The sequence below is a fragment of the Medicago sativa genome, chromosome 5, assembly GCF_051527215.1.
Source record: "Medicago sativa cultivar Bolivia chromosome 5, Bolivia_mono, whole genome shotgun sequence".
NCBI classification, from domain to species: domain Eukaryota; kingdom Viridiplantae; phylum Streptophyta; class Magnoliopsida; order Fabales; family Fabaceae; genus Medicago; species Medicago sativa.
In genome coordinates this window covers 48,355,459-48,499,637 of record NC_140753.1, presented here as the reverse complement: position 1 = coordinate 48,499,637, position 144,179 = coordinate 48,355,459, and the positions used below count along the sequence as shown (strand labels likewise).

Here is a 144,179-nt window from a genome sequence, read left to right as displayed (position 1 = left end):
TACTAGTGGGTGTGTTCTAGCAAATCCCTATATATATATATATATATATATATATCATCTCTGTCTTCATCTTTAAACCCAAAAAACAACATCTTCATCTTTATCTTGATACATTTATCTCAATCTTCATATCCCTTCATCAATTCATCTCAATCTTTTTACCTCAATGCCAAAAAAAGCCCAAAACATCATTAAAAAAACCAGATTTGCATGCTTGTTTAAATTAAATGAGATCATAATGCTGCGAAATTAAAACTAATTAATCCTATCATCATCATAATCCTGTAGGGAAAAAAATACCCAGAAATTATTCTTCAATCTTTCTTAGAGGTACACCAAATTAGTTTATTGGTGTGGGGAGAGAAATTAAAGACGGAAAGAAACAAGGATAAAGAACAAAATGAAGAGTATAAAGAAGTATTGAGGCAAGTAGTTTGAAAGTCTGAAATAAATTTGATACATAAATTGATTTTTTTTTTTTTGTTTTAAAGCTGAAGATAGAGATGACGATGATAAATATTCATTTTTAAAAAAAAAAATTGGTTTTTTTTTATCATTAATCAAAATATAATTAATTTTGTTTACTTTCAAATCAAAATATAATAAATTTTGTTTACTTTCAATTTGGTCCATCATTCATCTTATCAGCCTAAATCAATAGACACCTCATCAATTAACGAAACTCTTTAACGTCAAAGGGAATATCTAATAGTTTTTTTTTTTTTTTTTGAAGAAGAAAGAATATCTAATAGTTATTTCATTAGTAATATTTTTAAGGAAAATGTTAATGATACTAAAAAAGAAAAATATCTAGTAGTTATTTCATTAAAAAATGTGTAATTAATCTATAAAAAGTCAAAAAAAATTCATTTTTTTAGCAATAATTTCATTTTTTGGTATCCTCAACGAGAAGTCTGAAGCATGACCCATTTTTTAAATATCAGATTTTGAGAAGCAAAAGTAACCGTTCATATTTACTTGTAATTTTAAAAATTTAATAAACATTAATGGGTTGTTACGACAAATTACTACTCCCTCCGTTTTAAAATAAGTGTCACTTTAGCCAAATAAATTTGTTTCAAAATGAATGTCACTTTATATTTCCAATACAACTTTATTTTTTTTTTCCAACTTTACACTCTCCAACTTTTTTCTCACACAATTTTCAATGCAACTTTAAATTTTTTTTATATAAAGTAAAGACAGTTTAATAAAAATGTTATGTCTAATGATTATTTCATTCCATTCTTTAATCTGTGTACAATTGATTAAAGCGACACTCATTATGAAATGTATGGAGTACATTAATTTTTTAATTAATTATTCTTCTAAAGCGACATATATAATAAAGGAAAATGTTAACAAGTGCCCAAAAGACACTTGATAAGAAAATTAAAATGGAAACTTTATCTTGAAATTTGTGTATTTAATACATTGAAACATTAAAGAGTAACTTTTTCTACATAAAAGTTATCAATTATTTATATTTTTTGAATCCTTAACAAGTGTCCAAAACCATGTAATAAAACGGATGGAGGAATTTCTTTCAACAATGAATACTACTACCTCCGTTCATTTTTAATTGTCACATTTTGACATTTTATACAAATCAAGACAATCAATAAATGTTGTTACTTTTGATACAATAATTTCTATTTTTACTATAATAACCTTATTTATTTAATATTGTAGACCATTAATTTCGGGTGTCAAGCCATTGATTGGACTTGAACCTTCAATATGTGGACTTGCTCGGTTTTATTCTTGGGAAGGGAAAAAGAGATTGAAAAACCCTTTTTGGATCCGGGGGTCGGTTATGACTCGGGAAGGTGTTAGGCACCCGCATCATCCACGGTACTCCGTGGGAACCTCTTTCTAACTTTATCTTATCCTAGGTCATTTTTATTTGAAAATTTGTTGCTTAAAATCTAAGTGAAAGAATGGAGGGAGAAGAAATATGAGTTTTTGGTTATTTTTATTTGATCGATTTGAAAGGATTAAAGCCTCTGCCTACGTACCCTTAAAGGGATCAAAACCGTCGTAGTTCGCTCTTATAAAAGACATTTTTGTTGGTTAGGTTGATTTTAATTTGATTTTGAAAATGATTTTGAGAAGGGTTGCGAGACCTCAAGGTATAGAAGAATAAAAATAGAAGTGAGGTTGTTTCATTTTATTTGTGAAATCTAGTCTAAGTTTAATTAAAGCTTCATTGAAAATTTGATTAAGAAAATAAAGAGGAAAAGAACATCTTGGATTTGGATCCAAGGTTTATTAAGAAAATGATTTGACTTTTGCTTATTTGATTTTTGAGATAAAAAAGATTTTTCTAAACTAACGGAAAGCTAGCATAACGATGCGAAAAATAAAGCGAGATAAAAGCGATGAGTAAAGTGACAGTGTCGGTGCAAGTGTCGGTGTGTGCAATTACTAAGCTATTACATACCATCCTAGGGCATTCTAAAGCAAGAAAATAAAGCATGAATGACATTACATAAGCCTATTATACACACTACATTGATATTAAAAATAAATTGCAAGAGTAGAAAAAGCAATCATAATAAGATGATAAGAAACTTAAAAGCATTGCATGGATTATTAAAAGAAAGCATGATGTCAAAATATTAAAGTAAAGCGTGAAGTAAAAATTGAAATATTAAAGCAAAATTAACAAAGGATATTATGGAGTAAAACATTTAAAAAGCATGAAGACAAATATTACGAATTAAACAAGCCATATAACAAAGCGAATGCATGGGAAAAATATTTGAGTTAAAATGCATGAAAAAACAAGCTACTAAGAATTAGATAACCACATAATAAGGCTACTACACATGATGTGCAAAAAATTTATTTTGAATTGCAAAATGCATGTGATGACAAATTATATAATAAAGCGATGCATGACATAAAAGATGTTTGAATTAAAATGCATGACAATTAAGCCAAACCATATAGTAAGATAAAGCATAATATGACAAGGTATTAGTTATGAATACATGAGATATTAAAACAATATACAAGACAAAAAGGAATTAGAAAACGCAAGAGATTTAAAAAAAGAAGATGAGATGCAGTGGGGGTGTAAAAAGCCTTATGAGAGGTATAGCAGTAGATCAGTAGAGTTCAGAAAAATAACATGAGCTAAGAGTAAAACAGAATGGGCTAGGGACCTAGGGTTTTATTAAAACGGGTCAAGAAATGAGAGAGAGAGAGGTATAAAAGGATTGTTTGCTGGAAACAAAAACATTTTAGCGTACAAACATGTCACCAAAGCTTCAAAACTCTCTCTATCACTAGAAAAACACAGTGCCGGCCTCAGCCTTCTTCTCCGGCGAGAAATGACTTTCCGGTGCGGTGGCCGGTGGTGGCACCACCGGCCGGAGTTCCACAACTCCGCCAAACTTAAAAATTTTCACGGTTTTAAAATCCTCTTCTCATTTCCAATTCATTTCTCAAATTATCTTTCAAAGAAAATCAACGATGCAGCACAGATCTACAGTTTAAACTCGAAATTTTTGATGCAAAAATGAAGACAAACAACATGCCTTGTTACCTCTTCTGTTCTGATTCGGTTTTGATGGTGCTCTCCCTTGAACGGGAACTTCGATTGATGCTTGAACTGGTTCGGTTTGCCTTGCTTCTTCATGGCTTGAGCTTGCACTCGACCTTCTTCCTTCCAATCCGAGTCAACTCGGTTTCAGCCTCAATGTTGTTGTTGTGACTTAGAACAGTGACGGAAGTTGTCGTTTGCTGAAGGTTTGAACGGATTTGTGATTGTGTAGTGTTAGGGTTGAATTGAAGTTGATGATGTTGTATTTGGACTTTTATGAATCTGGAAAATAGATGAAGTTCATGATATGTTCATATCATTTTTGTTGATTTTTGGCTTTTGATCCTAAAATTTGAGGTGAGAGAGAGAATTGGGTGTTTATAATTGTAACTGCTGAATAATTGGTGTTGTTACTGGATGCAAGAAGAAAATCGAAAAAAGAAATTTAGTGTCGTGTTTTTGGATTGTTTTGATGTTGAATGTTATTAATGGATTTTGAGAATTTTGAAAGGAGAAGAGTCTTTGATCTACTACATTTTTTGGCAGCCGAAAATGGAATTGAGCTTGTGTGGGTTTCTGTGTATTGGGTGCTGCCTCCCCTTTGCCAATGATTGGCACCACTACTTATAACAAAAAAACTAGGTTAAGACTAGTGACTGAATTGGACAAAAATACCCTCTCAAAGGGACCTATGCTACTTGGCCAGCAAGACACTTGTGACTTGAACAAAAAGTTTTGAAAAGAGGACCAATAACAATGTAACAAGTGGACCTAAAGACTATAACTATGGCTTAAAATAACAATGGGAATAAAAAGAAAATTAGGAAGAAAAACATGGTCACTCACGTGACCTTTTTATAAAAAGAAAAGATTAAAATAAAAAAAGAATAAGATGAAAAGCAACATTAAAATAAAATAGTGATAACAATAACTTCCAAAATTAAAGTTAAATAACATTGTCCCCTTTAGTAACCAAATGAGCTCTTTTAAAATAACTATCTGCCGAAAATTCTGCCTGAGACAACGAAATTACACGGCGTTAAAAGTACGAATAAAAAGGATAAAAACAGAGAAAAGTGGTCAAAATTTGGGGTATGACAGATGCCCCTATTTAAGTTTCTTCGTCACGAAGATTTGAAAGAAGACTTTTAAATCGATGGGTCGAAGAGACTTAAATACTAAGTACACCGGATTTTGACCAGTTGAAAAGCTGAGAATGCGATGAATACGATGATATGAATGCATGCGATGCGAGTATGAATGCAAAGACGGCGGAAATAAACTGACTGGGGAACAAACTGATAGGTATCACTGGGGAGATAAAGCCTGTCTATTACCAACTGCCGTGATAAAGACGAACATACGGAAGATAAAGCTTGAATTTTATCAACTGCCGTGGTAAAGACGAAAATACAGAAGATAAAGCTTGGAACGGGCAATAAAGCTTAAGACGAAAAATAAAGCTTGAGACGGGAAGTAAAGCTTGTCTATTACCAACAGCCCGTGGTAAAGACAGAGATACAGAAGATAAAGCTTGTCTATTACCAACTGACGCGGTAAAGACGAAAATACAGATGATAAAGCTTGTCTATTACCAACTGACGCGGTAAAGACGAAAATACAGATGATAAAGCTTGTCGGAATATAAAGCTTGAACAGACGGTAAAGCTTGGAAGATAAAGCTCAGACAGCAAATAAAGCTTAAGACGGGAAGTAAAGCTTGAGACGGAAAATAAAGCTTAAGAAGGAAAATAAAGCTTATGACGGAGAGTAAAGCTTGAGATGGAAAGTAAAGCTTATCAATTACCAACAGCCCGTGGTAAACGATGACAATGCGGAAGATAAAGCTTGGACTGAAGATAAAACTCAGACGGGAGATAAAGCTTGAAACTGAACATAAAGCTTGAGACAAAAGTAAAGCTTGAGGTGGAAAGTAAAGCTTATCAATTACCAACAGCCCGTGGTAAATGATGAAAATGCGGAAGATAAAGCTTGTCTACTACCAACTGCCGTGGTAAAGACGAACAAACAGAAGATAAAGCTTGTCTATTACCAACTGCTCGTGGTAACGACGAAAATACAGAAGATAAAGCTTGTCTATTACCAACTGCTCGTGGTAAAGACGATCAAACAGAAGATAAAGCTTGTCTATTACCAACTGCTCGTGGTAACGACGAAAATGGAAGATAAAGCTTGTTTATTACCAACTGCCCGTGGTAACGACGAAAATGGAAGATAAAGCTTGTCTATTACCAACTGCCCGTGGTAACGACGAAAATACAGAAGATAAAGCTTGCCTATTACCAACTGCTCGTGGTAAAGACGATTAAACAGAAGATAAAGCTTGTCTATTACCAACTGCCCGTGGTAACGACAAAAATGCGAAAGATAAAGCTTGTCTATTACCAACTGCCCGTGGTAACGACGAAAATGCAGAAGATAGAGCTTGTCTATTACCAACTGCCCGTGGTAAAGACGAAAGAACGGAAGATAAAGTTTGTCTATTACCAACTGCCGTGGTAAAGACGAAAATATAGTGATTAGTATCGGTAAAGTGATTACTTGATGGGACCTGCCCCTTGAACAAAACTAATTGGTGACATTTATGGATGAAACATTTTGAGATTGACATCTTATGTATTGGAGTAAGACACAGGAAAATAATGCAACTATGCATGAATGATATTTGTATGCGTGCTATGTATGCATGGATGAATGAATGCATATGAGACTTATTTGACAGTATAATGGTGAGACTGTTGAGACCAGATTGGGCAGGTCCGAAGAAAGTGGCCCGACATCATGTTGCAAGCATCTGACACCCTTCATTGGGGATAACATCCCTGGGGATGAACCAAACACTGACGGGGTAAAGCCCTTTGAACCACTGACGGGGTAAAGCCCTTCAAACCACTGACGGGGTAAAGCCCTTCGAACCACTGATGGGGTAAAGCCCGCATTCTTAACCATTGATGGGGTGAAAACCCAAATTCAAACCAAAATGATGAGGTAAAGCCCGCATTCGAACCAACTGATGGGGTAAAAACCCATAATCAACTACTGAAAGAGGGAAGAGCCCAATAACCAATTACTGAAAGGAGAATGCCCCATAATCAAACTACTTGAAAGGATAACAACTCATTGATCATACCGCTAAGGGGAGAATGCCCCATGATCAAATCACTTGAAGAGAGAATGACACATTGATCGTACCGCTGCACGGGTAACAACCCATTAATCATACTGCTGAGGGGAGAATGCCCCATAATCAAATCACTTGAAGAGATAATGACACATTGATCATACCGCTGCACGGGTAACAACCCATTAATCAGACTGCTGAGGGGAGAATGCCCCATAATCAAATCACTTGAAGAGAGAATGACACATTGATCATACCGCTGCACGGGTAACAACCCATTAATCAGGCCAGTGAAGAGGTACCAAATACCCACCCATTAATTGAAACACTGAAGAGGTAACGAACTCTTTAAACAGGCCACTGAAGATATAACATACCGTCAATCCGACCATTGGAGGGGTAACAACCCATTAATCATACCGCGAAGGGGTAATGACACATTAATTATACCGCTGATGGGATACAACCCAACAAACAAAACTGCTGATGGGAATATGACCCAATATGACGTCTCAGTTGATGGTGAAGTAATCATTCCTTGGGGTAAAGCCCGCCAATCAGAAACCTGACAGAAGTCGCCATTTCTTAAGATAAAAACCCATCAATCAAACCACAGGCAAAAGATGTCATTGATCGAACCACAGGCAGCAGTCACTATCAATCAAAGCACTGGTAGATGACGCCCTTTCTCAAACCACAGACAGAAGTTGTCATTTCTCGGGATAAAAACTCATCAATCAAAGTCTGGCAGAAGTCGCCATTTGTAAGCTAACACAAAGTGCATTCTTCCATTTAACCCCCTTGAAATTGTGATGCCTCTGTCTTTGTGTTTTTTTTTTTTTTTGTTCATTTTTTGTATTGTTTTTTTTTTTTGAATCCCTAATTTTTGCCTGGACCGCCCTTTCGGGTTTTCAATCCACCGGGAATATACTTCTTTTTTGTTTGCCCCTAATTTTTGCCTGGACTGCCCTTTCGGGTTTTCAATCCACCGGGACACTCATTTTTGCCTAAGCCGCCCTTTCGGGTTTTCAACTTAGCGAGCTTTTTTTTTTGTATTCTTCTTTTTTTCACTTTTTTTTTTGACAGAGGTCATCTCACAGCTTTTGGTCATGTTTACCTTGCAGAGTTTAACTGTCCTTGAGACGAATGTTGATGTATGTTTCTACTACTCATAAGTTCAAAGAAGATGTATCTGTTGTTTATGCTTTTCAAAAGACATTAAAAAAGATTTTTTTTATTTTTTGCTTTAAGTATTCACATCAAAAATAGAAGAAAATTATGCAAACAGAATAAATGAGAATTTCAAATAAATGGGCACAGGCTCAAATTAATGTAAATAGAGTGGTGACCTGCCAAAGGCGTGGTTCCACGGATTTAAAAAGTTTGGAAAATGGTAATTATATTGGAAAAGGTACATTGAACACAATAACCGTTATGCTCTCTAACAACTTTGAATTCCACTGTTCCGAGTCTTTGATTTGTAGATGCTTCATATCGGAGATCCTTTGACAGTTGAAAATGCCCCAGATGAATCATATTTGATTAGATGCAGTTACCTTGCCATAAATCGGACGTCTTTTGACGCAGAATTGCCCCAAGTGAGTCATGTCCGACCAGATGCAGTTACTTTGTCACAATCCTTAACTTTTGCATAGGTCGCCCTTGCGGGTGTCAACCTATCAGGATAAACACATTTTTTTTATCACTTTTTTTTTACATGTCTCTAACTTTTGCATGGACCGCCCTTTCGGGTTTTCAGTCCATCGAGACGCTCTTTTTTGCCTAAGCCGCTTTTTTAATGTTTGCGACTTATCGAGCTGATTTTTTATTTCTTTTTTTTTTCATGTCTCTAATTTTTGCATGGACCGCCCTTTCAGGTTTTCAATCCATCGAGACGCTCTTTTTGCCTAAGTCGCTTTTTCAAGTTTGCGACTTATCAAACTTTTCATTTTAACAAAGTATTTCTTGACTGCATTGGCATTCACAGGACATACAAGTTTGTCACCATGCTTTTGTAATTAGGCATTCCTTTGCCCCTGGAATCCGGTGACGTATTTTTGAGCACAAAGCCACTTTCTTGACATTCACGGGGACGAGCCGTCTTTATCGAATACTTGATATAACTGTCGGTGGCACACAACAATAACACTTTTGAATTCAACCAAGCTTAGCTTTCATTGGAACCTCTATTGACAGGACTTTGACCTCCATGTGGGACACTGCCTTTAAATTGCATACTGAGGGATGGTGGGGGGGTTGCCCCTGCTAAAGTGTGCACTTGAAGTACAATATCCCTGGAAGGCAGATGGAAGCATCTTGTGCCAGTCTTTGTGTATGAAAGTCCTCTTCAGGACGATCTTTCTTTGATATTTGCAGCTTTGATGGCCAAGATGCCCCAGTTGGCGAGAAATCTCATTGGAAACTTCTTCATCATCCCTTTTTCAGCCTCGGACACAGGGACCTCAAAGTCGAGAGAGAGTACAGGGTTCAAGTGTTCAATGGGTTTATTAATGCATGATTTGATTATTGATATAAACATTATGATTATGCAGATATGTGAAAATGATTTAAAGAAAAATAATTTTTTGATTTTTTGTATTACCATTTTTCCAGAAAAAGCACCAAATAAAAACAAAGTCGGGATCGAGAAGACCTTTAAATTAATGATGAAAATACATAAAGCAAAAAGCCCTAAACAAGTTCACTTCCGTCTCGGGTGGGACGAAAGGATTTTTTTTTGAAAAACATAAAGCAACAAACAAGCATATTAATTGAACAAATGAGTAGTAGAAAGAAACATCAGCAAAGACCCAATTGCAGCTAAACATCAAATTCCAAGATCCGATAGCGGATTAACTTGCAGATTCCAAATCAAATTCTTCAAAAGGTATGAGGTCTTTTCGGATCAATTTCTGAACTATCTTCTGCAATGCAAAACAGTGCTCAATATCATGACCTGGTGCCCCTTGATGGAAAGCACAAAAGTGGTCGGGCCTGTACCGGGATGTCAATTTTGCTGGCACTGGAAGAGGTGCCTTGGTATAGACCAAATTCCTTTCAAGCAACTTTGGAAGCAACTCTGCATACTTCATGGGAGTGGGATCGATCTGTTTCCTTGAAGTCTGTTGTTGATATTGCTGAAACTGAGGATGATAAACCGGATTTTGAACAGTATTGGTGATGGGCTTAATAGCAGCAACAGAGTGAGAAATCGAATACTGTTGTTGACTTTGTTGAAATTGGGGCTGATAACCCGGATTTTGAACAGTATTGGTGGGCCTAACAGCGACAACAGAGTGAGGAGCCAGATGTTGTTGCTGAAGTAGCACCTTTATATCCGGGTCTTCGAAGAACTCGGTGTTATTTTCAATCAACTTCTGAACTTCTTCCTTTAAAGAGTAACACTGCTCAGTGTCATGACCTGGTGCCCCTTGATGGAAAGCACAAAAGAGGTCAGGGCAATACCAAGATGGCAGAGGATTCGGCACCCAATGAAGTGGCCTGGTTTGAAAAAGTTCCTTCTTAAGCAAGATGGGAAGCAAAGTTGCATATTTGATAGGAATTGGGTCAAACTGTGATGCTTTCCGAGCCTGATTTTGAAGAATAAGTTGCTGAGGAGCCTGGTTCTGGGAAGTAAACGACTGAGGAGCCTAATTCTGAGTAGTAAGCGGCTGAGGCTGTTGAGGAACTTGTTGTCGAGGTCGTTTCATGCATATCGACTGACATAATGGCTGAGACCTTTGCTGAACAAGCGGTGGATCCTTTGCAGCCATCAATGAAGATACTAGGCTAGTTAACCTCTCTACCTTAGCCCGAAGTGTTGTTACCTCTCCTCGAAGCTCGTGAACCTCTTGCTCAAGTTGATCCATCTTTTGCGTTTGTACGAGTGTCTGCATATGCGAGCCGAACTTGGATGAAGACATCGGACCACTTTACTGATGGATTGAGCTCTTTAGACACAAACAAGGTATGAGACACAAACTAGAAACTATGAATGCAACATGATGCATGATATGTTTATGCAAAAAATGTACAAAATTTTTTTGTTATCGAAGGATTTATCAAGGTAAATTGTAAACATTGCAGGTGAACATGGTTTCATTTTGAAGATTTATAAAGATATTGCAATAGGTTTCCTTTTCAAAAGGTAAGAACGAACTCAAGGAAGAAGTTCTTAACAAAAGCAAAAGCTTCGGTAAGATTTTTGAAGTAGTACTGCTTGGTATTCATTCTTACAAAGGTCCATTCCTTCGATGTTTACAAAAAACTTGGCTAAACCCTTTGATAGTTTTATGAATGGGAAAAAATGTCTATGGATGAATGCATGAATGCGTGATGATGCTGAGAAAACATGAGATTTAAGGTATACAATGTTGGAGCCTAAGAACAACAACGCCATTTGGTAAGAACTATGGTTTCCAATTGCACAAGTAACAAGGGTTCTACCAAGGTTCCCGAATTACAACCACCACAGAACTTTATCGGATACCGAGACAACACCCGGTCCAACAACGTTCGTAGGAAAGTCTAGTTCGAGTGTAGCATTGCAAGTAGACTAAGACCGAGACATCACCCGGCTTAGCCACCGCACTACATCCTAAAAAAGGCCAAGATGGGTTAAGGGTTACTAAAGGTCCTTAGCGTACAAACGGAAACTTAAAAGCAATAGAGTCTAAGCGTGACAACACCCGCCGACATATATCACTTTTAAGCTCCTCCGCTAAGTGTGGTTATCTCACATGTAACAAGACACGAGAATACTCTCGGTATGCCACTATGAGTATACCACTCCTATCTTATGTTTCGCTCAAGCCCGGGTATAGAGCTTATTTTCTCACCCCTCACGTAACAAAGTAAAAATATATACAAAATAATAAAGCATAAAAGATAAAGGAAGAAAGGTGGGTTTAACCCGCATAGGATCCCCAGTGAAGTCGCCATTTTTGTAGACCATTAATTTCGGGTGTCAAGCCATTGATTGGACTTGAACCTTCAATATGTGGACTTGCTCGGTTTTATTCTTGGGAAGGGAAAAAGAGATTGAAAAACCCTTTTTGGATCCGGGGGTCGGTTATGACTCGGGAAGGTGTTAGGCACCCGCATCATCCACGGTACTCCGTGGGAACCTCTTTCTAACTTTATCTTATCCTAGGTCATTTTTATTTGAAAATTTGTTGCTTAAAATCTAAGTGAAAGAATGGAGGGAGAAGAAATATGAGTTTTTGGTTATTTTTATTTGATCGATTTGAAAGGATTAAAGCCTCTGCCTACGTACCCTTAAAGGGATCAAAACCGTCGTAGTTCGCTCTTATAAAAGACATTTTTGTTGGTTAGGTTGATTTTAATTTGATTTTGAAAATGATTTTGAGAAGGGTTGCGAGACCTCAAGGTATAGAAGAATAAAAATAGAAGTGAGGTTGTTTCATTTTATTTGCGAAATCTAGTCTAAGTTTAATTAAAGCTTCATTGAAAATTTGATTAAGAAAATAAAGAGGAAAAGAACATCTTGGATTTGGATCCAAGGTTTATTAAGAAAATGATTTGACTTTTGCTTATTTGATTTTTGAGATAAAAAAGATTTTTCTAAACTAACGGAAAGCTAGCATAACGATGCGAAAAATAAAGCGAGATAAAAGCGATGAGTAAAGTGACAGTGTCGGTGCAAGTGTCGGTGTGTGCAATTACTAAGCTATTACATACCATCCTAGGGCATTCTAAAGCAAGAAAATAAAGCATGAATGACATTACATAAGCCTATTATACACACTACATTGATATTAAAAATAAATTGCAAGAGTAGAAAAAGCAATCATAATAAGATGATAAGAAACTTAAAAGCATTGCATGGATTATTAAAAGAAAGCATGATGTCAAAATATTAAAGTAAAGCGTGAAGTAAAAATTGAAATATTAAAGCAAAATTAACAAAGGATATTATGGAGTAAAACATTTAAAAAGCATGAAGACAAATATTACGAATTAAACAAGCCATATAACAAAGCGAATGCATGGGAAAAATATTTGAGTTAAAATGCATGAAAAAACAAGCTACTAAGAATTAGATAACCACATAATAAGGCTACTACACATGATGTGCAAAAAATTTATTTTGAATTGCAAAATGCATGTGATGACAAATTATATAATAAAGCGATGCATGACATAAAAGATGTTTGAATTAAAATGCATGACAATTAAGCCAAACCATATAGTAAGATAAAGCATAATATGACAAGGTATTAGTTATGAATACATGAGATATTAAAACAATATACAAGACAAAAAGGAATTAGAAAACGCAAGAGATTTAAAAAAAGAAGATGAGATGCAGTGGGGGTGTAAAAAGCCTTATGAGAGGTATAGCAGTAGATCAGTAGAGTTCAGAAAAATAACATGAGCTAAGAGTAAAACAGAATGGGCTAGGGACCTAGGGTTTTATTAAAACGGGTCAAGAAATGAGAGAGAGAGAGGTATAAAAGGATTGTTTGCTGGAAACAAAAACATTTTAGCGTACAAACATGTCACCAAAGCTTCAAAACTCTCTCTATCACTAGAAAAACACAGTGCCGGCCTCAGCCTTCTTCTCCGGCGAGAAATGACTTTCCGGTGCGGTGGCCGGTGGTGGCACCACCGGCCGGAGTTCCACAACTCCGCCAAACTTAAAAATTTTCACGGTTTTAAAATCCTCTTCTCATTTCCAATTCATTTCTCAAATTATCTTTCAAAGAAAATCAACGATGCAGCACAGATCTACAGTTTAAACTCGAAATTTTTGATGCAAAAATGAAGACAAACAACATGCCTTGTTACCTCTTCTGTTCTGATTCGGTTTTGATGGTGCTCTCCCTTGAACGGGAACTTCGATTGATGCTTGAACTGGTTCGGTTTGCCTTGCTTCTTCATGGCTTGAGCTTGCACTCGACCTTCTTCCTTCCAATCCGAGTCAACTCGGTTTCAGCCTCAATGTTGTTGTTGTGACTTAGAACAGTGACGGAAGTTGTCGTTTGCTGAAGGTTTGAACGGATTTGTGATTGTGTAGTGTTAGGGTTGAATTGAAGTTGATGATGTTGTATTTGGACTTTTATGAATCTGGAAAATAGATGAAGTTCATGATATGTTCATATCATTTTTGTTGATTTTTGGCTTTTGATCCTAAAATTTGAGGTGAGAGAGAGAATTGGGTGTTTATAATTGTAACTGCTGAATAATTGGTGTTGTTACTGGATGCAAGAAGAAAATCGAAAAAAGAAATTTAGTGTCGTGTTTTTGGATTGTTTTGATGTTGAATGTTATTAATGGATTTTGAGAATTTTGAAAGGAGAAGAGTCTTTGATCTACTACATTTTTTGGCAGCCGAAAATGGAATTGAGCTTGTGTGGGTTTCTGTGTATTGGGTGCTGCCTCCCCTTTGCCAATGATTGGCACCACTACTTATAACAAAAAAACTAGGTTAAGACTAGTGACTGAATTGGACAAAAATACCCTCTCAAAGGGACCTATGCTACTTGGCCAGCAAGACACTTGTGACTTGAACAAAAAGTTTTGAAAAGAGGACCAATAACAATGTAACAAGTGGACCTAAAGACTATAACTATGGCTTAAAATAACAATGGGAATAAAAAGAAAATTAGGAAGAAAAACATGGTCACTCACGTGACCTTTTTATAAAAAGAAAAGATTAAAATAAAAAAAGAATAAGATGAAAAGCAACATTAAAATAAAATAGTGATAACAATAACTTCCAAAATTAAAGTTAAATAACATTGTCCCCTTTAGTAACCAAATGAGCTCTTTTAAAATAACTATCTGCCGAAAATTCTGCCTGAGACAACGAAATTACACGGCGTTAAAAGTACGAATAAAAAGGATAAAAACAGAGAAAAGTGGTCAAAATTTGGGGTATGACAAATATCTTATTACATATATTTCTCTCTCCACAATAATAAATAAGGGTAATATTAGTAAAATACTCCCTCCGGTCACTATTATAAGCAAAAATCAACTTTTTAGGTTCATTCATTAAATGATGTATTTGGTCTATATTATTGACCAAATACATCATTTAATGAATGAACCTAAAAAGTTAATTTTTGTTTATAATAGTGACCGGAGGAATTAATATTTAATGTTGCATTAAACTATGTAAAATGACACTTAAATAGAAACAAAAAAATTCTCCAAAATGATACTCCCTCCGGTCACATTTATAAGCAAAAAAACCACTTTTTAGGTTCACTGAATACTTAATGTATTTGGTATATATTATAGACCAAATACATTGAGTGTTGAATGAACCTAAAAAGTGATTTTTTACTTATTAATGTGACTGGAGGGAGTACTTAAGAAGAAGCGGAGGGAGTAATTGAAAAGCTACCAAAAATGAATATTGAAAAGTCAAAAGTACTACTCTGTTTTGCGTTTCTTTTGGTGGGCCGGGTGGCTCCACACGTGCAATACAATGGTAAACGGTTGAATAAAGCCAATAACCTGACCACATTCATTTTTGTCAATAAATAATTTTTGTCAATAAATAAAAAACTAAGAAAAATAATTAAACTTGAGCACAATCATTATGTCTTCCGCACCAGTTTTCTATTGCCATGTTCCGGCCAGAATTTGGACAACAGGGATGAAGACATCAGGTGGAGAAAGCTAAGGTGCGGTGGTAGACTTAAATACTTTCTCAGTTTTAAAAAGAGTGTCGTTTTAGGTGTTTACACACATATTAAATGCAATGATTAAAAGAAAGAAAATGGTTATTTTACCGAATTATCCTTATTAACTATTGGTTAGTTTTAAAAGTAATACTTTGGAAGTAGTGTGCAGAGTATTAATTGAAGGATACAATTGAAAAGAAAAAGTTAGGCTAAAATGCACTTTTGGACCCCCCGAGTTTCCAAAGGTTGCGATTTTTGCCCCCTATTTTGAAAATAGCACTTTATGCCCCCAAGTTTCAGCCCCTTTGCAAAACCTTGACCCCTTTGATTTTGACTCGGTCAAAGCTGACATGTCACGTTTTTTTTTTGTTGACCATGCTGGATATTATTAAAATTAAAATTTTGCCAACACTTATTATTACAATTAAAATTAAAATAAAAATCATAAAAAGTGAGATTTCTCACGTGACCCTTCATTCCAGATTAGAAACCGTAGAAACCAAAATCCAATTGGGAATTAGGGTTAAGTCCAAACTCCAAATCCCACTCTCATTTCAAAGCACATATGTTGCTTAAGACTCCTTATTTTGTGTTAATCTGGTTGCAAAATACTTATGCTGCAAGCACTTCTTTTATTTTGTCTTAATCTGGTTGTTAAATGGTTGCAAACATTTATTTTGTGCTATCTAAATGTGGTTGTAAAAAACTTATGCCGCAATCACTTATTTTGCAAGCATTTCTGTGCAAACAACTTTATTACTATATTTTGTGTCGTCTTAATAGTTGTAAGTACTTATAGATTAAATCACTTATTTGTGTTGTCTTTCAAAAATTTAGATTGCAAAATATATATGATTCCAAAAGGAAAAGATAGAGGATTTTTTTTTTTTTTTTGCAAAAATCCACTTGAGGGTTTTAATTTTTTTTTTGTTTGCAAAAATCCAAAAATAAAAGATAGATTTATACCAAAAAAAAAGGGAAAGATAGACTAAATCACAGTCGCGTGAGGGTGAGGGTTTTAATTATTTTTTTCAAAAATCCACATAGGATGTCTATATGGCAAAAAATAACTTGACATGTCAGCTTTGACCGAGTCAAAATCAAGGGGGTCATGGTTTTGCAAAGGGGCTGAAACTTGGAGGGGCATAAAGTGCTATTTTCAAAATAGGGGGGCAAAAATCGCAACTTTTGGAAACTTGGGGGGCCAAAAGTGCATTTTGGCCAAAAAGTTATTATTGCATTGGAAACTGAAAGTGACATTCATTTTGAAACAATTTATTTTGGCTAAAGCGACACTCATTTTGAAACAGAGGAAGTACAATGTTGATGTCTCAGTTTTTAACTCTCGGTAGTAAGTTGAGCATGGGTATGTGTATTCAAGATTTAAAAAGGAAACCATGTTCTCACAAAAACCATGTTTCCTCATGTCCTTTTTACAAGAAATAATTGACTTTTTAGATACATTGAATATGAATAAATTACTTCATCCGTTTCAAAATGAGTGTCGTTTTAGCTAAAAAAAATGTTTAAAAATGAATGTTACTTTCAGTTTTCAATGCAATAATAACTTTTTCTTTTCAATTGTACCCTTCAATCAAATACTATATACACTACTTCCAAAATATTATTTTCTCTTTAATGAAAAATAAACCAATAATTGATTAAGATAATTTAGTAAAATAACATCTCTTTTTCTTTTAATTATTGCATTTCTTAATATGTGTGTAAAAACCTTAAACGACACTTATTTTGAAACGGAGGGAGTATGTACTTGGTTTAAATTCTAGACCACATACATAAATTATTAAATGTATCTAAAGAATCAATTGTTTCTTGTAAATAGGACCGCATGAAGTATTGATTGAGGTATGTTCGAAAAGAGTAGTTGATTACTTTAACAAAGGTAGATGAGATATCAATGAATTCAGCTCTATTATGGATAATAGCATCCAATTCTGTAATTCATATTTAACAAACGCTCATGTTTAGTTCATTAGGAGGCAAGTAAATGAGGTTGTCCATGAGTTAGCTAAGGCAGTCACATCCCTTCCTAGCTTCCGTATCTTTATTGAGATTCTAACGTGTATTTCTGATTTAATATTTAATGAAATGATATAAGTTATTTTTCCTCAAAAAAATATCGGTTGGTACTACGATGACAATAATATATATTCATTGTAGTTATTATTACAAGAAAAAGTTTATTTTTAGATTTATTGAATAATTTATGTATTTTGTATATATTATTATCTCTGTCTCATATTACATGTTTTCTTTCTTATTTTTTGCTTGTCTCAGATTATTTGTCCATTTTATGATATCAATACAACATTTGATATTTTTTTCCTACTAAAATACCTTTATTTATTTCATTTCCATCATCTATAATTACTCCACTAACCATAATGAATAAGTGTATTTTAGTGAATGATACATACATATTTTACCTTTAAAATCAACATTTGCCAATACCTTATACAAACTCCCCACCAAGGATATAGGCCGAAATCTTTCAATCTTTGCGGGCTTTCAATTTTGGGAATAAGAGCAATAAACATACAATTAATTCCTTTTATGAGCTTACTATTCTGATGAAACTCTGAGACAAACCTCGTAATATCTTGTTGTAATTTCGACCAAAACTCTTTTATAAAACCAAATGAAATACCATCCGGTCCTTGAGCCTTGAAGCTATCACAATCCCAAACTGTTGCTCCGACCTCTTCTAAGCAAAAAGACTTTATCAACTCCACACCATCACCGTGAGACAAAGTGCGGAAGCCAAGATTCTCCACACCATGAAGATTCTCATGAATAGCCTTAAAATAAGAAGCAAAATGAGAAAAACAGATCCACGAACAAGAGGAACGCCCTCCATAGGCACCCCGTCGACTAGGATAAAGGATATATCATTTCCCCTCCGCCGACTAGACATAATACCGTGAAAAAATTTAAAATTTGCATCCCGTTTTCGGAGCAAATTTAGACGAGACTGCTGTCAACAATGCTATAGTTGACCCAAGAAAGAGAATGTAACTCATCAGAAAGGACAAACAAATCCTCAACCTCTTCGTCTCATAACACCAATTTCTCCTCTTTACAATCTAACAAAGAGATGTGATCCTTCAAAAAATAGATTCTACCTGATAAATTCTTATTGTGGTTATCATGCCACGATTTTACAACCATTTTTAAAAACTTAAATTTCTCTTTTAGAACAAAACCGTCCCACCCCTCTATCTGAAAAGAGAGCCACTGATCGGTAACAAATTGCTTATAACTAGGAACATCAACCCAACATTTCAGCATCCGAAACGGCTTGGGGCCCCAATTCTCCTCATAGACTGATAACACAATAAGACAATGATCAGATAAGCCCCTCAACCGAGCCACCTGAATGCAATTAGGCCATGTTAAACACCACTTGTCAGAAAGAAAAAATCTATCCAACTGACTCATAGATCTACTATCTCCTTTATACCATATAAAATTGCGTCCAACCAAACGAAGATCAAATAAAAAATTGTTGACAACGAACCAATTGAAAGCATCATTACCCACCACCCGAGAGGTAACACCCGATCTGCACCTCTTCTCCGCCGGTCACACCACATTGAAATCCCACAAACATAAAAATTACAGCCAATAAGAGAACTAAGCCGAGATGATAATCTAACCCACAATGAATTTTGAGATGTTGCATTACAAGGCGCATAAATATTGAGCAAAGAAAACTCCTCCCCCGAATGAATATATATACCATTTATCAACAACATATGCTCATCAGATAAGGAAGACCACACCTTAACTTCATCACAATTCCACATAGTAAGCAGACCACCCGACGCCACCACGGATGCCCGAAAAGAAAAAGCATGAGGCGTGTTGTCCCACAACGAAGCACAACCAAAAACATCAATATTTGGAAGCTTAGTCTCTTGTAAACACACAATCAATGGTTTCTTTTCAGCAACCAACTTTCAAACCTCAACCCTTTTCTCAAAACCACCCAACCCCGTCACATTCCAAGATAATATCTTCATTGAACACTCCTACTCCATCTCCAAACCTCACAACCACCATCACCACACAACTTACGCCTTCCCTCCTTGCAAGCACCCCCTCCCTCATTATTTTTTCTCCCTGCCCGAGATAACAAATTAAACATATTCGACTTATCATCATTAAATTTCACACCTATCGCCTTCCCCACTCCCAAAATATCCGCCACCTTCACTTCCTAATTAACATGTAACACCACCCAATTCTCCTAGTCATCATTAACAGACGACTGAGAAGAATCACCAGACTGAATGTTCTTGCTATTTACCAATTTAATTGAATTACCTTCTGAAACACCTCCACGCTTACAGACTTTCCTCTTCAGCACCTTTAGAACCTCATTTCTACCCTTCACAAGAAGCCTGATCACTTTTTTCAAGCTATACACTAAATGGTGCAACATTCCGCCTGACTTCTTTCTATTTACCTGTTTACCTTCTAACATTATACTTTTTTTTACCCAACCTTCGAGAATAAGAGACAACCCCCACATCACCATGATTATGATTAGTTAGCCATTCCAAACTCCAAGGGCCAGAAACCATCAAACGAGTCCGACTGGGAGGGCAAGCAGAAGCTCGCTTTCCTTTAATCTTAGGCATAGAATTTTCTCTACCGTTCACACAATATGCCGACAAAATAATGTTCTTCTCAACAACTCTGTCCTCATTAGTACTAGAAATACCATCAGATGGATCCACGACATGTTCCTGTGCGTCAATTCCCTTTGGTCGCGGCACATGGGCGCCCCCATTGTGTCGTCATTATCACATGCATAATCATATTACCAGAACTCGGAGCTAAGACAACCTGGCCAACTTGATTAATTGAGTGTTCATTAAAATTCGAATCCCCCGAATGAGCTTCATATTGCTGCCTAGTCTTCTCTTGCCTCTTCGAATCCTCCACAATTTTGTCCACTAACATATCAATATTATTATCACCGTCTAAACCGCAATGCTACTCATCCTAAATCAAATGATTAGAAACCGAATCTTTCTCATCCTCAAACAAACAAACATCTTCGCCTAAGGAAAAACTCCATTCTTCCACAACTTTGAAAGTCATAACAACATCTTCAACCATCACTATAGTCACCATATTAATAACCTCCAGTGATGACGTAGCCAATAAGATACATGCATAGTCAAAATGTTCCTTATCCAATGCTCTCCCATCAACCCGGAGCAGCCTTCCAACATCATGGACACAATACTTGAAGAACAATTCACTCTAAACATGTATCGGAACCCCATAAATACAGACCCATGTGCCCGTTTGAAATTGCACCACATCCTTTTTTCAAACAGTTGGTAGAGTAAAAAAATGAAGAAAAAAAATTCCATTGCACCTTCAATAATTGCACTAACATCTGAACCCCCTGATAGAGCGTAAAAAAACTTTATCCGCTCCCATAGGTATAACATCCAAATCGTCGAAACAGACATCTAGAATACATTGTTGAATAACCGGAATAACATCACCATTTATCACCTTTGCAACTAGACCATTTCTTGCCCAGGATAAATCGTTCACGTTGGACCTATACTTAATAACGTGCTTTTGCAAAGGTACCCGAGACGATACCATTGTTGGTTGCCTCTCCCTAACCCCCTTCTCAACCAAACCTTCGTTTGACACCACCAAAGCTTCACCACTCACCCCACCCTCCTCCAACACCTTCCTCGACACTCCCTCACAATCCCCCTCCTTCACTCCCTCTTCGAGCCCCACCTTCAAAGTCCCACCAAGCACCGGTATGTCACCCACCCATACCTCACTTCCCCCTCCCCCAACATTCTTCCCCTTCATCTTGCTTTTTTCTTCCTCCTTCACCACCTCCCCACAATCCATGAGATGCACATTTCCAAACAAATATTTTGTAATATCTCTCTCACACACACCTTTAGGTGTTTTAGTTGTTGCGTATTTACATTTATTTTAAAACACACCTTAGGAACATTTTATGATTTTATTTTGTTTGTACTTTGATTCATCTGGTCCCATCCTACTTAGAAGTGTGCATCACCAGATTTTCGAGTGAGATATATACACAAAATTGTCCTAACCTGTCGTTGGAACACCTTAATATTCTTATTTGTTTTACTTTAAATGCTCATAGCTTTTCCCAAGTTTATTCTCACTCCTTAGCATGCCTGTTCTACGCACCAAAATCAAACACATTTGTATTTCAATGTATTTAACCCATATAATAAGTTTATACTTCCACGTTCTAAATAAGAACATAACTATGAGTTCATTATATAAAAATGAATACATTGTTTACAAATGCATTTCTTATAAAATATAATATATGTTGGTATGCATTAGTGGATCCGGAAGCTGTTTTTAGTGTTGGCATAAAATATATACGTATAAAGTGTTTATACATCATACACAACGTTAAGAACAAAACTCCCCAAAATAGTTTATAAAGTAGGACGATATTCTTTTTTTAAAATATCATGTATTTCCTATAATTGTGAGTTCTAAGTGTTAAAAAATCAAGGAGTCTTGCTAATGAGTACCCCAGACAATCTAATATGGATTCTAAAATAAGAAATTATTCTTTAAGAAATTCAAATATTACAATTTTTAATATATTAATTATACAAATATTCATAAAAAGTTACCATTTGAATGTCTTCAGGGTGCTCCGATTCCCAAGATACTCGTCAGCATTTTCCAAAATTAATAAAAATTATAAGGATAAATGAATATCACTTTATTTTGTTTTATCTCCCATAACTACTTTCTACATTTAGTTTCTTTAGAAAATTTAAATAAGAGGGAAATACCTATTTTGAGGAATGTTAGCAACACTCACTTTTCAATACTCTCTTTATCACTTACTCTTTTATTGGATGAAATCAATGTATGTCCTACAACTTTGTATGAGTTCTATTAAAGTGTAGACCCACTATGCTTTAAACCAATAAGAGAGTGAGTACTAAAGAGAGTGTTCAAAAGAGAGTGTTGCTAGCACTTCTCTACATATTTTTTATAGTGAAAAATATAACTTATTAAACATTTTTGAGCAATTTTTTTATTTGCGGGGATAAGAGCCTCCTAAATATTGCTATTGTAACTCACTTGAGTTAGTCTGATGGTGAGTTTGAGACGTGTGCTACTTTCAATATCTTATATTTGATTCTTCTCGGTATCAATTTTTTCAGTTGGCTAAGTTTTCCTTACCTCCTAAAAAATATCTATTGCAATTGTATCGGCCATTGTTGGTGTGTCTAGTGTAAATTAAGAGTTCCACATAGATGAAAACTTTGACCATAAGCATCATATAATTGAGAAAATCTATATATTAATGTTTTGTTGGTGTGGTGTCAAAACCATTTGTGTGGTTAATGTAGTCCAATGACTTGTTAATTAAGTTGATTAAGGTTTTAACGGATTAAGTCATTAAGAAAGAAGTTTTTGTTTGTTGTTTTTTTGTATATAGACGAAATAGCAGTCGTTGTAAACTCACGCACACAAGTGTTGGGGCTTAAACTGGTTCAAACCTCAATTATGATGTTTGGCTTAACAATTTAAACATGTTTATCATTTGAGCCAAGACTTCTGTACTAAAAAAAACCGTTTTTAAGTCAGTTAAAAGAAACATATTTTACAGTTAATTATTTCTAAGTTGCCTAATCTTACATATTTTAACAAAAATATACTAGAAAGTGCATTATGGCAGTTTTTTTTGGTGTCCGAGATTTACTAGAAAGTGCATTATGTTTTTTTTCCGAGGTTCGAACCCCGGACCTTACATATATTATGCATTGTCATTATTTACTGAGTTAAGCTCACGGAGACTGCATTAATGTATGATTTGATTGAATACTTGCTTTAAAAAAAAAAAAAATCGAATTGTTGCGTGTTAAAAGCTCCGAGATAACTTGTTCAATTTTTGTTTAAAGAACATTCTCCAAATTAAAATAGGTTGTTTAATAAAAAAACAAATTTAAAAGGTTTTAACTTTCCGCTTAGAATTTTTTTTGAAGAAATTATTCCTCTTAAAATTAAAAAATTACTAGATTAGCAGGCAACATATAATCTCCATGAGCCATTTTGACCACATTAGATCTAATTAACCAAACCAAAAGTCACACAAATCTCACCCTTTCAACTGATCACACAGTCACACGTTCAGCTACAAATAAAATTTACCATATCAAATTACCAAGTAACCAACCATTCTCAATTAAAAAGAGCTTGAAACTCAATAAATTAAACAAAATATGTGTGAGGTCAACCTGAGCTGTGTGTATCTCATTTTCATGGTTGAAAATCATTGACCCAGCTATTCCGAATGAGTTGTTTAAATCATCAATATCACTCAAAACAATGTGCTGCTGAATACTATGACATTGAAATTCATGTACATTTTAACTGTTTTTAAAGTTATTTATAATAAATAAAAAACAAAAAAAAATATTAAATTTTGTTACTTTTCATAAAATTAATTAGCTTTATTTATAATAGTCTCAACTATTTATTATTCCATTTCACACTTTTCTCTCTTTAAAATGAATACCTAAGAATAATTTTGACAAAATAATAGTTAATACTACTTTTCCATAAAAAAAAAATAGTTAATACTACTTTAAACTTTGAAAACAACAAATAAAAAGAAACTTCTTTTTTCCTTTAAAAAAGGAACAAGGTAATTTAAATTTGACTTGAATACAATTTTGACCTCCAATTTTAACTCATTGAATATTTTAGTCCCTCCAATTTTTTTTTTCCGTTTCCCATAAGTTCTCTTCACCTAAGGTAATATTATTTGAGGCGTGTCAAATATTAAGCGGGATACCACTCTCAGATTGAATCAAACCTTGGACCGTGGTAGTCTCTAGAGGGAATTTATTGCATTCCTGTTAATACCAGTATTATCCTAGAAGTTGATGAACCACACATAATTGCTTACATTTTACCTCTAATTACATGCAAATTTCTGTTAGAATTGAAATTTGACAAGACACAAAAAGCCAATTTTTCCCTGTCCAGAATATATGCTTCCCAGTGGAATTAATCATATTAAAGGGGTGTAACGTGTTCATATACCATCTTATTATGGTATCAACTTTTGACATTAACCAATGAATGTGGTAACATAACCACCCCTCAAATAGCATACACACTTTTCTATTTAGAATTTAGAGCCTCTTTCTGCCACCACCCCAATTAATCAATCATACACATAAATTGATCCCAATGCAAATTGAATGGTGTTGATGGCATTTATTAACTGATCATAAAGTTATTGTACAATATTAAGTACTAGTGTGACAAGAGAGTTCACTCAAACACTTCAAGTATGAGAGATCAAAGAGTCCTTCATATTGAAGATACTAGTCAAATAGAAAGATCTAAGTGGGTTTTGGATTCTCCTAATCCACCACCTTTATGGAAGAAGCTATTTTGTTCATTGAAAGAGACCCTTTTGCCTCATGGAAACAAGTTATGTTTCTCATCAAAAAACAAAAGTTTTCTTGCATATGCTTACTCATTCTTGCAGAATTTGTTTCCAATCCTTGTTTGGTTGAAAGATTACACTGCCTCTAAATTTAAAGATGATCTTTTAGCTGGTTTAACTCTTGCAAGTCTTTGCATACCTCAGGTATGTACTATGAAACATTATTTTTGTCTTGCATGTGAAAAAGCAACATTTTATATTCCTCTAGCCATTTTCATATTATTCTTTAATTTTTCATTTGAATGTTGCAGAGTATAGGTTATGCAAGTTTGGCAAAAGTTGATCCTCAATACGGCTTGTGTAAGTGTCTGCTTCTGTTATTACTTACTCGCTCCCTCTGTAACAAAATATAAGCAAAAAATTCTAAAAAGTCAAATGTATCTGGTCTGAATTTCAGACCAGATACATTTGACTTTTTGAATTTATTTTTGCTTATTTTTTGTATTACACTATGTGCATGTTTGGATTTAGGATGTCTAGTTTTTGTCTCCGAATGCGATTTTTACATCAATGTTTGTTTGGTTTTGTTTCTACACAGATACAAGTATTGTTCCTCCTCTTATCTATGCTGTGATGGGAAGTTCAAGAGACATTGCAATTGGACCTGTAGCTGTAATTTCTATGCTGTTATCTACCTTAGTCACCAAAGTCATAGATCCCGTTGCTAATCCTCATGCCTATAGAGATTTTATCTTTACCGTCACCTTCTTCACCGGAATTTTTCAAGCTGCATTTGGTATTTTCAGGTGCTGGTTTTCTCACTGACATGCAAAATTTCTTCTAAATTTTCTGTTTTGCCCTTATAAACCAAATGGTTTGTTTATTTATCCTTCAATATTTACAGGTTGGGTTTTCTTGTGGATTTTCTTTCACATGCTGCACTAGTTGGATTCATGGCAGGAGCAGCAATCATTATTGGTCTTCAGCAGCTCAAGGGTCTTTTGGGGATTACTCACTTCACCACCAAAACAGATGCAGTATCAGTATTGGTTTCTGTTTATAAGTCATTACATCAACAAATTACTTCTGAAGAAAAAGTGAGTTGGTTCCACCATTTTATTTATGTTCTGATAAAGTTTAATTAATTTTGGCTTAAATGTGTTCTTGGTCCATGCAAATATACAATTTTTTTTCTTTTAGTCCATGTAAAAAAATTTGTTTACTTTTTTACCACTAAATATACCACCTTTTGCTTTTCGTCTTTGTTGTTTAATTTTAGCCGATGTAAACCGTGTTAATGTTGGAATCGGTCCCTTTAAAATATGTCTGATATTTACTAGATAGAATAAAATCAAAGGCTTTACATATATTACAGGAATCAATTCTAACATAAACAAATATTTTAGGGACTAAAATAGAAAAACAAGGACCAAAATCAAAAAGCGGTATATTTGCAAGGACTAAAAATATAGAAATATATTTTACAATTACTAAAAGCAAATAATGATATATCTACAGGACCAAAAACACATTTAAACCGTAATTTTTTTCTTTCCAAAAAGCATTACAGTTTCCTATTCATAATTTGGTTTAGTTATTCTTGTTGGTATTTGATATTAATCTTTGCTTACTATTTTGACAGTGGAGTCCTCTGAATTTCGTCCTGGGGTGTTCTTTCTTGATTTTCCTCCTAGTGACCCGCTTTATAGTAAGTAATGAAAATTCTGGTATTATTAACATATCATTTACCTCACTATAGCTGAATTTGGTATGCTGTATTGTTGTATAATGATATTATATCACTTCAGGCAAGAAAGAAGAAAAAACTTTTCTGGTTGCCTGCAATTGCTCCTCTTCTATCCGTTATACTATCAACTTTAATTGTGTATTTATCAAAAGCTGATAAACAAGGAATTAATATCATAAAGCATGTTAAAGGAGGCCTAAATCAGAGTTCAGTTCACCAGTTACAATTTCTTGGTCAAAATGTCGGACAAGCGGCTAAAATTGGATTAGTCTGCGCAGTTATCGCCCTCACCGTAAGTGAATATTAACCGTTTTCATATTTTTCTTGAAAGTATCGTTTCTCTTTTCGAAGTTTGTTGTCCTGTGACGCTGACTAGTGATTACCATATGAACTTGTGATTCAGGAAGCAATGGCTGTTGGCCGATCTTTCGCTTCCATTAAGGGCTACCAACTTGATGGGAACAGAGAAATGTTGTCAATGGGAATCATGAACATTGCAGGATCCTTAACTTCATGTTATGTAGCAACTGGTAATATCTATTGTTTAATCATTAATCTTTGTTTATAAAATTGTAATACTTCTCTTTTATTACAGCTGAATGACTGTTTGAGGTGTGTCTAAACAGCTTAATCAAGCGCTTATAGCATGAGAGCTATCATATAAGTACTTATGTATAAATTATTCTATGATACAAAGTCAGATTGTTTTTGTATAAGCTGTTTTCCTAAGCTATCCAAAAGGTCTTATGAAAATAAGTTGAAAACAGCTTATAGACATGTCATAAGTTGTTTCTGTAAGCTCAGCTCACCTAAATAGTCTCATAAGTTCTTATATTAGTAGATAAGTTCAAAAAATTAATCCAAACAGGCCTTAAGATTCTTCTTTATATTTTCTCGATGCAGGTTCATTTTCAAGAACAGCAGTTAATTTCAGTGCAGGATGTCAAACAGCAGTATCGAATATTGTGATGGCAATTACTGTGATTTTGTTCCTGCAATTATTCGCAAGGCTATTATACTACACACCTATGGCTATCCTTGCTGCTATCATTCTCTCCGCACTTCCTGGACTAATTGATATAAACGAGGCTCGCTATATCTGGAAGGTCGACAAATTAGACTTTCTTGCCTGCATCGGTGCTTTTGTTGGCGTCTTGTTTGCATCTGTCGAGATTGGTCTGCTAGTTGCAGTAAGTCATAGACCAATTTCAATTGTGTTCCTTTATTGCACAATAACTAGCATTCGTATAAGCAGTATCTAGAGTAAAATTCATTAATATTCACAAGGGTCCAAGCTTGTGTTCATTTTGGTTGATTACTTGCTCTATTTACACTATCAAGATTTCAATGTCAATCTGATATGTTCAAATTTGGCCTTATTTTCATAACTTGTATGATTAAATTTGTTATGTTATTCTTGTTCAAAAAAAAAAAATTGTTATGTTATTTCTAAGAGTCTAATTGCTATCAATTGACAGGGTAAAAACGTTTTACACAAACGTGGTTCTGTCATATTTCACTGCAGCATCGTATCATAATATTATTTTCTAAAACATCCGAGTTTCATGAGTCGTTTTTGAAATTTAAGGGACTAACTTGGTAATTCACTCTTCTTATACTTGTGATATGGATCACATAAAGATCCGAGGTTGTTTATTTTGGTGGACGTTCTTCCTCCGAGATATGTCTGAACTTTACATTGCTCACTTTATTTTACAATGCGCCTATTGATCTAGTTTTTTAGTGTAGAACAATATGAACTGTAGATAAGGAATTACATCTAAATTTCACACATATTCGTATGGCTAATTACTCAACAAAATGTTGTCATTGTAAAAAGAACTAAAGATGAATTAGTTAACTGAGAGATGCATATTTTATAAGTTCTAGAATTCATGCTTCAAACATTTCAATATTTGGTTGGATTTGCAGATATCGATCTCATTTGCGAAGATACTAATACAATCGATTCGACCTGGAGTAGAAATTCTAGGAAGAGTTCCAAGAACAGAAGCCTTCTGTGATGTTACTCAATATCCGATGGCAATAAGCACACCAGGCATCGTTGTGATTCGCATAAGTTCCGGCTCACTCTGCTTTGCAAATGCCAATTTTGTCAAAGAAAGGCAAGCACTTAACAAATGATCTAGAAAGGGATTTATCCCTTAATAACAGCACTGTATGAAACTTTTTTCACTTGTTCCAGAATACTGAAGTGGGTCGTGGAAGAAGATGACATTCAAGAAACTGCGAAAGGAAATGTCCGAGCCATAATTATGGACATGACTAGTGAGTTTTGTTACAATTTCTACAATTCAGATTTAGATTTCTAAACATTCTTAAAATTGGTATGACTCAAATGATCTTCCTAATTTCTGTTTAATAGACCTCATGAATGTTGATACTTCTGGAATTCTAGCACTTGAGGAATTGCATAAGAGATTGCTTTCACGCGGCGTAGAAGTGAGGCTACCATGACTTTCCATTCATTGTAGTTATGTTATTTGAATATATGAAATTTGACAACTTTTGTGATGACATTGTAAGTGGTTAACGCAATTCAAATATGTGATTCATTACGTTCAGTAGACAGTTAATAGATATCTCAGGTATCAAAACTCGTTAACCATCAACGTAATTTCATTAACTACAAAGTTGGACATGGTTGATCACAATCTCCAAGTGTTCAAATATACAGTCACCTACAAATCCGTCGTAATGAAGTTACATTTATGGTTAATGAGTTTCGATACTTCGTATATCTATTAAACATATATTGAATGTAATCAACCACTTGTATGTACCGCGTTAACCACTTAAAAAGTTGTCTAACTATAGTTGTAAAAGAAAAACTTCTCTATATCAAAGCCTTATGCTCTAACACTTGTGCTATATGATGTTTACAGTTAGCTATGGTCAACCCAAGATGGCTAGTAATTCACAAGCTCAAGCTTGCACATTTTGTCGACAAAATTGGGAAACAATGGGTTTTTCTGACTGTTGGAGAGGCTGTAGACGCATGTCTCTCTTCTAAAATCGCTACTGCTTGACATTGTGCGTCTCTGTACTTACAATGGTTTTGCGCATTTTTACAACTTTAATACGTAACTGCATATCTAAGCACATAAACTTGTATGCTGCTCTTAATGGATTTTACTGAGTACCATATTATAATATATCAGTTTTGGAAGAGAGTGATGTTAATATGAATATATGGTCTTTTCACTTATATAACAAAATGTATAATTCAACTTTAAGTTTTGAAATATTAAGGCAGTGTTTGGTTCCGCGTCAGACTTGCAAATATCGTGTCCCAATGCTAGTTCTGCCACAATTTTGTGAAGCTGGATATTCTAGCTTCTTGCTCACCGCACGGCTGCGTCAAGCTTACCGCCAAAACAAACACACCATAAAACAAAATGCATGATCCATATAGCAACAAACAGTTCCACCAAAAGCTATTCCTACTAGGTGGGATAAACTACATAATAAATTAAACGAGGTCAAATTGTCTTATCGTTTTTAGGCCTCCCTCGAGTGTTGATCTTCTGTACAAATATTCTAATCAATGTCGTTTAATGGCGGCCATTGTGTCTCCATGGCAGATTTTTCGGACAAACAAGATAATGCAATTTGTGAAGGGATGTCCGTCATGGCGTTGCCATTGTCCGCAATAGCGTTTCTATAAATAATATGGCAGATTTTTAGCCTTCTATCATATTCTGCAATCCACCATCCACAACATTGGTCCAAAGCACCTACTTATAGCAAATTTTCTACAAATAGAACTATCTATACTTTCTGTCAGTGATATTATTCTGAATCCTATCTTATTAGTTTTCTCATTTCAGCAAAAAATGATGGTATTTTTTTGTTTGTCTTTAACTGTCTAGACCAGAATCCAATTCCATAAAGTATGACAAACTACGTAATACTGACACGGTTCTGATAGAAAGCTTGTCCGGACATGAAAAATGTGATTCCGTTCTCTTCATTTGTTTTCTCATATTTTTATTGATATCGAATTGTCAAAGTGTGTGCCATGACTGTGTTTGTATATATGTAGGTGTTTCACGTATCATATGTTTTTTTTTTCATTGGCCTATTAGTGACACATACTCAAATAAACACACACGAGGAAGTGTGGAGACTCGGGATTCCAGATAAAACGTCTTCCCAGTCAAAGTTCTAAGAAACATCATTTAAACATCAAAATGGCTGCAAAATACGTTATAATTTGTTTCGGTTTTAACAGAGTGAACAAAACAACGGCGACAAAAAGTTGTTACGCAATGAAACGGCTTCCGCCTATGACAAAATGTGTTTCCTAAAAAATAGACCAAGAATTTACAGATAAAATCAAAATTTTACTAACCTTATCTCCATGTAACTCTTTCCTCTCTGGTTTTCTCTCATCTCATATGTTGCTGTTCTATGCTTGCTTGCTTATTCTTCCTAAAAATAATTTTCTTCTATTAAGTAGGACGCGAAAGAACAATCACATAAAATTAAAACAATACATTGGATTTAAGTAACAACCAATCAAAACACAAATTCCCTATTCAACCCCCTTTCACAACAAATCAAAGCAAAGTTTTTGTAACTTCCGATAATTTGTTCCTTTTCCTACAATATGTTCCTTTTCTTTAAAAAACTAAGTTGTTCCTTGCTAACCAAAAACCCACACAACTGATAACCATAAGATATGCTTCCACTTTCTCCACAACAATTGCTATTGAACCGACTTATTAAAAAGGTTGGATGAATTTGGGATTGAGTCTAATTCTCAATGGACTAACATGCGTACAAGAATGATGGCATTGTTCCTTGGCCTTTAAGAAATCGCTGGATCAACTGCATGCACCTATCTAGGTAGATGAAATATTTTCAAAAAAGGTAACCATTGTGCTTATAGAGTGGCTATTTTGGATCTTCATTTCAATGGACTTCATAGGTGGAATCAAATTCCTACTTAGGCGGGGATGAAGGACCATACCATGTGGACTCTACTATATACTGACTATTCAACATGTACAACTGAACTTGATCGCTTAGGTCATAGGAGCTCCACATTCAACATACATAGCTCGGCTTGATCGTTCAGGTCACATGAGCTCCACCTACAATATGCCTAACTCATTATGATCGTTCAGGTCACATGAGCTCGACCTTCAACATACGTAACTCAGCTTGATTGTTCATGTCACATGAGCTCGATCTTCAACATGCGTAGCTTAGCTTGATCGTTCAAGTCACATGAGCTCCACCTTCAACGTCACTAGCTCTTTCTCAAGTTATTATCCAAGTAACATTGTGGTCCTCTTCTTGAAGGTATCTCATAACGTCTCACGCGTCTTTCACGGACAAGTGACATGAGCTGCATGCCCTAACTCCACGCGCCTTGTACCGACGAGCAATGTAAAGGAAAAGTGATCGGCTCCACATGCTATAGTACAGGTACGGAAGAGCTATTTGGATCTCAAAGGGTTAATAATGGACACCGAAAGAAAGACCCATTAGGTCAAGGAAGTGAGGCCTATAAAAGGAGATAGTTAAACAACAACAAGAGGGATCAACATTCATCTTGAATGGTGCATTTTCATCTAAAAGTCTTTTTTAAAGTGCTCTTGGAATTCCTCTTGTGATATTTCACTAAGCAGCTCATCTATTTTAACTATATTGGTATTACATACGTGAACATTGGCACCCACCGTGGGCTACAATAAAACTTTCCAACAACATAGCTTAATTTTCAACAAACCTACCACTATGGTAGGACACATACCAAACTGAGCCTCGTCTGGATTCAAGCTCGAGGGCGACACCAACCCACAACTTGCTCAAATGCCCAAGGTAGTGTGTGAGCTTCATGAACGAAACGTTGAACAACAAAAACAAAGTAAAAAAGTTGAAGCCCAAGCTCGGTAGGCCGAGCTGAGACAACAACTGAACTGTGGACTAGTACAGGTCAACCCTATGAAGAACAAACGTCTACGTCTTGGCATGCTTGCCACTTGTTGGACTATGGATTGGTACAGGTCAACCCTATGAAAAACAAACGTCTACGTCTTACATGTTTGCCGCTTGGTGGACTGTGGATTGGTACAGGTCAACCCTATGAAGAAAAATTGTCTACGTTTTGATAGGCTAGACACTTAGTGGACTGTGGATTGGTACATGTTGGCCTATGAAGAACAAACGTCTACACCTTGACAGACTTGACGCTTGGTGAACTATGGACTGGTATGAAGGACCATACCATGTGGACTCTACTACTCCCTCCGTTCCTTTTTAAGTGTATTTTTAGGGTGAATTTTTCGTTCCTATTTAACTGTCTTTTTGGTATTTTAAGGGTACGATTTGTCAATTACTTTTATCTTTTTCAATAAAACTAATTAATGTTATCTATTTGGAAAACTAAAGTTTTTTTTTAAAAACAAAGTTTGTTTCTTTTTATCTTCAAATTTAAACAAAATTTTGTTCCAAACAATGGTTCTAAAAAGAGTTAAAATTCTATAAATTAGATGAGTAGCAATTGTTAAAAATTTCAAGTGTGACTCTAGCATTGGTTGAAGCCATAGTTGAAGCCTTAACTTTAATTAAAGGAGTTGGAAGAAAGTTAATTTTTTCTTAACTTTTGATTAATGTGAAGTTGGAATAATTTTTATATTGACTTACTGTAATTAAAAAGATGTGCATAATATTTAAAAAATTGAAAATTGTTTGTTATGAGAGAGAGAGTGCGCAAAAAAAAAGGAATTTGTTGGAGAAAAAGATAATAACTGACAATTGTTTGTTACGAGAGAAAAATAACATATTAAATTTATTGGAAAGATAAAGTGTGTGCAAAAAAAATAAGAATTTATTGGTGGATTAAAATGAGGATATAATAGGAAGAAAATGTGCAAAAATACACATCGCTATTTCTATGTTAACTTTCTAAAAAGACACTTAAAAAGGAACGGAGGAAGTATATATTTACTATTCAACATGTACAACTCACCTTGATCGTTCATGTCATATGAGTTCCACCTTCAGCATACGTAGCTCAGCTTGATCGGTCAAGTCACATGAGCTCCACCTACAACATGCCTAGCTCAGCTTGATCGTTTACGTCACATGAGCTCGACCTTCGACATGCATAACTCAACTTGATCGTTGAGGTTACACGAGCTCACTGTGGTCCAAGTAATTGTCCAAGTAACATTGTGGTCCTCCTCTTGGAGGTATCTCATAATGTGTCAAGTGACGTGAGCTGCATGCCCTAACTTCGCACGCAGTGGCGGAGCCATGTAGAAGAGGTTGTGGGCACATGCCTGCACTTAATTTTAAAGAATTTTTTGTTAATAGTTATATATTTGACCAATATGACCCAAATCCATCCATCCTTCCACCACTAAAACACACGTCTTTGGTCTACTGTCTTTAGTCTTCTTATTTATTTGTATTTTTTTTTAGGGATTGTTTGTTTGTAGTGTTATAAAGTGACTAATACCTTCAATTGGCTCACATACATAACTATTCTTTTTGTTTCATAATAATTATAAGAACACAATTTGTCTTAATTATTGTAATTTTTACAATTAATTACATATTTTAGCTAATTAATATTATGTTCTCTAGTCACAAATTAACCTTTTTTTAACAAAAAAAAACCTTTTTTCCCTTAAAAAAAAGGCTAATTTGATAAATTTATTATTATCTCGTTCATTTATAATTTCTCATTAATAAGTGTAAACATAATTATATGCAGTGACCGACACTCCACTTATCCACGATTAAATTGTGTGAGCTTTAACCACCAAACTACTTGACCAAGAAAACATGTGTCTCGGAGTACTCTTTAAAGATTTAAATTAATAAATTTTTCCTTAAAATAAAATACTATAGTTTTCAGTACATTGAAAACTCAAATTTTCATAGAAATATACAATTTAATCTAAGGTCTTAAAATTTTGTTGAGACACTCGTTAACATTTCTCAACTAATATTACGATGATTTTCCCTAAATACAAATAATATCATGATCTTGATTCCCTCGTCTAAGTGCAAGAATCTTTCACTCTTGCCTCTTGTGCTTTCAATTACTCTCTAGTCTCTTAAGTCGTCTTCTCCTCCCATTCGTCTCCTTTCTATATTCCATTATTGACCTTCTAAGAGGTAACTTCCTTCTTATAGATTTCAATTTATATTTTTCATCTTATGTAATTTATAATATGTTTATTATTATAATGAGAGTCGTTATATATTGAATAAAATAAAGCTATTATATATAATGCTATAAATTTATATATGGTGCGTCTATTATTCAAAAAAAATTGGATCCCTTATTGTATATGGTGCCTCCACTAGTCCAAATTTCTGGCTCCGCCACTGTTCGCACGCCTTGTATGAATAAGTAGTGCAAAGGAAAAGTGATAAGCTCCACGTGCTAAAATACATCTACAGACGAGCTATGTGGATCTCAGAGGGTTAATAGGCCTAGACATCCAAAGAGAAACCCATTAGATCAAGGAAGTGAGGCCTATAAAAGGAAACATTTAGATAACAACAAGAGGGATCAAGATTCCTCTTGAACATCATATTTTCATCTAAGTCTTTTTCAGAGTGCTCTTAAACCTTCTCTTGAGATATTAATTTCACTGACCAATTAATCTATTGTTACTGCTTGCAATTTGAACACTACTTATATTTATGATGATTTTCATAAGAATAAGTATAACCTCCATAAATATAGATTTTTTTAAGGGTCCCTGTTGGTGTTTTAGTTATTTGCTATGTGCTCTTTTTCACTTCCTCAGAATTTATTCCATTTTCCCTAGAGTGTGGTTGAATGTATTCCATTTTCCCTAGAGTGCGGTTGAATGAGGTAATTTAAAATTTTAAAGAATTTAGAATTCTAGACAATTTAAATGATTCAATTAAATTACTCTAATTTCTCAAAACTTTTGTTTGGATGGAGTAATAAAAAAATTCATTGTCATATTTTTGGGTAACTTTGATAAATTTTAATTTTTTTGACCAAATTTGAAAATTAAAATTAGGGGTCAATTTGTAAATTTTGAAAAATTTGAGGGGTCAAATTATAATTTTTGAAAAATTTGAGGTGTCAATTTTTTTCGAAATTTATTGGGATCAATTTTGGAATTTTTTTTTGCAATTTATTGGAATCAATTTGAAAATTTTGAAAAATTTGAGGACCAGAATGTAAAATTTGAAAAATTATAACAAAGAAGAAATTTGAAATTTTGGTGGAGAGAGATAGCGAAGATTAGGGATGGGATAGGTGACGTTGATGGGGGTTGGTTTGCAGAGAGGGTGTCGAAACAGGTGGGGGATGGATCTAGTACCTATTTTTGGCATGACAGATGGTTAGGAGATATACCGTTACGTAATCGGTTCCGACGCCTATTTGATTTATCTAATAATAAACTCTGTACAATAGCTGAAATGTTTGCTTTAGGTTGGGAGGAAGGAGGAGAGGCGTGGAACTAGAGGAGGAGGTTGTGGGCTTGGGAGGAGGAGTTGGTAGTGAAGTGTAGGCTTCTTCTTAACAATATTGTTTTGCAGACTGACATTCCTGACAGGTGACAGTGGAACCCGGACATCCAAAGGGGTTACACTGTGAGCGGTGTCTATCACTTTCTGACAACTCCAGCTGACCCTATACCAGGTGGATTGAATGATCTTGTTTGGCATCATCAGGTTCCTTTGAAAGTTTCTATTTTTGCGTGGCGTTTGATTTGGGACAGGCTTCCAACCAAGACTAATCTTGTCCGTCGAGGGGTGCTTCCGGCTGAGGCAGCGGTGTGTGGTGCTGGGTGCGGTAACGACGAAACGGCGTCACATTTGTTTCTTCATTGTGATAGTTTCGGGCCTTTGTGGGGGCATATCAGAAAGTGAATTGGTGCTTCAGGTGTCGAACCTAATGATATCAGTGAGCATTTTTTTCAATTCATTCATTGTACAGGTTACTCAAGGATGCGCAGGTCTTTCCTTCAGCTAGTGTGGTTAATTTGTGTCTGGGTGGTTTGGAATGAACGCAATAACAGAATATTTAATAATAACCAAACCACCATAGAACAATTATTAGAAAAGATTAGGCTAAAACCCACTTTTTGCCCCCTAAGTTTGCAAAAGTTGCGATTTTGGCCCCCTATTAAAAAAAATAGCATTTTTGGCCCCCTTCGTCCAAAAATTACTGAGAAGAGGCCACGTGTCCCAAAAAAGGGGCATAATTGCAACTTTTTCTAAAGATAAGGGGTCAAAAAAGCATATTTCCCTTATGTTAGAGGGTCAAAAGAGCATATTTCCCTAAACATAGGGGGTCACTAATGCTATTTTTTTTAATAGGGGGCCAAAATCGCAACTTTTGCAAACTTAGGGGGCAAAAAGTGGGTTTTAGCCAAAAGATTAAAGTTCATTCCTTATGGTGGTTAAAGGCTAATAATGCCTCGTTTGTACATGGCACTCAGATGTGGTGGTCGGACCCTATGTTATGTCTGGGTATCGACTGACCGTTACTTTGTAAATATTTTGAGACGGTTCTCTTCTTTTTGGAGTGACCATGTAGCACATCTTGTACTATAGTGGTTTCACATCCAGTAGTAATATATTCCATTTTGATGTCTTAAAAAAAAAAAAAATTTAGCTTATAAGTGTCATTTTCAAAATGAGTGAATAGCCAAATACCCCCCCGAAATTGCAAGGTTCATCAAATACCCCCCTGTAGTTAACGAAACATCAATTACCCCCCTGAAATTGTTAAACGTTAGTCAATTACCCCCCTCCGTTAATTTCCTCCATCCAGCATGCTGATGTGGCAGTTAACTGCCCACGTGGCACTGCCACATGGTCAGAAAAGGCATGCCACGTCAGAGGGGGGTAATTGACTATATTTTTTAATTTTTTTTTGAAAAAATTTAAAAAAAAAAATTTGAAAAAAATCTGATTTTTTTTTGAAAAAAATCTTATTTTTTTTTCTTTTGATTTTGAAAAAAATCAACATTTTATGAAAAATCTAATGAGTCAAAATAAACACCTTAATTACTGTTATATGCAATAAACATGGGTCAAAATAAACACCTTAATTACACTTAGTCCAAAAAAATCTAATGAGTTAGTTAGTTAGTTATTTTGAGTCTCTTCCTATTTTTTTCTACTACTTGATAGTTTCGCAATTAGTTATATATTTTTTCTTCTTCTTCCATTCCATTTTCATTTCTTGCAAGTTGTTATAATCTCCCACATTATTCACAATTCTTCTACCACCTTCAATATTTCTTCTTTTTCATTGATCAGTTTTGCACGTGAATTTTTTCTTGTTTGTTTCCACCATGACCAAGATTGTTCTTCCAATCAAGAAAAGAAAGCCAGAGATACAAACCCACAAATGCAGCATCACACGTGTGTCTGCAACATCACCATCACCAAAACTCTTAAACAATGCAGACCAAAAGAGCAAAAGCATCATCACAGAAGAATTCAAAGTTGCTTTGCATGTGATGATTTTCAAGGCTGAAGGAATCGACAACCCCACAAATTATCCAAGTGTTAACAACAGAGCTTACAATTGGTTAAAGCCTGATGAAGATTCCGGTTCCTTTGGAGTTTTATCAACGAAAAGTAGGGTCGTTTCCTCTGCTTAGGAGTGATGGAAATGGAAAGAGGCTTGAAGGGAGTATTCTGCTTGCTATGAGACTTCAGAGGATCAAGGGTGATTCTGATTCACCTCTTCAATTTTATGCTGATGGCTTGTTTTTTTTTTTTTCTTTTCAAAATCAAAAGAAAAAAAAAATCAGATTTTTTTCAAAAAAAATCAGATTTTTTTTTAAAATTTTTCAAAAAATATTAAAAAATATAGTCAATTACCCCCCTCTGACGTGGCATGTCTTTTCTGACCATGTGGCAGTGCCACATGGGCAGTTAACTGCCACATCAGCATGTTGGATGGAGGAAATTAACGGAGGGGGGTAATTGACTAACGTTTAACAATTTCAGGGGGGTAATTGATGTTTCGTTAACTACAGGGGGTATTTGATAAACCTTGCAATTTCGGGGGGTATTTGGCTATTCACTCTTTTGGGAATTCTTACCAAAATACAACATTGCATATGTTAAAACAAATAATAGTAATAACTTTTTCTTAAAAACAACAATTATTTATTAAAAAATTTATATTTAATATTAAATGTATAAGTTTCAATACAAAATTTCTATTTTAAACTTTTAATGTGTGAATTTACACACGATACAAAAACCTTTTATTTATTTATTTATTTATTTATTTATCTTCCAATTCAACGCCTTATAATCTTAATTAAAAAACGAACACATCGTTGGTGGCCTTTGTAGTTGGGTGGTGGGAAACGAGAACGCGATGGGAGCAGAAAGTGAAAGGAAAGAAGAAGAGAGACCACCAATAAGAGCTTCTCTCACACAAGACCAATTCCTCTCATGGAAGCGCCACAAGGTTAGTTTTGTCTCTTCTCTTTTTCCCTTTTTTCTTAATTTAATTGTTTCTTCCTCCGTTTATTGCGTCTTGGATCAATTGCTTCCGTTTTATCACAGGATGGCATATCATTTTACAAATCTAAAATTAACCGTTAAATTATATCAAATTTTTCTAATTTTTGTATAAATTTTCAAAAATCATGATTGTTACCAGGTTCAAAATTAGCATATGTTTGGATTGGCTTATTTGAGCTTTATCTAACTTATGACACTTTTCATAAGCTTTATTCAGCTTAATTTCATAAGCTTTCCTAGATAGCTTATTAAAACAACTTATAGCATACACAAAAACAATTTAAGTTTATTTTATCTTTTCCTGTAGAAATAGCATATATATATATAAGCTTATACATAAGTTCTTGTTATGACTAGTGCTTGTTTTATAGCTGCAAATAAGCTGCTTATCCAAATAGGGCCTTGGTTGTTACTCTGTTTGTGATTAAAGACTTTTGCAGCATGATCTGTGGTGGTTCAAACCTTAAACAGGAAATTGGTTAGCTACCTCGTATTCATGTTTCAACACTTAGATGCAATTTGGGTTGAGCTTGGTTTGAAGAGTTTTCAGAAAAGCCGTATATTTAGTTTAGAAATTAAATATTAATTCATTGTTTTGCAACTTCATATCATTTATTTTAAGATCGGCATTGATATATGTTGCCAATATACGTCAATGAAAACACATACGTGTGACTTTAATAATAAAAGCTAACCAATTTTCAGTTGAATTTGACGCAACACATGGGAGGAGGAGTGGGGTGAAATAGGAACTAATAACCTGTTCTTCGCATTTGTTGAAGGATTGTTTGTAAAACATAACAGTTTCCTTTTAAGATTCAATTACAAGAATGGACTGACATTTCAAAATAGTGGATTCTCATAAAATGCACATGTAAGGTTATTGTTGAAGGATTGTTAGTAAAAAAACAACATTTTCCTTTTAAGATTCAGTTACAAGAATGAACTGACATTTCAAAATAGTGGATTCTCATAAAACGCACTTGTAGGTTAATTTATATCGACAATCCATCCCCTTTAAAGTAGTTAGTTTATACAACGGTTTTATTTTTTTATATTGATTTACCACGTAATGCTTGATTTGATGGTTGATACTTTAACCACAGACAAAATTTTTAAAAGTTAGCTACAATGAATAAACATGTTAGTGGCCCTGATGGCTTCCTGGAATATATGGATAGCTAGACATGCTACGAGCAAATACAAAAACAACAAGCCTTATTCCACTAAGTGGGGTCGCCATGCTATGAGCAAAAATATTCTAAATTAGTTTTAGACTTTTATTTCTAGTAGCTCTGAGATATTCTGGATTTGTTTTGAACTTTTGGTTATGGTAGCTCCTTAGATCCTTGTTAACATATTTTAAAATCAGGGTTGCATTCGATAGTTAACTTTGCGTAGAAAGCGAAAAAGCAACAGACCAAATATATAGATGGATTCATTACAGAAAGAACATGCTTCCTACTTTAACATTTTAATTTATGCAATAACTTTTTATCATTGAGTAATTAAATGGCCTACACAGTTATTACTAGTGATCATGCCGGATCTAAGATCCTGGGTTGATGGCGTTGAATGACCTCTAACTGGGGTTGTTTCATTGCAGCAGCCTTTTTCTCCGGGCGAATGAGGGTGGTGTACCTGCACACACTCTGACGGTCAAGTCAGTAGGCGCCGTTGAATGATAGGTATTTTAGGGTAAAAGTGAGCGTACCTAACCCAGTGTCCATGGGTTAGTATTTATAGAGTAGGTTTAGGGCTTTTCTCATAAAACCTTTACCTGGATAACTGTCCTTGAGGGACAACTGTAGTCCTTGAGGGACAGCTGTGAACAGATCAAGAGGAATCTGGACTGAAGGGTCCAAATTGCTTCCAGGGGTCATTTTTTCCGTGATGTCCTGGATGAGGTCCATACCATGGTCCTTATGGGCCTTGCACAAAGAGCCTCTTAGAACATATGTTGGGTTGGGTCTCGGCCTAAACCGGAACAACTACGGATAGTATTGTAACTTGTGACCAATTTAATGAGATTTAGTTGGTTGATTGAACAGATTGAGTCGCTTTAAAGATGATTTTTTGAGAAGTTTTTGTCTATTGCAGGGGATCACCTATTTAATCCTTTCTCTAAAATGCTACTATCTGTATTGCTTTTGCAGGATGCTGCTGAATCAGCCAGAAAAGCTGAACAATCCAGGAAACGGGCAGAGGATATTGCCGCTGGAACAGTCCAAATGAACGGCCGAGAGCTGTTTCTGCATGAGCCATGGGTGTTTGATGACTCGCGTTTTTGAGGTTTCTTTTCGTTGGGTCAAACAGCTTTTCATAGTCTTGCTGCCAATGTATGCTTTTTATCGACGTGGGCTTCATCTATGATATATCATTATATTTATAGAAATATACTCTTGGAAATATTATGTTTGTGCCTTTGGCAAAGAAACTGTGTTGGAAAGAACTGCTCTACTTGTATGAAACTTTGTGAATTATGATCAGTTGGAATGTGATAGTTTTTCTATCCGACAAAGAATTTCTTCTCTGATATCAGCATTTCTATAGAGTTAGAGTTTGTCAGTTTGAATATCATCCTTATTCAACTTTTACTTGCATGTTTTCTGATTAAGCTTGATCTGTTTCTTTTTAGGTGTCCTTGACCTAATTACACATATTGTTTTCACCACTTGCTTATTTCTAGATTAATTTCGCATGTATAAAACTGTTCCTTGGTACGGTGTTTAGATTGCTTATGACAAGTTACCAAGACTTGAATACAAGATGGAGTCAGCATGTGTCTGTTCACGCTTTTTTAAATAGACTGTTGCTTCCTAATTAGGGGTTCAGGGGTTCAGGAGTAGCATCTTTAATTATACATTAACCTTGTTCATAAGTTCACATACAAAAGAAACATCATGGACAAGCTCATACAACTGCTATTCCTACTGGTCTTAGTGTTGAATTGTAGTATCCCTACTCCTACTTTATAGCCTTAAGCACCATTGGGCTAGTAACAAACAGAAACAATAAATAATAATATTAATTAAATGTGGAATTTCCACTGTATGCAACATTTTTTATAGGAGTCTTCAGAGTCATGTCCTTGTTATCGTCATAGAACTTAATGCTGACTTTGGTAGCATATGAACTCATGTTACCTTTGATCTTTAATATTTATCATGTTCATAATTCATACAAAAGAGAACAAGAAAGGGTTAAGAATTTGTTATCATATATAAATAAAGAAAAATAAAACAAAAGATATTTAGACATAGAGAACTACCTCCTCCTTATTTTTTAGTCCCTCTAGCATTAAGGTACATATATTTCCTTTAACGGACAATATAATTATATCCTTCTGGAGGGCGTCTCCGTCAAAATTTATGGTGATTTTGTTTACGAGTTGAGTTAAACTTTGGTTTCCATTTCATGTCCTCGTCAATCCTCAGCTTACCAATTTGTATTGTTGTTTGTCTAACTTTCTTCTCATCCTCGATCCTCTGTTTAGCCATTTGAACCGCTCTTTGTCTGGCTTTCTTCTCGTCCTCAATCCTCTGCTTCTCCCTTTGTATTGCCGTTTGTCTGGCTTTCTTTTCGTCCTCAATCCTTTGCTTCTCTCTTTGTATTGCCGTTTGTCTGGCTTTCTTTTCGTCCTCAATCCTTTGTTTTTCCCTTTGTATTGCCGTTTGTCTGGCTTTCTTTTCCTCTTCAATCCTTTGTTTTTCCCTATGTATTGCCTTTTGTCTGGCCTTCTTCTCCTCTTCAATCCTTTTATTCTCTCTGAGTATTGCCTTAGATCTCTCCATTAACTCTTCTCTGGTGGGTTCACTTTGTTTCTAAAGCACAAGCACAGATATGAAAGTATGGTGTCTCAAAATGTTTAGCGTGTATATATATTCTATTAAAATTCAAATTATGTAAGCCTCTATTATTTATTCAATACTATTTTTATTCCATTGTTGCTTTGGAGTCGTCTAAAAATATTAGTAAGATTTTTTTTGAATGACAAATGTTAGTAATTAGTTTGAAAACATAACCTCTAGCTTCTTTTTTATTAGGTCAAACTAGTTGAACCTCTCAACCTCTCAAATATCTGCAGATTCATACTCTACTTATATTAATTTCCTATTGTCATGTTCATACGTCCAATGTTCAGTAGGGGTCCGTCCATCGTTAATTTATAAGTTGCTGCTGATTTGCGATATTATTATGGAAATCTAGTTGTTTGAAAAAAAATATTTAAATTAAACGCACCTTTCCTTGAGTCATCTAAACAAATGTAGTAGTATTTTATCATTGGTAGCAAAACCAAAGTTTGCATTATCGTAAATCTATCTTCTTCGAAGAAGAAACAACATTGCAAGTTGCAACCACCACATCTTTGGAACGTATGTGTTAAATTTTTGCAAGTTGCAACCACCCCATCTTTGGAACGTATGTGTTGAATTTTCGAGAATGCGCATATAATGGCATTACCATCATGTTGTTTCTGGATTTAAAAAAGTACCTTTCTTTAAAAGAGAATTTACAATTGAAGAGATTACGAGTTGAGACACAACTAGATCGCTCTTTTAAAGATGTTTCGCAACACTATTCAAATTTGTGCAAGGTAGACTATCAACTGCGTCGCATCCAAGATAAAATAGTCCAGTTCAAACCGTGCGATTACTTACTGCACTGCAAATAATCGTTTGAGAATTAACACCCTCAATATGGTACAAATACCACTCTATTATGGTACGAATACCAATCAAAACCGAAAGGATAGAAGGAGTGGAAGAAGAGAAGGACTCGACAAAGTCGAAAAGGGAGAGAGAAGAAAAGGATTCGAAGTTTTAGAATACTTTTTGGTGTGCCGAATGAACTAGACAAACTCATTTTATATGGAGAGTTTGTAACAAATCCATAGAAACTTAAATAATTGAGCAAACTAAAGTTAAGCAACCCGCGCATCGGTTTCAAGTAACAAACGGGTCAGAATCATAACACGCGAGCCGATAAGACCAGAAATATTCGTATAGTTGGATCATATTTAAAGGAAACTTATTAAAGGTTCAACTCTATCTTAGACATAGAACCCGTACACAACCTTTTTCTAAAGTGTATGCTAAAAGCTTGTACGTTTATGGCGCTGCACGTCTATCCCAGTTTTAATGAATGCTCTCCAGTTTTAATGAACTCTCAAAATCCCATAGGAACCAACCTCAGTTCCACATTCGTATAGGTGAGTCTATCAAGAGTATTCATGTAGTTATGTACTCCACTCCATATAGAGTATAAACCACATTAAGAGTTTATATTATTTCATCTTCCTGTCGCTGCAGGAACCATGCTTCTCTAGTTTTATCATAGCATGTTCTATCACCTCATGACTTGTTATTACCCATTGAACCTATTTCTTGCGATCTCCAGTATTTAGGACGGGTTACCATCACTTGTGAGCTATAAACATCAGTCTCCTCCTACTTGATGTATTTAGGACTTTCTCTCTTGTTAGTCCTTTCGTCAAAGCATCAACTAAAATTTCATCGATACTTACAAAATCTAGACTAACCGCTCCATTAGAGAGAAGTTATTTAACCGTGATGTATTTTCACCTTATCTGTCGTCTCTTAACATTGTAATAACGATTCTCAATCTTTGTAATAGTAGCGATGCTATTACAATGAATTAACACATCTGGTAATAGTTTTCCCCATAAAAGGATCTCAACTAGCAAACATCTTAGCCAACTTGCTTCTTCATTACCAACAGCTAGTTCTATCATCTTAGATTCCATTGTGGACTGAGCCAAAATTGTCTGTTTCTTAGATTTCCATGAAACAACCTCTCCAGCGATGCTAAAGATATAGTCACTGGTCGCTTTGGAATCATCTGGTAAGTTGTTCCAATCTACATCATTGTATTCTTCAAGTACAATAGGGTATCTTTGATAATGCATTCCAAAAGGCATGGTCCTTTTTAGATATTTCATGACTCTTTCAATATCATGCCAATGCTTCTTACTTGGCCTAGTTGTAAACTTGCATAAGAGTCCCATGACATAGAAATGTCGGGTCTAGTACAATCAGTGGCATATTTGAGGCTACCAATGATGCTCGCATATTCAGTTTGTCTAACACCATATCCAGTGTTCTTAAAGAGTTTTACACTTGGATCATAGGGTGTGCTTGCAGATTTACAGTCAAAGTAATTATATTTCCTTAAGATCTTCTGAATGTAGTGAGATTGATCCAAGGGAATTCCTTTTTCTGATTTAGTACTCTTGATACCAAGAATTACACCAACTTCTTGTATGTCTTTCATATTAAAGTTGTTACACGACAAAGATTTCACAGCGTTTATGGAATGGAATGAATGTTTGAAACAAGTAAGAGTAAGTCATCTACATAGAGACATATGATCGTGCAAATGTTATTTTCATACTTGTAATAATTATATTTGTCACTTCATTGACTTTGTACTCATTCAAATTCATTAGATTGTCAAGTTTTTCATGCCATTGCTTAGGGGCATGTGTTAGACCATACAGAGATTTGTCTAACTTACAAACCTTCTTTTCCACAGATCACAGAACCTTCAGGTTGTTCCATAATTTTCTTCTTCTGGTTCATTGTTTAGAAAACCGGTTTTGACATCCATTTGAGGTACTATCTGTTACACCCCAATTTTGGACCTAAAAATACTTGTTCAATTCTTCTTTTCTTGCATTACAAGTCATTTGAACTGTCTCTGATCAATTGCATCTTTCTCTGCATTTTATTTCAATGTTATTTGCAAAATTCATGAAGAAGGGCATTTTAGTCATTTCTTATGTTAAAATTTCTTTCAATCTTTGGAAAATTGTTTGAGTCTTTTCAACTGGTTAAAATAAGTCCTTATTTCAATTCTATGTCAAAATCCATTTCAAAAATTGCATTTGAAGTCATTTTGAGTCAGTTTAGCCCCTAGGGGCATTTTAGTCTTTTCATGTGTTGAAGCTCTGTCTAATCTCTTAAAATTGTCTCTGAGTCTTTTAATTTTGCTTGTATAAGTTCTTGCTTTAATTTCCTGTTAAAAATCCATTTTAAAATTGCATCTGAGTCATTTTTAGTCGTTTTAGTCCCCAGGGGCATTTTGGTCATTTCACACAAAATTTTGGCAGAGAGAGGTTACTTTAAAGTACCTCATTTAGGTAATTGGTTCATTTTAGTCCGTTTTGTCAATTTTAATCGTTTCACTTTACGTTATTTTCCGGTTACCAATTTTAATTCATTTTATTTTAATTTTCATTTTAAGTCCTAAAATTCCTAAAATTTGCATTTTAGTCCTTTTAGTCTTGTTATTTGCATTTGGGTCCTTTTGTTTGTTCATTTTGCAGATCTTTGTCCAAGAGTTAGTTATGCCACGTGGCAGTGTCTTATTGGTCCAGATTGAACAAGTGGCAGCCTATAAAAGGCCACTTCATCAGTCAAAGTCATCCCCACTATTCACTTTCTTACAACTCAGCAAAAACAAAATTTTCATTTCTCTCTCCACCAAAACAGAATCAAAACCGAAAATCCTCAAGAACAAAGATGAAGATTCATCTTCATCCTTGAACCCTAATTCACCAAATTCCCCAAAAAACCATCACAATTCATCACTGATTCACCAAGAATCATCCATCATCAACATCAACAGAATCCAGTTCAAGCGTTCGAGCCTCAGAACACAGGATTCGAATCAAAATCCAGTAACAGAATCAACAAAGTCTCAGAACACGAATCCACCGCAAATCCATCACCAATTCACCTGTAAGTAATCACGCACGCAGAACAAACCACTGTCACCTCAAACTGCAAATCGTCGCCGTCAAATTCACGAACCAGGATCGAATCACCGTCGTGACTCAAGATCCGTTCAAGAACTGAGAACGAAGATTCACAGAGAAGAAGAACAACCGAATCAAAAATACAACAGCGGAATCAGAATCAAGTCCAAGCAATAACTCATAAATTCACAGAAACAAGAAACAAAGAAGAGAAGAAGATTCTTTCCGATTTATTTTCGGAAATTAAGAAAAGCTGTGAAGTTTTCCCTACGGTTCATCTTCTTCTCCGATTTAAGACGAGGTTAAGCTCATCTTATTTTCTCTCTTTGCCTTAAAACTTTGTTCTATTTGGGATTTTGTAGATCTACGTATTTTTAAGCTAGTTTTGCACGAATGAATGCCAGATTCGAAACGAGGAGAAGAAGAGGAGTGTTTTAGTCTAAAAAGTTCAAAAAAAAAGAGAGAAAATACTCCGGTACGGTGGCGCCGCCGGCGAACCACCGCACCGGAGTGAACTCCGTCCTTCTTCTTCGTTTTGTTTCCGGTGTGGGAGAGAGAGCTTCTCTCTCTAAAAGGGACCCTAGAGAGAGAAAGGTGAGGGGAATATGAGAGCAAACCGGTTCACCATCATTTATAGCAACCAATTGGACCGGGTCTCTTTCAACCCGAACCGGTTCGCTCCATAACCCGCCCTTATTGCTCTTTTTGGGCTCATGCTGTGTTTGCCATGTCTGCACACACACTGCTATGCGCACCCCCCATTTTTGTACCTTTTAACTGTTTTCTTGCTGTTCATACCCCCCAAGCATGTGTTTTGTTGCCAAAAAATTCCAAATTAATTCATACGTATTTCTTCTATTTTTTGTAGTCTTTTTATGATATTTGTTGTGTTGAAAATTGAAAAATAGTGTGGTGTTTTCTTGCTTTAATTGTGAGATTTTATGTTAAAAACTTGTGGTTTTTTGCCTAACTTCCATTCCATTTCTTGATAAGATGTTGGTGATTCATGATATATGATTTTGTGAGGGTTTTGCTACTGTGTGGATATGTTTTTTTTGCTGAATGTGTGTCTTGTGCCTAGTTGCTTGCTTTGCAAGATTTGTTTGTGAATAAATAATGTAAAGTATGCTTAAATTCACTATTAAAATGCATGGTCTATCACATCTCTTTGGTCCCCATTTTAAAAAATCTGAGTTCATGTCTTTAAAATGTGTTGAAATGTGGGAATTATAAGTGATGTGGACCTTGTATTTTGTGGCATAATTTTAACCATGCTTTGCATCATTTTTGCTATATTTTGTGGTAATTTCTTTGCTTTTGTCATAGTAACTTTTACTTGCTTTATTTTTCTTGATATTATCATGTGCTACTAACTCGTCCATTTCATGTTTCATGCATTTCATAAGGCATTCCATTCCCATCTTATATTCTTAGTCTCTATCTTTCTCACACTTTTAAATTCATGCAAAGATTAGAATGTAAAACTTAGGAATTTTTTGTACTTTACTTTTATGCAATTTTAATTTCTTGCAAGACCATAGAATGTATCTAGGCCAATGATGTAAAGGAAAATGGACTCTAATAATGTACACCGACACAAGCACCGACACATGCACACACATCACTTTAGGTATATGGCTAGAATATGCATGTTTAGATGTATGTTTAGGATTGTATGTTTAGATGAATGCTCAGGATTTACGCTTAGAAAAAAATCAATTTTCCAAAAAACTTGAACAACATCACTCAAATTTTTCTTTCATAATAAACCTTGGGATCCAAAATCCCATTGTATCCTCTTTTATTTTCTTAATCAAATTTTAATGAATTTTAATCATACTTAGACCTTTTTGCAAAATAACTAATTCCACCTCACATTTTTTACAATCTTATGCCCTTGAGGCCTCTCTCTTATTCTTCAAAACTCCAATTTTCAAACTTAAAATCAACCAACAAAAACAAAAACATTTTTTGGAAGAGAACTACGGTGGATTTGATCCCTTAAACGGGTACGTAGGCAAAGAATCAAAATTCCTTCAATTCAAATAAAATAAAAATCCAAACACATTCTTCTCCCTCCAATTCTTCACTTAGAAAACTCTTAAGTTTAAATAAACACTTTCAAAATAGCCTTTAAAATAAAGCGCGCGCGTAGAAATTAAAGACGGTTCCTATAGGATACTATAGTCGTTATGGGTGCCTAACACCTTCCCGTAGCGAAAACAACTCCCGGACCTCGATTCTCAAGGGTTTTTCTTACTTTTTCCCTTCCCAAGAAAAAATAAGATATCACCGGTTAAAAAGGTTCAAACGTAATCAATGTTTGACACCCGAAAACCAAGATAAAACAGCTGGCGACTTCACTGGGGAGATTCGAGAGTTACGCCTAGTCTTTATTTCCACGCTTGCGCTCTTTTTACTTGCTTCTTTTACTTGCTTTCCTATGTGAATAAATGTTTAATTTCTTGCAAACGTGTGGGGTGAGAATATCAAAAGTCCTGCACCCGGGCTGAGTGAACTTAGGATTTAGGAGGGATATAATCGACAATTCATTCCGGGGGTTGCCTCGTGTTTTGGATTATGCGATCAATCCCACATAGCTAAGGCATTTTGGGGGTGATGTTGTCGGCGCGTGTCGTCGCGTTTAGGCACTTTACTTCTAACTGTTCTATGACGCTATGAACCGTAGATAACCAAACCCATCCATGGCCATTTTCTAGGACGTAGTGCGGAGGCTAAACCGAGTGTTGTCTCGAGTTTTAGTCGTCACGCGATACTACACTCAAGCTAGACCTTCTTACGCATAATCATGGAACGAGTGTTGTCTCGTGACACCGTGATATACGTCGGAGAGGTTGCAACTTTGGAACCTTTTTAGAACCCGGTTACTATTATCCTAAAGCCTTAGATTCACCGGACACCGTGTCCACCCATGACTCCTCGACTTTGAACTTCAACCCACCATGTTTTCTCCGAACTTGAACATAATCATGCATACATGCATACATGCATACATGCATAAACTTTTCCATGCATTGTTATCGAAGGGCTTAGACAAATTGAATTTGTAAACATTGTAGGAATGGGGAAGACTAAGTCCTACAAGTCCGACATCGTTACGGGGCTTTACTTACTATTCTCCAGACTAATGTGGATGAGAAGCTTGCGCACACTCTAGTGCAATTCTATGATCGGGAGTATCGGTGCTTTACTTTTCCCGATTTTCAGTTGGTGCCTACTCTAGAGGCTTATTCTCACTTGATGGGTCTATCCATTGCTAAGGGGGTGCCCTTCAAGGGACTTGAGAATCCTCCTACTCCATTGGTTATTGCTAAAGATCTCTATCTCAAGACCACCGATGTCTCCAAGAATCTTGTCACTAAGGCACGTATCCGAGGGTTCACTTCAAAGTATCTTCTTGAGAAAGCCAACCTCAATACCACTTGTCAGGACACTCTTGAGGCTATTCTTGCACTTCTCATCTATGGGCTTATTCTCTTTCCAAATCTTGATGACTTCGTGGACATGAATGCTATTATGATTTTCCACTCCAAGAATCCGGTTCCTACTTTGCTAGCTGACACATATCATACTATTCACGATTGTTCCGGCAAGGGTCGTGGATACATTCTTTGTTGTGTGCCTCTCCTCTATAGGTGGTTTATTTCGCACCTTCCGAAGTCTTTCCACGACAATCCAGAGAATTGGTCTATTTCACAGAGGATTATGGCTCTCACTCCTAATGAAGTGGTTTGGCTCACTCCCGCTTCTAGAGTCAAGGAAATCATTTTTGGTGGTGGGAAGTTTCTTAATGTACCTCTTCTTGGTACCCGGGGTGGAATCAACTATAACCCGGAGCTCGCCTTGCGACAATTTGGTTTCCCGATGAAAGGAAAGCCCATCAATCTTGCTACATCTCCTTACTTCTTCCACTACTCCAATGCTCCCACGGGAATAAGAGAGGATTTCATGGAAGCTTGGTCTAAACTTCGAAAGAAAGAGGTGAAGCATATGGGGGTCAGGTCCGGTGTTGCTCATGAGGCCTATACACAGCGGGTGATAAACCAAGCTGAGGAGATTGGTATGCCTTACCCCTCTATGAGATATGTGTCTGCATCTGTTCCTACCATGCCTTTGCCTCTACTCCCACCTACCCAAGAGATGTATCAGGAGCATCTAGCTATGGAGAGTCGGGAGAAGCATCAGTGGAGGGCTAGATACTATGAGGCTGAGAACTTGATCATGACTTTGGATGGAAAGGATGAGCAGCAGACTCATGAGGTCTTGACACTGAAGAAAGAGTTAGCCAAGGCTAGGAGAGAGATTGAAGAAAAAGATAGGTTGCTTATGAGAGACTCCAAGAGGGCTAGGGGTGTCCGTAACTTCTATGCCCGATACTGCAGCTATGAGTCTGAGTCTGAGGATGATGCTTCCACTTCCTATGCTTGAGGATCTCCATTTCCGGTTGTTATTTCCATTTGTTTATGTTGTTTTACATTTCAAAGTCTATCCCTTGGCTTAGCAATTCAAAGGGAATCGTCCTGTAAAACTGTATGTTGGTTGTTTGTTTCCTGTTGCTTAGTAATGTTTACAAACTTCTAATTTGTCTAAAACCCTTCGATAACACAAAAAGAGTCTTTTGCATATGCATTTACACATTTCATGCATCATATGCATTCATGGGTCACAAAAGACTTCTCTCGTGCTCATTGCCTCCTGGTTTTGTCCGCCACAGTCTGAAAAGTGGCTCGTGCTCGCAAAGTTTACCAACCAGATAGAGTTCATCAAACAAGATTTCACAAGAGAAGGATCATGGCTAACTTTGAAGAAGAAAATGCTCAGCTCCGTGCCGAATTGGCTGCTATGAAAGAAGATTTGACTAAGGCTCATGACGCTATGTCCACTATGATGGCTGCACAGGAACAACCAGCCACATCTGTTCCAGTTTCTACTGAAGGGATTCCCTCTATCCCACTGTCTACCGTGGCTACTGATGCTCGGTTTGTTATGCCCAATGGGCGTCCTTATGGGCTCTCAGCCTACTATTCTCCTAATACTGCTGCTGGTGTCTCTGGTTTTGCTGGTCAAGGACAGATTCCCGTATCCACCTATATGCCTCAAGTAACTACTGTTGTTACCGATCCTATAGTCCATACTGTGCAACAGGTGATTGATGTTGATACTCCGCGTGGACAAGATCCTGTAATGGAAGCTATGAAAGAACAGTTAAGGGAATTGGCTGGAGAACTCCGTGAGGTTAAGGCTAGCCGTGGAAACAATGTCTCTGCCAAGGCTCGTGATCTATGCCTGGTATCCCGATTTGAGATTCCTAAGAAGTTTAAGGTGCCAGATTTTGACAAATACAATGGATCTTCCTGTCCACACAGCCATGTCATTCGGTACGTCCGAAAGATGGCCAATTATGCAGATAATGATGCACTGATGATACACTGCTTCCAAGACAGCCTAGCAGAAGATGCGGCAGATTGGTACACTGGTTTGAGCAAAGACAATATCCATACTTTCGAGGATCTTGCTGCTGCTTTTGAAAGTCTCTATGAGTTCAACACCCGTCTGAAGCCAAATAGGGACTCTCTTAAGTCTTTGTCTCAGAAGTCAGATGAAACCTTCCGTGAATATGCCCAGAGATGGAGAGGGGCAGCTGCCCGTGTTTCTCCTCGACTCGATGAGGAAGAATTAACACAGACATTCCTGAAGACTCTGAAGAGGGAATATAAGGAAAGAATGATAGTCTCTGCTCCAAACAACTTCTCCGACATGGTTACCATGGGAACTCGTCTAGAAGAGGCTGTCAGAGAAGGTATCATTGTTCTTGAAAAGGGTGAATCTTCAGCCAGTGCACCAAAGAAGTATGGTAATGGCCACCATAAGAGGAAAGAATCTGAAGTAGGGATGGTATCCGGTAATCAGTCTACACCTGCTAATGCTACTCAGTTACCTTTGCCCTACCAATACATGCAGTACTCTCAACATCCTTTCTTCCCACCATTCTACCAGCAATATCCTCTGCCACCGGATCAACCACCAGTGCCCGTTAATGCCATTGCTCAGCAAGTACAACCCCAGCCTCCTGCTCAACAACAACAGCAACAACAACAGGGTCCTCGGCCCAAGACTTATTTTCCACCAATACCAATGCGGTATGCTGAGCTGCTCCCTACCTTACTTGCTAAAGGACACTGCGTCACTAGACCAGGCAAGCCTCCGCCTACGCCATTGCCTCCCAGGTTCCGACAGGATCTTACATGTGAATTCCATCAGGGCGCTCAAGGCCACGATGTTGAAGGTTGTTATGCTCTGAAATATATTATGAAAGACCTGATAGAAAAAGGACGGTTGACTTTTGAAAATAGTGTTCCTCATGTTCTTGACAATCCACTTCCAAACCATGCTGCTGTTAACATGATCGAGGCTTTTGAAAGAGTTCCTGTTCCTCAAGAGGATCCCATGTTGGATGTCCGCAATGTTGTTACTCCCTTGGTACCGCTACATGTCAAACTTTGCCGAGCTTCTTTGTTCAATCACGATCATGCTTCCTGTTCAGAATGTCTCCAAAATCCTATGGGTTGTTGTGTGGTGCAAGATGATATACAGAGCCTGATGGACGACAAGCACTTGATTACCAGTGATGTATGTGTGATTGTGCCAATGTTTCATGATTCTCCTGTTGAAACGGTATCCCAGACAAGGAATGTTGAGCCCTTAGTGATCAGGTTACCTGGTCCGGTATCTTACGCCTCTACAAAAGCAATCCCTTACAAGTACAATGCAACCATGATTGAGAATGGAGTGGAGGTGCCTCTGGTATCCCCAGCTACAGTTGATAATGTTGCGGGAGAAATTACAGCCCTGAGAAGCGGAAAAGTCCGTCCACCCTTGTTCCAAAAGAAGGTGGTTACACCTATTGCCACAGTAACTCCACCGGTTGCTCCTCTTGTTGACAAGAGCCCCGACCCATCAGGCCAGTCTATTGAAGAGTCTAATCTGGACAAAATTCTGAGGCTTATCAAAAAGAGTGACTATAAAATTGTTGACCAGCTGCTGCAATCTCCGTCAAAGATATACATGTTGTCTCTGCTCATGAGCTCAGAAGCTCACAGGAAAATGTTGATGAAAGTACTGGAACAGGCCTATGTCGATCATGAAGTCTCTGTGGATCAATTTTATGGAATATTGGGTAACATCACTGCTTGCAATAACTTGGGGTTTGGTGACGATGAACTCCCCGAAGCAGGGAAACACCACAATTTAGCTATGCACATCTCAGTGCACTATAAGTCTGACATGATATCCAATGTGTTGGTGGACACTGGATCATCCTTGAATGTAATGCCTGAATCTACACTAAGGCAGTTGAGTTATCATGGAATTTCTCTGAGGGGAAGTATTTATTTGGTTAAGGTTTTTGACGGATCTCGCAAAGATGTTCTTGGGGAAGTAGACTTGCCAATCACCATTGGTCCTGAGACATTCCAGATCACTTTCCAGGTCATGGACATCAATGCTTCTTACAGTTGTCTCCTCGGAAGACCGTGGATTCACGACGCTGGGGCAGTAACTTCTACTTTGCATCAAAAGCTCAAGTTTGTGAAGAACGGTAAGATTGTCATTGTGCATGGTGAAAAAGCATATCTGGTTAGCCAAGTGTCATCTTTCTCTTGTGTTGAAGCAGGGTCCGCTGAAGGGACGTCATTTCAAGGCTTGACTGTTGAAGGTGCGGAGCCTCGAAGAGCTGGCACTGCTATGGCTTCATTGAAAGACGCCCAAAAAGCTGTTCGAGAAGGACAAGCTGCTGGCTGGGGCAAAGTGATTCAGATTTTGGAAAACAAGCGTAAAGAGGGCCTTGGATTCTCCCCAACCTCTGGCGTTTCAACAGGAACTTTCTACAGTGCTGGGTTTATCAATGCTATTGCTGAAGATGCTGCTGAGAGTAGTTACGTGCCTACATTTGTTGTACCAGGAGGCACTGTGAGAAATTGGGAGGCCATTGATGTTCCTTTAGTCATGCATGCTTCCATGTAATGTGTCTTGTTGCTCATGTTTTTCTTTGTTTTCAAAATAACAATCCTTTCGCTCTGCCCAAGGCGAAAGTAATATCATTGTAAGGGCATGTTTGTTTCGGCATTGCCGTTATCAATAAAAGTTGTCGTCTTTCTCACGACTCTTTGTTTTTTTACTTTTTAGTGCCTTTTTCTTGGAAATAATGGTAATGCCAGAAAGAACCAAAACATATGTATTTTCTTATTAGTTTCAAAAATCTGCATGAAAAACATTTTTCCTAAAAATCATCCCAATCATATTATGCAGATTGAACCATAATAAACCCGTTGAACACAGTGACCCTATAGTTCCTCCAAATTTTGAATTCCTGGTATATGAAGCTAAAGATGAGGATGATGATGAAGAGATACCGTACGAGATCACTCGACTGCTTGAGCAAGAAAGAAGAGCCATTCAGCCTCACCAGGAAGAGATTGAGCTCATCAACCTGGGTACTGAAGAGAACAAGCGAGAGATCAAGATCGGTGCAGCACTTGAGCCAGAAGTGAAAAGGAAGATTACTCAGCTTCTCCATGATTATCCAGATGTCTTTGCATGGTCCTATGAAGATATGCCGGGTCTAGATCCCAAGATTGTGGAACATCGGATACCGACAAGACCTGAATGTCCTCCTGTCAAACAGAAATTGAGAAGGTCTCATTCGGACATGGCTCTTAAGATCAAGGCTGAGGTGCAGAAGCAAATTGATGCGGGTTTCCTCATGACAGCTGAATATCCTGAGTGGATTGCCAACATTGTACCAGTACCAAAGAAAGATGGGAAAGTTCGAATGTGTGTTGATTACAGAGATTTGAATAAAGCCAGTCCAAAAGATAACTTCCCATTGCCTCATATTGATGTGCTTGTTGACAGTACTGCTCAATCCAAAGTGTTCTCCTTCATGGATGGTTTCTCTGGCTATAACCAGATACGAATGTCACCTGAAGATAGAGAAAAGACGTCCTTCATCACTCCATGGGGAACATTCTGTTATAAGGTGATGCCGTTTGGCTTGATAAATGCTGGTGCTACCTATCAAAGGGGTATGACTACTCTGTTTCATGACATGATTCACAAAGAGATTGAAGTATATGTTGATGACATGATTGTGAAGTCAAGTGATGAAGAGCAGCATGTTGTGTATTTGAAAAAGATGTTTGAAAGACTGAGAAAGTACAAGCTGCGGTTGAATCCTAACAAGTGTACATTCGGTGTACGATCTGGAAAGTTGCTAGGCTTCATTGTCAGTCATAGAGGCATTGAAGTTGATCCTGACAAAGTCCGAGCCATCAGAGAGATGCCAGCCCCTCAATCTGAGAAGCAAGTCAGAGGTTTCCTCGGACGTCTGAATTATATTTCAAGATTCATATCTCACATGACTACTACCTGTGGACCAATTTTCAAATTGCTCAGAAAAAATCAGCCTGTTGTATGGAATGATGAATGTCAGGAAGCTTTTGATAGCATTAAAGAATACCTATTAGAGCCACCTATCCTTGTCCCGCCAGTGGAAAGAAGACCTTTGATTATGTATCTGTCAGTGTTAGATGATTCAGTGGGTTGTGTTCTCGGTCAGCAAGATGAGACTGGTAAGAAAGAGCATGATATCTACTATCTGAGCAAGAAGTTCACCAACTGTGAGACTCTGTATACAATGCTTGAAAAGACCTGTTGTGCTTTAGCTTGGGCTGCCAAACGCCTGCGTCATTATATGGTGAATCATACAACTTGGTTGATATCCCAAATAGATTCAATCAAATACATCTTTGAAAAGCCTGCTGTTACTGGAAAGATCGCACGTTGGCAAATGTTGTTGTCTGAATATGATATTGTGTACAAAGCTCAGAAAGCAATCAAAGGAAGTATCCTTGCTGAGCATCTTGCTTGTCAGCCTCTTGATGATTACCAGCCGATTAAGTTTGATTTCCCTGATGAAGAGATTATGTATTTGAAAGCGAAAGACTGTGAAGAACCACTGATCAATGAAGGGCCGGATCCCAATAGCAAGTGGGGATTGGTGTTTGATGGTGCTGTTAATGCTTATGGTAAAGGAATTGGGGCCATCATTGTAACTCCGCAGGGGCATCACATTCCTTTCACTGCTCGAATAACCTTTGAATGCACAAACAACATAGCTGAATATGAAGCATGTATCTTGGGCATTGAAGAAGCCCTTGATCTGAGAATTAAGCACCTTGACATCTATAGAGATTCTGCACTTGTTATTAATCAGATAAAGGGTGAATGGGAGACTCATCATGAGAAGCTGATCCCTTACCGTGACTATGCAAGACGTCTGTTGACATACTTTACCAAGGTTGAGCTGCACCATATCCCTCGGGATGAAAATCAGATGGCTGACGCTCTTGCTACTTTGTCTTCTATGTTTCGTGTCAATCACTGGAATGATGTGCCCATGATCAAAGTGCAGCGTCTTGATAGACCCGCTCATGTGTTTACTATTGAAGATATGCCAGATCAAGCTGATAAAGGTGTGAATGATGGAAAATCTTGGTATTACAACATCAAACAATTCTTGCAAAATCATGAATATCCACCTGGTGCTTCCAACAGGGATAAAAAGACTTTGAGACGATGGGCTAGCAAATTCCTTATGGACGGAGAAATCCTATACAAGAGGAACTATGACATGGTCTTATTAAGGTGTGTTGATAAACAAGAAGCTGAGAAATTGATGCATGATGTACATGATGGTACTTTTGGGACCCATGCTTCGGGCCACACCATGTCAAGGAAACTGTTAAGAGCCAGCTATTACTGGATAACTATGGAGCGTGATTGTCACAAACATGCCAAAAGATGCCACAAGTGTCAAATTTATGCTGACAAGATTCATGTGCCTCCACATGCCCTCAATGTTATCTCTTCCCCATGGCCTTTCTCTATGTGGGGCATTGACATGATCGGAAGAATTGAACCAAAGGCTTCCAACGGACATCGTTTCATTCTAGTAGCAATTGACTACTTCACCAAGTGGGTCGAAGCTGCTTCCTATGCAAATGTGACCAAGCAAGTGGTTGTCGAGTTTATCAAGAATAACATCATCTGTCGATACGGTGTTCCCAACAAGATCATCACTGACAATGGTTCCAATCTGAACAATAGCATGATGCAAGCTTTATGTGAAGAATTCAAAATTGAACATCACAACTCTTCTCCTTATAGACCTCAGATGAATGGTGCAGTTGAGGCCGCTAACAAGAACATCAAGAAGATTGTTCAGAAGATGGTCACTACTTACAAAGACTGGCATGAAATGCTACCTTTTGTCTTGCATGGTTACCGTACTACAGTGCGCAGTTCAACCGGGGCAACTCCCTTCTCTTTGGTGTATGGCATGGAAGCAGTTCTCCCTCTGGAAGTGGAGATTCCATCTCTTCGAGTGATCATGGAAGCGAAATTAACTGAGGCTGAATGGTGTCAAAGTCGGAATGATCAATTGAATCTGATTGAAGAGAAACGTATGGATGCTATGACTCATGGACAGTTGTATCAAGTGCGAATGAAGAATGCTTTTGACAAGAAAGTCCGACCTCGAGAATTCAAGGAAGGCGAACTTGTATTGAAATGAAGGATAAGTCAGCAACCCGACCCAAGGGGCAAGTGGACACCTAACTATGAAGGTCCTTATGTTGTCAAGAAGGCTTTCTCTAGTGGTGCTTTGATTCTTACACACATGGATGGTGTTGAACTTCCAAATCCTATTAATGCCGATATAGTCAAGAAATACTTTGTCTAAAAATAAAAGAACAGCGTGGTAGGTCGAAAACCCGAAAGGGCGGCCTAGGCAAAAATGCGCTTCCCGGTGGATCGAAAACCCGAAAGGGCGATGCAGGCAAAAGTTAGGGACAAAAAAATGAATATGAAAAGCTCGCTGAGATTGTACGCAACTCAGGCAAGAATGAGCGCCTCGATGAGCCGAAAACCCGAAAGGGCGGTTCATGCAAAAATGAGGTTGATGAAAGACAAGTAACTATGTCTGGTGAATCACCATCACCCTTGGGGCATCTGCAACTGTCAATGATTTTCTTCATCAGGAGCTTCTGTACTTGTGAATTCAAAATTTCTATGAAATGTAGTGGTCATCGTGTTCAATGTATCACCAACCAATAAAATTACCATTTTCCAAGCTTTGTAAATCTGTGAAGTCATGCCTTTGGCTGACTCTCACTCTTCTACATCAATTTGAGCCTGTGCTATTTGTTTGAAACTTTATTTTTTCTTTCTACTTTCAATGCTATGTACAAAATATTTTCTTTCTATTTGATAATGTCAATGTATGGAACAAACACTTTTGAAAACTTAAAAATCTTTTTCTTTCTATTTTGAAAGCAAACCTGAGCAACATGGTACATTTCAATGAAACATGCATGAATGAATGAGTGTCAATGTCTATTTCAATACATGTTACAAGCAGGTTACTCCTCAGGATGATCTGCGGTCAAAGGCAAGAATGAAAAAACAGAATGAAAAATCAAAAAATGAAAATAAAAAGCTCGCTAAGTTGAAAACCCGAAAGGGCGGCTTAGGCAAAAATGAGCACCCCGCTGATTGACAACCTATGAAGACAATTCAGGCAAAAATGGGGCAATGAAAAGAACTTTACTCCCCGGTGAATCGAAAACCCGAAAGGGCGGTTCAGGCAAAAATGGGATTGAAAAATGAAAAATGAAAATGAAATAAAAGCATTGACCACAGATGCAAGTATCCAATGTTTACCCAGCACTGATACGCCTAACAACGGCGGCCTGTATCCAAGAATCTTCCAAGGGTCCCTTCTCTACAAGTTTATATTGCCCTCAGCCATGGTTTTGATACGTCTTCCAAACGACGGTCTCTCCAAAGAGGATTTCTATGTGAATATGTTGCAGCACGAGCCACTACGTGCCCAATCTTCCAATGTTTCATCTGCCTCTGTGAAACTTCTCTGTCAAGTTACAAACCAACCATGCATTTCAAGCATTCATACATACATAATCATGCATTTTATGTGCTCATACATTCAATAATCTTGTTATACCATACATACATGTTGCATTTCCAATTTCAACTTTCAATCTAAATCAATTTCTACTTTCAATTCAGTTCAATCTCCACTTTCAACTCAACTCAATCTTCACTTTCAAAATTCAACTCATTTCCAATTTCAGTCCAGTTCCAATTTCAATTCAATCCAAATTTCAACTGTCAAACTCAATTTCAATCTCCAATTTCAATCCAATCATAATTTCAATTCAACTGTCAAATCCAATTCAATCTCAATTTTCAATCCAATTTCAATTTCCAATTCAATTCAATTTCAATCTCCAATTCAATTCAATTTCAACTCTCAATCCAATGTCTATGTCTGTGTCTCTGACCAATCTCAACTTTCAAATCTCTCTTTCAAATATCAAACTTTCAATTCAATGTCTATGTCAATGTTAATCCACTCTCAGTTTGCTTCTGGGCCAACAAAATGGTCATGTCAGTCTCCAAATCAAATCAATATCAACTTACTCTCAATTTGTATCTTTCCAAATCAAACTTCCAATACATATCTTGTTATCGGTCAAGTGGCTAGTTCGATCCAAAGAACAACTTGTACCTGCTTATATACCTATACTTCCGGACAAACGACAAGTTCGATCCAAAGAACAGTTTGTACCCAGCTTATGCTTTGTTATCAGTCAAACGACAAGTTCGATCCAAAGAACAGTTTGCACCAACCCACATGATGTGGTGATGATCCAACGGCGAGTTCGATCCAAAGAACAGTTTGTATCTACCCTTTTGTCTATATCTCCAGCCAAACAGCCAGTTCGATCCAAAGAACAGTTTGTACCTGCCTATCTGTTTGTATTTTCAATCAAGTGTCAAGTTCGATCCAAAGAACAGCTTGTATCTGCCTATATGTCTATGTTCCCGGTCAAGTGCCAAGTTCGATCCCAAGAACAGCTTGTACCTATCTCTTGTTTTGTATTCCTTGGTCAAGTGGCTAGTTCGATCCAAAGAACAGCTTGTACCCTATTTTCTATCCCCTGGTTTGTCTACCCTGTTAGTGTCCACCTGGATTCCCAGTGACATGACATGCTCCATAGGCTCCAGTTGTTTGTCTTGCATTCATAATCAAAATATTGCATGACATTCATGATTCTGAAAATCCGAGAGCGTATTTTTATGTCCAAAAACAGTGCAAATGTTAATATTTAAGTATCTTCGTCCTGTCAACTCAAAGACTTCGTCTCTTGGCTCTCCGGACAAAGGAACTTAAATAGGGGCAGCTGTTACATCCCAATTTTGGACCTAAAAATACTTGTTCAATTCTTCTTTTCTTGCATTACAAGTCATTTGAACTGTCTCTGATCAATTGCATCTTTCTCTGCATTTTATTTCAATGTTATTTGCAAAATTCATGAAGAAGGGCATTTTAGTCATTTCCTATGTTAAAATTTCTTTCAATCTTTGAAAAATTGTTTGAGTCTTTTCAACTAGTTAGAATAAGTCCTTATTTCAATTCTATGTCAAAATCCATTTCAAAAATTGCATTTGAAGTCATTTTGAGTCAGTTTAGCCCCTAGGGGCATTTTAGTCTTTTCATGTGTTGAAGCTCTGTCTAATCTCTTAAAATTGTCTCTGAGTCTTTTAATTTTGCTTGTATAAGTTCTTGCTTCAATTTCCTGTTAAAAATCCATTTTAAAATTGCATCTGAGTCATTTATAGTCGTTTTAGTCCCCAGGGGCATTTTGGTCATTTCACACAAAATTTCGGCAGAGAGAGGTTACTTTAAAGTACCTCATTTAGGTAATTGGTTCATTTTAGTCCGTTTTGTCAATTTTAATCGTTTCACTTTACGTTATTTTCCAGCTACCAATTTTAATTCATTTTATTTTAATTTTCATTTTAAGTCCTAAAATTCCTAAAAATTGCATTTTAGTCCTTTTAGTCTTGTTATTTGCATTTGGGTCCTTTTGTTTGTTCATTTTGCAGATCTTTGTCCAAGAGTTAGTTATGCCACGTGGCAGTGTCTTATTGGTCCAGATTGAACAAGTGGCAGCCTATAAAAGGCCACTTCATCAGTCAAAGTCATCCCCACTATTCACTTTCTTACAACTCAGCAAAAACAAAATTTTCATTTCTCTCTCCACCAAAACAGAATCAAAACCGAAAATCCTCAAGAACAAAGATGAAGATTCATCTTCATCCTTGAACCCTAATTCACCAAATTCCCCAAAAAACCATCACAATTCATCACTGATTCACCAAGAATCATCCATCATCAACATCAACAGAATCCAGTTCAAGCGTTCGAGCCTCAGAACACAGGATTCGAATCAAAATCCAGTAACAGAATCAACAAAGTCTCAGAACACGAATCCACCGCAAATCCATCACCAATTCACCTGTAAGTAATCACGCACGCAGAACAAACCACTGTCACCTCAAACTGCAAATCGTCGCCGTCAAATTCACGAACCAGGATCGAATCACCGTCGTGACTCAAGATCCGTTCAAGAACTGAGAACGAAGATTCACAGAGAAGAAGAACAACCGAATCAAAAATACAACAGCGGAATCAGAATCAAGTCCAAGCAATAACTCATAAATTCACAGAAACAAGAAACAAAGAAGAGAAGAAGATTCTTTCCGATTTATTTTCGGAAATTAAGAAAAGCTGTGAAGTTTTCCCTACGGTTCATCTTCTTCTCCGATTTAAGACGAGGTTAAGCTCATCTTATTTTCTCTCTTTGCCTTAAAACTTTGTTCTATTTGGGATTTTGTAGATCTACGTATTTTTAAGCTAGTTTTGCACGAATGAATGCCAGATTCGAAACGAGGAGAAGAAGAGGAGTGTTTTAGTCTAAAAAGTTCAAAAAAAAAGAGAGAAAATACTCCGGTACGGTGGCGCCGCCGGCGAACCACCGCACCGGAGTGAACTCCGTCCTTCTTCTTCGTTTTGTTTCCGGTGTGGGAGAGAGAGCTTCTCTCTCTAAAAGGGACCCTAGAGAGAGAAAGGTGAGGGGAATATGAGAGCAAACCGGTTCACCATCATTTATAGCAACCAATTGGACCGGGTCTCTTTCAACCCGAACCGGTTCGCTCCATAACCCGCCCTTATTGCTCTTTTTGGGCTCATGCTGTGTTTGCCATGTCTGCACACACACTGCTATGCGCACCCCCCATTTTTGTACCTTTTAACTGTTTTCTTGTTGTTCATACCCCCCAAGCATGTGTTTTGTTGCCAAAAAATTCCAAATTAATTCATACGTATTTCTTCTATTTTTTGTAGTCTTTTTTATGATATTTGTTGTGTTGAAAATTGAAAAATAGTGTGGTGTTTTCTTGCTTTAATTGTGAGATTTTATGTTAAAAACTTGTGGTTTTTTGCCTAACTTCCATTCCATTTCTTGATAAGATGTTGGTGATTCATGATATATGATTTTGTGAGGGTTTTGCTACTGTGTGGATATGTTTTTTTGCTGAATGTGTGTCTTGTGCCTAGTTGCTTGCTTTGCAAGATTTGTTTGTGAATAAATAATGTAAAGTATGCTTAAATTCACTATTAAAATGCATGGTCTATCACATCTCTTTGGTCCCCATTTTAATAAATCTGAGTTCATGTCTTTAAAATGTGTTGAAATGTGGGAATTATAAGTGATGTGGACCTTGTATTTTGTGGCATAATTTTAACCATACTTTGCATCATTTTCGCTATATTTTGTGGTAATTTCTTTGCTTTTGTCATAGTAACTTTTACTTGCTTTATTTTTCTTGATATTATCATGTGCTACTAACTCCTCCATTTCATGTTTCATGCATTTCATAAGGCATTCCATTCCCATCTTATATTCTTAGTCTCTATCTTTCTCACACTTTTAAATTCATGCAAAGATTAGAATGTAACACTTAGGAATTTTTTGTACTTTACTTTTATGCAATTTTAATTTCTTGCAAGACCATAGAATGTATCTAGGCCAATGATGTAAAGGAAAATGGACTCTAATAATGTACACCGACACAAGCACCGACACATGCACACACATCACTTTAGGTATATGGCTAGAATATGCATGTTTAGATGTATGTTTAGGATTGTATGTTTAGATGAATGCTCAGGATTTACGCTTAGAAAAAAATCAATTTTCCAAAAAACTTGAACAACATCACTCAAATTTTTCTTTCATAATAAACCTTGGGATCCAAAATCCCATTGTATCCTCTTTTATTTTCTTAATCAAATTTTAATGAATTTTAATCATACTTAGACCTTTTTGCAAAATAACTAATTCCACCTCACATTTTTTACAATCTTATGCCCTTGAGGCCTCTCTCTTATTCTTCAAAACTCCAATTTTCAAACTTAAAATCAACCAACAAAAACAAAAACATTTTTTGGAAGAGAACTACGGTGGATTTGATCCCTTAAACGGGTACGTAGGCAAGGAATCAAAATTCCTTCAATTCAAATAAAATAAAAATCCAAACACATTCTTCTCCCTCCAATTCTTCACTTAGAAAACTCTTAAGTTTAAATAAACACTTTCAAAATTGCCTTTAAAATAAAGCGCGCGCGTAGAAATTAAAGACGGTTTCTATAGGATACTATAGTCGTTATGGGTGCCTAACACCTTCCCGTAGCGAAAACAACTCCCGGACCTCGATTCTCAAGGGTTTTTCTTACTTTTTCCCTTCCCAAGAAAAAATAAGATATCACCGGTTAAAAAGGTTCAAACGTAATCAATGTTTGACACCCGAAAACCAAGATAAAACACTATCAAGTTATGAATAACATCTAAGGAAATTAGTACCCTTATGGACTTGATTCTAGTGACCGGTGAATAGGTGTCAAAGAAATCTACATTTTCTCTTTGTTTAAAACCTTTGGCGGCAAGGCAAGTCTTGTATTTATCAACTGTTCCATCGGGTTTTAGTTTCTTTTTCAAAATCCATTTACAACTATTGGTTTATAACCAGTAGGAAAGTCAATTAAGTGCCACATTTCGTTAGACTGTAGAGAATCCATTTCATCGTTTATAGATTCTTGTTATAAGTCAACATTCAAAGAAGACAAGGTTGAGGTTAGATAGATCCTCCTCTAATGTATATGCCACATAATTGGGTATAAACTCAACAATTCTTGTTCTCTTACTTCTCAAGGTTCTAAAACATCTCTTTTGATGTTTTTGTCACTATCTCTAATTACAGGAAGGTGGCCAGGTGTAGTGTTTGTACTGACGCCCCCATTAGCGCTCATACTATCTCTTGATTTAAAGGGGGAGTTATTTTCGTAGAAATCAACATTATTTGAATATATGGTCACTTTAGCATTTAGGTCATAAACCTATATGCTGGGGAGATTTTGATCTTCAAAAAACGATTTAAATAAACACGTAAAAGGTATTTTAACCAAAAGAAAAAAAAATGCTTGTAATTGTTTTGAATAAAGATGAAAACTAGATATGTTGAGGTAAAACATAAAAGAGTTAACAGGATGAGAGAAAAGACACCAAAAAGTTTATCCTAGTTCAGCCCAAAACACCAAGGCCTACGTCTAGTCCCCAACCAAAAATCCCTTGAGATTTCACTAACCAAGCTTTTAAACATGATAATCTAGTAAGTTTTACAAGGCAGCGAGCACTCTCCAAACAAAATTATCCTTTGTAGAAGAGCCTTTAAACCCAAGAGATATCACCTCTCTTGAAACTTCGGGATCGCCACCCAATACAAATAAGAAATACAATAATTAAAATATTACACCAAATATGTAGATAAAACAAATTGAAGCACAAAACTACTATGTACTATAAAATAGCTCTCAAGAAAATAAATTAACAAATGTAAAAATAATGAAAGTGATGAATAGTACTATTTTTACTATTTTTCACAACATTTAAGTGCAAATATAAGTTGTTGAAATAATGAAAGTGAAGAATTGAAGCCTATTTAAGAAAATTTCCCACGGTAACAATTTGAAAAGAAATAGTCGCTGGTGATAAATTATGCAAACAGTTAGCCATATATCATGTAAAGAGAAAATTAAACAAGGAAATTTGCATGATGATGAACACACAATAACATGAAATTTGCATAATGTTAAGTCAAATTATTTTGACATGTGTGCAAAGTGGTCTAATTATAATATTCTTTAGTGTTTTATTTTATTACCAACATCTTAAAGTACAAATTTATAAATGCAAGGTCCACGAAATTATAAAAGGAAAAATAGAAATAACAAGGGTCATGTTAACTTGTGCCCTAAGGGCACAAGTTAAGAAACTAAAAATGGAATTAAAAAGTAACTTTTGTATTGAAAAGACAAAATTTCAAACTTTTAATATATTGAATGCACAATTTTCAAGAATAAGTTTCTATGTTTATTTTCTAAACTTATGCTCCAAGGGCACAAGTTAACATTTCCCAAATAAATAATAAATACAACCGTTGGGAGTGAGCACAATAAATAAATGTCAACCGTAGAATTTTCTAGCATAAGGTATATTGCATAGACTTTTTGCTAGTGTAAGAGCTCATTCTTCCCTGAAATGTTAAGTGTACTCTCAGCCTTGGATATCGTATCATACAATATATGGATTTTAGTATATAAACATAGGTTTTTAATGCACTTTATCACAAAAGAATTTACTTGACTTTTTGGACAATCAGCATCAACTTCACATTCAATATCTACTAACCTAGATAGGAAAATGAATGTCTGTATTTTTTACAATTTTGCCCTTGGAGGGGTATTTTCGTAAATTGGTTAATTGCTATCTCACCCATATATATATGTTGTGGTACGGTTTGATTTTGTTCATTCCCACTCTTTCATGCTTTCCTTCCAACTACTTCCAACTATTTCATTCATGCTTTTGCTAACTTGAGTCCGGTTCCTTCTTCATTGTCCATTCCAGGTTCTGGTTCGGTTCCCTGTTATTCATTGCATGTCTTTGTTTTCTTCTTTTTTTTTGTGATTTTGTTCTGTTATGAGGTTTTAATTGATGTTCTTCCTCAGGTTCGGTTGATATCAAGCTCAAAGGTTTGTGTTTTGTTTGTTATTGCTTTGCATGTTCTTTTGTGGTTCAATTTTTATGATTTTGTTGTCTTTGTGTTCTGATTTTGTGTTTTGTTGGTTTTTTTGTGCTTTGATTTTGTTTTTTTTGTTCCCTGTTATTCCAGGTTTCTTTGTTATTGAGCTCAGAGGTTTGTGTTGTGTTTTTGATTGTTTTGCATGTTCTGGTTTTGTTCAATTTTGTTAATTGCTCTGTTCTGTTTTTGATCTTATGTGATTTTGGGTTTGAACTGACTATATTTTCAACTTTTTCTGCAGGTTTGTTGGTTATCTAGCATAAGGTTTTCTGATTTTGGTAGTTGGTGTTGTTTATATCCGTTAATTGTTGATATTTGTGTCTTTTTTCTGTGTGATTTTCTCTGTTTGTGATTTTGGGTCTGTGTTTGAGTAGTGAAACAATCTGTTGAAAAGCTTAAGTAATTGTGATGTGGTTGGTGACTTTGAGACCAAGTAACCTTATGGCTTTTCTTTGTGATTTGTTGTTTTGAATTTTTGGTTCCAGAACTGATATAGTTTGTTCATACGAGATTTGGGTGAAAGATGTTGTTTGGATAAATCATTGGTGTATAAGGACTGTCTTAGAATGAGATTATGATGGTAGTGTTTGGTACAAAATTTGGGATCAGCTTTGCTTCAAAAGTATTGAAAACAAGTTTGCCGCATAAATTTAACTATAAATAAGTTAACTATGATGATGGCATTGGATTACATGCTTTGAAATTTGCTTAGAATGAGATTATGATGGTAGTGTTTGGTACAAAATTTGGGATCAGCTTTGCTTCAAAAGTATTGAAAACAAGTTTGCTGCATAAATTATACATGCATGTTATGGATTTAGCTGTTTTTGTTTATTCAGTATTTTTTTCTCTCTTTCTGCGATTTTGGTAATTGATTAAGGAACAGTAGAGTTAAATTGAAGGGTTAAAGGGTTTGATGAGTAACCAGAGATTCAATTGAAGGCTTTGATTTTTCTGTGATTTTTTGATTTTTCTGTGATTTTGTTATTTTTTTTTTATAGTGAATGTTGATATCTTTTCTTTTTTGTGATTTTGGTTGTTCTGCTGGAAGAGTAGGTAGGTATGTGTGAATATTTATCCATTGTGATTTGGTTTGGCAATAGAAACAAGAAATTTGCAGAAAAAGGATTACTGAAAGTTTGGGTAAAAGCTGGATTTTGGAGAGTTGAGTAGAGAAATTGAAGTTTTGCAGAAGGTAGAAACTATGAGCTGGAGATAAGCTTAATCTGATTCAGAAGGTTGTGGTAAGTTCTCTATTAAACTTGAATTTGATTAGATAGAGAAGGATTGTTTATGTATATTAGTGAAATGAGTAGCCTATATTATTGTGTGATTATGTATATCATGTGCACTGAGATAGTTGATGAAATGTTTGTGGATTTTAAGATTCTACCCTCAATTCCCTACAGTTTAGATATAAATTTTGTACGATTTGGATCAAGAATGAATTCAGAAAACACATTAGAAGTTGGACTGTAGTGCTGAAAATCTGCAGAAAAAGCTATACAGGTTTTGGCATGAAAATTGCAAAATAAGCGATTTTGAAGTTTAAGCTGCAGTTAAGCTGTTTTGAGAAAAGTGCTTATGGGGCATAGCAGGAGCTGAAATGGGACGTAAGCAGCGTCGAGACTTTAAAAAAACTGTTTAAGGTGAGTTCCTTTAGTTGTAGAACGCACCTCTTGGGTAGTTTATGATTATGTTTGAGTGAGATAAATATTTGTGGTTTGTTGTTTTCATAGAGTTAAGCTCTTTGTCAGGCTTGTGAACAGTCACTATCATCTTTGCTTATGTTGATGGATGTTTATAGAAGAGTTAGATTATGTTATTGTATCGAGACTGATCGATGTAAGTATATACATCTTCTCTACTATACTTTTTCCAATCACCTCAACATCTATCTATAGTGACGCAATATCATAATTCTTTTTTATGACAGGTTTGTTATAATGTTCTGAAAATCGCCATTGACGCCATTCCAGATTCCGTGCATGAATTGAAGCAATATTTTATAAGTCTTCTCATGTATTCAGCAGAGTAAGGGTGTTGCAAACTTTGCTCAAATAATTCAACATAATGGATGGAATTTCCCTTTGAGTGAATATTTACTTTGATTGTGAGTTTCTGTCATGTAAAGATGTAAAAATTCTGTAGTTTATGCATTAGTCAGAGTTGCTTGAAACTATGGTTCTACATTTTGAATATGGTCAGATATGCAGTGCAGCTTCCCGTCTTATTGTACATGTAAGTATAATAGATTGATCCCACTCCTTCCGTAAACTTTTGTGCTAGCTCATTAAACAAGTAATTGTAACTTCCATTTGCATTTTTTCTTTTGTCTGCGTATATGGGACTGATCGTGCTAACTTCAATTGAGCTAGAACTTTGTCAGACAAATTGGTAGTTGGGATTTTGTCGGCATTCATCTTCAAAAACTGATAAGCTAAGATACTCTTATTATTTCAGGAAAGTATAGCAACATAATTTTTGAATAGGATGATGAAATGGATCAAAAACATCAAAATTTCAGATCCCTTGGAAGAAGGTTGCAGGCTAGGACCTGTTGTTAGTGAAGGGCAGGTATATTTTCATTTCTCATTTCTGTACAATGTATATGCTTTATACTTAACTTATATTCTGAACTTTGTAAAGTAAAGGACGGTTATGCTTTTGTATGTTCAAATTGCTTCTTCATATTCAATGAAAATGTATTGGTAAATATGATATTGTAATGAAATATGTCAATTTGCTTGTACCATGGACTGGTATAAAGCTTCCTGAGAAGCACTATTGGCTGGTTGGTTTTAACTTGTATGTATAATTTATGAGAAGGAAGAAGGAATCTTCTTCAAACAATTGTATATGTCCACATAATGTAGTTTTCTTTCTGGTCAGGCAACTAAAAATAGTTCACTGATTCTAAACATATTTGTCTGGAACAATGATTATATGATATCTAATATTCTGTATTCACATTATATGGTTCAGTACGAAAAAATATTGAAGTTTGTCTCGAACGCTAAGAGTGAGGGTGCGACAATTTTGACTGGTGGGTCTCGACCAGAGGTATGATTATGCTTTCTGTGCAAGTGTGTTCAGTTAGGTATTTCTGCATTTTCCATGATAATTGATTATGTTTTGCAAATGCAATGGCAGCATCTAAAGAAAGGATTCTTTGTTGAACCAACCATCATAACTGATGTGACTACTTCCATGCAAATTTGGAAAGAAGAAGTATTTGGACCTGTTCTGTGTGTAAAAACGTTTAGCACCGAGGAAGAAGCTATTGATCTAGCAAATGACACTATGTGAGTCAGTTTTCTGCGAACTAACGTTGACTTCATCTGTATACTCTTTTCCGGTCATTTGTGGAATGGTATCTAAGTTATATACTTTGGTCCTCTACAGCTATGGCTTAGGTGCTGCTGTAATATCAAATGATCTAGAAAGATGTGAGCGTGTAACTAAGGTGAGACTGATTATAGGTCATCAAGAAAACAACTAAATAATTGGATTGTTGTTGCAATTGAATAGTTTATCTTGCTCTGATGCAGGCATTTAAGGCCGGAATAGTATGGGTCAATTGCTGTCAGCCATGCTTCACTCAAGCGCCATGGGGAGGCATTAAACGTAGTGGTTTTGGCCGTGAACTAGGAGAATGGTCTGACCCTATTTACTAAATTAGCTAATGTGAAAGTCTCCTTAAATGCCTATCTTTTTATTTATTTTTCTCTGGATGAAGAGGTGATCGCAGCTTCTTAATATGCAAAAGAAACCCATAATTATAAGGTGAAGTCTAAGTCTGTGGATTGTTAAATGTAGTACATTCCCTGCTGACAGTGTAGTGATCATCAGATACTGTACTTCTAAATTCAATTTAACAGTCAATAAAGCTATGAACGGATCATGGCACTGGTGCATTCCTTGCATGGTAAAATTGGAATTATACATGATAGGGATTAACATGTGTCGGCACATTTGCATGTTTCCTTGGTCTGAATTTGGCATAAAGGGATAGTTGGATTGGGTAGACAATTAACTGTTACACAATCGCTGTAGAGACTACATACCTAAACCTGTATTAATGTCAGATCTGGCATGGGAAATAAACAATTTCGCTAAACCTGTCTTATTTGACCTTGAGTCTGATTTTGTTTAATATTTTTAACAGGGGACAATTACTTGAGCGTGAAGCAAGTGACTCAGTACATCTCTGATGAACCATGGGGATGGTACCAACCTCCTGCAAAACTATGATATGTATCTAAAAACTAACATGAATAAGGGTTGGGTAATACCAAATTATGACTATGATCCTAAGGTGGGAAGGCATATATTTATAATGTCTCTGTAAAACAATGGAACTGGTTGCACTCAAGTTTATGCCGGTAGTGTGTTTATTTGATTTGGTTTTATGCTAGCCTAACCATCATGCTTCAATTTTTGAACGCCATTATGACAGACTTCTATCAACTCTATTATCTTTCCTACTATGATTCCATTGAAGTCTATTCTGAATGGCCGCAATAAGTAGGTCATTGAGTTCTATGAGGGGTTGTGAGTGTAAAAATAAAGACTTTTAAGTTAAGCAACACAAAGAAAATGGTCCATTTAGTTTCTTTCCCTATGGTACTTTAATTTTATTAAGCTTTTTCCCACTCAATTAGTTTTGCTTCTTATGTGTGTTTAGCTTCTATGTCCATATTGAACTTTACAATTACTATCTAGGTACAACATGAACCTTGACTCTTATAGGGTAATTTGATGAAATATTTATGGCATGGAGCCAAAAACATATATAACATGCTGTTTGTTAAATTTGAATGTTTAGACTAGACATAGTAGTCCTGATTGCAAAGAGATATGGGAGATGAAAAACTTTGATGTGGTCATATACAATTTCTGATTAGGTAGACATTAGAAAAAAGGGAAAAGTGATGAAATTGTAAAATATTAGTAAAATTCATTGGAAAGAAATGTGTTTTTTCCTGGATGCCTTGATCAAACTCAAATATATAGAAAATATATGTTGGAAACAGTTTAGGGATAACTGCAGGGTATGAATAGTTTAATCTCTCTATCTTAGTTAATTTATTTTGACCATTTGGTAAAGGATGGAAGGAGAATGGGGTTATATGTTGTGTTTAAGGGCTTATTTGGATTGGTTTATTTGAGATTATCTACTTGTGTATGCACTTGTGATACTGTTTGTAAGAGCTTATGAAAACAATTTATGACATGTCCATAGCCTTTTTCTAACTCATTTTCCTAAGCTCCTCAAGTATAGCTTATGAATATAACTCATAGCTTATTTCAGTAAGCTCTCTAGGACATTGTTTAAGTTCAGAATCAGCACAATACATTGAATGCTTTTCATAAGAATTGTCTGTTACCATGCAAAAGAATAGTCTGTTTAAGTTATTGAACTTATTTTCTTGGTGGATCCTATTCAATGCACATTGTATGACAGATTTGATCAGAGATCATGCACATGAAAAAAAAGATGTCTTTCTTTTCCCTCCGGAGTTTCACATTGCGAAAGAGTTAAATAATGGAACTGAGATAATAGTAATGACGAAACTTGCGAAAACCGTGAGTTAAATCAGAGATGCTTAGTAGAGGACAGGTATTGGAATTATCAGTGTTAGATTGAGCAAATATTATTTTCTTTTACTTATCAGGTGCTTTTATGTTTTTGATTAGGTTGAATATATCAAATCTGAAAGGAACCTTCTTGCAGAAGTTGATAGCAATTGCATTGTAAAACTTTATTGTTCCTTTCAAGATGACGAGTATTTATATCTCATAATGGAGTATCTACCCGGTGGAGATATGATGACGTTGCTGATGCGGAAAGAAGTACTGACTGAAGATGAAGCTAAATTCTATATCGGGGAGACTGTGCTAGCCATAGAGTCTATTCATAAACATAATTATATTCATAGGTGCGCTTAATCTGTAATCACTATTGTTTTGCGAAATCCTATTTAGTATAAGATTGTAGCTTAACTGAGTTTTGACAAACCGTTATTTTCAACGAAATCACTATTGTTTTGGAATTATCAGTGTTAGATTGTAGGGTACTTAACTTTACGACATGGATCTTGAATACCGATCATTCAGAGGTATTCATGTTAATCAAGAAATATTTAATATTCTGATTAATTGCATTTTACAGAGATATCATGCCCGACAACTTGCTTCTGGATAGAAATGGTCACGTGAAATTATCAGATTTTGGATTATGTAAGCCGCTAGACTGCAGTAACCTTCAGGAAAAAGACTGCAGTAACCTTCAGGAAAAAGACTTATCAAATGGAGTTAACATAAGTGGAGTCCTTCAAAGTGATGAACTTGCTTTATCTCCTAACCAATCACAACAACAGCAACTGGAGCATTCGCGGAAAAATCGCAGCAGAATGCTGGTAAGTCTCTCAAATAAACACATTCATAAATAAGCATGATTTTTTTTTTAACATAGCAAACTTTATTATAAAACGGCGAGACTCACAACACATGAGTACTCACAAAACGTATTCATAAATAAGTATGATTACTTTATTCAAAGCGGCCTACACCTTTTTTCAGTTATAATAAAAATTCAGTCATTATTCTTTCGTTATGTTTGGACTTCGGTTCTTTCGTGATATTTTTGTTTGGTTAGTAGGAGTCTAGCATCATTTACATCATATATCAATTTGGGTTATTGCTTTATATTTTATCCTTTAAAGACTATTCTCTCTTTTGATTGTATGGCTGCTCTACTTAGATTCATCATTAATGACATTTTAAGCTTTTCTATCTTTGTGATATTGCAGACCTATTCTATGGTTGGAACACTCGATTATATTGCTCCAGAAGTTATTCTGAAGAGAGGGTATGGCGTGGAATGTGATTGGTATAATAGTATATGGCGTTGAAAGCTTGGCAAGTTTGCATTACTGAGAATAAGTGAATAACTTCTCAGGTCTGCTGCTGATAATCTCTAACATGCTGGTCAAACTAAGTGAAGAAAAAGCTCATGTTGAGGCTGAGATTGAGCATTAAAGGAACACCGTAGAATAATGTGAGAGAGAAATTAATTCCAAAGAGCTTGAAATTCGCAATGAAGAAAAAAACATGAGTATGAGGTCTGCAGAAGCTGCTAACAAGCAGCATATGGAGGGTGTCAAAAAACTTGCTAAGATATCTCCAGCAGGCTATCCTTCAGAAAAGCACATAGAAATAGCCACTCTAGAAGTGAAATAGCTGTTATAATATTATAACAGCACAGCCATGTGTAGATTACTCTGAAGTCTGAAGCATCAAATTATATTGTAAGAATTATATGGTGGATACATTAATCTGAAATATTAATCATTTCAACTAAGGAATAATTGAGGAAGAAAAAAAAACACAATATGGTGATAATCGAACTTTTCAAAGGTGATTAAATATTCAATTATTGATTAAGGTCTATTACAATATAATTTAAAACTTTACAAATATTAAATTTATACCGTTATCCTTGGCATTATCAAAAAGTAAAATTACAGTTCATAAACATATTAGATAGTATCACTACCTGGTGATAAAAATTAAGCTCGATTGAATAATACAGTATTAACCAATATTGATTCCAATTATTTAGAACTTAAATATTGTAAGATTGTGCTATATACAATATTAATTTACTTTATAAACAATTTTTTTTACAAAATACGTTACTGAACCCCATGCCTTAGACCATGCATCACAAATATTTGGATTATGCGACCTTCGTTATCAAATTTACGAAGAATGATATTCCGTAATTTGAACATTTCTCCTTTAAAACAAGTTTTTTAAAAGTACGTATAATTCACCTGAAAGGACTCGATACTAAATTGTAGTTAATATCTGCCTTTGCTATAGATCATGTGAAAGGATTTATATACGTTGAAACTGAAAGACAAAATGATATAAATCAGGTAGAGAGGCATTCAGCTATCTGTCTGATGCAGAAGTTTGTTCACTTGAAAGAACTGGATAGTAAATTACAGTTAATATCTACCTTTGTTGTAGATCATGTAAAAGGATTTATATACGTGGTACTAAATTGCAGTTAATATCTACCTTTGCTAGGGGTGACAAAAATACACATACCCACGGGTACCCGTGGGTAAAATCCGTCACGGGCATGGAGTGGGTAGCTAAACGGGTATCCACGGGTATAATAAACGGGTATTTGACTACCCATTATTATATGGACACAGACACGGATTTGATTGTATCCTTCCCCAACTCATCAAGATTAATATCTGAATGACTAAAGTCCACCAGGAGAATTGTACTGATTAAGAAAATATTTGCAGATAAGTAATTTCATACATTCATGTGTCGAAAAATTTCATAGCATGAAATTCAATTTTTGAAGAAGGAAGATGATCATTCATAAAAGTGCATCAATGAAGAAAATGATCACTTATATCAAATTTAGTCGCTTAAAACAAAAACATAAATAGATCCATGATGGAAAACATAGTATCCATATTAGTAGGTATGATTTATGAAATTTTGAACGGATTATATATGGATGTTTAAAAGTTGAAGTTTTTTGGTAATTAAAAAAAGTTTTTATTTGTACCAAAAAATAAATAAATTCAAAACTCCATGGGTACCCATGGATACCTGAATATCCACAAGTACTCGTATAGTGGGTACCCACGAGGTTATATTGACTCTGCATAGTGCAAGGGTGGTGGATCAGATCAAGTACACAGTTCACAATTATTCTACTAAATTAACTTTACAGTTATTGAGTTGTTGAAAGCCACTACTTTTCCAATGCACGCTTAGCCTTCTCAATTGTTGTCTTCGCTGCAACTTGCTTTGTATCTCTCTCTACAAAAAAAGTCATTGACATTTTCATTTGTTACTCGTGATAAGCCATTTTGAACGTTTCATTTTCTAACCCGTGATGCAGGAATACTCTAAATATTGTGTTATGGTTTATAATTATCTGTCATTTCGCAATCTGTCCGTCCGATATAATATTTTGTCAAAAAAGTAGCTAACCCCCGTGCGAAGCACGGGTTTGTAACTAGTTCTCTGATGAAAAAGAGAATAAAATATTCAATAGAACAAGATAAAATATTGTGTGTGAACAACAAAGTAAACAAGGAAATTTGAAAGGCATAAAAATTGCTTACCGGCAGCATTTATAGCAAGAAGAAATAGATAAATAAATAAAATTATAGCATACACAAACTTAAGAGTTGTAGCCATATTTTTATCTTTTTTTTTTTTTTACAAAATATTTTTATCTTTTTGTTTGTAACAAATAGAAAATGGTCTGATCACCTTATAATATGTAAAGAGTGTATGGTATTAAAATAAATAAGGGTCATGTTAACTTGTGCCCTTAGGGCATAAGATAAGAAGCTTAAAAGGGAAATTAAAAATAAATTTTATATTGAAAGTTTAACTTTTGCAACTTTTAAGACATTGAATGCACAAATTTCAAGAAAAACTTTCTACATTTGTCTTCTTAACTTATGCCTCAAGGGCACAAGTTAACATTCCCCAATAAATAAATATTGTTAGCGCTTAAGGAGTTGTAAAAAACACTGCATAAAATTAGAATTATTATTATTATTGAATAGAAAATGGTCTGATCACCTTATAATCAGTGGCGGGTCCACATAGTCCTCAGGGGATGCACTTGCCAACCCTCAAATCTTAATTTTTTCACATATACCCCTATGTTTTTTGCACTTTGAACCTGCTCATATTTTTTTTTGCACCAGCTGCCCTATACCCAAACCACTTTCACTTTACTCACTTGCACATTTTAACCTCTCTCTAACTTCTCTCTAACTATACGTACTCCTAACTTAGAGAACCTCTCTTCCTCCACTACCACCACTCCGATGGCAGCACCACCACCAAACTCCGCCGCGCCACAATCCAACCCTTCCACCTTCAGTCTCGCGAGCCTACCCTCCAACCATCTACAGTCTCGGATTCTCGATTGAGTTCTCTCTCTCCATCTCAAAAATCTGTTGCAACGCGAACCACCACTCTCTCCGCCTTATTTCGTCGTCCTCTGCCGTCGTGCAACCACAAAGGGACATTCAAAAGCTTTCAAAGACATTGAATCTCCCACCAAGGTAATCAATTATAAATCTTTGGTTTAGGGTTTTTAAATTTGAGATTTTTTTACATAACTTCAATTTTGATAAATTGTTTGATTGAATATGCAATTGAGGGTCCTAATGATATGTTTGTGTTGTGAAATTAATTGGAGAATTGGTTTAAAGTGATAATGTGAACTGAGAATTGGAATGGATGGTTAGCGACTTACTGTCCTTTTTTATATAAATCATTTCAATGAAATATGTTCCTCCAAAAGTGTACAATGGATTGTGTATGTGTATCTCCTTTCTTGCGATGCTAATTCTTTTGTTATTTTCTCAATCTTTTGAATTATTTGGAATGGTAGTTTCTTTTATTTGTTGAATCAACTATAGTAATTAGTAAATCAACTATAGTTTGGTCACTGTTTCTATAATTCTATGACATTGTTTTTAACTTCTATTCATAATACTTCCATACTTTTATCAGTCATGGTACTGAGATAATGTTTTTAACTTTTGTTCATATTTTTATATCATGCTCATTGAATCTTAAAGTTTGTTATTGTGTTGATTGTTGTAGGATTTATGCAGATTTTTTAAAAAGATCAAGACCATCCCATGAGCAAGGATCTAGTTCTCAACATATTGATTATCCTTTAGTCTATGGACTTTTGAAGTTACCAATGATTTTACCCGTTGCCACATCAACCGTTGAACGAGCCTTTTCTGCTATGAAGATTGTGAAGTCTAGATTGCGTAATCGAATGGGAGATGATTGGATGAATGATTGTCTCGTGACTTATATTGAGAGAGATGTGGCGGACAAAATTGATGATGAGTTGAATATTCAACGATTTCAGAACATGGCACCGCGTAGGGGACATTTGTAAAGAATGGATGAAGTTTTTTGAGTACATTGTAAATTGAATACAATGTAATTTTTTGGATATATATTATTATATTTATTATAAATTAAAGTTTAAAATTTTGAACCTCCTGACCCTGGGTCCTGGCAACGCCACTGCTTATAATATGTAAAGAGTGTATGGTATTAAAATAAATAAATATTGTTAGCGCTTAAGGAGTTGTAAAAAACACTGCATAAAATTAGAATTATTAAAATTATTGAATGTTTGTTTAGCTAACTAAAGCGGTAGCGTAAAAATATTACCAAGCATTATATTTCATTATTGAGTTAAATATGTTTTAGGTCCCTATAAATATGTCAACTTTTCGTTTTAGTCTCTCTAAAATTTTCCTTCAACTTTTAGTCCCTATAAAATTTTCAACCTTCACTTTTGGTCCCTCTTTTAAAGTAAACTCATATGTAGAATTCATATTATTTAATAAAAATTTTCAGAAAAATTCAAAATATTATAAGAATCACTCCAGAAAAAATTCAGAATTTTTTAATAAAACATGAATTTAAAATGAATTTTTATATTTTTTATGGTTAAAAATTCATATTTAATTTGTGTTTTGTTAAAAAATTCTAATTTTTTTTAGGAATTTTTTTAGAATATTTTACACATTTGTGCACAATTTCATTAAAAAATATAAAAATTAAATTTAAAATAGGGACCAAAAGTAGTGATTGAAAATTTTATAGGGACTAAAAGTCGAAGGAAAATTTTAAAGGGACCAAAACGAAAAGTTGACATATTTATAGGGACTAAAAACATATTTAACCCTTCATTATTTTATAATTAATTTTCAACCTTTATTTTTTGTGGTGGTCAAAGTTTGAACCCCGGAACTTGCATATATTATACATTGTCCTTACCAACTGAGTTAAACTAGGCATGGAAACAAAACCCATACCCGCGGTTACCCACCCGAACCAAACCCAATTTGACGGGTTTTCCCCGTTTTGACTGGGTTTGGGTATGGGTATGGGTTTTCCCCGATTTCAAAACACGGGTATGGGATGGGTAACGGGTATATAGGTACCCACCCCGAACCCATACCCAAACTCGTCCCAAATGTAAAAAATTATTTTATGTTGATATGTCATTATTTTATTTGATAATTGTCATGTTAATAAAAACTACCATTGATATTTAAAGATTAACTAAATCATTCCGTCTAACAAATGTTAAAGTGAGCGCATTGTTGGATAATGTATTACAACATTGCTCTTGGGGATGCAAAAAAACTTCTCTTTTTAAATAAAAAAAAAATTATTCAATGCGGGGATGGGGATGGGGCGGGGATACCCGAACCCGTCGGGGACGGGGATGAGATTCAATTTCTCATCCCCTTTGGGTATGGGTAGGGTAACGGGTAAGTATATGAGAATCGGGTATGGGGACGGGGAAGGTAAAACCCGTCCCCACCCCGCCCCATTGCCATGCCTAAGTTAAACTCTCGATGACAATTAATTTTCAACCTTTGATAATAGAAAAGAAAAATTTTAAAAATAGAGACTTAAAAGTACTTTTGGTCCCACTATTTACATTTTTTTTTTAAACTTTTAGTCCTTTTTTATAACCAACTCTTTGGTCACCAGTGCCAAGTAGGCTCCACATTAATAATGAGTGTGCCATTAGCACCGTCATTTCCATGTTCAATTTATTTTGTTATCGATTTAATTTAATTAAGAAAATATATTTAAAAAATAGAAAACATTAAAATTTTATTAGAAATTAAACTAAATTGGGCATAAATAGAAACCCCGGTTTAAGTTTGCCCCCAAATTGAAATCGAGATAACAAATAACCTCAATATCTTCAAATTTATTCAATTATCTTCATTTTTCTGTCACCATCTGTCTTCGTATTTTTCGTTCCCTTCCATCATTGTCTTCATTTTCTCAGTATATCATCCATCTTAGTATTTTTTTTTGGGTGTAAATTCAGTTGCTGTAGAAAAAAAATAGACAAATGATCACCTCGTGAAAATCAAAAGAGAAAACGAGGTTATTGTTGTTATTTTAGAGTAACTAGACCTTGACCCGTGCGATGCACGGGGTATTTTTTGTTTGTTTCAATTTTTTTGACAATATAGACATCAAATTGGATAAATGTATTTTGTATTAGATTTCAATAAATACTACAATTATATTATTGAATAATTCAAATTAAAATCATTTTCAATATCACAAATCAAGTTACATTCAGTCTAAAAAGAGTAGATAAGTAACTATTAAACATTCGAAAATACGATTTGGAATTGAAAGTGTCAATAGTAACCATTACAATTTAAAGCATGAGTGTGTTATTACTTAAAGCCTTAAGTGTCTTATTATTTAAAGCATTGACAACCAAGGAAATTAACACAATCACAATAGGATTTCAAGCATCAACTTTCATCAAAACTGACACAATCACAATCCACAAAATCAAAATGAATAAAATAGCATTTATATCAAAATTAGTTTAGTGATCATACCATTAATAAGTTAGTATGGACGAAATATGCATCACAGTCACAATTTTTAGGATAAATCGAAGGAAAAAAGGGAAGAAATGGATGGAAACCGCTGCCTTCTGGGTTGAGATCAAAGGAATAAGGGTTCAGAAACGTTCAATGTTCAATTCTGTAAAGAAAGAAAAAGGGATTAATTAGTTTTTTAATGAGGGTGTTTGGTATTGGATATGAGGTAGTGGAATCAAAATTATATCACAAAAACAATTATTGGCTTAGTGGTTGGAGTGCTTACATGGAACCATAATGTTGTGGGTTCGAATCCTTGCAAAGAGTTTTTTCATAAAGATTTTTTAAACCCTCAAAAAAGGCGGGATTAGGTTAAACAGTGGCGGGATTAAGTTTTTTCATAAAGATTTTTTAAACCCTCAAAAAAGGCGGGATTAGGTTAAACAGTGGCGGGATTAGGGTTAATCAGCATTGTTTAACATTTATATATACTAGACCAACGACCCGTGCTGCCGCACGGGTCATATATAGTTTAGTATATTACTTGCAATTCATTATAATATTAGATGCGAAATATTAGAAACACCGTGTCAAAGAACTCATGAGTACGTTTCTATCTTAATGTGTTTTTTTAAATAAGTTTTTCCTTGTCTGTAATTTATTTTTTAAATAAGCTTTTTCCTAGATTGTTTTTCCTTGTCCGTAATTTATTTTTTAAATAAGCTTTTTCCTAGAACGTCGACCCATGTTGTCGAACAGGTGAAATATTTGTTAGATTTATTATTTTTTTATTTTTCAGTCAACTTGATGGTTCCTCTAAATCCAATTGGTGCACCAAAAATAAACCAACTAACGAAGAAGTTAATTGTGAAGAATTTTGATCTTTTAAGATCTCCGGATGATATGTCTTTTATTGATTCACTCCCAATGCTAATTCTAGCGCCCAACCACAAAACCCTTTTTCATGAAAAAATCACTGGCTAAAGAGCAATCATGTTGGCTTCAGCTGCACCATGTTGGCTATAGATTACACGACTATAAATTCCAAAAATATTGATAATATAATCCAAATATTATCTATAATATTTCCATTGCCTTTCGAAACACCAACATTAATATCATGTTACAAAGGTTAGATGACGATAGGAAGCAAGTTGTCTTTTAAAAAACCACAGCAATTATAATATTATGATTATGATATGATTTTAGGTATTTTAATGTCACTTGATATCAAATTTACAAATCTTATAAAGTTATACTTTTTAAACAGTGAGAATAAAATTACTTATTGAAAGGAACTGTCTTATTTTGCCATTAAAAGTCTCTAACAACAGTAAATTACTTTCTAAGGACTATCTCAGAGGTGTTCTCAGATGTAAATTGAAATGTTTAGAATGATCGGTCTCAAAGTTGTCGAATTCCAATACAACTACATGCTACATGTGCTCTTAATGAAATATCAGAATAAAAACCAACATAGTATGAGCACATAGTACAAAATGCATAAAGCAATTTTACTATACTATGCATAGTATGTTATATATCCCTCCTCTGCCAGTTTCTTTTCCTCTGTTGTTGCTAGCAATGGAGCAAAAGAAGAATAAACTGGAACACAAATTTCAGCCGCAAAAGAAGAATATCATATTAACAGTCGGTCTCTCTACGACAGCTTCTGCTGAAAAAATATTAGTCATTGGGTCAATCATACAATCGATATATTAATTCAAAGCCTAATATGTCAAGAAGTATCAGAAAAAAGTAACATGAACAAAAATCCAGATAAAAGGAACAATAAAAATCTGTAAAATTGCAGTTGAAACACACTGAGATAGATCAGAACCCAAAAGGGTGCAATTGTTCTTACGTAGTAGCTGCAGTATCGAAACACCTCTACTGCACAACAACATTCCACATGCCGAAAATCATCCTTGAACTACGCTGAAAATTACCTCAAACTTGCTCCAAATTATACTGAAAATTATCTTGAACCATATCCGAATTAAGTAGAAAAAACACCTGAGAAAACACTCGATTCAGTAAGAGTTTAAATATTTAAGAGAACAACTACCAAACCACTACATTTAAACCCTTTATAAGAATATTTAAGAGAACAACAATCTTATGTCATTGACATTTATCCATGTGAGAATAATTGCAGCAAAATCTCCAATTCCTCCTTCCTCACATTAGTCAGCTTTTCAGAAATCGAAGTCCAGTTATTACAGTAAAAAACAACTACAATGACATACCTATAACATGGTCGAAGCGCCGCTACGTAGAAGCTATAGTTGTGAAATACCTCTGCTTGACACTATTAGTCCACATACCGAAACCAGCCAGGAATTCTCCAGGAAATTACCTTGAACCAACTCCAAATTATGCAGAAAAACACCTGGGAAAAACTTCTAATTCAGTATAAGTTCAAAATCCTAAAGAAAGACAATCAAGTCAGGTTACAACTACCAAACCACTACATTGAAACCCCTTATGCATTCATGCTAAGGAAAAATTGAACTAAGTACAAATCAGTAATGTAAGAATACTTAAGAGAAGAACACTCTTTTTCGTTGACATTTACCCCTCAAAAAATAATTGCAACAATATAAGTGAAACATCAAAAGCAACTTTTCATTATACTTGAAAGAAGTGGAAAATTCATCGATAGAATCAAATTAAACTTAAAATAAAGCTAAAATTAAAACTAAAAAAAAAGGTAAAGGAAAATTATGATTTCAGCCAAAATTCAAAATCAAAACTCGACACTTTAAAACTTAAAAAGGATGATATGGAGTATTGCAATGAGTTAAAAGAAGCAACCAAAATCTCTAAGGCTACCAAACAAATTTCTACGCTTGTGTATTAAAAGAAGCAACCAAAATCTCCCACAACAACAGCCACATGCAATAAATGGATATCGTATAGCATAAGAAACAAAAAGAAATAAGATCGAGAGAACATAAGAAACTACCCCTAAGAAAATAAGCCAAACCCAACGAAACTAAAGAGCTAAACCGCAGCCACCTATAGTGATAGACCAGCAGGAGACTATTACAAACAGCCAGCAAAAACATCCAATAAAAATCTATAAACAAAAGTAAAACAGTTACAGACCTAAACTAAGAGCAGAAAATAAAACCGATAGGTTGCAGTAGGAACACACTGACACGGATCAGAACGCATGGGTGGAAGAAACATTGGTATGTAGCAGCTACAATCTGAAATACCTCTGCTGAACAACAACAGTCCATATGCCAAAATCCAGCTCCGAATTATGAAGAAAATTACCTCAAACTCTCAGAGTTATGCAGAAAATCATCTTGAACCAGCTACGAATAGTTAAGCACAAACATCTGAGTATGAAAATCCAAAACATAGATTGCTTTAGCATATATTTTGGAGTTATGCTAACAAAGGCTAATACATTATTCAACAAAACTATAGAAAAAAACCTATTAATTAGAACCTTCAATTTTAAAACATGTTTGCTACTTGTGTTCATTCGATTTGTACTTAGAATAATTAATTGGTTTTAAGTGAGTCCTATAACGGTTAATAATTAATTGGTTTTTTTTAACAGCATATATTAATCACATATAAACACCCACAAAAGGCAGTCGGATAGCCAAGGAAAAAACGGGGTGCACTAACACAGCCCCTATAACACAACACGCACAACAGCTGCCAAAACAGACACCACAGAAACAGTGAACATAGCAGTAACAATTAAACCACCCAAACCAACATCTAAAGCTAAACAGCCCCAAAAACAAAAAAGCACAAATAATTGGTTTAGCTTTCAATACTACAAAACCTGAATAAAAATGCATTTGCTTACTCATATGAAAGGTTCAAATAACCAACTGATAAACTGTCAATCAACTGGAGGATATGTCGAATTCCTATTGCGATTACAAAGCTTCATAACTATGGAATATGACAAAGAAATAAAAAACTCATAAAATCACAGATAACCGAAAATTAAACAAAGCAAATGCTCCCCCGAGAAGTGTTAGAATGGCAGTTCCCCCCACTCTAATTTCAATAAAAATGTTATCCCCTATATTGTTGAAAGAAGCTAGAACAGTAGTTGGTGTCTTATATTATATGATAAAGTTACAATGATAGGAGCAAAAAGTACATAATAGATCATTTGTGAAACTTGGTTTTGACTTTTGTAATAAAGATGAATCGGTCCAACAATAAGTTTTGCAAACCTTTCATAGAAATTTTATTGCCAACAACCAAAAGAAAAAATTAACCAAATCTTACTAAAAACCCAAAATTGACAACCAAAAGAAAAAATTAACCAAATCTTACTAAAAACCCAAAATTAAAAATGAAAAGCCTCTAAATTCTAATCGTAAACAACACATACCAAGTTGGGTGGAAGTGTCCCTCCTTGTGCAAACCTCAGCTTTCGAATCCGAATCGTCGCCGAAATGCTATCCGGAAGCGTGAAAGAATCCAGAAGCTCTGCAATTACTTCAAAAATTAACAATTGAATTAAGTTCAATTTCATAGTGACAAATTTTAACCATGAAATCAACAGGAGCGATTGGTATGAGAGAAGGTAGGAAAAAGAGGAGATTTTGTTAAGCAAAGGAGCAATTTTGAAGCAGGGTTAACAGGGTTAAACAAATGGGAATTAAGGGAGAGAAGAAACAGAATAATTCAACATTGAGATGAAGCACTATGCTGCCAATACACATCCTTTTAATTCAACATTGATCCTGCACACAGAAATAAAAACAACCCTAATTAGAAATTTCAAAAACATGAATTGATTCAAGGTTGTGTTTGTAACAAAAATATGTCTCAAAAATAAGTTGCAGAAAAGAAAATTAAGAGAGAACAAAAGAGATTCAGAGAAGGGAATGGCAGAAGATATTGTCCATGGGGCTTTCTTGATTTTAATAGAAAGCGAGAGAGTGAAAACCGCAAGCAAAAGGTAATTAATCGGATGCTTCTGATAATAGTAGTAAAAAGGACACAACAATGCAAAATCAACAACAATTAATTAGAAGAAAATTCAATAAAAAGAAGAAAATAGAATCAAAATTGAAAGAAATTAGGGTTAAAGAAAGCGTAACGCACTGATGAAAGGGACGAAGATGAGAATTTTTTGCGTAAAATAAAGATCAAGTTTAGGGCCAATCTATTTCAACAACAAAATAAGGCTACAGTTGTTTCGTAATTAAGCTTTAGGTCAGGGTTAAAATAGGAAATTTAACCCCTAGGTTTAGGTTAAAATTAGGGCTAACATTAGCTTACTGGTTAACTTTTATATATAAGAAGATTAAGATGAATGTTGTGGGTTCGAATCCTTGCAAAGAGTTTTTTCATAAAGATTTTTTAAACCCTCAAAAAAGGCGGGATTAGGTTAAACAGTGGCGGGATTAGGGTTAATCAGCACTGTTTAACATTTATATATATTAAGATTAAGATGAAATTTGTACAAACTATTCTGTGACAATTTTTGGAACAATATTCTCCTATCTTCTTATTGGTAAAAAATAATAGAGAGTCCACCGACATAATAGACTCTTCTAGATGCATGTGGTACCATAAGATTCCGGAGATAATTTTACCGTTATGAATCACCGACATAATAATCACCCGCATTTATGTCATGCAGAAGCTATGTAGTAATCATCCAGCATTTACATACTTCAAGATCACATCATATGACTATGAATGCATGGACTTCAAGTAAGGATTCGACAATGCATAATTCGCCACCATAGACATTAACATAATAATCACACCACATTTATGTTTTTTTTTTTTGGTACAACACACCACATTTATGTTATTTACCAACAATTGCATTATCAATTACTTACATTCATACAATCAACAAGTCATCATTAATCCATCTATTTATAATCACCAAAAGAATCAACAACATAATCATCAACAACATTTACACCTCAAAGAAATGATAACATTCCGAATTCACATTTCACATAAAGACAAACATTTACTCACACCTTGACATCTATCAATTTAAACACCCAATCCTTAACATCTCATTCACATTCAATCATACTAACATGAATTCAAAGTCACCTACGAGTTATCTGGCCATAAAGTATTAAATTTTCAAAGTTCATCTAAGTTTATGAAAACTAGCATTTTCCGATAAATTCTCCAAAATCAAAGTAAACAAGTTCAATCGCCTCAACCGAGTACATACACAGTTCACATATGAGTGCAGTAGCATATACATATACGTTTCATAGGTCAATTCCGATAAATACCAAAATTCACATAAGTTCGTATCGTTTTATCATTTTCTAAGTTATTCAACAAAATAAGCCAAGCAAGTTCGAATGCCTCAACCAAGTATCCACACAAGTCACATCGAGCTCCAACTCGCCTAGCGAGTTACACCAGAACAGGTTACCCTGTTTTGGTTGTTCCCTCTCTGGAACTTTCAAAATTTCACCCAAAATCCCCATTTTTGATCCTCTTTGTTCCAAATTCGTCCCCAAAACTTGTACATTGGTTTATATACATCAAAAGGCAATCAAAACAACAACAAACATGGAATCATAACATCAATTTTCACCAAAATCATCATCATGCTCATTTTTCACCAAAACCCTCAATTTTTCTCAATTTTCATTCAAACTTCAATAACAACCACACCAATTCAAATCTCATCAACATACAAACATAAACAAACATTCATGAAGTGAATTCAAACATATTTCAACAACAATCACTCATCAATTCATGATTTACACTCAATTAATCAAAATTCATCAAAACAACTTATCAACAACAACTATGAAGTTTAAGCTCTTAACACAACAATTTCATGAAGTTTATCATACCCACAAATTCACATGAATTAGGAGCACGGATTTCATCATTCAAAAATCACAATAGTCACAATTAACATAAAAACACTTAAATCCATAATTGAAAATAGAAGATTATGACTTAATTGATGAAAGGAAACCGCCCCCTTACCTCTAGTCTTCAAGAATCCTAACTTTGGCTTCACTTTAGCTCCTAGCTCTTCAAACCTCAACTCTCTTTCTCTAGCTCCTCTTCTATCCTCTTGATCCACTTTCTCTCTCTACCTCTCTCAAAATATTTTGTGAAGTGAATGAAATGAGTAGAAAACCTAATTTTCCTCTTAGTGTTATGTTTATATAGTCACCACATAATTGGGCTAGGTTTCTAATTGTCTTAATAGGCTTAACATTCTTACCAGTTAATTCTCAAGAGTTATTACTCACTTAAACCGTCAAAATACCGAATAATTACCATCTCTAATAATTACCCAAACTTGCTAGTAACATATTAAAAATAATTATTCCCACTTAAAACACAAAAAATAACCCTCTTAAGAAAATGACTAATTTACCCTTGCTCACGAAAAGAACAAAATACCCTTGAGTCTAAAAATGACTAAGATATCCTTCTTAAGCCAAAATCCACTAATCCCAAATAAAATACTCACAAAGACAAATAATCACACACAAGCGCATATAAACACACATAATAAATAATTAAAATAATTCTAGCGAAAAATGGATTGTTACACTTTCCACGTATGTTGAGATCTACATGTTTAATTGTCGGTGCCGTTTTAATATACGTCTCAACATTGTTTGAATTCAGATTGATGTGATATTCTAGTACGAGAATGTTTGACATGAAATATGTATTATTGTTTTCTGCTGTTGTTGTAGGGAGCTGTTGGTAGGTGAATTGATACGTGTTGGCGGTTGATTTATTCTCTGCATTATAGACCTCTGGTTAGATTTAACTAGAGGTTGGATCTACTTGTGTTGTTTTAAATAATTGTATGACCCATTCGAATTGACCTATACTTTTGTGTAGAGTTTTTTGTTAGGTTATATGTCACTCCCCCCTTTATAATTATCTATGATCACATGGAAAAGGATCAGAGTGTACGAAGGGTATCAACAAATTTTGGTTTAATTTAAATAAAAAAAAAACGAAAGCGGGTGAGTGTGTAACTGCATAGGGACAATTTTTTCTTTTGATTAAATGTCAAAACTATGTTTAGAATTAATGAAACTAATTTCCCTTAAAAGAATTGTATAATCAATATCTTAGAAATCTCATTTTTGCATGTTTATTTAAAGATTTGTGATGTTAATCGATTCACTTGTGCACAAGTGAGTTGATTCACTTCATGAAAAATGACTTATGCTTTATTACTGGTGTGAATTGATTCACAAACTATTCCAAGAAAACATATGAATTGATTCACTTTTCAAAGGAAAAACTCTTTACAAATGTGAATTGATCCACTTAATACTCTTGGTAAACATGTGAATCGATTCACTCCCTTTTTTCTTGATAAATATTATTGACTTGATTTTATGTTCATGCAAGCAAGGTTGATGAAGCATGGATTTGTAAGAATCAAAGGGAATGGATTTCTCAATGTTGTAACTGATCAAGATCAATATCTTTATAAAATTAAGGCTAATATTGATATCAAGATTGAGTTTCATTGAATAAGGTTAAGCCAAAGAAATTGAAGGCCTAATGATTCAAGGGTGAATGGCTTCAGCTGAAGAAAGTGTATATTGGTTGTAATAATTCATCAAACCTTCAATATTGCGGTTGAAAGACTACGAATTTCGTGTGTTCTTTCTCTAAACCATTAACTCTATAATTTTGTTAAAGAATTGATTGAATTTAGTTTTGTGAAGAATTGTTTTTAAAAAACCGAAGTTTTTTATAAAAGATATAACCCATTTGAGTGGTGATGAATCAATTAAATATTTCTCAAAATCAAACAAATTAATACAACTTTTTGAAAGTAACTTTAATAAAGCTTTTGTTTTTTACATTTAACCTTGAATTTTGTTTAATTTTCATCACCTTTATGAAAGTTCTTTTTCCAAAACTATTTTTTTATTCGGGTATCTATTCACCCCTCTATATATATTCATCCATAATTACTTTACGACACGGTGTGAACTTAAAAATAAAATTTGATATGCTTAAATTGAAGGCCATGTAGATACATCTAAATTTAAGAGAGAAATAAACAAGCTAATTATAATACTCCCTCCGTTTCTTTTTAAGTGTCGTTTTAGAATTTTAACACAAAAATAGCGAAGTGTATTTTTGCACACTTTTTTTTTCTTTCTATTATACCTCATTTCAATCCACTAATAATTTTCTATTTTTTTGCGCACACTTTATCTTTCCAATAAATTTAATATGTAACAAATAATTGTTAGTTACTACTCTCTTTCTCCAACAGATTCCTATTTTTTTGCGCACTTTATCTTTCTTTCTTAACAAACAATTTTCAATTTTCTAAATATTGTGCATATCTCTTAAAATTTTTAACAAGTACTACTCATATTATTTATAGAATTTTAACTCTTCATGGAACTATTATCATAGGTAACAACATTTTGTTTAAATTTGAGGATAACAAGAAACAAATTTTGTTTTAAAAACAAAACAAACAAACTTTATTTAAAAAAACAAACTTTAGTTTTCCAAATATATAGCATTAATTAGTTTTATTGGAAAATCCAAATATATAGCATTAATTAGTTTTATTGAAAAATATAAGAATAATTGACAAAGGGTATAATTGACAAATCATACCCTTAAAATACCAAAACGATAGTTAAATAGGAACGAAAAATTCACCCTAAAAAGACATTTAAAAAGGAACGGAGGGAGTATTATTTAGTGACTTATTTATTTTATTACCAACATCTTAGATAACAAAGCCATAATTTCAATGTTTGTGAAACTACGAAAGTATATGAAAAATACAATTATTGGGAGTGATTGTAACAACTAAATAGCAACTATGAAATAATCAAGCATATTTTATATTGCATAATATTTTTACAGGTGTAGGAACTAATTCTTCGCTGCACGAGGTTTATATGGATCCAGATCAACATATATACATACATTTTCACGACACTTGATCGCGAAAAATCTTAAAGAGAGTTGTGGACATTCCTCATCACTGTCACATGGACCACCCACTGTAATGAATAAAGACAATAAACTAATGTTAATAAAACAAGACAAAATATTTTGTACAAACAAGGTAGAAAATGAAATTTGAAAAGTATAAAGAAAATAGCTTACATTCAGCACTCATTGAAACAAAAAATAGGGATACAAATAAAATCAAAGCAAACACAAGCTTGCAAGTTTTAGCCATTTTTATCTTTCTTTGCATGTAAAAAATTGAATTTTTGTTGATCGCTTTATAGTGTCTAAGGCACAAGTTGTACTAAAACAAATAAATATTTTTAGCCCTTGGGAAGTTGTAAAAACCACTTCCAAAATATAGAATTATTATTATTATTATTATTATTATTATTAAATCTTTCTTTATAACACTTACCAAAGGGCAGCATAAAAAACTTGTTAACCATTGTAATTAATTATTTTATGATTAACTTTTCAACCTTTGATAATGCATAAGTACTTATGCACAATTAAAGTTAAGGAAATTCTACGATGCAGTCACCCAAATGACTTTTCCAATAAAGTCAAATCTTTTAAATCAGTTTGTTCAAAAATCGGCTTTAAAAGTCTAAATAAAATATGGAATTTATTAAAGGACCAACAGGGAAGTGTATTTTACAACCCTTTATTTTATGTCCAAATTATCAAGATATTACACTAGTTAAAGCACAAATTAGATGGTGTGATAAAACGGCTGAATATTTTTTAGACAAATATTTATATGAAAGCCATGAAAATGAAGATCATTTTTTATATAATGAATATAAAGGATTAGCTCAAGATTTAAGAGACAAACTTAAAGAATTAGCTAGATGAGTGAAGAAAACAATACACTCACAACCAGAGTCAAAGCTTTGCTTGACGATACCAAGAAATTAAATGAGAGATTTGAAAGACAAATTTCTTTTCTTGAAACCTTACCTCAAATCTATAAACAAAATAGTTTGTTTACGAAAGATTATGAGCAAGGATTAGAAAGACCCCATGAAACTTGGGTAAATATGGAAAAAGATTTTCCGTGTTACAATAAAAATGAGAACCAAAAATATCCTCATATATATCATTCTTTTAATCCTCAGTTAAACAATATCACTGACATGATTAATTATCTGATAAAAAATTGTTGTAAACAACATTTTTCTCTTCAAGAAGGGGGGAAGAATAAGGAAAAAATCGAAGAAAAAACCTTATTTGCTAACTATAAAAAAAGAGTATAGAAGAAAACATAGAGTATCAACTCGAAAAATTAGATCAACTTATGGCTACTTTAGACATAAGTGAAAAAGATTCAATTAAGGAAGAACCGGAACCTAAAGATCTAGAAGATTTTGTCTACGACTTTAGTTCTGACGATGAATCAAAAGACGATGGAAATTTCGTTAAAATAGAACAATTAGAAATGGGCGAAAGCTCAGGAACAAAAAGAGGACCTTCTTATAATTGGAACACAGAATTCCATAGAGAATTTTCTCAAGCTAAATACCAAAGAATTCCTATGAATTATATTCCCAAACATAGTGTAAATGATGGAAGTGGAATTTTAAATATTGATTGTGTTGACAATCTTGTTCAAGCCATAAGAAATTGGTATAATAAAAATACTATCCAAATACAGTTAGATAGTGATTTAAAAGGTCTAAGCCCAAAACAAATTTTTAATTATCTTTTGTGTAGAACAGAAGGTAATGCATATAAATTTCTGGCTGAAAAACCTGAAGAAGAACAAACTGCAGAAAACAGTATGGGAATGATCAATAAAATCTTTGAATGGCTTTTAAATGAATTCAAAGGATGGCAAGATACGGTAGATTCAAATACCGCCTTTAACACTGAAAAATTATGGAGAATAATGAATTTATCCATATGTAATCCTTGTTACATAGAAAATTATATTTGTGAATTTTCACAATTATATTATGACTTAAATAAGGATACCAGAGAAAACCAAAAGGTTGTTGAATTATTTTACCAAAAATTACCTATGGCAATGTCCCAAATAATTCAAACCGAATTTAATAGTGCAGTTTCCTCAGGAAAGGTTAAAGATACTTTAGGAGCTAGAATTTCTATTCTTAGAAATTGGATGCAAGAACAGTGCCTAAAGAAACAATCAAAACGAGATGCACGAATAGGATTGTGCTGCGATAGAATCCAAAGGAAAATTGGAGCATATGGTTGTGAAAAAACTAGGAGAAAAAGAAAATATCCTAGAAGAAAGAAATTTAAAAGATTTTCCTATGATAAAAAGAAACATAGGAAGAAAAAATTCTATAGAAGAAAAAGGGAGTACCCTAGGAAAAATAAAACCTGTCCTAAAGGTAAAAAATCATGTACATGTTGGCTATGCCATGAAACAGGACATTATGCTAATGAATGTCCAAAGAAAGTTTCTAAAGAAAAGAAACAAGTTTTAAACATGATCTATAGAATAGGTTATGAACCAGTAGAATCAGATTCAGATTCTGATTGGGAGCAACAAAGTTTCTATGAACTTTGTACAGATTCCGAAGATGAGCAAAACCAAGATTTTGAGTAAAGGAAACCCTAGTGCTACCTTTATCAGAATAAAACTTCGAAAGAAGGAAATTTTAGCCTATTTAGATACAGGCGCAACATTATGTTTCGGAAAATGAAGCATATCAAGAGATTGGAAAAGGTTAGAAAAACCCAAAGAAATAATTGTTGCAGACAAATCAAAACATCAAATATGGTTTGTTTTGAGAGACATTTCAATTACCATAGAAGGTTATGAATTTTTCATACCAACAATTTATCTTCATGATTCAGGATTAGATTTAATCATTGGAAATAACTTTTTAAAGTTATATGCACCGTTTGTGCAAAATGTTAAAACTATTTCTTTGCTTTGGAAAAATTTAGCAAACCCCAAAGAAAAGACAAAAGTTATAACAACAAAAATTATAACTAGAAATGAAATTATTCAATTAATTTCTGAAAATCTTATAAACCTAAAAAGTATTTGGGAAGAAGGAAAATTCTTTTTAAATCTTGAAGAATTAGAACAAAAACTTGATACTGTATGTTCAGAAGATCCTTTGGATAATCTGAAAAATACAAATCATGAACTTGTTACCATCAAATTACGAGATACTAATAAGGAGATTAATGTAAAATATAAAATGCCTTATTCAGTGCAAGATAAATTAGAATTTCAAAAGGATATAAAAGAACTTCAAGAAAAGAAGTTAATTACTCCATCTGCAAGTCCACATTCGGCACCCGCTTTTTATGTGACAAATCACAATGAAATAAAAAGAGGTAAAGCTAGAATGGTGATAAATTATAAGAAACTCAATGATGCTACAATCGGGGATTCTTATAAATTACCACGAAAGGATTATATTTTGCAGAAAATAAAAGGATGTGATTGGTTTTCATCCTTTGATGCAAAATCAGGATATTATCAAATTAGACTTTCAGAAGGAACTAAGCCTTTAACAGCTTTTTCATGTCCACAAGGTCATTACCAATGGAATGTCCTTCCATTTGGACTAAAACAAGCACCATCTATATACCAAAGATTTATGGATAATGCTCTTAGAGGATTAGAACATATATGTTTGGCATATATTGATGACATTTTAGTTTTTACAAAAGGAACTAAAGAACAACATCTTAAAGATGTAGAAATTGTTTTAAACAGAATTTCAGAAAAAGGAATTGTTATTTCAAAAAAGAAATCACAATTAGCCAAAAAAGAAATCGAGTATTTAGGTCTTATTTTTAAAGAAAATGGCACTCTCGATTTATCTCCACATGTTCAGGAAAAGATTCAAGCTTTCCCTGATGAATTGAAAGATCGAAAACAAATTCAAAGATTTTTAGGATGTTTGAATTATATTGCCAATGAAGGATTTTTCAAAAATTTGGCAACTGAAAGAAAGATTTTACAGAAAAAGATATCTGAAAAGGTTCCATGGTCATGGACTGAACAAGATACTCTAACTGTAAAAACTATTAAAAGAAAAATTAAAGTTTTACCCAGCTTATACAATCCAACAGAAAATGATTTTTTAATTGTTGAGATTGATGCTGATAAAACAACCTGGGCAGGTTGTATGAGAGCTCTACCTAATGGCAAAGCGATACTGAATCTTGATGATTCGGGAAACTATGTTGGTGATGTAACCCATCAACAAGGAATGAAAGATACTGGAGCAACCCAGTACGCTAAGCCTAGTAGCTCGAAAGAGAAATTGGGCAAACTATCTGATTTATCAGAAAAATTAGTATCAAAAGATACTAAGATTGATTATTCTTATGAAAATATTAAAAATAAGATAAAAGATGAAGATCTTTTACTTTGTAAATATGTTTCAGGATCATTTACAGATACCGAAACAAGGAATCTAATTCATGAATTAGAAACATTAAGTTGTGTTAAAGTTTTAACAAAATGGCAAATGGAATTAATTCCAACCAGATTTTTATTAAGAACAGATTCCAAATATGTAACCGGATTTTGGAAATATGACCTTCGCGTCAATTATAAATATGGAAGACTTGTAAGATGGCAGATGAAACTCCAACCGTTTCACCCATATATTGAATATATAAAATCTGAAAAGAATTGCTTTGCAGATGCATTGACAAGAGAATGGAAGCAGCTATAAAGACGCTACAGAATTCTCTCAGACAAAAACAGGAGCAAATTGCCTCTGCAAAAAATTGTCTAGAAACTCTTCTTTCTGAAGAGGGGGAGATGATATTAACAATTCAAAACCTTGAAAAACTTTGTAAAAAAGAAACATCAATAGTTTCAGAATCCAAAAATACTGAAAACTGGGATCTACTAGGACAAGATTCTGGGAAATATAACTACTATGTGAAATACTCAGTTCCAAAAGAATCCTCAACAAACCCAACAACTGTCCTTGCAGAATTACCTAAAACATCTTGGGCTGACAAAGTCGAAGAAGATGAAAGAAAAAATGGAAAAGAAAAAGAATCCATTGATCAACAAACAAGCCAGAAGATTGATAGTCAACTTGGCAAAAAACAAGCATATGTAATTTTTGATGGACCCATGAAAGGTATCTACCAAAACTGGGAAACCACAAAACTTCATACACAAGGCAAAAATGTCAGATACAAGGGTTATGAAACTCTTGAGAAAGCAAAAGCAGCCTACAACGCTGTTTACAAGGAAGTCACAATAGCAGGTAGTATAGTCCAACCATCAAAAATGGAGACTAAAAAGAAGATATTTGTAGATAAAATTATCTATGGAGAAAGACAGTTCGTCAAAGAAGTCACCATTGGAGACTACTACAAAAACTGGAGATGGCTAACCAACTATTCAGAAGAATTAAAAGCAGAATGTTTTTATCCTAGCAACAATGGGATAGAAGTTAAAGCTGTAACAGTTCCAGGCATAGGCAAGGAATTGGTAAGATCATTCTATGATTGTGGAATGATTAAAACAGTGTATCTTCAAGAGAACACAGGAAAGAAGATCCATGAATTAGAACTTCTTCCAAAAGATATAAGCGATATCGCTTATAAATTCAACAATAACTTTGCAAAAGGTAAAGAGTTCTTTTTATCTTTTACTTCAACTTATCCATGGTTTGAAGACGATGAAGTTATTAAAGCCAGACACTTAATCAAGATTGGTATTTCAAATCATTCATATCCAACAAATGATGGAAGAGATATGGATCCAAGACCAGAATGTTTTCTGCATCAAATGGAAAAATTCTATGATACTCTCATCAGATTCGGAGTAAAATTACCAAACTTCAGGGTAATTACTGCAAAGGAAAGTTTTCTAGTCTATAGTGATTCAAGAAAACAAGCAAGAGAAGAGCATCTTCAGCAAATCCTAAAGTTTGAAGAAAACTTTAGTGGGCTTGAAGCAGACTTGGGCCATCTACCCGACCCAATTCAACAGGAGTGCTGCCGACACTTTCAAAAATACAAAGGACACCAATGCAAGTGGTGTGCAAAAGACATGAATATCGTGGCCGACAAAGAATCGTTGTATGACAATGACATATCACCAAACAACGAAGAAAATGTAGAAAGTTAGTGGGCATGGGACCCATTTAGAGATAAGCCTTATCTCTAAGGCAATTATGTAACATATTTTTCTACGTTTTCTTTTTTCTTTTTGTCTTGTCATTTCTTTTGTGTGCTGTAAAGGAAAGGGACGTTGTGCCAATTATGAAGGCCAACTTGTGAGTCTCTCATCCTATAAATAAGGGCCTCGAAGCTCATTTGTATTCACCATGAATTGAAGCAATATAAGTTATATCATTTGATATGAGCTTGCTTCTTAGTTTTAAGAACTAGTGGTCCTATAGTGGTAAAACACTATAGTTGAGAATTCTTGAGGTAATACTCTGGAGGAATTCGCCCTGAGTTGGGAAAAACTCAAACACAAGCAGAAAAAACTGCTGAAGAAATCAAATTGCTGAAGCAAACCAACCATATTTCTGAAGAAATAATCAGGTATGACTTTATTGCATATTAAACATGACTGAAATTTCATATTTTGAAGGAACATCTAGTTATTATGCTGATAGCATAATAGATAATAAAATAGAAGAAGCAGATTTATCTTTAACTGCTGAAGAAAATTTTAAAAGAAAATTTAGTAAATTGAGAGAATTTCTTTCAAGAAAAAATATTCTGAAATTCGGAATAGTAAGAGGAGAAGAAGCAATTCCTATTGAAACAACTAATGGGAAAATAGCTATATCCACTATAAACAAAGAACAAATCATAAAGAGACTTGAAACGTTTTCCGAAATCGAAAGAAGAAAAATTGGTTATATTCATATATCAACCATTCAATTCTTAATCAAAAGTACCTTCATGAAAGGTATTAATTCACCCTTAGAAATAGCCCTAGAAGACTCTAGGATTTTAGATAAAAACCATGCAATGATTGCAAAAAGAAAATGTAATCTTAAAGAGGGAAAAATAAAATTTGATATAAATTTACAAATAGGATTATCCCTAAAAGATATAGATCTAGATAGATCCATAGTTTTTCATTATAAAATGGAAAATCCAAAATTCATGAAAGAAGGTAATCATCCTTTTACAATTTATTATAGAATTAATTATGCTCTGAGTAATTCACATCATAGCATAGAATTCTTAGGAAAAGATACAATTCATATTGATGAGTTGTTTAAACCATTAGTTTCTTTAGAATCACCAATCTATAAAAATTTCGCAAGAAATAGCTTTTCCTTAATAAAAGCAGAAAATAATCTGTTTGAAGAAACAGAAAAACCATTGCTCAAAAGCCAAAGTCTTCGAATGACAGATTTTAATAAACCATTAAGCTCTCAAAATATATTTGAAGATGATGCCTCATCCTTAAATAACACTTCATTCGAACCTCCTAGGAAGGATTTCGAAATAAGCAGAGAAAAAGAGCTTAAGGATCTGCATGATTCTATAAAAACTCTATCGATACAGGTTAATAAGATTAATCAAAGACTATAAAAAGTCAAAATGCCTGGATTAAATCTAAAAACAGAGTTACAACTCTATAAGCAAAAACTAGAAGAAATAATTTCTGAAATAAATTATCAAAATACAAGAATTATGTTAAAACAAATTCTTTTTGCTTCACAAGATTTAATAATCTACCATGTAGGTTCTATTTCTAAGTTATTAGAAGAAATAGAAGATTTGAATACTCTTACAAGTATTCAGCAAGAAAAAGCAAAAATGCTTTTAGAACCCTTTCAAGGTTTAACAAAAATCGAGAAAATGTTAAAACAAATAAAAACCGAACAAATGTTAGAACAAGAAAATCTCCGCTGGAGAATCCACCAATAAATATGTCTGGTTTAACATTAAAAGAAGAACTAAGGTTATTTAAAATTAGGTTGCAACATCTAGTAAGTGACATAGAATGGTATTCTGATCTAATAACATTCAAACAAATAATGTATAAAGCCCAATCTTTAATGAAAACGCATATAGATCTAATTGAAGATCTAGATAATGAAATTGAAGAAAATTCCGTCAACAACTCTATCCAAAAAATAGAGATTCAAAGAAAAAGAGCAAAAATACTTCTACAACCTTTTCAAGGTTTAGATAACATCGAGAAACTTCTAAAAGAAGCTCGAGAAAAATCCGCAAAAAACCCCATATTAAATCTGGTATCAGAGCCAGGAACACAATCCTGAGGGATAATAATGAAAACAAAAATAAAAAAGAAATTAAAAATATATTTTTTCTTAAAACAAAAGCTTTTTAAAATCGTTTTTCCAAATAACCGATTTAAAAAGACATCCACGTGGCACTCTCCCATCAAGCCACATAAGCGACTTTTCCAAAAAAGTCACAAAAGCAACTTCACCATAGAAGTCCCCTTAAAGTTATCACTACGAGTAATGCACAAGTAAAGTGACATCAGACTTATGCAAAAGTTGAATGTATTGTAGGATTCGTTTTATTTATAAAATCATTTTTAGGATAGGTAATGAGGATAAAAATGTGTAGTTGCATGACTTCTTCGACATTCTGTTGTGTTTAATTTTTATATTATTGTAATGCGAATATCTATTGATGTTTAGTAGGAACGGTTGAGTCGCAACAGTTGTAGAGAATGCTACGATGATCGGTAACAGCTTCTGGTGCAGCGGCGAAGCGTCTTCTGTGGTGGAACGAAAGGTGCCTGCAGGCACGTTAGCACTCCGACGATCAAATTAGTAATGGAACTAAGAGAAAAGTCATAGGAGAGTTGCGAAAAGTGTTGTGTACCTTGAGGGTGAAGCAAGTTCACCCTTATATAGACGCGCTCTTGGCATAACCATCTCCGGGTTATGCGGCGTATGATTAGGAGCGGGAGTGGACACGTGTAGCGTGATCCCGGCAGTGAGGCGTGTTGTGTGCTTAAGCCTTGTTCGATTATCATGCTCTCTTATGCTTTGAGCCATCAAATCAAGATTATTCCAAGATCTGACGTCTATTGTGTGATTCCTTGTTAAAATCTTGTGTGTGTCCTTCTATATGTCTACGGTGATCCTATTTTCTTAAACTCTTGGATCATTGGATCTTGTGGCTGTGATGAGTTTCCCTGTGATTAAATCTGGTCCCTCTGATTAATCAGACGGTCCAGATCTATCTAGTCTGAGCTCAATGTTTTTTTTACTAAGCTCAAACTCCTTTTAAAATCTCTACTATTTTACTATTTTCAACACTCTTTTTTACTTTCTGCACCTCTTTTGCTTAAATTTTTTCTCCAAAGTTTACAAAGAATATTGTGATTTGTTTTAATTGTTATTCACTTTTTTTTTTTATTCTTTTTGTTCTATAATTGCATTATTATTTAGAATCATCTCATGCATATTTTAATTTCGTCATTTATTTTTATTGTTATTAATTTTTAGTGTGTATTTAGGAAATGATGTAATTTACTTTTTGCACTTTATTTTTCTTGTCATTTATATTTTGTTGAAGACTTTAGCATGTATCTAGGTCCCTTGTAAATATCCATACATGAGAAGTAGCACCGACACCACACATTTACTTTTTACTGCTTTATGCCATAATCGCGACCGAGGACCAAAAAATGAATTAGTGACAATTTGGTTAATTATTGGACTTCAAAAAATTTCTTAAAATCAAACTATTAGTCATTTTAGGTTCACTTACTTGAGAATTTGCTTGGGATCCAATGTCCTTTGTAAACTTCTCGTTTTTTACGCTGTTATGCTTAGTTTTTTTTAGTTTGCGTTTAACTTAGAAAAATCATTTTCCAAAAAAATCAAATATGCCAAACTTCAAAAATATTTTCTTAAGAAACCTTGGATTTTGACCCATGAGGTCTTTTTCCTTTTATTTCTTAATCAAATTTTTAATCAATTTTAATCTTTATTTAGACTTGCTTTCTTGTAATTGAAATTAATCCACTTCACTCCTTTTTTATTCTTCTATACCTTTGAGGTCTCTCATCCCTTCTAAAAACCTTTTTTCTAAAACTTTAAAATCAACCCTTCCCACCAAAAGAAACTTTTGAGGGGAACTACATTGGTTTTGATTCCAATCTTTTGGGTATGTAGGCAAAGGATTTTATCCTTCCAAATCAAATAAAAATAAAAATAAACATACTTCTTCTCCCTCCATTTTTTCACTTAGACATTTAAGCAATTATTTTCAAAATAAGAAAATAACTTAGCACAAGATAATTTAGGCAAGAGGTTCCTAGGGAGTACCGTAGTCGTTTAGGGCGCTTAAAAACATTCCCTATGCGAAACCAACCCCCGGACCTTTAATCTCAAGGGTTTTTCTCTCTTTTTCCCTTCCCAAGAATAAAAGTAGAAAGTTCAAAGATTTTACGATTCAACACCAATTAATGGTTTGACATCCAAAAATCACGAGCACAAAAATGGCGACTTCACTGGGGATTTAAACCTCCTAAGCGGGTTAAGCCCAACTTACCTTCCTTTATACTTGTGCTTTATTGTTGCTTATACCTTGTAAATACGTGCTTACTTGTTTACTTTTAACGTGAGTGGTGGGATAAGCTCTACACCCGAGCTTGAGGAAATTTAAGTTAGGAAGGGGGTATAATCATAGTTCCATGCCAAGAGTACTATTCGGTTGTGGCGCATGTGATAACCCCACTCAATGGAGAGATCTTGGAAATATAATTTTGTCAACGTGAGTACTCATGTTTGGCATGTTATTTTCAAGTGACCGTCGAAGTTGGGAACCTTTAGTCACTTTAACCCATCCTGGCGTTTTAGGACGTAGTGTAGTGGCTAATCGAGAGTACTCTTGAATTGGTTGATACATGATACTATACCCAAACGAGACTATCCTACTAATATTGTTGGAATGAGAGTACTCCCGTCACCCGACAAATATTCGAAAGTGGTTGAAAACTTTGGGAACTTGGTAGAACCTGTAATACAGGTACATATGAAACCATAGTCCTTATAAAATGGCGTTGTTACCCTTGACTCCAACTTTGTGGAACTTAAACCTCACCATGTTTTCTATGTTCTTTGGCATAATCATGCATGTTATTCTGGCACGTTAGACTTACGATGTTCCAAACGATGTTCCAACACAGGACACAGAAAAGCAGATGTTGTATATGATGTTTAAAACATTAAGCTAACAGACACAAACATAATAATGCAAATAATAAGCAGGAAAGAAAAGAGGCACAGAGAAATTGTTAACCCAGTTCGGTGCAACGTCACCTACATCTGGGGGCTACCAAGCCAGGAAGGAAATCCACTAGTGCAGTCCATATTCAAATGCTCTCAACAAACCACGTTTGCACTTGTGACCTAGGACCTACCCCAACTAGACTTCAACCTAGGAACTCCTAGATTTGAGATCCCATCTCACTCCCTTACAACATATCACAATCCCCTGTGATTCCCAAATTACAAACTCAATTCAAATGAGGTTACCCTCAAAAATAAAAACTTGCAACCTTGCTTAAAAGCTTAGATGCAGTTCACAATCTACCTAGCTCCTTGCTTAAAAGCTTCGGAGTAGTGCACAATATTACAACTCAAAGCACAGTCCTAAACATGTACCAAGATGATACACGAAAGGCTCACAATATATATGACTCAAAACCTAAACAAAACTCTATTTGTAAACCAATGTCTCGAATAATTCTTCAGGTCTTGCAGCCTTCTTTATATACTGAAGCAAGGCATGTCATTCCTTCAATCATGCTTCAGATCGGATCAGTGACTTATTGATTAAGCAATATGGACGGATATGGAAACTCCTTGATAGTAGGCTTATTAAAAGTCACCTTAAAAATACTTTCCTAAGTCATTTTAACAATTCCTTAAGAAATCACATTTGTTCTGATCTCATCATAATTGCACACAGTTCATACCAACACATGCTGGTGTGGATTCCTTCAATTTAGCAAGCGCGTGCGTAATCATAGGTAAAGCACAGAACGTACAGACCAGGTCTGGATGTTGGAACATTGTGTTCCACGTCTGAAGTGAATATTTGTTTTAGGCAAAAGTGAAGCCAACATACAAATATCCAACAATCTCCCCCTTTGGCAAATTTTTGGCTAAAACAAATTCAGCCCACACCTGTTAAAACAGAGAGATAGCACACGCAACCTTTCCTTCAATCTTCACAATTAAAATCTTCCTTGAAGAAAGGTTCACATTCTCAAACTTCCAAAAGATACCAAAATATAGTTCTTCAGTCATCACACATAATATTTAAGACTAGAAGAATTATATTACAGGTCTCAGATTCTGCTTCCATTATTTTCTCACAACAATTAACATATGGAATTATGCAGACAAGAGAAACTAAAAGGTATCAGAGAGAAAATCAAAGTCTTGCAGCAGAGGACGTATAAGGAAAAATAAATTCCTGTACATCCTAAACAGACAGTCAACTGTCACAACACGCTACTTAGAGAAATATAGGAATATAGTAATCAGTAGCTCAAACCATCATGATGTTCCAACATCCACAGGAACATTCAGGGACAAAAGTTTACTCCCCCTCAAGGAGCACAAACATATATCTTTTACTCCCCCTGAATATATGCACAATTTTTTTTTACACAAACAAGAAGGCCAGAACCGGATGTCTCAACATCCTCAAGCACATAGTCAGGTAATAGTCAGATACAGCAAGGACATACCTACTCCCCCTTTTTAGCCATAAAATATGCCAAATTGAGATGTGATAAAAGCATAAATTACAGCTAAAAGTACCTGACACTTTGAACAGTGGTTGCTATTCCTCATGGATGCAAACACCCATCTTGCTCCGTAGTTTCTCAAATTGCTTGATATCTAAGGCTTTAGTGAAGATGTCAGCCAGTTGTTCTTCAGTTGTTACATGCTCCAGAGTTACAATTTTGTCTTCAACAAGATCTCTAATGAAGTGATGTCGTATGTCAATGTGTTTTGTTCTGCTATGTTGTATAGGATTCTTGGAAATGTTGATAGCACTTAGATTGTCACAGTACAATGTTAGAACATTTTGTTGAACATCATACTCTTCCAGCATTTGCTTCATCCAGACTAACTGAGAGCAGCTACTACCTGCAGCAATATATTCTGCTTCTGCTGTTGATAGAGACACAAAATTTTGTTTCTTGCTGAACCAAGACACCAAATTGTTTCCAAGGAAGAAACAGCCCCCTGAAGTACTTTTTTTGTCATCTGCACTACCTGCCCAATCTGCATCACAATAGCCAATCAACCTGCAGTTTCCACCGTGAGAATAGAGAATCCCATAGTCTGTGGTGCCATTTATGTATTTCAGAATCCTTTTAACTTGAACAAGATGACTCATTTTAGGATCTGCTTGATATCTAGCACAAACCCCTACATCAAAAGTTATGTCAGGTCTGCTTGCTGTAAGATATAGGAGACTTCCAATCATGCTTCTGTACAGGCTTTGATCAACAGCTACACCATTTTCATCTTTGGATAGCTTTACATGAGTGGCTGCTGGTGTTCTTTTATGACTGGCATTATCTAGCCCGAACTTCTTCACAATATTCTTGGCATACTTGCTCTGAGAAATGAAGGTTGTATCTTCCATCTGTCTGACTTGCAGACCAAGAAAATAAGTCAGTTCTCCCACAAGACTCATCTCCAATTTAGACTGCATCTGATGAACAAAATGTTGAACCATTTGATTCGACATTCCTCCAAACACAATGTCATCAACATAGATTTGTGCAATCATGAGTCGTCCTTTGTCCTTCTTAACAAACAAGGTCTTATCTGTACCTCCCTTCTTGTATCCTTGATGTGTCAGAAATTCTGTGAGTCTTTCATACCAAGCCCTAGGTGCTTGTTTTAGTCCATACAGTGCCTTCTTCAACTTATACACATGATCAGGAAAATTTGGATCAACAAATCCTTTTGGCTGTTCAACATAGACTTCTTCATGGAGATATCCATTTAAAAATGCACTTTTCACATCCATCTGAAACAATTTGAACTTCAGGATACAAGCCACTCCCAAAAGTAGCCTAATAGATTCCAGTCTGGCCACAGGTGCAAATGTTTCATCAAAGTCTAATCCTTCTACTTGTGTGTAACCTTGTGCTACCAGTCTTGCCTTGTTTCTGGTAACAGTGCCATTTTCATCTGACTTGTTTTTTTAGATCCATTTTGTTCCAATGACATTTATGTCATTTGGTCTAGGCACCAGGTCCCATACTTCACTTCTTTTGAACTGGTTGAGTTCCTCTTGCATGGCTTCAATCCAGCAATCATCAATGAGAGCTTCCTTAACATTTTTCGGTTCAAATTTTGACACAAAACAAGAATTGGAGACAACCTCATTAGATCTCCTGGTTCTGATTCCCTGATCTGGATCTCCAATAATGAGCTCTTGAGGATGATTCTTCTGAACTCTGATTGAAGGTCCTTTACTTGATTCTGCATTCTCTAGATCAATATCTTCAGAGTTAGTCCGAGGTTCTTCATCAGCTTCAGGCCTTACTTTCTCTTGAACAGATGTTTCAGGATATGCTTCAACACCAGGTACAACTTCAAGCATTGGTTCTTTAACCATATCATCTACCACTACATTGACGGATTCCATAACAACTTGAGTCCTGTTATTAAACACTCTATAGGCTCTGCTGTTAGTAGAGTAACCAAGAAAAACTCCTACATCACTCTTTGGATCCATTTTTCTTCTGTAGTCTCTATCTGCTAGAATGTAACATTTGCTACCAAAGACATGAAAGTAATTTACAGTAGGCTTTCTCTCCTTCCATAGCTCATACAAGGTAGTTGTAGTACCTGTTCTTAGTGTGACTCTGTTATGAACATGACAAGTTGTATTCATAGCTTCAGCCCAGAAATAAAGAGGTAGGTGTTTAGCATGTAACATGACTCTGGCAGATTCTTGTAGAGTCCTATTCTTCCTTTCCACCACTCCATTCTGTTGAGGTGTTATGGGAGATGAGAATTCATGCCTGATTCCTTCTTCTGCACAAAATTCATGAAACCTGGAGTTTTCAAATTCTGTTCCATGATCACTTTTTATCCTGACAATACCTCTATTTTTCTCTCTTTGTAGTTGGATACAGAGTTCCTTGAGTGATTCAAAGGTATCAGATTTTTCTCTGATGAAGTTCACCCAGGTAAATCTTGAAAAGTCATCAACAACCACCAGAACATACTTCTTGCCACCAATGCTAGCTACTTGCATGGGTCCCATTAAATCAATATGAAGAAGCTCAAGAGTTTTTGTGGTTCCATGATGTTCCAACCTAGGATGGGACATCCGAGTCTGTTTACCAACTTAACATTCACCACAAATATTTCTATCAGTGATTTCCAGTTTGGGTATACCTCTGATTGCTTCTAGAGAGATAGCTTTCTTTATTCCTTGCATATTCAAGTGACCTAGTTTTTGATGCCACAATGTTACCTCTTCAGCTTTGCTCAGCATGCATGAAGATATGAGAGCCTGTTCTTGAGAAATCCATAAATAGCAGTTGTCCTTAGACCTAGTACCTTTCATACTCACCTTACCCTTTTCATCTATGATCTGGCACTCAGTTTTACTAAAATTTACACTTAGCCCCTGATCACATAATTGACTAATACTGATCAGATTTGCAGCCAACCCTTTGACCAACAAGACATTATTCAGTCTTGGTGATCCTTCACTAACTAAGTCTCCAATCCCCACAATTTTTCCTTTAGCACCATCCCCAAATGTGACATAACTTTTGGAATAAGGTCTGACATTTCCTAGAAAATTGTCCATCCCTGTCATGTGACGAGAACACCCACTATCAAAGTACCAATCTTCACTGGAGGATGCTCTCAAGGAGGTATGGGCTATTAGACCTAAGCATTTAGGTTTCCACTCCTTCTTGACCCCTTTCCAGGTTGAACTAGGTTGATATTGCCTAGGTACACCATACAGATCAAAACAAACAGATGTTTTATGACCTTGTCTGTGGCAAAAATGACACTTCCAAGGGAGATTCTCTTTTACTAAGTCAGTTTTAGGATGTTGTACCAAATGTTCTAACATTGGACCTCTATTAGTGATGGTATCTGCTTTAACTGAGGCTACAAACTTAATTTTCTTAACAGGCTTTCCCTTCTTGGCCTTATGATAGTGTTCTAAGGCCTGAATATAGCTACTATTTTGTTGTTCCTGTTTCAGGTGTTCATGTGTAAAGCCTATGCCATTTGGTTTACCTATCACTTGACCTTCTAACATCCTATCTAGAACATCAGTTCCAGTGGTCATCATTCTAACTTGTTTGAGGACATTATCAAGTTGGAAATTTAGTAACATTACCTCTTTGTTTAGATCAGAGATTTTAATCAGATGACCAATCCTTTCTTCCTAGAGATGATCAATGATTTCTTCCTGCTCCATCATACGCCTGGAAGTGCTGTCATCATGAATGTCTTGATAACCACAAGACACAGTTACTTTCTCATAATCAGAATCTTCATTTTCAGATTCAGGTTCCACTCTCCCAGTCATAGCACTGCCACGTTTAGCAGCATCACTATCAACATCTCCATCTGTTCCTTCATCATCAGACCAGGACACAATCATCCCTTTCTTTTGCTTCTTAAGGAAAGTTGCACATTCAGTTCTGATGTGACCATAACCTTCACACTCATGGCATTGCACACCTTTGTATCGATTGTTTTTCTCTTCATTTTTCTCATACCTTTGATTAGCTTGTTGCCTGTCAGTGTTCCATCTGATGTTCCGCCCATTCCCTCTGGATCTGCTACTTACTTATTTGAGAATTTTGTTAAACTGTCTCCCTAGCATCACAAAGTCCTTTGGCAGATTCTCATCCTTCATGCCTTCTTCCAGTCCTTCATCATCAGCAGTGTTTGCTGTGAAGGCTATGCCTTTTCCTTTCTTCTCATATCTATTATCAACCATAAGCTCAAAGTTTTGAAGAGAACCTATGAGCTCTTCCACCTGCATGTTGGATACATCTTGGGCTTCCTCAATGGCCGTGACCTTCATGTCAAATATCTTTGGTAGAGATCTGAGAATTTTCCTTACCAACTTTTCATCTGATAGTTTTTCTCCAAGAGAATCAAATGAATTGGCAATGTCAAGGACATTCATGTAGTAATCCTGTATAGTCTCATCCTCTTGCATTCTTAGGCTTTCAAATTTGGTTGTCAGGAGTTGAATCCTTGAGCTCTTCACCTTGGAGGTACCTTCATGAGCGGTCTTTAGGATGTCCCAAGCATCTTTGGCAACATCACATTTTTTGATCAGTCTGAACATATTTTTGTCCACTCCATTGAAAAGGGCATTTAGGGCCTTGGAGTTTGCAAGAGCCAGTTCATCTTCAGGCAGTGTCCAGTCATCTTCCGGCTTCAAAACTGTGGTTTTATTGCCATCTTTGTCAAGAACAACTGGATGTTCCCAACCTTTCATCACAGCCTTCCAAGTCTTGCTGTCAATAGACTTGAGATAGGCACTCATGCGTGACTTCCAGTAGTCATAGTTTGTTCCATCTAGTAACGGTGACCTGTTAACGAAACCTTCTTCTTTCTCCATATTGCCAGAATAGATCTCCTCTGGATCTCACCCAATAACAGGCAGGGTGCCTGCTCTGATGCCAATTGTTATTCTGGCACGTTAGACTTACGATGTTCCAAACGATGTTCCAACACAGGACACAGAAAAGCAGATGTTGTATATGATGTTTAGAACATTAAGCTAACAGACACAAACATAATAATGCAAATAATAAGCAGGAAAGAAAAGAGGCACAGAGAAATTGCTAACCCAGTTCGGTGCAACGTCACCTACATCTGGGGGCTACCAAGCCAGGAAGGAAATCCACTAGTACAGTCCGTATTCAAAAGCTCTCAGCAAACCACATTTGCACTTGTGACCTAGGACCTACCCAAACTAGACTTCAACCTAGGAACTCCTAGATTTGAGATCCCATCTCACTCCCTTACAACAGATCACAATCCCCTGTGATTCCCAAATTACAGACTCAATTCAAATGAGGTTACCCTCAAAAATAACAACTTGCAACCTTGCTTAAAAGCTTAGATGCAATTCACAATCTACCTAGCTCCTTGCTTAAAAGCTTCGGAGTAGTGCACAATATTACAACTCAAAGCACAGTCCTAAACATGTACCAAGATGATACACGAAAGGCTCACAATATATATGACTCAAAACCTAAACAAAACTCTATTTGTAAACCAATGTCTTGAATAATTCTTCAGGTCTTGCAGCCTTCTTTATATACTGAAGCAAGGCGTGTCATTCCTTCAATCATGCTTCAGATCGGATCAGTGACTTATTGATTAAGCAATATGGACGGATATGGAAACTCCTTGATAGTAGGCTTATTAAAAATCACCTTAAAAATACTTTCCTAAGTCATTTTAACAATTCCTTAAGAAATCACATTTGTTCTGATCTCATCATAATTGCACACGGTTCATACCAACACATGCTGGTGTGGATTCCTTCAATTTAGCAAGCGCGTGCGTAATCATAGGTAAAGCACAGAACGTACAGACCAGGTCTGGATTTTGGAACATTGTGTTCCACATCTGAAGTGAATATTTGTTTTAGGCAAAAGTGAAGCCAACATACAAATATCCAACAATGCATACATGCATTCATCCATAAACAACTTTTTCCATCAAATATTGAAGGTACAGACCTTGTAAGAATGAGTACCAAGAAATAAAACTTCAAAAATCTTAACTAAGCATTTGCTTTTGTTAAGAACTTCTTCCTTGGTTTCGTTCTTACCTTTTTAAAAGGAAACCTTATGCAATATCTTTACGAATTTCAAATGAAATCATGTTCCTATACGATGTTTACAATTAACTTCGATAAGTCCTTCAAAAAAAAAATATTTTGCATAAACATATCATGCATTAGTTAGCATTCATAGTTTCTAGTCCGTGTCTCATAATTTGGTTTTTTCTACAAAAGGTCAATCCATCAGTCTACTCGCATCTACAACACTCGAGCAAATCATAATGGACCATCTTGAACAAGAGAACCACAAGCTTCGTGAAGAGGTGACAACCCTCCGGGCTGAAAATGAGATTTTGAGGAACTTAGTGTCTTTGATGATGGTTGCACAGAGTCAGCCATTATCTCTTCCAGTTGGCTCTCAAGCTCAGACGGTTGCTTCCACTATGCCGATTTCAACAGTGTTTGCTAGTACTCCTCAACTTGCTATGCTTGAAGGTTATCTTTGGAGTACGCCTTTAAGTTCTGGTGATGTATTCCGTCCGGGTGTCTCTAAGGTTCAAGCTCCTTTTGTGCAACACACAACGTCTTTCCCTTAATCAGGCCCTTTGTTCCCTCAAGCTGCTATGACTTACTCATTACCTTTGATTCATACTACTCAGCAGTACCACAAACCCATTTATCACTCAGGAGGTGTGGCTGCATACGACCGGATAGATAAACTGAAAGAAAAGTTTGATAGAATACAGTTGGAATTGAAAGCTCTCCGTGGGAAAGAACTGTTCGTAAAAAATGCTTATGATCTTTGCTTGGTTCCCAATGTCGTGATACCACCCAAATTCAAAGTCCGTAATTTTGAGAAGTACAAAGGGAACACTTGCCCTAAGATTCATTTGGTGATGTAAGTGAGAAAGATGTCTGCATATGTCGGAAATGATGAGCTCCTCATCCACTATTTCCAATATAGTTTGACTGGTGCCGCATTGATATGGTACATGGGTTTATACAAGGTTGATATCAGAACTTTCAAAGAGTTGGGCGAGACTTTCATCCAGCGATACAACTACAACTTGCACTTGGCACCAGACAGAAAGGAGCTACAGGCCATGACCCAGAATGAAAATGAATCCTTCAGAGCTTATGCCCAACGTTGGAGAGATTTCTCTGCATAACTTCGTCCACCTCTGGAAGAGAAAGAGTTGACCGAGATTTTCCTTGAGGCTGTGGATCAGTTCTATTATGAGCATATGCTTGCTAGTGCATCTGGCAACTTTAAGGAAATGATGACCGTGGGCATGCGTATTTAAAAGTGGGTCCGAAAAGGACTTTTGCTCAAAGACAGTGTTCCCACTGATGGTTCAGAGGAGGAAGAATAGGAAATGAGTGTGGTGGAAAGTCAGCCTCAACAACAATATCCAGCTTATCACCCTGTTGCCGTTGTTATGCCTGATGCCAATGTTGTTCAAAATTCGGGTTATCAGTCCCAGTTTCAACAATATCAACAACCGCATCCAGTTTATCAACCTCAGCTTCAGCAATATCAACAACAGCCCCGACGACAAGCTTCGGGACAACCACAGCTTCAACAATATTTTCAAGTGGCGCATGTTATTTTCATGTTTGGCATATTATTTTCAAGTGACCGTGTCCAACTTTTCTATCAATTAACAGTGCAAAACTTCATCAAACTAACAATCCAACATACAACCTTGATAGAGCCAAACCGCAAGCGCACGGCCTATCGAAGTAATAGTAGTAAGTAGAGTATCGTTCCGCTAGGGAGTTGGTCAATTTAATTAACTTTTAATGAATGATTAGAGAAGAGAAAGCTGATTAGAAAGGGTTTGATTGCTGAAGGTAAAAACAATAATAATAAAGGGGCCTTAGGATCATTGGTTCATCTTAATAACTAATCCTTCACTAGACAAAACCTAAACTTCTAATTTCATGGTTTACACACTAATTTCTAAAGACCGGTTTCCCTTAGCCCCTCACCTTTCCGATGAAAGTCCGGTGAGAGTTTACTTCTAGCAACCAAGCCTATTTCACTGACATGATTACTAGAAGATGCATAGAGGATTGAAACTACTCTTTGTCTCAATAGTTGCAAAGACTATTTCACTGTTTTGCAACTATTGTCTAGATTCACTTGTTCCAACATCAAGACTCCGCTCTCGCTTTATGAATTGATGTTTGGGATGATGGATTAACGATTATCAAACCCTCCGCTTTCGCTTCCACAGTTTGATAATTGTTAATCCACGTTAAGACGGTGAATCTAGATTAGAAATTAGGGTTACATAGAAATTAGGGTTTAGACATGTTTTGTTTAGGATTGAGTCATTAGACTCCCCAATAATCCTAAGACTAAGAAGTCTACTCACTCATGTTCATCGTAGACATGGAGGAAGAAGAGAGAAATACGGTAAAATAAATTGCAAGGAAAGTAAAAGGAAAATAAAGACTTTTATTAAAATAATACTTGAAATAAACAAAGTAAAGGATGATTGTTTATGGTGGAGAGCTACTCTATTTATAGCTTTACATTCGACTTAGAAACTAAGCAACTAAAAGGATAAAACGGTAAAGCTGCAACAGGGTAACTTGGCCTTGAAGAAAAAGCAGCAAAAGTGGTTCTGGGGACGGGCACGGCCGTGCCACATGTTGGCACGGGCCGTGCCAAGCTTCTGGTAAGGGGAAATGTATTTTTGCCCCGTATCTTCGTATTCTTGCGCTGTATTTTGCTCCAGTCCTCTTTCTTTTGCTCCAAGGCACCTTCCACCATATATTTATTCCTAAAATAAAATAAAACACAATTTGAAGTAAAATATTCTAAACTAAAATAAAATGCAATAAAATAAAATCAAATCTAAAATAAAACTAAACTAAATAAGGCAATAAATAATACTATCTATGACTCATCAAACTCCCCCACACTTGAATCTTTGCTTGTCCTCAAGCAAAAGGCAGCAAACATAGCAGCAACGAAGATTGATTTATGGCAATATTAAGAACATAAGTCTCAAAGAAAGGTTTTGCCTCAAGTACACTAATTTCAATTTCAAACACTTCTCATGAACCTATTCTACCCAACATCAAGTCTCAAGTGAGTGTGTGTGTGCAGTCCAACCCTTTTCTTGCTCCTGTATAAGACAGATATTATGAGGAATAGGTTCTATCCTTAGTGCTAAAGTAACCGAGAAAAGTCCTTTCTTCATTTCATATAAGAGTGATGGGAATTTGAGTTAAAATTAGATTAGATATAACAATTAAGCACAAAGGGGCTGCAGATGCTTAGGGGCTATCTATCCTCGTAGGAAGTCTTCTCGGATGTAATTGTCCTTTCCCCCTAGATTCAAAATCACCCTAAGCAGTGCTGCAAAATTATTTATTTGTTTCATCTCCGCGTAGGAAGTCTTTTTGGATGTAATTGTCCTTTCCCCCTAGCATTGATGAATTTGTTTCACTTTAAGTTCAAATTAAGGAGTCACCACCACAATTAGGAAGTCAGGATGTAATTGTCCTTTCCCCCATATGTTGGTGCCATTCTCCCGCCCCATTTAACATTAACAAATTAATAAGAATATAACAATTAAGAACAATTTGATTAATTTTCCCACACAAACTTATACTACTTTTACTCTTAAGACTTTAGAGGGTCTAAGTTAACACTAAAGATAGAACGTGTTCCTTAAAATACCTATTCATACATTTACTCAAGGATTGCAACCGGGTGCTTTTCTCATTGGAGAATTTTCACAATAAAACATGATATGGGTATAGCAAGAACATAAGAAACACAAGAAACTATTTTCATGTACAAGAAGCAACCTTTAGAGAAGAGACAAAACAAAAATTTTCATGCCATATTTATATTAAAAACAAGCTACTTAGTCATGCCTCTTGCTATAAAAACAAAACAAAAGAATAAAGTTCAAGGGAGTTTGGACACTACGACTCTAGACACTTTATTAGGCCCCCCCCACACTTAGGGGAAGCATTGTCCTCAATGATTCAAAAGAAAAAGAAATTAAAAAGAAGGAGAAGAAGTAAGAAGAAGATGGAGTAGAAGAGGATGAAAGAAGGAGATGAGTAGAATAATGAGAGATATAGGGAGAAGAAGAAGGGAAGAGAGGAAGAGGAAAGCTCACATTTGTTTATTGAGGTCCGTAAGGAGGACCTTGAAGTTGGAGGTGTTGCATCATCCGACGGAGCATCTCATTATTTTCATCATTGACACGGTTGCCCCTTTGAACTTCATTGCGAAGGCCGGAGATCTCAACACCTTGCCTTTGTTGCTCGGTGCTCATCCTCTCGATTTCATTGTGAATCCATGTCCATCTTTGATTTTCATTAAGCTCATCGGCTTCATGGCCATGGTGCCCCTCTTGGTGCAAGTTAGCACCTTCTCCTTCATCATGGTGCAAGCTAGCACCCTCTCCTTCATCATCTTGTTGTTCTAGAACCTGCACATCATCAACATACAACCAATTTTCTTCCACCTCGGTGGTAGTCCGAGATGGGTTAGGCAATAAAAACACGATTGGCACATTTAGCTTAAGTTGGTAATGTAGTGGTGGACGATGTTTAATGAAATTCATAGCAATGAGGGTTTCCCGGTTAAGCTTATTGTTTCCCTCAATTGGTTTGATCCCCTCATCCTCACTCACACCAAAACATCGAGCTATGTATGTAATGATGCCACCCACCACTATGTCTCCCCTACCGGCTGGTCTAGTAGCTACAAAGTCTAGGTAATCAATCAAATAAAAGCCAGTGTTGACGGGGTGGTTATAGAGCATTGCCCATAACATGAACAACTCATCGGTTCTAGTGTTTCCTAGCTCGGTTCTTCCCCAAATAGTGCAAGCCATGACCCTCTGAAGGTACCTAAGTACGGGGTTGTGAATGTTGCTAGCTTTGTTGGCTCTAGGGACATAGTTATCAAGGCCGGTGATACGGTTCCAAAAGGCAGCTGGGTCATAGTTATCCGGTTTCAGACTATCATCCCAATGATCATGAATATACCCCTCATTGACAAAACCTAAGGCTTCACAAAAGTGCTGAAGAGACATATTATAATCAATGTTCATTAACCGGAAAACAACTCTATGGTTAGGGTTATCAAAATTCAACTTATCTTTAGTGAAAACAAGTGAGCTTAAAAATTCATAAGTAAAATTCTCATAACCCCTCAAAGGTGTTAGCATATCAGTCCAACCTAGCCTACCTATCAACCTAAAAACATCATCTCTAAGCCCTAGCACTTGCAAATCATAGGAATCAGGATATCTAGAGGGATGTAAGGTTTTAGAAGTAAGAATTTTGTACCTGTCCCTTTGTTTGTTGTCTTTGAACTGAATTCCACGATTCTTGACTTGTGTTTGCTTCTTTGGGGGAGGACCGGAAGAACTTGCTGGTTCCTTTCCACTTCTTCTTCTTGAAGCCATTTGACCTTGGTTATGGTTGGTATGAAAGTTTGGGGTTTGGGAAGATTTTTGGTGGAAAGGATTGGTTTAGGGTTGGGGTGGATGTTTAAGTAAGGTTTATGGGTTTAGTTATGGAGATTGGTTGAGGTTTTGTGGTGATTGGGTTAGGTTTTGAAGGATTAGGGTTTTGGTGAATTATGGGTTTGGGTGGATGAAAGTTGTTTTTGATTGGTGATTTTTGTTTTGGATGAAGTTTGTGATTGATTGGTGAAAGAATGGAGTAGATTGATGAAGAATTGAGTGAGATATGGAGGTTTGAAGGTTTGAAGGTTATGGAGGTTTAGAGAGAAGTTTGAAGGTAGAGAGAGGTTTGTGGTTTGAGAATGAATGGAGAAGAAGAAGAAAAATTTGGTTTAAAAAGGCCAGAACACGGGCACGGCCGTGCCAACCTTGGCACGGGCCGTGCCAACTTTCTGTGGCTCCCAACCTTCTTTTCTTCAAAAACACTGGCACGGCCGTGCCAGATCCAGCACGGGCCGTGCCAACACTCTGGTCAGAGGGACTTCAAAATTTTTCATTTTCTTGATTTTTCTCGAATCATACTTGGACAATTACCTACAAAACAAATTAAAACAAAGAAAAACAAAACAAAAACAATTAAATGCGTGGGTTGCCTCCCACGAAGCGCTCTTTTAATGTCATTAGCTTGACGGTTAGAAAGAGTCCTTAGAATGGATCAAAGATATCATGTTGTGTAGATGGCGCTATAAAACGTTCTTTCACAACATGATCGTTAAGCATGCAACAAGAGTAAAGAGCGGGACCTTTCATAACGTTTTCCAACTCAAATCCTACCATCTTATCACTCACTTGAAAGACGATCCTACCAAGTTTAACATCAATGAGGGCTCCTGCAGTTGCGAGGAACGGTCTACCTAGGATTATAGGGACGTCATCGTCCTCTTCAATGTCAACGACTACAAAATCAGTGGGGATGTATATCCCCTCTATCTTAACAGGTATGTCCTCGACAAATCCTACAAGTTTCATGGTAGAACGATCAGCTATTTTTAATTCCATCTCGGTAGGTTTCAACTCTCCTATCCCTATCCTTTTAAGCAGAGACAAAGGCAGCAAACTAACACTAGCTCCTAAGTCACATAAGGCTTTGTTTATGGATTCATTCCCAATTTCACATGGTATGGCAAAGCTACCTGGATCTCTAAGCTTAGGGGGTGCTTCTTGGATGATTGCACTAGTTTCCTTAGCCAAGGCTATTGTCTCATTATGCTCTATAGCCCTTTTCTTTGAAAAAATTTCCTTTAAAAACTTGGCATAAAGAGGCATCCTAGACAAAGCTTCAGCAAAGGGAAGTTTAATGCAAATCTTCCTAAGTATGTTAACAAATTTTTCAAATTTACCCTCTAGTTTAAGCTTTTCGGGATTTAAGGGGGATGGAGTTTTGTTTTCTTCAAGTGGTTTAGCTTCTTCTATCACAACTTTATCACCTAAGGGCTTGACATTTTCTTTCCCAATGTTTTTAACCTTAGCAAAAGTTTCACCTAACTTACTACCCCTAAAAGATATGACATTAACTTGGGCTTTGGGGTTGGCTTCGGTTTGACCAGGAAAGACTCCCGGTGTTTGGGAAGATGTAGCCACTTGTTGGGCTATTTGGGCGATTTGTGTTTCAAGCATTTTAGAGTGAGTAGCAATAGAATCAACCTTGGTATTGAGCTTGGAAAGAGAATCATTCAGAAATCCAGTTTGGTTTTTAAGTTCTTGGAGTTGTTTGTTTTGGTTGGCAATAGAATTTTCCAACAAAATTTCCAAATTGGATTTTTGAGTGAATCTTTGGTTGTTTGCATAACCGGGTGGTGCTACTTGTCCATAGAGATTTTGGTTTTTATAAAAATTTTGATTTTGTCGCATCCCTTGGTTGTATTGAGCATAATTCATTTGCTCAACACCCTTAGTAGCACTACCTAGTTGGCAATCAACACCAGCATGACCAGCTATACCACATATTTCACAAGAAGGAGTAGATGCAGAATTGATAGCACTAACATTGAATTTTTCAAGTTTTTCAGTTAGTGTATCAATTTTAGAGGCAAGGTGATCATAGTTAGAGACTTCGTGTATACCTGCCTCCTTTTTGGAGGATGAAGAACTAGAGATGGCTCTCTCGTCGGTCCATTTGTAATGATTTTGAGCCATGTCTTCAATTAGGGCATACGCCTCCGTGTAGTTTTTGTTCATAAGTGCTCCACTTGCAGCTGCATCAACAGACATCTTAGTGGTATAAGACAAGCCATTATAAAAAGTGTGGACTATAAGCCACTTCTCTAGGCCATGGTGGGGACAAAGTCTTAGCATTTCTTTGAAACGCTCCCACGCCTCATAGAGAGATTCCCCATCTTTTTGATTGAACCGTGTGATTTGGTCTCTAAGTTTAGCGGTTTTAGATGGTGGAAAGAAACGGGCAAGGAATGCTTGCCTCATCTGATCCCATGAAGTAATGGAACCGACTTCGAGGGAATGGAACCAAGCGCTAGCTCTATCCCTTAAGGAAAAGGGAAAGAGATGAAGTCTTACGGCCTCTTGGTTCTCCTTCATGGTTCCACTAATTCGTAGGAAAACAGAGATGTGAAGATTGGGATCCTCTGTGGGGGATCCCGAGAATTGGTTTTGCTGCACCAAGTTAAGTAGGGCAGGCTTGATTTCAAAGTTGTCATCCTCAACCGTTGGGTACACAATAACAGCTTGTGGCTCAGCCGTAGACGGCGTTGCATACTCTTTGAGAGTGCGATTGGCCATGGCGGTGTTATTTTGTGCTGCTCTCCTCCTTCTATGTAAGAACCTTTCGATCTCGGGTATGAATACCGCTTGATTTCTAGTTCTTCGCATACAAGGTTGAGAACCCAAGAAGTTAACGATAACAGAAAAATAAAAAGGTAAAAATAAAAATAAAAAGAAAAGAGAAAGAAGAAGAGAGAATTCTAATCACTAAGAAAAAGCTAATCAAATTAGTTAACTCCCCGGCAACGGCGCCAAAAACTTGATAGAGCCAAACCGCAAGCGCACGGCCTATCGAAGTAATAGTAGTAAGTAGAGTATCGTTCCGCTAGGGAGTTGGTCAATTTAATTAACTTTTAATGAATGATTAGAGAAGAGAAAGCTGATTAGAAAGGGTTTGATTGCTGAAGGTAAAAACAATAATAATAAAGGGGCCTTAGGATCATTGGTTCATCTTAATAACTAATCCTTCACTAGACAAAACCTAAACTTCTAATTTCATGGTTTACACACTAATTTCTAAAGACCGGTTTCCCTTAGCCCCTCACCTTTCCGATGAAAGTCCGGTGAGAGTTTACTTCTAGCAACCAAGCCTATTTCACTGACATGATTACTAGAAGATGCATAGAGGATTGAAACTACTCTTTGTCTCAATAGTTGCAAAGACTATTTCACTGTTTTGCAACTATTGTCTAGATTCACTTGTTCCAACATCAAGACTCCGCTCTCGCTTTATGAATTGATGTTTGGGATGATGGATTAACGATTATCAAACCCTCCGCTTTCGTTTCCACAGTTTGATAATTGTTAATCCACGTTAAGACGGTGAATCTAGATTAGAAATTAGGGTTACATAGAAATTAGGGTTTAGACATGTTTTGTTTAGGATTGAGTCATTAGACTCCCCAATAATCCTAAGACTAAGAAGTCTACTCACTCATGTTCATCGTAGACATGGAGGAAGAAGAGAGAAATACGGTAAAATAAATTGCAAGGAAAGTAAAAGGAAAATAAAGACTTTTATTAAAATAATACTTGAAATAAACAAAGTAAAGGATGATTGTTTATGGTGGAGAGCTACTCTATTTATAGCTTTACATTCGACTTAGAAACTAAGCAACTAAAAGGATAAAACGGTAAAGCTGCAACAGGGTAACTTGGCCTTGAAGAAAAAGCAGCAAAAGTGGTTCTGGGGACGGGCACGGCCGTGCCACATGTTGGCACGGGCCGTGCCAAGCTTCTGGTAAGGGGAAATGTATTTTTGCCCCGTATCTTCGTATTCTTGCGCTGTATTTTGCTCCAGTCCTCTTTCTTTTGCTCCAAGGCACCTTCCACCATATATTTATTCCTAAAATAAAATAAAACACAATTTGAAGTAAAATATTCTAAACTAAAATAAAATGCAATAAAATAAAATCAAATCTAAAATAAAACTAAACTAAATAAGGCAATAAATAATACTATCTATGACTCATCAAACCTCTTAATTAGGACTCCAATGATTTTGGAGGCTACATGTTTCAACAATAACATAGTAGTTGCATACCTCTAAAATACATTCTGTAACAACTCAAACACAGTACCAAAGAAACTCAAGCAACACATACATAAAAAAGTGAAATCATCAATTGTGTAACAACTCCAAATTGCTCTTTTTTTTTCTTTTTTTAACAACCAATTTTATTAAGAACCAGTCACACAAGAAGCGCCAATTGGGCGAGAAAACAGCAACCAGGTTACACACCCAGACCGCAGCAAAAATCAGAAAAATACAATACACCTGTAAGCACACAAATGCCAACAGAATGCTCCAAATTGCTCTAACAACACAAATAATCGTATTAGGAACCATATAAAGCTAAATCTTCAATTCTGGAAAATTATTAAGTATAAATAAATCCCCTTCAAAATAAAACCAAAAATAAATGAATTGATTGAAGGAGGAGGAGAGATCCATTGGTTTTGGAAGCTAATTTGCTCAATTGTGTTAAATCATTTTGAGGAAAGAATTTAACTGTATCGAATAGAGAGATCGAGATAGAAAGAGAGAGAGATGACCGTCGGAGGTAGGTCGTAGCCGGAGGTTGGGGTCGCCGGAGAAGAGGGTTGCCGACCGTATGGGTGTAGGAAGGTGACGGCGGCACCTCAAATCAGTTGTGGAAGATGGCAGCAGAGGACTTTGCCCCGGTGAAGGTTGGGGTCGGCGGAGAAGAACATGGTTGTTGAGGGGGTAAAGTTGAAGACGCATCTCAGGAAGAAGAAAAGCTGAAGCGTAGAAAAGAAAAACGTAAAAGGAATTGAGTGAGATTTGGTTAACATACTCACTTTTAATCTCAGCCTTTACTTTTTAAGCTAATGGCTAATAAACCATTCTCACATTCTCACATAATAAACTCATTCTCATTAGATATGTTCTCTATATATATATGGGGCATATCAAGTGAGAATGGGTTCTCATTAGATATGTTCTCTATATGTTCTCTTTTTAATCTAAAGGTTGATATTTATTCTTATCATTCTCACATTAGTTACCCATTCTCACTTGATATGCCCCCTATATATATATATATATATATATATATATATATATATATATATATATATATATATATATATATATATCCTTTTAACTGTTAAAAAAAGTTATTTCAAATTTATTTTTTAATTATCATAAAAATATTATCAATTTTCATTGTTTAAACGGAACAACATGAATAAGATGATAATTTATGATAGATTAGTTTAACTTCAAGTATGCAGAGAAATATTTTTAGGAAGACATGAAACTAGAACAACTTTATTATCAAAAAAATTTAAAATTGTATCGATTTTATTTTTTATCATGCAAACCATTGGTTTTTTTATTATCTTTAGTCATCCATTAATGTAATTCTGAATTTTTGTTAAAATTTGATAGTCATTTTTTTTAGCAAAAAAGGAGTAGCTAGCAAAGTGCTAGTCTACCAAAATGTATAAATAGAAAAGAAGAAAAAGGAGGGGGACCAAACCAAACCTCCCTACATATTAACAAATCTGAAGTTAGGCATACCTAACTTGTTCTTAACAAAAAAACTCCCTAATACAAGAAAGCAGAGAAAGCCAAACAATTAAAGCCTAAGAGGATAGACCAAAATTAGCAAGTAAGTCTGCGCAAATATTAGGAATTCTTATAAAATACTTTCAAATCTTAAAAGTCTATGAACTAAAATCCCTCTAAATCTTAAAAGTCTTTTATAAAAATCTTGAAAGTTAATACATTCCTCCACAATCTTTTAAAATCTTCAAGACTTTTTTTTTGCGCCAAAATAGTCTTTTAAAATCTCAATCTAATACACCCCTGACTTAGGTAAAATCCATACCTAGGAATTAAATGTGCATTCGCTTATGAATTGATTTTCATGTTGGGCTAATATACAAGAGTTATCATATCCTTAATAAATTTTACAAAATCAAATAATTCAACCAAAAAGTTAATTAAAAAAATATACAACTATCCTTGGTGACATGGAGAAGAATTGTTTTACAACATGTCTGAAGAGTGAAGCACGGACACAAACGAGGATACCAGACAAGACATGGATATACTGACGCGTTCATATTGATAATAATTTAAGAAAATGACATAATTCAGTGTAATCGAGGTGTCGGTGTAGGTTACACTGACACGTGTTCGACACCAAAACACACCTAATTCAAAGAGTGCTCATGTTTGGTAAAGACTTTGAACTCATTGTGTGTATGTATGCTCATAATTTTATTTATCTATTTTGAAAAAAATTACTAGTTGATGCTTTCTGATTTGATTTTCCATTCTTTACATTTTTTTTTTTTATAATAAGCTATTCCATTCTTACCTCAGTAACACATCGGTTTATATCATAACAAATTCATTAGTTTCTTACAATACAGAAAAAGTAAAATATTAGTATTGTATTTTTTTTTTTATCTTTCAGACTATTTTCTAACTATTTTTTGTAATTGTAATACAAGGACGATGGTAAGTATAGTTTATATGCACATGATACGTAATTATTTTACAGATATCCAGCTATTATGAAAATTTATAGCTGGTTAACTAACATCATATTTGTAACACAAAATAATTTAAGAATATGGCTTCTTGATCTTGATAGCATATATTTATATTAGTTTGTGTCATTGAGCATGAAGCTGATGATTAGGTTGTTTACATTGATCATATTGATCTGTTGATGATTCAATTTTGGGTGGTTCAACTTGTGAGGCAGTGATTGACATGTTCATTTGTCCATGTGGCATCATATTTTGGATGTGGTGATGATGATGATCAGTTCCTACTATGTCATGTTGAATATGATGATGTTGTTGATGAGGATATAATGTGTATCCTTGTGGCCATGCTTGCATGTTACCATCGTTTGGATTTGCCACGTGGCATTCTCCTATACCTCTTTGATCAACAACATTTGAACTTGTTCCTTGTGAAAATGAACCATACACAGCTGAAGATAAATCCCTAAACATATCATCATAATCATCATCATCTAGTAAAGATCAAATATTTATGCAGAAAATATTTAAAACGGACAATTATATGATTTTTAAAACATTAAATACAATTATTTTTTAATTGTCCATCAAATTGTTTTAATGTGTCCTTATAATTGTACAATATAAAATTGTTGCATAGCTTGAAATTGAAGGATTGAGGCACAATTCAAAACCGAATTTTGTCTACTAAGCAAACGAATTATAATATCCATGAAATTGTATTGTGCATAAATATATGCGTTTGGAGGAGGGTGGGTCGAAATGTATGTTGTGTCCGAGGTTGATATAGGATGAAGATCATTTGTTTTGTAGAAGTAGTTTTGTCGGAAATGTTTGGTATTCGATTTTCAAGTGGATTGAAATGGGAGTGATTTTTTGTTTAACATCCTAAGTTTAATAGTTTTGTTTAACAGGTTGAATACCCCTTATATTGTTTCCGAATTGTGGGTTAAGTACTCTTTATACTTCTTTCCTTTTTCTAATAATTAACAATGACATAAATGTTAAGCTAACACGCACTTTTAACCCACCAAATTTTAAAATTGGACCATTTTGATCTTCCTATTTTTAAAATTACAATTTTAGCCCCTTTTACAAAAGTGTGATCACTCTTGATTTTTTTTTTTGGTAAAGTAGTTTGATTGCTATAATTCACTTTATAAGATGACCACCCTTATATTTTACTCAGTCAACATGTGGACAATTTTTTTTAAAAAAAAATAATTCCCAATTGAGCGAATACATCTAAATGAATTAAAAAAAAAATGATAAATCACTTCTTCTTCTTTTTTCCACCTCATGCATCATCTTCTCCATACAAAAATAAATTACAAAAATCTCTAAAATTAAAAAGTTTATATTTAATGTTATGATTTAAAATATTTAACTTTATTTCAAATATAAGTTTAGCATCAAGTGTTTTTTATTTATTATGTGAGTTTCTAAAATCTCATACATTATATTAAATTGGGTACAAAATGAATCATAGAAATTATGCACTTTCAAATGAGTTCTTTTTTAAATAATTGGATCACAGTTGCAAGAGGAATATTCTTATATATGAGATAAAAGGAAATAATCAGAAATAGATAAGTTGAAGAAATTGAAACCTGAGAGGATCCAAGATAAAATAGTCCAGTTCAAACCGTGCGATTACTTACTGCACTGCAAATAATCGTTTGAGAATTAACACCCACAATATGGTACAAATACCACTCTATTATGGTACGAATACCAATCAAAACCGAAAGGATAGAAGGAGTGGAAGAACAGAAGGACTCGACAAAGTCGAAAAGGGAGAGAGAAGAAAAGGATTTGAAGTTTTAGAATATTTTTCGGTGTGCCGAATGAACTAGACAAACTCATTTTATATGGAGAGTTTGTAACAAATCCGTAGAAACTTAAATAATTGAGCAAACTAAAGTTAAGCAACCCGCACATCGGTTTCAAGTAACAAACGGGTCAGAATCATAACACGCGAGTCGATAAGACTAGAAATATTCGTATAGTTGGATCAGATTTAAAGGAAACTTATTAAAGGTTCAACTCTATCTTAGACATAGAACCCATACACAACCTTTTTCTAAAGTGTATGCTAAAAGCTTGTGCGTTTATGGCGCTGCACGTCTATCCCAGTTTTAATGAATGCTCTCCAGTTTTAATGAACTCTCAAAATCCCATAGGAACCAACCTCAGTTCCACATTCGTATAGGTGAGTCTGTCAAGAGTATTCATGTAGTTATGTACTCCACTCCATATAGAGTATAAACCACATTAAGAGTTTATATTATTTCATCTTCCTGTCGCTGCAGGAACCATGCTTCTCTAGTTTTATCATATCATGTTCTATCACATGACTTGTTATTATCCATTGAACCTATTTCTTGTGATCTCCAGTATTTAGGACGGGTTACCATCACTTGTGAGCTATAAACATCAGTCTCCTCCTACTTGATGTATTTAGGACTTTCTCTCTTGTTAGTCCTTTCGTCAAAGCATCAACTAAATTTTCATCGATACTTACAAAATCTAGTCTAACCGCTCCATTAGAGAGAAGTTATTTAACCGTGATGTATTTTCACCTTATCTGTCGTCTCTTACCATTGTAATAACGATTCTCAATCTTTGCAATAGCCGCGATACTATTACAATGAATTAACACATCTGGTACTAGTTTTCCCCATAAAAGGATCTCAACTAGCAAACATCTTAGCCAACTTGCTTCTTCACTACCAGTAGCTAGTTCTATCATCTTAAATTCCATTGTGGACTGAGCCAAAATTGTCTGTTTCTTAGATTTCCATGAAACAACCTCTCCAGCGATGCTAAAGATATAGTCACTGGTCGCTTTGGAATCATCTGTAAGTTGTTCCAATCTACATCATTGTATTCTTCAAGTACAATAGGGTATCTTTGATAATGCATTCCAAAAATCATGGTCCTTTTTAGATATTTCATGACTCTTTCAATATCATGTCAATGCTTCTTACTTGGCCTAGTTGTAAACTTGCATAAGAGTCCCATGACATAGAAATGTCGGGTCTAGTACAATCAGTGGCATATTTGAGGCTGCCAATGATGCTCGCATATTCAGTTTGTCTAACACCATATCCAGTGTTCTTAAAGAGTTTTACACTTGGATCATAGGGTGTGCTTGCAGATTTACAGTCAAAGTAATTATATTTCCTTAAGATCTTCTGAATGTAGTGAGATTGATCCAAGGGAATTCCTTTTTCTGATTTAGTACTCTTGATACCAAGAATTACACCAACTTCTTGTATGTCTTTCATATTAAAGTTGTTACACGACAAAGATTTCACAGCGTTTATGGAATGGAATGAATGTTTGAAACAAGTAAGAGTAAGTCATCTACATAGAGACATATGATCGTGCAAATGTTATTTTCATACTTGTAATAATTATATTTGTCACTTCATTGACTTTGTACTCATTCAAATTCATTAGATTGTCAAGTTTTTCATGCCATTGCTTAGGGGCATGTGTTAGACCATACAGAGATTTGTCTAACTTACAAACCTTCTTTTCCATAGATCACAGAACCTTCAGGTTGTTCCATAATTTTCTTCTTCTGGTTCATTGTTTAGAAAACCGGTTTTCACATCCATTTGAGGTACTATCAAGTTATGAATAACATCTAAGGAAATTAGTACCCTTATGGACTTGATTCTAGTGACCGGTGAATAGGTGTCAAAGAAATCTACATTTTCTCCTTGTCTAAAACCTTTGGCGACAAGGCAAGTCTTGTATTTATCAACTGTTCCATCGGGTTTTAGTTTCTTTTTCAAAATCCATTTTCAACTATTGGTTTATAACCAGTAGGAAAGTCAATTAAGTGCCACATTTCGTTAGACTGTAGAGAATCCATTTCATCGTTTATAGATTCTTGTTATAAGTCAACATCCAAAGAAGACAAGGCTTCTTTGAGGCTAGATAGATCCTCCTGTAATGTATATGCCACATAATTGGGTATAAACTCAACAATTCTTGCTCTCTTACTTCTCAAGGTTCTAAAACATCTCTTTTGATGTTTTTGTCACTATCTCTAATTACAGGAAGGTGGCCAGGTGTAGTGTTTGTATTGACGCCCCCATTAGCGCTCATACTATCTCTTGATTTAAAGGGGGATTTATTTTCGTAGAAATCAACATTATTTGAATATACAGTCACTTTAGCATTTAGGTCATAAACCTATATGCTGGGGAGATTTTGATCTTCAAAAAACGATTTAAATAAACACGTAAAAGGTATTTTAACCAAAAGAAAAAAATGCTTGTAATTGTTTTGAATAAAGATGAAAACTAGATATGTTGAGGTAAAACATAAAAGAGTTAAAAGGATGAGAGAAAAGACACCAAAAAGTTTATCCTAGTTCAGCCCAAAACACCAAGGCCTACGTCTAGTCCCCAAGCAAAAATCCTTTGAGATTTCACTAACTAAGCTTTTAAACATGATAATCTAGTAACTTTTACAAGGTAGTGAGCACTCTCTAAACAAAATTATCCTTTGTAGAAGAGCCTTTAAACCCAAGAGATATCACCTCTCTTGAAACTTCGGGATCACACCCAATACAAATAAGAAATACAATAATTAAAATATTACACCAAATATGTAGATAAAACAAATTGAAGCACAAGTGATACAAAACTAGTATGTACTATAAAATAGCTCTCAAGAAAATAAATTAACAAATGTAAAAATAATGAAAGTGATGAATAGTATTTTTCACAACATTTAAGTGCAAATATAAGTTGTTGAAATAATGAAAGTGAAGAATTGAAGCCTGTTTAAGAAAATTTCCAACGGTTCCCTAAAAAAAAAAAAAATTCCAACGGTAACAATTTGAAAAGAAATAGTCGCTGGTGATAAATTATGCAAACCGTTAGCCATATATCATTACCTCTTTTGCTCATGTAAAGAGAAAATTAAACAAGGAAATTTGCATGATGATGAACACACAATAACATGAAATTTGCGTAATGTTAAGTCAAATTATTTTGACATGTGTGCAAAGTGGTCTAATAAAATTAAGAGATAAGAAAGTGGTCTAATTATAATATTCTTTAGTGTTTTATTTTATTACCAACATCTTAAAGTACAAATTTATAAATGCAAGGTCCACGAAATTATAAAAGGAAAAATAGAAATAATAAATATAACCGTTGAGAGTGAGCACAATAATTAAATGTCAACCGTAGAATTTTCTAGCATAAGGTATATTGCATAGACTTTTTGCTAGTGTAAGAGCTCATTCTTCCCTGAAATGTGTAAGTGTACCCTCAGACTTGGATATCGTATCATACAATATATGGATTTTGGTATATAAACATAGGTTTTTAATGCACTTTATCACAAAAGAATTTACTTGGCTTTTTGGACAATCAGCATCAACTTCACATTCAATATTCTCTGATTAAAAAGAGAATAAAATATTCAATAGAACAAGATAAAATATTGTGTGTGAACAACAAAGTAAACAAGGAAATTTGAAAGGCATAAAAATTGCTTACCGGCAGCATTTATAGCAAGAAGAAATAGACAAATAAATAAAATTATAGCATACACAAACTTAAGAGTTGTAGCCATATTTTTATCTTTTTGTTTGTAACAAATAGAAAATGGTCTAATCACCTTATAATATGTACAGAGCGTATGGTATTAAAATAAATAAATATTGTTAGCGCTTACGGAGTTGTAAAAAACACTGCATAAAATTAGAATTATTAATATTGAATGTTTGTTTAGCTAACTAAAGCGGTAGCGTAAAAATATTACCAAGCATTATATTTCATTATTTTATAATTAATTTTCAACCTTTATTTTTTGTGGTGGTCAAAGTTTGAACCCCAGAACTTACATATATTATACATTATCCCTATCAACTGAGTTAAACTCTCGATGACAATTAATTTTCAACCTTTGATAATAGAAAAGAAAAATTTTAAAAATAGAGACTTAAAAGTACTTTTGGTCCCACTATTTACATATTTTTTTTTTTTTTTTAAACTTTTAGTCCTTTTTTAGAACCAACTCTTTGGTCACTATATTTAAAAAGTCAATGAAATGTTCTAGTTCCCCTCTCCTTTAAGTGGCATGGCACACTCATTCTTAATGTGGAGCCTACTTGGCACTAGTGGATTGGCAATGTCATTAGCACTGCCATTTCCATGTTCAATATATTTTATTATCGATTTAATTTAATTAAGAAAATATATTTAAAAAAATAAAAAAAACATTAAAAGTTTATTAGAAATTAAACTAAATTGGGCATAAATAGAAACCCCGGTTTAAGTTTCCCCCAAATTGAAATCGAGATAACAAATAACCTCTTTGTCTTCATTTTTTCTGTCATCGTCTATCTTCGTATTTGTCGTTCCCTTCCATCATTGTCTTCATTCTCTCAGTATATCATCTCATCTAGGGGTGTTTGCGGTGCGGTTTGGTTCAGTTTTAAATAAGTATGCGGTTTAATTTGGTTCGGTTGACTTTTAAAATAAAATCCGAACCAAACCAAACCAATGTGGTTTGGATTGGATCGGTTGATGTAGTTTTTATAGACAATATTTTTTTTATTTCCAACATTAAAATCAAATTAAAAAGTTAAAACACAACATATTTTCAGCTATGTTTTAAATTTCGTCCAACATTACAAACAATTTTATTTTCATCTAAGAATGTTCTCAACTACTTAGACCAAATTTAAACGCGGACAAAAAGTAATCATGTTTTGTATGAAATATAAAACACTAAAAAACGTATCATTTTCTAAGAGTTCAAGTAGTACATAAATACATTTTGAAAGAAAAAGCAAAGAAGAAACTTTACAAGAGAAAAAATATGTCATTTTTTAAAAGTTTCCATTGAGTTTCTATGAGTATTGTTCCAAGTGATATATACTTAATTATTGTTTGTATTATATTGCGGTTTGGTTTGGTTCGGTTCGGTTGGTAAAATCAAAACCGCAAACCGAACCAAACCATGCGGATGAGTAAAAAATTGATCCGAATACATCCGAACCAAATGCGGTTTTTTGCGGTTTCGGTTTGGATTGGTTCGGTTTGCGGTTTTTCTATTGGATTGGTTCGGTTTTGAACACCCCTAATATCATCCATCTTCGTATTCATTTTTGGGTGTAAATTCAGTTGCAAAAGGAAGAAAATAAACAAATGATCACCCCATGAAAATCAAAAGAGAAAACGAGGTTTTGTGTCAGGTGAGCAAACTTGCCATAGTGTTATTGTTGTTATTTTAGAGTAATGAAATGTGTACAACTATTTTGTGACAACTTTTGGAACAACCTTCTCCTATCTTCTTATTGGTCAAAAACAATAAAGAGTCCACCGACATAATAGACTCTTCTAGATGCATGTGGTACCATAGGATTCCGGAGATAATTTTACCGTTATGAATCACCGACATAATAATCACCCCGCATTTATGTCCTGCAGAAGCTATGTAGTAATCACCTCGCATATACATACTTCAAGATCACCTCATATGACTATGAATGCGTGGACTTCAAGTAAGAACTCGACAATGCATAATTCACCACCATAGACATTAACATAATAATCACACCACATTTATGTTATTCACCAACAATTGCATTATCAATTACTTACATCCATACGATCAACAAGTCATCATTAATCCATCTATTTATAATCACCAAAAGAATCAACATCATAATGATCAACAACGTTTACACCTCAAAGAAATGATAACGTTCCGAATTCACATTTCACATAAAGACAAAAATTTAGTCACACCTTGACATCTATCAATTTAAACACCCAAAATCCTTAACAACTCCTTCACATTCAATCATACTAACATGAATTCAAAGTCACCTACGAGTTATCCGACCATAAAGTATTAAATTGACAAAGTTCGTCTAAGTTTATGAAAATTAGCATTTTCCGATAAATTCTCCAAAATCAAAGTAAACAAGTTCAAACGCCTCAACCGAGTACATATACAGTTCACATATGAGTGCAGTAGCATATACATATACGTTTCATAGGCCAATTTCAATAAATACCCAAATTCACCTAATTTCGTATCGTTTTATCATTTTCTAAGTTATTCAACAAAATAAGCCAAGCAAGTTTGAATGCCTCAACCAAGTATCCATACAAGTCACATATGAGTGCAGTAGCGTATAATTATACGTTTCGTAGGCCAATTCGCATCAATCCCAAAATTTCACAAAGTTCGTATCGTTTTGCAGTTTTTCAAAAAATTCAAGTTTTCAAAGCACATCCAAGTTAAAGTTCATGATTCCCATCCAAAACATTTTTATAAATCATAACTATAGTAGACAACCCTAGTCCTACCCTTTTACCTCGAGAAAACGAGTTTTTTGGAAAATTCGTGTTCTTGAACCATTTTCAAAAAGTTTATGATACGATTCACAAAACCAAGTTCAATCTAACTCAATTGATGTTTCCAAAGGTTTTGAAGGTTCAAATACAGTTAATTACATCAAAATAATCAGTTTGAACGGTCCGGATCGATCCCCCAAAGCCCGGAACACCCAAAACATGGGGTTCTGTTCCTGTGCAACTCGCCACAACGAGCTCCAGCTCGCCTAGCGACTTACACCAGAACAGGTTACCCTGTTTCGGTTGTTCCCTCTCGGGAACTTCCAAAATTTTACCCAAAATCCCCATTTTTGATCCCCTTGACCCCAAATTCAACCCCAAAATTTGTACACTAGTTTATGAACATTAAAAAGCATCCAAAACAACAACAAATATCGGATTATAACACCAATTCACCTCAAATTAATCATCTAGCTCATTTTCACCAAATATCACCATTTTCACATTTTTCATTCAAACTTCAAAAACAACCACACCAATTCAAATCCCATCAACATACAAACATAAACAAACATTCATGGAGTGATTTAAACATGTTTCAACAACAATCACTCACCAATTAATGATTTATACTCAAATAATAAAAATCATCAAAACAACTCAACAACAACAACAACTATGAAGTTTAAGCTCTTAACAAAACAATTTCATGAAATTTATCATACCCACAATTTCACATGAAATGGGAGCAAGAATTTCATCATTCAAAACCACAAAAATTCACAATTATCACAAAAGCACTTAAACCTATAATTGAAAACAATAGATTATGACTTAATTGATGAAAAGAGACCATCCCCCTTATTTCTAATCTTCAAGAATTCAAACCCTAGCTTCAATTTAGCTCCTAGCCTCCAATCCCAAGCTTTCTCTCTCTAGCTCCTCTTCTATCCCTTCTTGATTCACTTTCTCTCTCTACCTCTCTCTCAAAATGTTTGTAAAATGAGTGAATGAATGTAATGATTTAACTTTCTCACAAAACTTGTGTTTATATAGTCACTACATAAATGGTCTTTGATGACACTAGGTCATACATACTTTTATTTTGGTTTTATGTACTTTTGAGCTGAGTTCAGGTGATTTTGCATGAGATAGAAGCTTTAAATGACACATTTGATGTTGGCAAACAAAGAAGAAATCGTGCACCGATTTACAGCATCGGGCTACGATTTTACAGCAAATTTGAGACATTTTATCTCCTAAAAAATCGTGCTCCGATGGAACCAAATCGGGCTACGATTTGGCAAACGCTCCAGCTGGGATATGAGTTTAAAGAAGCAATCGTGCTCCGATTTACAGCATCGGAGTACGATTTTAGCTTATCTGAGAATTTTCCTATAAAAGGAAAGTTGTTTTCTGAAGGAAGGGTTGAAAATTTTGGAGAAAGAAACTGACTTTTGGAGCTGGAGATCTGGAGAGAAGGTTGGAGACCATCAAAACTAATATCTGATTACCAATTCCATGTAATGAATCCTTCTTTCATATTAGTTATTTATGCTTTAGCCATGGGTAGCTAGATCCTTTGTGATTAGGTCAAGAGATGATTCTGTTCTAGCTCATGTTTATGTAACCTGTAACTCTTAATCTTTATGAATGCCATTCTAGTTTATTCAGTATAAATTGTTCTTAATGCTTTTATGATTCTGACCCAATATAACTGATTTTAGAGTATATATGACTACTGACACTAGCGTGTGACTTTGACATATTTATATTGTTCAATCTAACAGACAATCTAGGGATGGAGCGTTGTTAGGTTGTGATAATTGAATTAACGAACTTAAAACCTTTGATGATTATAGGCACCTAAGGGATTAGGGAATTATAATCAGAAAAGAGGGCTTAGGATCAAGGGATTGACCTAAGCTATTTTGTTAATTTGTCGTTAACTTTATAGCGTTCGTAAACTTAAGAAACAAGTTGCTAATGAGTGATGAACAGATGAATCGATTGACCTAGTCATCTCTCCATATTAATTCTCAAACCAATTTTACCTGAACCATTTTATTTACATTTGCAATCCAAACCAATTGCCTCAGTGCACCCCCCTTTTACAAACATCCTTAATAATAATGACATTACCGAGTAGAAGTTGAAACAGTCCCTATGGATACGAATCTTATAAATTTTATTACTTCGATATAAGTTAGCACACTTGCTAATTTTGTATCAGTCTTAGTCTCTAGTTGTCTTAATCGGCTCAATATTCTTACCAATCAATTCACCAAAGTTACTACACGCTTAAACCGTCAAAATAACGAATAATTACCGTCTCTGAAATAATTACTCCATCTCACTAGTAAATTAGTAAAAACAATTATTCCCACTTAAAACACCAAAAATAACCCTTTTAACAAAATGACTATTTTACCATTGCTCATCAAATGACCAAAATACTCATGCGTCTAAAATGACTAAAATACCGTTCTTAAGCCAAAATCCACTAATCCTGAATAAATACACATAGAGACAAATAATTGCATACAAGCACATATAAACACACATAATAAAGCACAAATAATTAAAACCCTGCAACCACTTTTAATCTATTTTTGTATTAACATTCAAATAAATTCCTCTAATTACAAAGTTGAACGACAATCCCTGTGGAGGTGATGGCTTATTACTTTATTACTTGAGTACGATTTAGTGCACTTGCCGAGTTCTACCATCAGACAACAAAAAGTTAAAGCTCTGATTAGAGGATGTATCAAGTCTTGAAGACTCTAATAGAAAAATATTGGGATAGAAACATAATATGATGGAACCAGAATCTAATGAAAGCAAGTTCTAATTGACATGCCAGCCACCCTACCTCATCCCTCGTAACGACGTCGACCACTTGATTTGGTTTTTTTCTTTATTCTAGCTTTATTTTAGGTTATGATTTTCCTAGATTTGATTCAACTTGTTCGCTGTTTAGATTCAACTTTAGTTCATGAGTTCAGTTACTACTTTCGTCACTGGTTCTCTTATAATTATGTGTTGTTGCTTTCTGATTGGCATCATCGTGCGTCTTGTTTATGTTCTTGATTACGGTGTCTATTACTTGTTCCTACCTTTGATTATCTTATTCTTTATGTAACACCCTAAACCCTTAAAGCGATAAATTACGTGAATCATACAAATCATACAAGGATTTATATGTTACTTCTTCTATAAGTTCAAAGCATGCATAATTAATTTTCTCAAAAAATCGCAGTGGAATATCAAAACATCTCATCTACAGCTAAATAAACATCTCCAAGGTAGCCATGTCATATAAATCTCAATACAGCACCAAATATAAAATCTCAACTCAACATACTGAGTGATAAAATCTTAACAAGTTATAAAATATAAACATACAGACACCCTAATCAGAGCCGACACACTAAGACTCTAAAAGCAAAAGACGAGGTAGCTCCAAAGATATCCTCCAACAACTCACCAAGAAAAGCAAAACTACTTCTGCACACCGTTTACCCATCCATACGAATAAGGTAGGCGGTAAACCAAATGACTATAGGGGGTTAGTTCACATTTCACAATTAAAGTATAATCAAACATATGCATTCAAGGATTTCATGCACAACACATATACATACTCAACCTTCATAGAATACTAACTCCACATGAATATTATCCATAATTCAACGCAAATCATATCGTCCTACCTCTATTATAATGCATCAAGTATATTCGTACTTTAAATCATCATCAAAACTCATCATTTATAACATCTCTCAACATAAGAATGACTCACCTTATTTCTCATTTAGCATAATTAACTCAACAAATAAAATTCATCATTTCAAAAGTATAAACAAGGAAATCATCGTCACCAAACAAATCATCAAATTGCATACGCATAATTCACACTTCGTTATTTTCACCAAAATAAACATCATCAATTAAAACCACCAAGTGTACAAGTATCACCAAAAATAACAAACATCATCAAGTACATATCTTCACATGTTCACCAAATTTCACCAAGTACGCAAATCACCAAGTTCACCAATGCAGATAAATCACCAAGGTTCACTAAGCACATAATTAAATATGACACATTTAACAACTTCACCAAATGTATGCAATGCGCCTATACACAACTCTATATGCATGTGGTACCAGTCATCGTCAAGGTCGTCACCTCAAGGTACATCTGTATCATAAACATCGCCTCTGGATACGAAACTGTATCATAAACATCACCTCTTGAATACAAAGTATTCTAAACATCGCCTCTGGACACTTATGAATGCATGAACATATGACTCAACAATGCATACATTCATACAACAAATCATCACCATTTTACATATATGCATTCATCACCAATAACATCGACTCTTTGCATATAAGAATTTACCACAAAAAATAAATCATCAACATTAAAATCATCATCGTAATCATTATCAACAACAATCATATTTATCACAAACATTCATCAAATATTCATCACAAAAAAGAAACACCTTCACTTCATATTTCACAAGTCATAGTTCAACATGATTTATCATCAAACATCAAATTAAAATCACCCAAGAATCGTCATCAACAACTACCACCTCAAGAAAAACAATAAGTTTCAAGTCACCTTTCACCTAAAGACGGACAATTATCCATACTATGACATTCATCATATTAAACACCCAATTGTCATAAATTCATTCACATTCTATCATACTATCATGAATTCAAAACCTCTTACAAGTTATTTAACCATAAAGTATTAATTTGACAAAGTTCGTCTATTTCCACACTGTCTACATTTTCTAAGTAATTCAACAAAACAATGTAAACATATCCTAACACCTCAACTAAGTATATACACTACTAACATATGATCACAGTAGCATATGCATATAGGCATCATAGACCAATTCTGATTAATTCCAAACTTTCACTAAGTTCATATCGTTTTATCATTTTCCCTAAGAATTTCAATTTTCAAAGCAAAACCATGTTAAAGCTCATGAATACCATCCAAAACATTTTTATAAATCAAGGTTACAGTAAACAACCCTAACCCTACCCTCTTCCTTTGAGAAAAATGAGTTTCGGAAAATTACGCGTTCTTGAACATTTTTCAAAAAGTATTGCTTTGATTCACAAAATCAAGTTCAATCCAATTCAATTGATGTTTCCAAAGGTTTAGAAAGCTTGACAACAGTTATATACATCAAAAGAATCAGTTTGGAACGGACCAGATCAATCCCCGAGTAACAGTTATATACATAGGGTTCTGTACTGGGCAACTCGCCACAGCGAGCTACAACTCTCCTAGCGAGTTACACCAGAACAGGCCCCCTGTTCTTGGTTGTTCCCTCTCGGGAACTCCAATTTTCACCCAAAATCCCCGTTTTTTATCCTCTTTGACCAAAATTCGTCCCCAAAATTTGTACATTGGTTTATATACATCAAAAGGCAATTAAAACAACAACAAACATGGAATCATAACATCAATTTTCACCAAAATCATCATCATGCTCATTTTTCACCAAAACCCTCAATTTTTCTCAATTTTCATTCAAACTTCAATAACAACCACACCAATTCAAATCTCATCAATATACAAACATAAACAAACATTAATGAAGTGAATTCAAACATATTTCAACAACATTCACTCACCAATTCATGATTTACACTCAATTAATCAAAATACATCAAAAAAACTTATCAACAACAACAACTATGAAGTTTAAGCTCTTAACACAACAATTTCATAAAGTTTATCATACCCACAAATTCACAGGAATTAGGAGCACGAATTTCATCATTTAAAAATCACAATAGTCACAATTAACATAAAAGCACTTAAACCCATAATTGAAAATAGAAGATTATGACTTAATTGATGAAAGGAAACCACACCCCCTTACCTCTAGTCTTCAAGAATCCTAACTTTGGCTTCACTTTAGCTCCTAGCTCTTCAAACCCCAAACTCTCTTTCTCTAGCTCCTCTTCTATCCTCTTGATCCACTTTCTCTCTACTTCTCTCAAAATATTTTGTGAAGTGAATAAAATGAGTAGAAAACCTAATTTTCCTCTTAGTGTTATGTTTATATAGTCACCACATAATTGGGCTAGATTTCTAATTGTCTTAATGGGCTTAACATTCTTACCAACTAATTCTCAAGAGTTACTACTCACTTAAACCGTCAAAATACCGAATAATTATTGTCTCTAATAATTACCCAAAAATGCTAGTAACTTAGTAAAAATAATTATTCCCATTTAAAACACAAAAAATAACCCTCTTAATAAAATGACTAATTTACCCTTGCTCACCAAAAGAACAAAATACCCTTGAGTCTAAAAATGACTAAGATACCCTTCTTAAGCCAAAATCCACTAATCCCAAATAAAATACACACAGAGACAAATAATCACACACAAGCGCATATAAACACACATAATAAATAATTAAAATAATTCTAGCGAAAAACGAACTGTTACACTTTCCACGTATGTTGAGATCTACATGTTTAAGTGTCGGTTCTATTTTAATATATGTCTCAACAATGTTTAAATTCAGATTGATGTGATATTCTAGTACGAGAATGTTTGACATGAAATATGTATTATTGTTTTCTGCTGTTGTTGTAGGAAGTTGTTGGTAGGTGAACTGATACGTGTTGGCGGTTGATTTATTCACTGTATTATAGACCTCTGATTATAATTAACTAGAGGTTGGATCTACTTGTGTTGTTTTAAATAATTGTATGACCCATTCGAATTGACATATACTTTTATGTAGAGTTTTTTGTTAGGTAATATGTCACTCCCCCCTTTATAAATATCTATGATCACATGGAAAAGGATCAGAGTGTACAAAGGGTATCAACAAATTTTGGTTTTATTTAAATAAATAAAAAACGAAAGCGGGGGAGTGTGTAACTGCATAGGGACAATTTTTTCTTTTGATTAAATGTCAAAACTATGTTTAGAATTAATGAAACTAATTTGCCTTAAAAGAATTGCATAATAATATCTTAGAAATCTCATTTTTGCATGTTTATTTAAAGATTTGTGATATTAATCGATTCACTTGTGCACAAGTGAGTTGATTCACTTCATGAAAAATGACTTATGCTTTATTACTGGTGTGAATTGATTCACAAACTATTCCAAGAAAACATATGAATTGATTCACTTTTCAAAGGAAAAACTCTTTACAAATGTGAATTGATCCACTTAATACTCTTGGTAAACATGTGAATCGATTCACTCCCTTTTTTCTTGATAAATATTATTGTCTTGATTTTATGTTCATGCAAGCAAGGTTGATGAAGCATGGATTTGTAAGAATCAAAGGGAATGGATTTCTCAATGTTGTAACTGATCAAGATCAATATCTTTATAAAATTAAGGCTAATATTGATATCAAGATCGATTTTCATTGAATAAGGTTAAGCCAAAGAAATTGAAGGCCTAATGATTCAAGGGTGAATGGCTTCAGCTGAAGAAAGTGTATTGGTTGTAATAATTCATCAAACCTTCAATATTGCTGTTGAAAGACTACAAATTTCATGTGTTCTTTCTCTAAACCATTAACTCTATAATTTTGTTAAAGAATTGATTGAATTTAGTTTTGTGAAGAATTGTTTTTAAAAAACCGAAGTTTTTTATAAAAGATATAACCCATTTGAGTGGTGATGAATCAATTAAATATTTCTCAAAATCAAACAAATTAATACAACTTTTTGAAAGTAACTTTAATAGAGCTTTTGTTTTTTACATTTAACCTTGAAGAAAGTAACTTTAATAGAGCTTTTGTTTTTTACATTTAACCTTGAATTTTGTTTAATTTTCATCACCTTTATGTGAAGGTTCTTTTTCCAAAACTATTTTTTTATTCGGGTATCTATTCACCCCTCTATATATATTCATCCATAATTACTTTACGACACGGTGTGAACTTAAAAATAAAATTTGATATGCTTAAATTGAAGGCTATGTAGATACATCTAAATTTAAGAGAGAAATAAACAAGCTAATTATAATACTCCCTCCGTTTCTTTTTAAGTGTCGTTTTAGAATTTTAACACAAAAATAGCGAAGTGTATTTTTGCACATTTTTATTTCTATTATACCTCATTTAAATCCAATAATAATTTTCTATTTTTTTGCGCACACTTTATCTTTCCAATAAATTTAATATGTAACAAACAATTGTTAGTTACTACTCTCTTTCTCCAACAAATTCCTATTTTTTTAAGCACTTTATCTTTCTTTCATAACAAACAATTTTCAATTTTCTAAATATTGTGCATATCTCTTGAAATTTTTAACAAGTACTACTCATATTATTTATAGAATTTTAACTCTTCATGGAACTATTATCATAGGTAACAAAATTTTGTTTAAATTTGAGGATAACAAGAAATAAATTTTGTTTTAAAAACAAAACAAACAAACTTTATTTAAAAAAACAAACTTTAGTTTTCCAAATATATAGCATTAATTAGTTTTATTGAAAAATCTAAATATATAGCATTAATTAGTTTTATTGAAAAATATAAGAATAATTGACAAAGGGTATAATTGAAAAATCATACCCTTAAAATACCAAAACGACAGTTAAATAGGAACGAAAAATTCACCCTAAAAAGACATTTAAAAAGGAATGGAGGGAGTATTATCTAGTGACTTATTTATTTTATTACCAACATCTTAGATAACAAATCCATAATTTCAATGTTTGTGAAACTACGAAAGTATATGAAAAATACAATTATTGGGAGTGATTGTAACAACTAAATAGCAACTATGAAATAATCAAGCATATTTTATATTGCATAATATTTTTACAGGTGTAGGAACTAATTCTTCGCTGCACGAGGTTTATATGGATCCAGATCAACATATATACATACATTTTCACGACACTTGATCGCGAAAAATCTTAAAGAGAGTTGTGGACATTCCTCATCACTGTCACATGGACCAAACACTGTAATGAATAAAGACAATAAACTAATGTTAATAAAACAAGACAAAATATTTTGTACAAACAACAAGGTAGAAAATGAAATTTGAAAAGTAAAAAAAAAATAGCTTACATTCAGCACTCATTGAAACAAAAAATAGGGATACAAATAAAATCAAAGCAAACACAAGCTTGCAAGTTTTAGCCATTTTTATCTTTCTTTGCATGTAAAAAATTGAATTTTTGTTGATCGCTTTAAAGTGTCTAAGGCACAAGTTGTACTAAAACAAATAAATATTTTTAGCCCTTGGGAAGTTGTAAAAACTAAAAACCACTTCCAAAATATAGAATTATTATTATTATTATTATTATTATTATTATTATTATTATTATTATTATTATTATTATTATTATTATTATTATTATTATTATTATTATTATTATTATTAAATCTTTCTTTATAACACTTACCAAAGGGCAGCATAAAGAACTTGTTAACCATTGTAATTTATTATTTTATGATTAACTTTTCATCCTTTGATAATGCATAAGTACTTCTGCACAATTAAAGTTATCAGTACGAGTAATGCACAAGTAAAGTGACATCAGACTTATGCAAAAGTTGAATGTACTGTAGGATTCGTTTTATCTATAAAATCATTTTTAGGATAGGTAATGAGGATAAAAATGTGTAGTTGCATGACTTCTTCAACATTCTGTTGTGTTTAATTTTTATATTATTGTAATGCGAATATCTATTGATCTGTTTAGTAGGAACGGTTGAGTCGCAACAGTTGTAGAGAATGCTACGATGATCAGTAACAGCTTCTGGTGCAGCGGCGAAGCGTCTTTTGTGGTGGAACGAAAGGTGCCTGCAGGCACGTTAGCACTCCGACGATCAAGTTAGTAATGGAACTAAGAGAAAAGCCATAGGAGAGTTGCGAAAAGTGTTTGTGTACCTTGAGGGTGAAGCAAGTTCACCCTTATATAGGCGCGCTCTTGGCATAACCATCTCCGGGTTATGCTGCGTATGATTAGGAGCGGGAGTGGACACGTGTAGTGTGATCCCGGCATTGAGGTGTGATGTGTGCTTAAGCCTTGTTCGATTATCATGCTCTCTTATGCTTTGAGCCATCAGATCAAGATTATTCCAAGATCTGACGACTATTGTGTGATTCCTTGTTAAAATCCTGTGTGTGTTCTTCTATATGTATACTGTGATCCTATTTTCTTAAACTCTTGGATCATTGGATCTTGTGGCTGTGATGAGTTTCCCTGTGATTAAATCTGGTCCCTCTGATTAATCAGACGGTCCAAATCTATCCAGTCTGAGCTCAAAGTTTTTTTACTAAGCTCAAACTCTTTTTAAAATCTCTACTGTTTTACTATTTTCAACACTCTTTTTTACTTTATGCACCTCTTTTGCTTAAATTTTTTCTCCAAAGTTTACAAAGAATATTGTGATTTGTTTTAATTGTTATTCACTTTTTGTTTTATTGTTTTTGTTCTATAATTGCATTATTATTTAGAATCATCTCATGCATATTTTAATTTCGTCATTTATTTTTATTGTTATTAATTTTTAGTGTGTATTTAGGAAATGATGTAATTTACTTTCTGCACTTAATTTTTCTTGTCATTTATATTTTGTTGAAGACTTTAGTATGTATCTAGGTCCCTTGTAAATATCTATACATGAGAAGTAGCACCGACACCACACATTTACTTTTTACTGCTTTATGTCATAATCGCGACCGAGGACCAAAAATGGATTAGTGACAATTAGGTTAATTATTGGACTTCAAAAAATTTCTTAAAATCAAACTATTAGTAATTTTAGGTTCACTTACTTGAGAATTTGCTTGGGATCCATTGTCCTTTGTAAACTTCTCGTTTTTTACGCCGTTATGCTTAGTTTTTTTTTTTTAGTTTGTGTTTAACTTAGAAAAATCATTTTCCAAAAAAATCAAATATGCCAAACTTCAAAAATATTTTCTTAAGAAACCTTGGATTTTCACCCATGAGGTCTTTTTCCTTTTATTTCTTAATCAAATTTTTAATCAATTTTAATCTTTATTTAGACTTGCTTTCTTGTAATTAAAATTAATCCACTTCACTTCTTTTTTATTCTTCTATACCTTTGAGGTCTCTCATCCCTTCTAAAAACCTTTTTTTCTAAAACTTTAAAATCAACCCAACCCACCAAAAGAAACTTTTGAGGGGAACTACATTGGTTTTGATCCCAATCTTTTGGGTATGTAGGCAAAGGATTTTATCCTTCCAAATCAAATAAAAATAACAAAAACATACTTCTTCTCCCTCCATTTTTTCACTTAGACGTTTAAGCAATTATTTTCAAAATAAGAAAATAACTTAGCACAAGATAATTTAGGCAAGAGGCTCCTAGGGAGTACCGTAGTCGTTTAGGGCGCTTAAAAACATTCCCTATGCGAAACCAACCCCCGGACCTTTAATCTCAAGGGTTTTTCTCTCTTTTTCCCTTCCCAAGAATAAAAGTAGAAAGTTCAAAGATTTTACGATTCAACACCAATTAATGGTTTGACATCCAAAAATCACGAGCACAAAAATGGCGACTTCACTGGGGATTTAAACCTCTTAAGCGGGTTAAGCCTAACTTACCTTCCTTTATACTTGTGCTTTATTGTTGCTTATACCTTGTAAATACGTGCTTACTTGTTTACTTTTAACGTGAGTGGTGGGATAAGCTCTACACCCGAGCTTGAGGAAATTTAAGATAGGAAGGGGGTATAATCATAGTTCCATGCCAAGAGTACTCTTCGGTTGTGGCACATGTGATAACCCCACTCAATGGAGGGATCTTGGAAATATAATTTTGTCAATGTGAGTACTCATGTTTGGCCTGTTATTTTCAAGTGACCGTCGAAGTTGAGAACCTTTAGTCACCTTTAACCCATCCTGGCCTTTTAGGACGTAGTGCGGTGGCTAATCGAGAGTACTCTTGAATTGGTTGATACGCGATACTATACCCAAACGAGACTATCCTACTAATATTGTTGGAATGAGAGTACTCCCGTCACCCGACAAATATTCGAAAGTGGTTGAAAACTTTGGGAACTTGGTAGAACCTGTAATACAGGTACATATGAAACCATAGTCCTTACAAAATGGCGTTGTTACCCTTGACTCCAACTTTGTGGAACTTAAACCTCACCATGTTTTCTATGTTCTTTGGCATAATCATGCATACATGCATTCATCCATAAACAACTTTTTCCATCAAATATTGAAGGTACGGACCTTGTAAGAATGAACACCAAGAAATAAAACTTCAAAAATCTTAACTAAGCATTTGCTTTTGTTAAGAACTTCTTCCTTGGTTTCGTTCTTACCTTTTGAAAAGGAAACCTTATGCAATATCTTTACGGTTTTCAAATGAAATCATGTTCCTATACGATGTTTATAATTAACTTCGATAAGTCCTTCAAAAAAAAATATTTTGCATAAACATATCATGCATCAGTTAGCATTCATAGTTTCTAGTCCGTGTCTCATAATTTGGTTCTTTCTACAAAAGAACCACAAGCTTCGTGAAGAGGTGACAACCCTCCAGGCCGAAAATGAGATTTTGAGGAACTTAGTGTCTTTGATGATGGTTGCACAGAGTCAGCCATTATCTCTTCCAGTTGGCTCTCAAGCTCAGACGGTTGCTTCCACTACGCCGATTTCAACAGTGTTTGCTAGTACTCCTCAACATGCTATGCTTGAAGGTTATCTTTGGAGTACGCCTTTAAGTTCTGGTGATGTATTCCGTCCGGGTGTCTCTAAGGTTCAAGCTCCTTTTGTGCAACAGACAACGTCTTTCCCTCAATCAGGCCCTTTGATTCATACTACTCAGCAGTACCACAAACCCATTTATCACTCAGGAGGTGTGGTTGCGTACGACCGGATAGATAAACTTAAAGAAAAGTTTGATAGAATACATTTGGAATTGAAAGCTCTCCGTGGGAAAGAACTGTTCGTAAAAAATGCTTATGATCTTTGCTTGGTTCCCAATGTCATGATACCACCCAAGTTCAAAGTCCGTAATTTTGAGAAGTACAAAGGGAACACTTGCCCTAAGATTCATTTGGTGATGTACGTGAGAAAGATGTCTGCATATGTCGAAAATGATGAGCTCCTCATCCAGTATTTCCAATATAGTTTGACTGGTGCCGCATTGATATGGTACATGGGTTTATACAAGGTTGATATCAGAACTTTCAAAGATTTGGGCGAGACTTTCATCCAGCGATACAACTACAACTTGCACTTGGCCCCAGACAGAAAGGAGCTGCAGGCCATGACCAAGAATGAAAATGAATCCTTCAGATCTTATGCCCAACGTTGGAGAGATTTTGCTGCACAAGTCCGTCCACCTCTGGAAGAGAAAGAGTTGACCGAGATTTTCCTTGAGACTGTGGATCAGTTCTATTATGAGCATATGCTTGCTAGTGCATCCAGCAACTTTAAGGAAATGATAACCGTGGGCATGCGTATTGAAAAGTGGGTCCGAAAAGGACGTTTGCTCAAAGACAGTGTTCCCACTGATGGTTCAGAGGACGAAGAATAGGAAATGAGTGTGGTGGAAAGTCAGCCTCAACAACAATATCCGGCTTATCACCATGTTGCCGCTGTTATGCCTGATGCCAATGTTGTTCAAAATCCGGGTTATCAGCCCCAGTTTCAACAATATCAACAACAACATCCAGTTTATCAACCTCAGCTTCAGAAATATCAACAACAGCCCCGACAACAAGCTTCGGGACAACCACAGTTTGATCCAATTCCCATGAAATATGCAGAGCTGCTTCCCAGTTTGCTTAAGAAGAACCTTATCCAGACCAGACCACCTCCTCGGGTGCCTAAGAAATTGCCAGCTGGGTATAGGCCAGACCTCTCTTGTGCCTTCCATCAAGGGGCACCAGGTCATGACATTGAGCAATGTTTTGCTTTTAGGGCTGTAGTTCAGAAGTTGATCCAAGATAAGGCCCTGCCCTTCTAAGACTGAACTCAGACATGCAAGTTAATCCGCTATCGGATCTTGAAACCTAATGATGTCACATGAAATGTTAAGCTGCAATTGGGTCTTTGCTGATGTTTATTTCTACTACTCATTTGATCAAATAATATGTTTGTTTGTTGCTTTATGTTTTTCAAAAAAAAAAAACCTTTAGTCCCACCCGAGATGGAAGTGAAATTGTTTAGGCCTTTTTTGCTTTATGTATTTTCATTATTAATTGAAAAGTCGCTTTGATCCCAACTTTGTTTTTATTTTGTGCTTTTTCTGGAAAAAATGGTAATACAAAAAAAACAAAAAAAAAAATTCTTTTTCTTTAATCATTTTCACATATCTGCATAATCAAAATGTTT

General features: G+C 34.9%; 7 protein-coding genes, 9 long non-coding RNA genes, 1 other non-coding gene and 1 pseudogene across 19 annotated transcripts; 7 read left to right on the top strand and 11 right to left on the bottom strand.

The window, feature by feature from the left end:
• Positions 1-4,683: 4,683 nt before the first annotated feature.
• Positions 4,684-14,334, bottom strand: LOC146922604 (uncharacterized). The gene is made up of 2 exons (XM_085715448.1): positions 10,382-14,334; positions 4,684-10,342 (listed from the first exon to the last, which is right to left on the bottom strand). The coding sequence occupies exons 1-2, from the start codon at positions 10,613-10,615 to the stop codon at positions 9,545-9,547; spliced, it is 1,032 nt and encodes a 343-aa protein (XP_085571574.1). The 5' UTR covers positions 10,616-14,334; the 3' UTR covers positions 4,684-9,544.
• Positions 14,335-24,476: 10,142 nt separating this feature from the next.
• Positions 24,477-29,764, top strand: LOC146922603 (low affinity sulfate transporter 3-like). Its single transcript, XM_085715447.1, has 12 exons — positions 24,477-25,031; positions 25,139-25,187; positions 25,426-25,633; positions 25,732-25,924; positions 26,470-26,535; positions 26,636-26,866; positions 26,978-27,104; positions 27,478-27,764; positions 28,507-28,700; positions 28,781-28,863; positions 28,961-29,037; positions 29,481-29,764. The coding sequence occupies exons 1-12, from the start codon at positions 24,729-24,731 to the stop codon at positions 29,622-29,624; spliced, it is 1,962 nt and encodes a 653-aa protein (XP_085571573.1). The 5' UTR covers positions 24,477-24,728; the 3' UTR covers positions 29,625-29,764.
• Positions 29,765-38,884: 9,120 nt separating this feature from the next.
• Positions 38,885-41,638, top strand: LOC146922602 (zinc finger CCCH domain protein). The gene is made up of 2 exons (XM_085715443.1): positions 38,885-39,046; positions 41,259-41,638. The coding sequence occupies exons 1-2, from the start codon at positions 38,954-38,956 to the stop codon at positions 41,391-41,393; spliced, it is 228 nt and encodes a 75-aa protein (XP_085571569.1). The 5' UTR covers positions 38,885-38,953; the 3' UTR covers positions 41,394-41,638.
• A 317-nt stretch (positions 41,639-41,955) lies between these two features.
• LOC146922601 (uncharacterized) lies at positions 41,956-42,902 on the bottom strand. The gene is made up of 2 exons (XR_015012515.1): positions 42,374-42,902; positions 41,956-42,255 (listed from the first exon to the last, which is right to left on the bottom strand). It is a non-coding gene; the product is annotated as an uncharacterized LOC146922601 (long non-coding RNA).
• A 23,705-nt stretch (positions 42,903-66,607) lies between these two features.
• LOC146922600 (aminoaldehyde dehydrogenase 2, peroxisomal-like) lies at positions 66,608-71,467 on the top strand. Of its 2 annotated transcripts, none has more exons than XM_085715446.1 (11): positions 66,608-67,144; positions 67,272-68,274; positions 68,532-68,679; positions 68,788-68,875; positions 68,967-69,271; positions 69,494-69,607; positions 70,016-70,093; positions 70,184-70,335; positions 70,436-70,496; positions 70,582-70,688; positions 71,199-71,467. In XM_085715446.1, the coding sequence occupies exons 6-11, from the start codon at positions 69,524-69,526 to the stop codon at positions 71,242-71,244; spliced, it is 528 nt and encodes a 175-aa protein (XP_085571572.1). In that variant the 5' UTR covers positions 66,608-67,144; positions 67,272-68,274; positions 68,532-68,679; positions 68,788-68,875; positions 68,967-69,271; positions 69,494-69,523; the 3' UTR covers positions 71,245-71,467. The 2 variants fall into 2 exon arrangements, with proteins under 2 accessions (XP_085571572.1, XP_085571571.1); XM_085715445.1 differs by having other exon boundaries at positions 68,440-68,679; positions 68,967-69,064.
• A 1,030-nt stretch (positions 71,468-72,497) lies between these two features.
• On the top strand, positions 72,498-74,403 carry LOC146922599 (uncharacterized). The gene is made up of 4 exons (XM_085715444.1): positions 72,498-72,653; positions 72,731-72,972; positions 73,206-73,452; positions 73,846-74,403. The coding sequence occupies exons 1-4, from the start codon at positions 72,636-72,638 to the stop codon at positions 73,945-73,947; spliced, it is 609 nt and encodes a 202-aa protein (XP_085571570.1). The 5' UTR covers positions 72,498-72,635; the 3' UTR covers positions 73,948-74,403.
• Positions 74,404-75,584: 1,181 nt separating this feature from the next.
• On the bottom strand, positions 75,585-77,152 carry LOC146922598 (uncharacterized). The gene is made up of 2 exons (XR_015012516.1): positions 76,198-77,152; positions 75,585-75,889 (listed from the first exon to the last, which is right to left on the bottom strand). It is a non-coding gene; the product is annotated as an uncharacterized LOC146922598 (long non-coding RNA).
• A 2,558-nt stretch (positions 77,153-79,710) lies between these two features.
• On the bottom strand, positions 79,711-87,650 carry LOC146922596 (uncharacterized). The gene is made up of 2 exons (XR_015012518.1): positions 87,478-87,650; positions 79,711-79,985 (listed from the first exon to the last, which is right to left on the bottom strand). It is a non-coding gene; the product is annotated as an uncharacterized LOC146922596 (long non-coding RNA).
• LOC146922597 (uncharacterized) lies at positions 81,781-84,788 on the bottom strand. 2 transcript variants are annotated; one of them, XR_015012519.1, is made up of 5 exons: positions 84,335-84,788; positions 83,611-83,849; positions 82,749-82,891; positions 82,364-82,515; positions 81,781-82,174 (listed from the first exon to the last, which is right to left on the bottom strand). It is a non-coding gene; the product is annotated as an uncharacterized LOC146922597 (long non-coding RNA). The 2 variants fall into 2 exon arrangements; XR_015012520.1 differs by having other exon boundaries at positions 83,785-83,849; positions 84,335-84,784.
• Positions 87,651-90,174: 2,524 nt separating the features above from the next.
• On the bottom strand, positions 90,175-90,758 carry LOC146922595 (uncharacterized). The gene is made up of 2 exons (XR_015012514.1): positions 90,619-90,758; positions 90,175-90,512 (listed from the first exon to the last, which is right to left on the bottom strand). It is a non-coding gene; the product is annotated as an uncharacterized LOC146922595 (long non-coding RNA).
• An 8,109-nt stretch (positions 90,759-98,867) lies between these two features.
• On the top strand, positions 98,868-100,013 carry LOC146922594 (uncharacterized). The gene is made up of 2 exons (XR_015010861.1): positions 98,868-98,974; positions 99,072-100,013. It is a non-coding gene; the product is annotated as an uncharacterized LOC146922594 (long non-coding RNA).
• Positions 100,014-103,242: 3,229 nt separating this feature from the next.
• On the bottom strand, positions 103,243-104,002 carry LOC146922593 (secreted RxLR effector protein 161 pseudogene; annotated as a pseudogene).
• A 9,367-nt stretch (positions 104,003-113,369) lies between these two features.
• LOC146922592 (uncharacterized) lies at positions 113,370-114,662 on the bottom strand. The gene is made up of 2 exons (XM_085711571.1): positions 113,648-114,662; positions 113,370-113,617 (listed from the first exon to the last, which is right to left on the bottom strand). The coding sequence occupies exons 1-2, from the start codon at positions 114,660-114,662 to the stop codon at positions 113,370-113,372; spliced, it is 1,263 nt and encodes a 420-aa protein (XP_085567697.1).
• Positions 114,663-116,988: 2,326 nt separating this feature from the next.
• On the top strand, positions 116,989-117,095 carry LOC146922591 (small nucleolar RNA R71). Its single transcript, XR_015012933.1, has one exon. It is a non-coding gene; the product is annotated as a small nucleolar RNA R71 (small nucleolar RNA).
• A 9,437-nt stretch (positions 117,096-126,532) lies between these two features.
• On the bottom strand, positions 126,533-127,218 carry LOC146922590 (uncharacterized). The gene is made up of 2 exons (XR_015012513.1): positions 126,995-127,218; positions 126,533-126,893 (listed from the first exon to the last, which is right to left on the bottom strand). It is a non-coding gene; the product is annotated as an uncharacterized LOC146922590 (long non-coding RNA).
• Positions 127,219-133,070: 5,852 nt separating this feature from the next.
• LOC146922589 (uncharacterized) lies at positions 133,071-136,134 on the bottom strand. Its single transcript, XR_015010860.1, has 2 exons — positions 135,739-136,134; positions 133,071-133,370 (listed from the first exon to the last, which is right to left on the bottom strand). It is a non-coding gene; the product is annotated as an uncharacterized LOC146922589 (long non-coding RNA).
• Positions 136,135-138,532: 2,398 nt separating this feature from the next.
• On the bottom strand, positions 138,533-139,061 carry LOC146922588 (uncharacterized). The gene is made up of 2 exons (XR_015012512.1): positions 138,922-139,061; positions 138,533-138,812 (listed from the first exon to the last, which is right to left on the bottom strand). It is a non-coding gene; the product is annotated as an uncharacterized LOC146922588 (long non-coding RNA).
• Positions 139,062-139,323: 262 nt separating this feature from the next.
• LOC146922587 (uncharacterized) lies at positions 139,324-143,976 on the top strand. The gene is made up of 2 exons (XM_085715442.1): positions 139,324-139,460; positions 139,560-143,976. Exon 2 carries the CDS (start codon positions 142,282-142,284, stop codon positions 143,377-143,379), a length of 1,098 nt encoding a protein of 365 aa, XP_085571568.1. The 5' UTR covers positions 139,324-139,460; positions 139,560-142,281; the 3' UTR covers positions 143,380-143,976.
• The last annotated feature ends 203 nt before the right edge of the window (positions 143,977-144,179 follow it).

Coding starts and splice junctions, on each gene's coding strand:
- LOC146922604 (XM_085715448.1), bottom strand. CDS start 10,615: ATGTCTTCATCCAAGTTCGGCTCGCATATGCAGACACTCGTACAAACG. Junction 10,343..10,381: donor TGAAACGACCTCGACAACAA/GTTCCTCAACAG, acceptor ACTCAGAATTAG/GCTCCTCAGTCGTTTACTTC.
- LOC146922603 (XM_085715447.1), top strand. CDS start 24,729: ATGAGAGATCAAAGAGTCCTTCATATTGAAGATACTAGTCAAATAGAA. Junction 25,925..26,469: donor AAATTACTTCTGAAGAAAAA/GTGAGTTGGTTC, acceptor CTATTTTGACAG/TGGAGTCCTCTGAATTTCGT. Junction 28,701..28,780: donor GCCAATTTTGTCAAAGAAAG/GCAAGCACTTAA, acceptor CACTTGTTCCAG/AATACTGAAGTGGGTCGTGG.
- LOC146922602 (XM_085715443.1), top strand. CDS start 38,954: ATGGGAGCAGAAAGTGAAAGGAAAGAAGAAGAGAGACCACCAATAAGA. Junction 39,047..41,258: donor TCTCATGGAAGCGCCACAAG/GTTAGTTTTGTC, acceptor TTGCTTTTGCAG/GATGCTGCTGAATCAGCCAG.
- LOC146922600 (XM_085715446.1), top strand. CDS start 69,524: ATGATGAAATGGATCAAAAACATCAAAATTTCAGATCCCTTGGAAGAA. Junction 70,336..70,435: donor GATCTAGCAAATGACACTAT/GTGAGTCAGTTT, acceptor GGTCCTCTACAG/CTATGGCTTAGGTGCTGCTG. Junction 70,689..71,198: donor GGCCGTGAACTAGGAGAATG/GTCTGACCCTAT, acceptor TATTTTTAACAG/GGGACAATTACTTGAGCGTG.
- LOC146922599 (XM_085715444.1), top strand. Junction 72,973..73,205: donor AAACATAATTATATTCATAG/GTGCGCTTAATC, acceptor TGCATTTTACAG/AGATATCATGCCCGACAACT. Junction 73,453..73,845: donor AAAATCGCAGCAGAATGCTG/GTAAGTCTCTCA, acceptor GTGATATTGCAG/ACCTATTCTATGGTTGGAAC.
- LOC146922592 (XM_085711571.1), bottom strand. CDS start 114,662: ATGGCTTCAAGAAGAAGAAGTGGAAAGGAACCAGCAAGTTCTTCCGGT. Junction 113,618..113,647: donor ACAAGATGATGAAGGAGAGG/GTGCTAGCTTGC, acceptor ATGAAGGAGAAG/GTGCTAACTTGCACCAAGAG.
- LOC146922587 (XM_085715442.1), top strand. CDS start 142,282: ATGCATCAGTTAGCATTCATAGTTTCTAGTCCGTGTCTCATAATTTGG.